The following is a 104,449-nucleotide window of genomic DNA, read 5'->3' on the forward strand; positions in this document are numbered from 1 at the left end:
CTTGGCTGAGTGTCATCAACCGCCTCATCTCACAGGTAAGCAGAAGTGGGCGAAGCCATGCCCAGTTCTCAGGTCTGTCGACTCCCAGTTCTGAGCTCCTGCCCCACCGCAGCTACTAAACAACACCACTTCATTTCCCCAGCCCATTACGTCCTAGAAGGGCTGCACTCGCTGCAACGGGGTCTACATGGAACCTTGTTGGGTCTGATGAAAAGTGGATGTGACTTTCCCAAGAGGAAATGAGAAAAAGGACCCCTGGGAGGGACAGGGCCCTGGCCAGTGCTGAAGGCATGGCTACAACAAGAATGTGAGAAAAACTAAGGTCTAGATTGGAAGCTGAAGTCTTGACAAAGAAAGGGACCCTGAAGGTCTCCCTATAGGGGAAAAGCTATAGGGGAAAAAACAGCTAAATAGCTTGGAGGGATAGTTGAGACCACACGTTTGGAGGAGAAAGGAACGCAAAGGGACAGGTACAGAGTATGACAGGATGCATTCAGCAAATTTCAGGTGTGGCCAATCGAGCAACTTTTGGATTTAAGTCTGTCACAGTGAAGACCATGGAAGGGTTAACTTTTCTCCATCGTTAAGCACAAGGGGAAAAAAAAAAGGTGTTTCGTTTGCCTTTGTCAGCTAGATGTCTGTTTCTGCCTTCGCTCCCTCCCTCCTCCCTTGGCATTCCCAATGGGCATGGGTAGAGAGTGAGGAACATAGGCCACCCTCCACAGTGCCAATACCTTCCTCTTCAGCCGTTTCTCCAGCTCTTTAAAGGTCCCCATGGTAGAACACCCGAACAGCTCTAAGGTTGCTTGCACACCCACTTTCAGGGTTAAATTGACCTGCTTGGGTCCCACGTGCTCTGGCCAAGCCCAGGAACAAATCCGCATCTCTCAATCCTGCAAGGTGGCCCCGCCCCTCAACTTCACGTGGTTGGGAGCGAGTCGCGCACAGCTGACGTCAGTAGTACGCGCCCCAGTGCAGACTTCTGCCCGGCGTGCGCGCCCAGGAGGCTTCTATCTCATCCCGTCTTCAGACTCCTCATAACCTCTGGGCTCCCGACCAGAGGCAGCGCTCGGCCAACTTGCGACAATGTCGATGCTGGCGGAGCGTGAGTGTCAGCCGAGCTGGGCAACCGAGTGATGGGTTGACGGGCACGGGCCACCAGGGTGACCGGAACCCCGGGGTGTCCGAGCTCCGGGTGGGGACCGCAGTGACTGCCGGGCCCGCGCGGGACAAATGTCCCCGAGACTCTGTTCCTGGTACTAAAGGCTCAGGTCGCACGTTCACGTGTGCATTCGGAGATTCAGGACACTAAGTTTCAGACTGTCCCATGCGCTGGCCATCGTGGTCACCTGGGAGGATTCTTTCACTTCTCCGGGCTCAAGTGTCCTGGGGTTCCGATAAGACGGGTCCCGTAGCATCGCTTTAGGCTCTGAAATCAAACTGTCCAAGATGTGTTGGTCCCAGAGAAGAAAGGCAGGATTACAAGTGTTAGACAGTGATTAGCCCGTGGCGGGAGTGCAGACTGGTGAACGGTTCTGAGCGAGACCGAGAGGGTATCCGCGGTTAGAGGCGACATTGCCTTTTTGTCTTTGACACTTAGCATCACTCTAAAGTCCACAAATTCTCCTCCTCAGAGGCTACTTTCACTTTGAAATGATACGTGTAGCTACGGATTCTTGCCACCAGAAGGCAGTCGAGTGATGGTCGCTAAGAACTGGCTTTTGACTTTTCCTGGAAGTTGTGTAGCTATCAAGGAATGTAAACAGATATTTTCTTTTTTTTTTTTTTTAAAAAAAAATGTCATTATGGCACTTTAGAACAAAGCGTGTTTTAGTGATTCTTCTTCCCCATCTCCCACGACCCTACTGCCACCTCTGATGCCCTACTGCCACTCCTGGCCCCCTCTGTAGTTTACCCCCACTCTTCATGGCATACTGCACATCCTGCAGGCAGCCCAGTAGTTGGACTGGAGAGTGTCCTTTCTAGGTAGGTCAGTCGATTCCACCCTCTTCCAGACAGTTCAGCTGGTCTCTACTTCCATGAAATTGGGCTAGATTCTGCCTCAGCCAAGGCTTACAAATCTTAAGCGAGGGGACTGCATCAGTACTGTTTGGAGGCAGTTTGTGGGCAGTGGTGCACAGGGAAGGACAACTGACCTGGCAGCCGGTTCCTTAGGTAGCGTGGCAACGCATCTTGTGTAAGTATGTGACAGGGATGCATTTCTGATGGGAAGGGAAGGCACCTTACAAGCCTTGGTCAGTGACCCCTGGCAGGCATTCTCCAGACATGGATCGGACACAGACATGCAGAACACCAGCTAATATGGCTGTTTTTACTGTGCTCATTCATGAGATAGTGTTGTGCTGAGTATATACCAGGTTTTTGAACTAGGTGGAACAAGTTTTGGGGTAACCTTTTTTCTCTCAGGTATAACTGAATTGGTTTGTGGTGGTTTTCTTTTTTTGTTTTGTTTTTCTGCCTTGCGTGCTTGGGAAGGGTTTCTTGTTTGTTGGGGTATATATAGGTAAGGATCCCTATTGATTTTACATGTAACATAGTGAGCCCTTTGACTAGAGGTCATGTCATTTTGCAGTTGGATTATGAGTCTGTTGATGATAATGTGTTTGCATGCATGCAGTGGCTGACAGTAATGACATTCAACCTCCATATTCCTTTCTTGGCCACAGGTGGTTTTGGGGGTGCAGATTCTTGTTCTGTTGACCTGGTGGGTTCTTTTTCTGTTATAGTTTTTCCTCAAAATTTTAACAGTGAAGCCAAATGTGGTAGCTCCTGCTTGTGATTCCCCAGTATTTGTGGAGCTAAGACTAAAGGATTGCCACCAGTTCAAGACTGCCTTAGACTGCAGAGCTAGGCTGTCTCAGACAAACAAACAATACAACTGTATTGATAAACTTGAGGGTTTTTTTAAGATTTATTTATTATGTATACAGTGTTCTGCCTGCATGTATTCCAGCTGGCCAGAAAGAGGGCACCAGATCTCATTATAGATGGTTGTGAGCCACCATGTGGTGCCTCAGAATTTAACTTGGGGACCCTGGAAGAGCAGCCAGGACTCTTAACCTCTGAGCCATCTCTGCAGCCTGAACTTGAGTTCTTAATGGTCAGTTATTTATTTATATTCATTTCAGAGAGAAGTCTCCATGACACCCAAAGCAGTTCCCTTATTTCAACTATTTTTTTTCCTTTTTTGTTTTTTCTTTTTCTTTCTTCCTTTACTTTTTCTCCTTCTTTCTCATGCATTCATATGTTCACACATTTCTAATCAGCTATAGGCAAAGTGCTTTATTTTCCTCTACAGTGCAGCATAAGGACGAAGAACTGAATATGACACGGAAGGGATATAGAGTAACAGGACACATGAAAGGTGGAGATGAATACCACAGTGCAATAGCATGTGAAGTCACAGTGAACACATTGTGGTATTTAATAAGAAGGGGGGTATCATATTATCTGTTAATCATCATCTACTATTGACTCTCCCTAAGGTCATAATGACTTATGTATGTGGATTAAGAATATAAGTTGATCTGGGCATGGGAGGTAGAGGCAGGAAGATCAGGAGTTCAAAGTCATCCTTAGCTACATAGCAAATTTAAGGTTAGCCTGGGCACTACATGAATCTCCATCTCACTGTTGAAATCTATAGGACCTTGGTTTGTATAAAAGGTTTGGGTTTTACTTGGGGACATTTGGCAGATGTTACTCTCCTGGACTTGGACCTTCTCATCTGTAAGGTGGAAAGGTAAGAAGATCTCATTTCATTGAGGTACTGTGGAAAGAATGTCTACTGTATGTGTGGCATTTAGCCTATAACCTGAAGCTGTGAGCATTGGGGTGACTGCATCTGCTGTTGTGGCTGCTGCAGCTGCCAGTGAGTATAAAGGCCGTGACAAGAGGGCCTTTCATTGCTTCCAGTGACTGGAAGCGGAAGGCTAAAATAGTAGTCTGTCAGGTATTTAGTTTGCATTCTCTTAGAGAGAATGTTTTGCTTTGAATCTTACAAGGTCAGCTTATATGCCAGGAATGTATAGTTACAGGGAAAGCCAGGGGGAAGATTGTTTTAGCCCCTTGGACCCTGAACATGTCCTGTTAGCACGCAAGCATGTGCTGATTTGCGTGTGCTCTTCCAGGTAAAGGCGTATTGCTGATGAAATGCCTTTTCATTTGCAGGTCGGCGGAAGCAGAAATGGACTGTGGATCCCAGAAACACTGCATGGAGTAACGATGATTCCAAGTTTGGCCAGAGGATGCTTGAGAAGATGGGGTGGTCTAAAGGAAAGGTATTGCATTGAAAGTCTAAAGTATCCATGCCAAGCCAGGAGACAGCGAATCAGAAGATAGCCTTCTTAGAGTCTGGGAGAACTTTGTGCTTTAGATCAGTAATTGATTTTGGAGAACTAAATTGTAACCAGGTGGTAAATTAGACTGGAACTGAAAGCCAGGTCTTCTGGTTACTGCTGTATTAGCCTTCTTAGATATCTTTTAATTCGTTACACGTGAAATCATGCTTAAGCTTCAGCTTTGTGTTCCCAGGAATGGTACTTTATTTTCCTTCATAGTAGATACTTGCTTTCTCGAATCCCTTCTATCCCACTTACTCCTGCCTGCAGTGGAGCTTCTAATGTGAAACCATGCATCCTGCTTCTGTCAGAGTTGCAGGCGCCTGCCAGATCCAGTGGGCGTGCGGTATCCCTAAACTGCCTCACCCTCAGCAGTGCTCCGCACGGTGGCTGCGCATTGAACTTTACCATGGTAGCATCACTTCCCTTTCTCTCGCCTGTTCATCACCTCAGTAACCTCTGCATCATGGCCAACTTCTTCCTCTAGACTTCTGAGCTGAGGAGCCACTTTGCATACTCCACGCAGGCAATCTCATTAATTACCGTGCATTGAATTATGCCTCCTGGCTGTGATACCTGAGGGACCATCTCAAGGTTATTTTTTATTATAAACCTCTTGTCTCCTCAAATCCCTCCCAGGTTTTCCTGATTTTTAAAAATGGTGCTAACTACCCAAGCATCTAAACAATACCACCTCCCATTGCCCTTCTTTCCTCCTCTGTCCCTTTCTTCATATAACAACCAGAAGGGCCTTGAAACTGAACTTTAGATCATGTTGCTCCCTTGCTGAAGATGTTTCCAAGGATTAAAATCTGCACCTCCACTCGAACTTTGAAGGTCCTATGATGTTCAGTCTCTGTTTTCTATTCCTTTCCCATTCACCTAGCTGAAGCCTCCCTGGAGGTCTTTCTCACCTACAGTCTCTGCACTTGACATACAACCTTCGGAGTCAGAGCTAAGTGAGACCAGGAACCCGGAAAGCTCCTTCACCTTCTTAATTGATGTCATGTTAGTGTTAAGTAACAGAATGCCATGTGCTCCATGTGCTCCCAGGAACCCTCTGGGCTAACCTTCCTAATGCTATGACTGTTTTATACAGTTCTTCCTGTTGTGATGACCCCAATCATAAAATTATTTCATTGCTACTTCATAATTGTAATTTAGCTGCTGTTATAAATAACTGACCTCTGTGAAAGGGCCATTTGACCCGCAAAGGGGTTGCGACCCATAGGTTGAGAACCATTGTTCTGGGTTGTCTTTTGAATAGATAGTAAAGAAAGAAAGAGGCAACTACTTCTCTTTGTAGCTGATAGGGTTATATTTGATTTCTTTTTCTTTTTTTAATCTCCACAGGGTTTGGGGGCTCAGGAGCAAGGAGCCACAGAACATATTAAAGTTAAAGTTAAGAACAATAACCTGGGACTCGGAGCTACAAACAATAATGAAGTAAGCAACCTCTGTGTGTTTTCTTTGCAGAGTTGAGTTGTGTCGACATAAACATTGAAGTTCGTGCAAGTAGATGGAATGGCTTTCATCAAAAGTATGGTACATGCTTTGTAAGAGCGTTTACAAAGATGTAAGAGCGCTTGACTTAGCTTGTCCTCATCCTGTGACATGCATCCACCACCTTGCCTTGTCCTTCTGAAGCCTTTACTCAATGGCCTAGAAAGGCTCTCCTGTTTTATGGCTGAATTTTGCAAAACGTCTTTTCAAAAAAATATTTATTTCAGAACAGAACCAAATTTTATCTTTACTTCTACCCTAATATTAGTTTGTCTTCTTAATGCAGGTGGCTTTGAGAGTGGAAAGTGATATAAGAAAGCTGTCTTGTTTCTGTTTGTGTTCTCCTTTGTCTCTTGGCCTCTTGAACACAGACTCTGTGCTTGAAAGTCAGCGGCTGTCAGACTCTTCAAGTTTAGTACCGACAGCTCCTTTGCATTCAGAGTCAGACTTGGGAGCTTTGTCCTAAACTCTTGTAGCTAACAAAATCCAGTAATAATAATTAAAAAAAAAAAACCTGGGAGAATGACTTTATTTAACCTGAATTGCTTAGAGTAGTTTAGTATCTCTGACTAGAACAGCTAAGATTTTTCTGGAGTAGCAGCTAAAATTTTAACCACTAAAGAAAGAGTTTCTATAAGGTTACTGGAAATGCCGATTTGAAAAACACAAAACATGCTCTACTTATGTTCTTAGGAGAAGCATTGTATTCTATAAACCTGTTTGTACACCTTAACTTTTAAGCTTTCTTAATAAGAAATGCTTATGTAAAGTTATTCTGCTCAGAAATCTGCTCAGAAACCCTGTTGCTTAATAAGAAATGCTTATATAAAGTTATATGGGCAAATTCTGCTCAGAAACCCTGTTGCCCACTGGTTCATATTGTTTAGAGATCATTATTAGTGAACCCCTTGCAAGCAGGAACTCGTTGATTCAGAGACTTAGGACGTCCTTTCACAGAATTCTGCAAAGTTGCTGCTGACGCAAGTAGTCAGAATTCACAGAATGGTCCAAGTTGTGTTGCACAAAGAGGAGGGCATGCTCTCGCTGCCCCTGTCTTTGTCATGGCCATGGTGTGTGTCACGCCCCCACCCCCAAATTTATTTATTTTCCTTTATGTATATGGGTATTTTTTCTGTGCATATGTGTCTTACCACATGCATGCAGTACCCATGGATGTCAGAAGAAGGCGTGGGTTCGTCTGGAACTGGAGTTAAAGACAGACGTGAGCCACCATGTGGGTGCTAGAAATTGAATTTATGTCCTCTGTAAGAGCATTCAGTGCTCTTAACTGCCAAGTCGTATCTCCAGTCCCTGATAGTCTCTCTGTGTGAGAAAATACTAATTTTATATTGCTTAAGTGTAATATTTAGCAAACAAACTGCCCGTTGCTTTGTTTTGCTCCAACTTAACTGTGAATGAGCCATATACCTTTGGAATACAGGTTTGAGCTTCCAAGCAGGTTCCTCTAAATATATATTGTTGACTTTGTGTTGCTGGGGACTAAACCTGGAATTTTTACACATGCTAGTCAAGGACTCCACTACTGAGCTTTGACCTAGATTCTCCAGCTCTTATTTGGCTCTGCTTACACCTAATTTCAAGTTTATAGCTTTTATATGGATCTGCTTAAATCTTATTTCAAGTTTATACGATTTCTTGAATCCAGTTAAATTTATTAAATAATATTGCTTGATGTTGGTTGTAGGTGCCACAGTAGAGAGAGAAGCTCACCAAGATGCTAAGCCTTAATTTTCCAAAAGAACAGAGGGGGACAGCCTTCTTGGAAAAAAAAAATGATACTCAACTAGCTCACTCCACTTATTTTATTCAAACACATATATATATATATAGGTTAATTAGAACTGGGAAAGGTTCTAACTACCAAAGTTATCTTGCTCATGAGGGCAGACAACCCACACAAATTGTGGTTAGCCATAATCAAAATTAAGAACTCTACATTTGCTAGGAGTATCTTCAGACCAAGGTTGGTGCAGGTGTAAACTATCATGTATGTAGCACCAAGTGTCAATTCTCCAGAGAGACAACAATTCTTCAAAGGTTTCAACAGTCTCAAAACAATTTCTCAGCCTCTGCTGACTAACCCAAACATAGCAACGACTTTGCTGAAACATTTCCCTCAAAGCCAGACACAAAGGCTTTACTATAGACTTCACTGCAAAATAATATTTTAAGAAATGGGTACAATTTCATATTCATGTCCAGATTTCTGTTATATCTCTATGTCAGCAATATAGTAAGCTTTAGGCTTGCCGCTCATACTTTTTGGTGCTTTCAGGACAACTGGATTGCTCACCAGGACGACTTCAACCAGCTTTTGGCAGCACTCAACACTTGCCACAGTCAGGAAACAGCAGGTAAGGACACTGGCGCTGGTGCTGCTCCTTCCGTCGGAATCACTTTCACTGTAGACTTTCTGATCCGAGAGCTGGGTGACGAAAGCATCACCAGGACTCAGTTCTGTTTATATCCTAACGGTACAGTCACTGAGTGAGCTGTCCTCATCCCAGCTGTGGGCGTGTTACTGGTTTCTGGGATGCAGAACTGTGACTACACATCCTGCAGCGTGGACAGCTGTGCCCCACAGCAAAGAATGCCTAGTTTCTGGGAAGAAACAGCAGGGTCTGAAAGTGCCAAGGAAGGGCACATGAGTGCTTCTAGATACTGGTAGTGCTGGTAGTCTAACCCTGGGAGTAGTGATGAAGCGGTTCACTTTATAATTCTTCAACTGTATAGGGTTTTTTGTTTTGTTTTTTGGTTTTTTTTGTTTGTTTTTTTGAGACAGGATTTCTCTATATAACAGCCCTAGCTGTCCTGGAACTAACTCTTGTAGACCAGGCTTGCTTTGAACTCACAGAGATCCGCCTGCCTCTGCCTCCTGAGTGCTGGGATTAAAGATGTGCGCACCTCAGCTAGCTGTGTAGGTTTTTAATTATATCTGTATGCTATGCACATATTATGATAAAAGAATTGTGAAGATTACTTGTCTTTCGGCAGACTTAAAATACAGCATATATAATTAATGCTACATAAAGACCAAAATGAAAGTTAGCTAAAAAGTGGCACATTGGTCACCAGAAAGTTGACCTCAGTAAGTATCTGGTGACATCTAAGGGTCATGACTAGGGCATCATTCAAGCATGAGGTGCCTTTACCACTAGTGCCCTCATGGACCTTTGAACCTGGGATCCTTTTCCCAGAGATGCCCACATCCTTGTTCTTAACCAGAGAAAACTATTTTGCATTAGGTTTGACATTGTTCCTCTTAGTGCTTGGTGCCTCAGAGAGTGCTTCTGATTTTCAGGCCACAGAACCAAGAACTGATCTGCTCCAAGACCTCACAGAGATCTTGGATGGGCTGCATGGATAGAGATTCTGTTTCCTGCAGTCTGATGGTGTCATGATCACCATTTCCTAGGTGACAGGTACTGTTTTAGTCGTACTGGGACCCTGTCTCACTCAGGACAGGCCTCCTTTGTCCCTCACTGATGGCCAAAGCTGAGCAGCATCACTGCAGTAGCACTGCCTCCCCCTGGACCATTTAAGTGTTGACGACAGTAGGTATTCCGAAGGTCCCAGAGGACTGAGATTTTTTTCAGGAAGGCTGTGACTGACTTCACAAATGACACTTGCCTTCTTCATCCTCCTCCAGGATTAATCTCCCTGGGCTTCCTGTTCCTTGATGCCCACAGCTGGGAGTGTTTTAAGGGATGGCAAAACTGCAGCTGCTCTCCTGTAGTAACTCCAGTCCAGACCACTAGAGGGGGCCAGTAGCCCTGCAGCCCTGATCATGCATTTAGAGAAGCTTCTTGTCTGTGGCTCCACTGCCATCCAGAACTGAAAGGCGCTTTCAGATTCCTTTTGGGGAAAGCCTCTTCCCAGGACAGACCTGGAGATCTAACAAGTTATTTTCCTAGTGTGCCATCTCTTTTGAATGTGATGTCTTCATCCACATGAATTTTTACCACAGCCACACATTGCTTGCAACCAGTGGTAGATGACATCGGAACCTGTATTCTTTTCTGTTGTTAAGATCCCTTAGTAAATTCAAACTGTTTGCCTTCGAGCTAAGAAGACTGTGTTGTCCTGTTGTAGAACTTAAAAATCAAAATGTTCTTTTAAATTTCATTTTTAAAAGTTACCTTCTTTTACACATTTGGGTGTAGTAGGTGTTTATAATCCCAGCTCTTGGGAGGAAGAGTAGGAGAATCAGAAGTTTAGTGTTAGCCTCATGTAAATTGTCAGCCCATGTTACACGAACAGGAGAGCAGGGGTTGGAGAGATTATTGTCCATAAAGCATCTGTTGCACAAGAGTGAGGACCTGAATTCAGATCCCGAGCAACCACGCCAAAAAGACCAGTGTGTAACTGTAATCTCAGTACTGGGAGAGCAAAGACAAGAGAATCTCTGGCGCTCATTGGCCAGCTACCCTTGCCAGTCGGTGAGTTCTAGGTTCAGTGATTGACTCTGTCTCAAAAAATGAAGTATATCAAGATGCAGAAAGACACCTACCATTGTCCTCTGGCCTCCACATGTGTGTGCACAGTTACACATACAGACATTCACAAGTACCCATATACATACACAGGTGCATGTACACACGGGAAACTGTGTACACTTAGGCATGCCCTGACAGGTCCACATTAGCATTTGGATGGCACTTTCTCATAGTGACTGCATATTGCCCTTCTGATATTTTGACACTCATTATTTTAAATATTTTGGGATGGAAACTGGGGTGCTGAGAAGTTGTTAAATGCACAGTTGTGGTTTGAAGTAGTGTCCTCAAGTTTCTACTAGCATATCCCCTGCAAGAATTTTGAAAGTGTGCCCTGTTGCACATTTTTAATCAACATCCAAAGGTTTTAAAGCCACAAGCAAAGGATGTAAATTCTGGTTCATGGAGGGAATATTGACATTTTAGAGAAAATCATACTATCACTTTTAAATGTGCCCTATGTGCTGGAAATGGCATTTAGATATAACACTTTTGTAGCAATCCTAAATGCCTGTAGTGGATGCCAGATGCTATCACAGTTTGATGTTCATTGTCTCTGAAGTGTGCAAATACATAAACCTCCGTAGTGTCAGAAAGACTGTGTTTCATAATTCACTTCTATTTCACGTACCCCATTGTATTTTATGTTAATGTATTTTAAAACTTTTTTTAAATATTTGTATTTTGAGTTAGGGTCTTATTAGATAGTCCATAGTGGCCTCATATTCATGATCCTTTTGCCTTATCTTCCCAAGTACTGTGCTTATGAATTTGTACCACTATAATCAGCTTTATAGCCTTTTTGAATTGGTCACATTTCTCTGCCACAGCACAGATAGAACATTTTGTTTCCTAGTGATCTCAACAGTCAATACAGATGTTTCCCTTTGGGTTATGTTGTCATAATAATTAGTAGATTACTATTAGGGCAACTAGAAAATACAGTGTAAATTCTGATAAATACCTATAAATAAAACAGGGAAATCTCTAGCATTGTGTTTTGATAAACTGAAAGAGTGGTTTTGATGAAAAGGTGGGATCCTGTTACCCATATTTGGTTCCCTCATTGATTCCAGGGAGAGAACTGCCCTTCTTAAAGTGGGATGAAGGCATGTGGGAAAGGAGAGCCATATGGATTGTGCCCCTCAGTTTGGAAAAATGCCTGTGGGTTTCCAGAGATTAACTGATCCCCTGAGCTCAGTGAAGACTCAGGGATCCTTCCACATGGGCATTTATAAACTGAGAACAGCTCTGGCAGGACACAGCACAGTGGTGTAGGGTGTGCACTCCCAGTAACCCATGCTGAACACTGTCTGAAATCCGAAGCACCTGTCTTCACAGTTCACAGCCGGCTCTGCTTCACATTCTGTTGAAATTCCTAGGAACTCCTGGGGGAGAGCATCGCTACCTATGATGTGGCTCAGTGGTCATGTTGGAATCAATCCCCCACTCTTTACTGCAGATGACTAAATGATATTCCAGTGTCAGGCTGTGTCAGTGTGAGCTCAGCCATATTGAAAGGCTTTGGGTGACCTTGGTGTTGTACTGCTATGGATAAGTGCCGTGAATAGTCATGTGTAAATTTTAGTATGAAGACATATTTTCATTTCTCTTCTTTAAGGTTTTTATAGACTAGAGAGAGCCTTGCCTGATCTACACTTTAGAAAACAATCCCAATCCTTTGGTAACAGTCTGGTAATAAATGATGGCACGCCCATAAAATCGTATGTAAGAACTCTTCAGCCTTTCCTGCAGAGAATGAGTTACATGGTGGTTAATGTTCTTCTTCTTTTGACAGATTCTCCAGACAACAAGGAAAAGAAATCTTTTAGCCTTGAAGAAAAATCCAAAACCTCCAAAAATCGGGTTCATTATATGAAATTCACGAAAGGTAAGAGCAGGCATTCACTTGGTGAAGTGTGTTTGTTGGCACTGGGTTTCCTGAGGCATTGTGACCCCTGCCCAGTGCTGCAGCATGGGCTGCTTGCTTGAAGTCCTGAATGGGGCAGTCTGCTCTGCCGGGTGGATTGATCTGCGGCAGCCCTGGGTGGCAAGGGCTCAGTGTGATTGCAAGCTCCCGTGCTGATTTGCCAGGCATCTTATGAAAGTGCAAATTGGGGTGTGGTTGTACCAAGAGGTACCCAGGGGAGGCTTCAGACTGGGCAGGTCCTGTGTGGGCTGTGATGAAAGTCTGTCTGTTTAGAGAAAATGGGAATGCTGTGTAGCTAAATCAAAAATAATTTAAATTTTCTATTCTTTAATTTTACAGCTTTTATACTTTCAGTTCTTAGTAGTTGTGGTAGATAGTTCCTGTTTTGACAGTTTGGCTCATTAATTATAGCAAAATCTTCACTGTAGTGACTCATAGTCCTAAGGTGACCCTTGGAATAATCTATGCAAATTCTCCCTCTCATGGAGTATCTCTATAGGCATCCCATGGCTGTGGCTAGGGTGGTGTTGAGAAACAGGGCAATTGGAAATTGGGCAGTAAGCCCTGCCTTGCTCATCACAACCTTAGCCACCTTCGCCTTCCCCATGGAGCTCATTGTGGATACAACTATTCTCTGTAGCCATTAGGTGGCAGTCGTGTACAGATGAGAAGCCTTTACCTTGTTATAAACAAATCTCAGCTGTGTCTGCATCTGGTCACAACTATCTGTTACATGCGGTACTTTATGTGTGTTAGGTGTGGTGGTTACTGTTCTGTGACGTCCCAGCACTACTTGATTGCTCTTTGGCATATTGAATGTCTCTTTCTGCCTCTGTGCAAGGAAAGGCATTTCTCTTCACCTTGGTCTTGGCATTTGGGGGACTGATGAACTCCCATGACCTGCCTGAGTAGCAGTGGGAGACAGAGTCTGGCTGGACACTGTCGATAGTAGCTGTCCTTTAGGGCCAGGACCCCATCAAGTAGAGCTGTGCTTGGAAGATGTGAAAGGTACGGCAGAGCCGGGGGTTCAGGAGCAGAGCGCCTTCTAAGCCCTGTGGGAGGAGAACTGGAGTCTCCTTCCTTCTCCACTTGTGGTTTTAATTAAGCTCCTCTGTGCTATCCCTTTCTTTTTGATAGGCAAATACTCTTGTTGGAAGCCTCTGAGGCATCTAACCAGGGCTTATCTCTACCATACCATAAGCTGCTGTAGGGCAGAAAGCTACTTTACTGTCTCTGTAGTCCTTTGGAGGTGAGGAATGGTAGCTCCTTAAACAGTTTTTCGTTTTCAATAGATGTTATAGGAAGACTAGAGACATTGCAGAAGGCTGTTGCAGACCACACAAGTGGAATTCATTTTTGGACAGTCCCTCCAAATTAATGTAATCTTCTGATTGTCCTTTAGTCCCTGACTGCATGCCTGCCTTCATCCAAGCCTTTGCTAAAGTTAGGAAAAACCTTTCTAAGATGCTCTAATCTGCTGGATACTGGCTGTGTCTACCTGTTTTCTATTTCTGGTTCAGCCACTCCCTTGCCTGTGACCCTCTCACACTGCTTGATGCATTATGCCTCATTTCTCTCTCACAGTAAGGTTTGCATATTTAACAGCCTTGCTCGTGAAGAAAGGAGGCCTTGGTGTGCAAAGAAGAAAGTGCTGGAGGTGTATTGTGCTAGAGGGAGAGGAGGTGTCAGGAAATAGAGGACCCAAAGGCTGGGAATAAGAAAGAAAGAGGAAAAGGAGTGAAAATCCAGGTAGGACAGGAAACAGCAGATCCCACCATCTGCAGTCTCCGGTGGAAGCTGGTGCTCTTTCATTTCCTAAAAGCTGTTCCTTTTCACTTAGTCTTGTCTCTGGATGTGAATGATAACCATAAACTGTAGATTGTCTTAAAGGAGCCTGTCTGGGTCAGAGGAAGCTGGCTTCTGGCTGCTGCTCTCCCAGACACATCCCCAACTATTTCCCTTCCTTCAAATTCTGTTTCCTCTTCTGTAACATGAGGAGGTATTTGCAAGCTGCCATGAAGCCCAGCTAGACTCTGTTGTGTGGTTTGTGAGACATGACCCCCAGTATGGAACTCATGCTTTTCCAACCTTGTGGAAAGAGGACCTTAATGTCAACAATGAAAGTTTCTAGTTCCCTTTGTTAGTAAGGATGAGTCCTGTGGTAAGTCCCTGTGTGTTCCAGAAAACTAAAATGTAGCAAGGTGGCACTCTATACAGCCTTCACAGGACCTTCACAGAGCAAGAGCTGGCCATTGTGGTGGTGCATGCCTTTAGACCCAGCACTGGGGAGGCAGAGGCCTCCAAGGCCAGCCTGGTGGTCTACACAGCGAGTTCTAGGATAGCCAGGGCTACATAGTGAGACCCTGTCTCAAAGAAACTGCAAAATACCTGACCAGAGCAAATGGTACTGTAATATCTGCTACTGCCGAAATTCTGCCTGTATCATTTTAGTCCTGATGCATAGTTACTTCTTTGTGTAGCTTCTACTTAATGGCTTTTGTTTGTAATAATTAATTATGTAATTTTAAGTTACTATCAGCTATATTTGTTTAAAATCTAGCTCCTTTCCACAGTAAGACCATGGTTATAAGGGGCATTGTTTTTTTTTTTATTTATTTAATTTAGTCTTATTGACTGAGTTATGTAAATAAAGTTTGAAATAACTGAAGCTACCCAGATAAACCTGTTTTGTTTTATTTTTTATTCATTTTACATTCCAACCACAGTTTCCCCTCCCACTTCTCTTCCTGCCCCCCCCATGCCTCTTCCTTAGCCCACCCCCCATCCACCCCTCCCAAAGGGTAAGGCCTCCCATGAGGAATCAACAAAGCCTGCCACAGTAAGTTGAGGCAGGACCAAGACCCTCCAGCATCAAGGCTAAGTGAGACATCACACCATAGAGAATGGGCTCCAAAAAGCTAGCTTATGCACCAGGGATAGATCTTGGTCCCACTGCCAGGGGGCACTTCAAATAGACCAAGCTACACAACTGTTTGCCACATGCAGAGGGCCTAGTTTGGTCCCATGCAGGCTTGGATTCCCAGAGCTTGGCCTGGAACTTGGCTGTGGATCTCTTAATCAGTTACTGGATGAAGGCTCTATGATGACAATTAGGGTGGTCACCTATCTGATTACAGGGGAAGGCCACTGAAGCACCTTCTCCACTATTGCTAGGGGTCTTAGCTGGGGTCATCCTTGTGGAGTACTAGTAATTTCCCTAGCACCAGGTTTCTCCCTAACCCCACAATCATTCCCTCTATCAAGATATCTCTTTCATTGCTCTCCCACTGTCCCTCCTCCAACTCAACCGTCCTGTTCCCTCATGTTCTCCTCCCCTCTACACCTCCCCTCACCACTCCCCAGTTTACCCAGGAGATCTCTCTTTTTTTTAATTTGCAAATATATTTACTAAGATAGCATTTATTTAGAGTTGGGCTGCAGCTATAGTTCATTGAACTTATATCTATGTGTTATGGTCTATTTGCTTCCCAGATGCCAGACTGGAGGATGGAGTTGGCATTTGTCAACTCTGGGAGTTTCACTTCTTCTCTCAGTGACCTCTGTATTATCTGGAAAACCTGATGGGAAACCTGTGATTCCTCTGTGAAACCCTACACCCAGCCCTGCATGGACTTCCTTATGTCTGTTTGACTCCTAGAAGCCTTTCTTCCTGGTTCTTGAGATGTAGTTATGGCTGAGCTAGAACACAGCTATAGAGATAACATGTTTTCTGGCTTGTTCAATTTCTCTTTGTCATCTTGTCAAAGATCTATTTGTCCACAGTTTCATTCTGATTTTACCATAGTTCTGAAGTTACTGTCCTTTTAAAGTTAATTTTTACTATGTGTATCTTATCCATAATTTCATAATATATGTAAATGATTCAACCAGGACCATTGTTGACTCTTAATTTCAGGATCCCACTGTCTTCCCATTTAACCCAGTTACAGGTTTTTTCTTTAATGGACTCTCTCATTTCTCCCCTGTTTTCCAGATTAAATCCAGAGCATGTCCTGTAGAGCCCTGGTTTCTACATTTACTTAAGTGAACTTTGCTAGAGGATAGAAATTTCTGGTCCAAGAACCCACACCAGAACTCTAGAAGCCCTAGCACCTCTATTGAACATTTCTACTGGCTTGGCAGCTTCCCTTTGAGTCTGAGATTTGATTTGAATCTCAGTGTGCTTGTTTTTTCACATTCTAGTTGTGAACTGTGGCCCTGTGTTCTCCCCTTTGACCTTTTACATTTAATGAAATTGTTATAAAAAAAAAGAGGCATGAATTTATGTTTCTTTTAGGATACCACCTGTTTTTAGGGGCTGGATTAAGGGGAATTGTTCAATGTTTTGGAGGTTTTTACTTGCTTTGGAATTGGGGTTTCTTTCATTGTATGGCACTGACTTAGAATGTTTGACCCTCTTGCCTCTGCTTCCTGAGTCCTTGGATGGCAGTGTGCACCTTCATGCTTGGTTTCTTGGTTTCTAAATCAAGTTAAATTGACTCACTTTTCTGGGCTACACTTCCACAGTGAATGTGCTTTGCAGGTAGAAAATGGATTCCCCTGGTGACAGCTGAGGATAGGTGTCTGCCTCCCAAGAAGCCGCCCACTTCTCACTGCTGCAGCTGTGAGCACAGGAGTTGTCTGTGCTCCCTCTCTGGTTTATTGCCTGTGCCACAGCTTGTGAGAAGTATCACTCTGTTCTTAGGTGGATTCTCCTTGGCTTTTTTGAATGGGGTTCTGATGGGAGGAGAGCAACATTGGGAACCTTCCCATGCCTCAGGAACAGGTCGTGCCAACTGCACCATCTATTCTGGTACCACTGCCTCTGAAACTGGTTCTGGCACCTGGTTTTGCATCAAATTGAAGGGTGTTTTGTTTTTTCAATTTCATGGAGTCACTGAGCAGTGTCGTATTTGAATGCCCCAGTGCTAATTGGTGAACCAGAACCTTCTAGGTCATGACATTACTTTGTCAAGTCAGTTTGCTGCAAAAAACCAAGAGCAAGGAACTGGTGACTGGAACTTGGCTTCCAGCTAGAAACCCGGATTCCTGTATGTGACCTGACCTCTCTTTCCAAGCTTAGCAGGCTTCACACGGAGGGTTGAGTTTTCAGATGCACTTTCCTTGAAGTTGATAGATGGGAATGGATTTGGCTGACTGCTCATAGGTTCCTGTTTAAAATTCCAAAGGGAATTTTAAATTAGTGGTTTGTGGGTTTGGAGTTGAGTTAGTTTCGTTTTTAAAACAGGAATCCTAGATTCTTTGGATCCTGCTCTGACCAGAGCCATTTATTCCCTGTTGTCATCAGGTAGCTTTTCTGTTTAACTGGGAGAGCTATTACAAGTAAGGACATTTTCAAAGGAAAATTGAACTTTGATTTGCTTTATTCTTTTAAATTTTTCCTTAGTCATTATTGAGCTCCTGTGACAAAAAGCAGTGAATGTGAGTATTTAAAGGGTTTGAGGTATGAGCCTGTCAGAATGTTCAGTTCCGCGTTTTGTAACCATCAGTAATTCGCCGTTTCTCTTAGAAGGAAATGGGATTGTTTTGCCGAGAACAAACTCAGAACCCATAAGGCCCACCTTAATGGCAGCCAGGAGGGTCACTTCTGTGTAGAGCTTTCTGTGCTGTCCATGTGCCAGGTTGTTTGCAGTCAGGAGGGGACTGGGCAGTTCTGGTCTGACGACGGTCACTGAAGTTTTAATCATAGTCTGTGTTGTGCTCAGCGTTGGAATGTGAGGGGTTGGAGTCAGCAGCTGACCCTCTGCTACCAGCTGCTTTCTTCCAGGAGTGACATATTTCTATTTGTGCTTCTTATTTTGAAACGAATGGTCTTACTGAAAAGCTCTGTGTTGTTTTTAGGGAAGGATCTGTCTTCTCGGAGCGAAACAGACCTGGACTGCATTTTCGGGAAAAGGAAGAACAAGAAAACTGCTCAGGTACCCAGCCATGGGTTGTAGTGCTGTTCGCATGTTCTCAGTCTGTCTCTTTCCAGTATCACAGACAACAGCATGCCCCCACTCCCACCCTTAGCCACAGACCCTGGGGCTGGGATGAGCAGTGAGTACACCTTCCATTGTATATTATGGCTTGTTTCAAAACTGGGGAGTACAAATGGACCTATAATTCATAACCCTAATCATTCTATTGACCTGTGTATTGCGCAAAACGTTTGCACTATTTCCAAATGTAAGTGACAGCCCTGTATGCCATTCTAATGTGAAAACACTCGAGATTTTAGCTGAATTCTGGAGATAATGAAAATTTGTTTTATCTAACAAAATCTGGGCTATATAGTTAACTGTGGCTCCTCAGTGAGTCCGGCGTGTCGTGCTTATGTTCCTTTATTGGTTCCTGGGCAAGGTCCATGGTGACCGTAGAACAGAAAGACAGCTTTTATTTATCTCTAACATTTTTCCAGACTGGCGGGTGTCTTTTTTCCCTGGGTAGTAGATATCTGTTACTCGGTATTATGTTTAGAAACGTGAGAATTACCTATGATGAGAGACTTGGGTAAGCAATTTCCTTTGCAGATTAGGGCTGGATTCCTAGGTTTCCCAGCCCCTCTCTGCCCAACTCTTTGAGCAGGGTGAGCATGGAGGAAGCTGTTTTCTATGACTCCCTGTGGCTGCTGAGTTACGTGGAAGGTGGCTGTCTTTGGTGGTGATGTGTTCTGACAGTGGAAGAAAAGAGTTAATTTTTCTTAGATCAAAGGAAACGACACAATAGATGAAGTAGCAGTAGGATCCCCAGAGCCCACATAAAAAACCAGGTGGGTATGGTAGCCCACCTGTAATTCCAGCTAGTGGGTAACATCGGGGTGGGGAAGGTGAGCATGCCACAGGGAACCTTTGGGCTGTGCTGGATGGTCAGGCTGCCTGAGATAGCAAACTGAATGAGAGACTCTGCCTCAGAATACAAGGTGGAGAGCAATAGAGGAAGACACCAGAAGTCAGCCTCAGACTTCCATCCCTCTATACACATGGGTGCACAGACAGACAGACAGGCAGACATGCATATGCACACCACACACACACCGTTCATATGAGAAAGAATTTCTTTTAGTCTCTAGCTGATACAGGTGAGGACTGCAGTGTGATAAGGAAGGTGGCTTAAGAACAGCAGGGCAGCCCTGAAAGCACAGCTGTACCAAGAGAGCGGCTCCACTGTCACCAGGCTGGGCGTCACAAGCCTCCAGGTGCCACAAAGCCACTAGTGGAGCTTACTGGTCTGTAGATTCCATGTCCACACTGAGGAGGTACACCCATGTGTGCAGCCGCATGCGTGCAGAAAACAGTCTATCTAACTGTGCTTAGAACAGCAAACCAAAGTTTCCCTATGCAGAGTCCTTTTTTCTTGGATATTGTTGGGTTTGCCTTTGAGTTCTGGGTGGTACAACTGCACCTTTCTCGAATAGTGTTGCTAAGAAACCTTACCATGTTACTTACAACAGTCTACACAGCCAAGGGCAAAAGGCCTTTGATCAGATTGGTTTGAAAATACTTCTTTTGGCTCCTCTTCTCACTTGGATTATTGTGTTTTCCTCCCTTGACCCTCATAGCAACACTGGCTTGAATTTATGTTTTGCCAAACATTGTGCCTAATGTTTTCATTGTATCTAATGAAGAAATCTATCTACTGTATTGTACATGTGGACTTTTTCATCTGTCAAATACATGTAGGCAGGACAGTGAACAACTTAAAAGACAAAGGACTTGTTTTGTATCCAGTTCTGGGTTCCCAGTAGGTGCTCCAATCAGTATGGCATATGGTAGGGGATAGAAATTTCACTGTATTTCCTCTTAAAATTTGGGCTTTAGTTGTTAAATAATTTTTAAATGATGCCTTGCATAAATTTGGGGCTGGTATTAGAAATATCTTTTCCTTTAGGAGGTATTCATCAGCCTGCCTTCTGCCCTCTACTGGTGTCCATAGTAGACTCCTGAAAGGGGATTATCGAATGAACATTTGCTTGTGCTACATTATGTTTTAAAAGATCAGTACAATTTGTCAAAATTCAGCTTTAAGACAGTTGTGTCCAGGCTGCCCCTGTTTCTCGCTGCCGTGGAAGTTAAAGCATCTGTTACTTTCAGGCCTCTGTTCTAACTTTTCTGCTGGCTTTGCCAGTGCTCAGCATTTCTTCCAGCTTCAGAGGCTGTTGGGAGGAGCACAGTTCCTGGCTGCATGTGGCTATCAGAAGAACTTGCTTAATGAGTGAAGGAACATCACACACTGCCAGTTACTCAAGAGAAATGGTAGTAAAATGCACTATGCTGGGATGCACTGGATGGGTGGCTACACCAGTCTGGTTTTCAAGTTCTTCCTTTCCCCAGCTTGGTGCTGTATTAATTGGAAAACAGTGAAGGTGAAACAGAGTGCTCCCTAAATTGGATCTACCTGCTTCCTCCATGGAAACAAAGAAATGGCCCGATCTACTGAATTGAAATTACTTGGGCTTTAGAAGAAGCTTGTTACCAATAGGAATTATGTGTATATTCTCAATATGGGATGGGGGGTGTTGGAGAGTATTTCTGTGTGTGTGTGTGTCCATCCCACAGTTTGCAGATTGAAGTGGAGACACTAAAAAACAAATTCCTTTAGTTCCTATCTGGTTGAACTTCCTGATACTCCCTAGTTTGTTCCCCCTCTCATTTTTTTCCCTCCCCCACCTTCCCAGTTTCCTTCCTCCATCCAGCTTATTTCCTGATTCAGCCTTATCACTAGAGAAAATACTTCAAAACCATATCGAGGGTTGGAAATGTGTTACTAACAGTCTCACTTTGTTTCTTTAAACAACAGGCCTCTGGCATGGGTTCTTGGCAAGTAATTATCCATGTCTTCACCATATGACCTGACTGAATTAGAACCCTGCCTTTCTTGTGTACACTTACAATACCTAGTTAATGGTGACTTTCTTTGCACAACTTCTATGAGGTCTGTTGACTTATTTCATGTTGCACATGCACTTTGCTGTGTCTTGCTGATCATTAGATCTGAAAACTGCTTCTAAGCAGGACCCCTGATCTGTTGTTTGATTGGATTCATGAGGCATTTTAGACCATTCTTTTTTTAAGGGGGGGGGGGCGGTATGTTGTACCTGAAATCTCTTATGTGAAAAATAATTACAAAAATAAGAATTCTTCAGAATGTTAAAATAGTTCTTACTTAAAATGTCTTTGGATTGGAGGCTTGTTTGTCTATTCTTTTTGGATTCCATGCCAATAATATGTAGTAGTGAGCTAAGTTGATTTTGGTAAGTAATTTAAAGGATGTGACTGTCCCTTTCTTTAGCATCCTGTGCCCACTTTGGTCATGCCCACCATGTCCTCACTGCAGAGATGGGCACCAGAGAGGCATGCCATCCTGATCTGCTAAGAACCTTTCAGTTAGAACAAATCTGGCCTAAGCCCATAAACATGCAATATAATACATTTGAGTTTTACAATTGATTCATCTCCTCAGTAATGATTTCCATAATGTTTGTAACCATTTGACCTCTAATAACAGTATTCAGATTCAGATAGTCTAAGTTGGAACATTTGGCCAAACATTTTTACCTTTTGAAGGTAAATTAATGAGATGTGTAAAGTTTCATTAGAGGGTAGGTCATATAACCTGACCCCAAATTAACCACGGCTGAGACTTGTAGCATGGCATCTGCCTGAATGTGGCCAGGTGCTTCTGTGGAAGGGTTGTGCCTTTTGCTTGTTTGTTGCCTACAGACTGGTTTGTTACCTTCAGGCCTGGGTGCCGTGATTTAGAGGAATGGTCAGAGACATAGCCGTGAAAAAGGTTTCTGGGATGTGTGTAGTGCACTTCTGTGTAGCAGAAGTGGTTGTGGATCACAGGTGAGCACAGAGGGGAGTTTGTGGGGAAGATTAGGAGTCTGAAGATGATGGGGAGTCTGTGGGGACAATTGCTCAGGGATTGAAGCAATCCAGACTGACTTCTGGCTAGCCGCTAAGGATATAGCTGTGGTCTGTTTCTAGCAGGGGTATTGTACAGGTAAGAGTGGCCAAAAGGCCTGTGAGCCCTCAGCCCCTGAGCTTTGATTCTGGAGGACAAGTACGTGGAATCACCTGTGTGACTTAGTGCTGGTATCCAAGGTGTTTCGTGTATTCCTGATCTGCCCGCAACCATTACTTGATTTTCCCTCTTTCTTATAGTGGACAGCTGGGCTTTGTCCTCCTACCTTCTTTCTCTAAAGGGTGGATATTAAAGATCTTGAAATGAATGTTCAAGATAGTGAGGTCGAGGATAAGGTAGTTATCTCGGATATTCCTAGTTTATCTATAAGCTCGGTTTTCTTCCCTCTGAAATAAGAGTGCTGAATTATATGTTCTGACAGCAGGTTCTGTTTGCCACCCAGGGCCTCCGCAGTGCATCCCATCCCACATGCTCTTACATGTTCACCCTTGTCGCCTCCTCATAGGCCAGTGGAGGCCAGCTCCCCTTCCCAACCTGGGGTGGCTTTGATTTGCTTGCAGCCACAAGAGTGACTATAGGGATGGTGCGAGTCTTTGGAGGCCATGCGAGTGAGACCGTTTGCCTGGAGCTGTGAGGCCAGCAGTCATCCCCCGTGAACTGCTGCACCGAGAAACCCAACACCCACATGGAGACCCTGATCTTGCTAATGGCAGGAAAGGCTACAAAGAACTAGGCAGGTTTTGAGGGCACAGAAAAGACCTCAAACTCCAGTGCCAGAGGGGTGCTTGCTTGCCAGTGTGAGTAATCTTGGAATCAAGGGAATGAAGGAAACAGTGAAGATTCATAAAACTGCATCTCCCATGCTGAGATGACGGCAGCAGATATTCTCTGTACAGAGAGAGCACTTTTGTGTCTACTCTGATAGATGGCTAGTTGTGTCTTTGACTTTACTGGGAAGCCAGGAAGGCTGGTAGTGCTCCATGCTTGTGTGTGGACTCACATAGCCTGCCACTTCCTCCATCTCTCAGTGTGCTAAGCCTGTCTTCTGGCTTCACAGCCAGAAGTCCCCTCTCCTTTGCATTTGAACTTCTGCTTCCTTGTGCATTAGTGCCTGTCAGAGGCCTCAGGATGGAGAAGCCCCTCAGATCCTGTGTTATGGCTCGGGGTGGTATGGCAGGAGTAGGATGTGGGGGTGGAATTGGCCAAGGGGGTTCTTGCTAGCTCTGGATCCAAACCGCAATAGAAATCATTGCAGTGAGCAAGAAACATTGCAGAGCCGCATTTCCTATCGAGCCCAGACTTTGGTTAAAGGAAGAAGAGTAAGCTATTGACTTTTAGGTGTCCGTTCTGTCTGTTAATCACAGAGGATAAATTACTGCTTCTCAGAAACAGGAAGGTCTACCTTGGCTTGAAGGCGGTTGTGCCTTTCTTATTTCCCCTTATTGGTAAAGGCTCACTTCTAGCCATTTGCTCCTTGGGGGTTTTGTTAAGGACTGAAGGGAAACTGAAGGGCACTCTTTTGATTTATCTCCTATCCTTTCCTTTTGGTCACTCTACGGGGCTAAAATAGCCGAGTTGGCTTTAATATGTCGCCATTAGAGACCAAACATTAGCTGCAATAAACCATCATGCCTCACAATGAAAAATGTCCCCTGATTGGCTAATTAATCAGTCAAAGGGGAATGACATGGCTCTCGGCTTGAGGGACTCTGCTAGAGAGAAACAGGCTGTTGATAAATGGTTTTCCAACAAATTCATATATCAAGGAAACTTAGTCATTTTTTAACTACAGTTTGTGTGACTGCAATTTTTTTTCTCAACTTTTTCTTTTCTGCTGCTCTTGCTGTTTAGGCAGCGTTTTTGTGTTGTTGATAGAAAAGTATAGGGTTTTAGAGATGAGAAAATAAATGCTCACTATTTACTCATGTCTGTTAGACTGATTGGTTTTGACTATCTGGGTTTATTCATAGGTGAATTCCCACAACTTTCCACATAATAATTTGTGAGATTATTCTTTTCTGGCTTCCTTCAAAGGTAAACTCTCTAGACTGTGTGCTTCACACTGCCTGAGGCTAAGTCCTGCCCAAGTGGTGTTGGCAGCCACTTCTCCTCCCCTCATCTTTAAATGTGGGCCAGTAAGGGGCTCCCTGCTTGGATATGAAGGTGAAGGTCACCTGTAGGCCATCTGCAGCAGTGGCCAGCCCATGAGATGGACTCTGAATGTCTGCTGCTATTTTTTAAAATCCACTTAGTGTTACCCATAGGTGTGGAAATGGTAGGCTGCATGGTTTAGCTCACAGTGCAGACCAGCATCCCTCTCACACCCTGTGCTGCCCCAGCTTTCTGCTCCGCTCCTACAGCATCTTCAGTTCTTTGACCTTTTTATTTTAATATAAAATCTTATATTGACATTTCTTCCTCCTGCTTTCAAATTTCCCTTATAAATTTTATTCTTGATGTGGAATAATTTCTTCCATTGCTGAAGTGCATCTCTTGGTACCCTGGAAAGTGACAGGAAATTCCCAGAGCCTCCAGGGAGGGAGGGTGAGAGAATATGCTGGAGCCTGGGGAGGCCTGCATTCCCGGCCTTCCTGTTCTTGCCTCTCAACGAGAGCATTGCTGCTCCTTGCTGTTACTCCTCTCACCCACTCAGTTCTATGATAAAATAAATAAATAAATAAGTCCCTATTTTAAAAAACAAAATAGCCAGGATGTGAGATTCTGGCCACGGTGGAGAAGGAGGGTAAGGGAGCAGGAGCCATCACTGCCTCCTCAGGGCCTTCTTTCTTGCGCCTATGGCCCCTGAGTATCGCCTCCATCGCTGGTGCCTACACAAAGCTGACCAGCGAGCCTTGAGCACAGTGCCTCTTCACTGACAATATGTTTCTCAGGATCATGGTGTTAGTCTGAGGTCAGATTCTGATCCACAAGATGGATGCTGGGGTTTTTCTGAGTTCTACACTCATATCATTGCCCACAAGGAAAAAGAGGTAGAGGTGTCTAGTGTGGTGCCGGGTGCTGGGTGGGGAGGGAAAGACTGAGTGTTGCTGGAAGGAGTCTTTACAAAGCCTGAGTGCAAGTCTACCCATTGACATTTCTCGATGTTTTGACATCTGGATTTCTCTTTGTAGATTAGGAGTTGGGCCTTTTTATATCTCTAGTTACTGTTGTTGTTATTTGATGCTTACATTTTTACAGCTATGTATACTGTACTCCCTGCTAAGTCAAGTATCATTCTAGAATAATTCTGCAATTTTTGTTGTTTTCTGGTGGAAACGAGGCTTCTGTGACTTGCACTCTGCACCTGTAGGTGCTATAGCCCTTTGTTATTCTGTGTAGATTGCTCTGTCAGAACATCTGTCAGCTAGATGTGATTGTTCAGAGGGGCTCCCCACTGCTCCCCACTGGGACTCCCTGCTGGCTACTCACACCCAGCTTACCTGTACCTTGCTCCTTGTCATGGGTTCATTTCTGTTGCCATGATACAATGTCCTGACAGACAGCAACTTGGGGGAGAAAGGGCTTATTTAGTTTCAGTTCCAAAGTTACAAGCCTGGAGTCAGTGTAAATCAAGGCAAAACTTGAAGATGGTAGTCACACCCACAGTCAAGAACAGAGAGGAAATGAATGCCCCTCACTGCCATGCCCTCAGGCCAGCCTGACACCGACACTCTTCGCAGGTGACTCTAGATTGTCAAGCTGGCAAAACTAAGCAGCTGTCCTTAGTCTGCCCACCCTAAACCTTTTGTCCAGCAGCTTCCTGAGAAGAGTGCAGAGCTGAAGTAACTTAGCACAGGTGAGGATGAGAGTGGGGTTTGAAGGGTTTACTCTTGTGTTGTGGTGCCATTGCCACTCACTTCTGTCCTTTTCGAGGGCCTGTTTTCTTTATCTCCCATGCAGGAAGTTTTAGATGTTTCTTAACCTTGGAATCTTTAGTCTCATAAGTGGGAGTTGAGTGTTTATATTCCTTAGACATTTCATAGCCTCCTGGCTATTCTGGAATTCACCTTCACTCATCCTTTTGTACTTAGCCCATCCTTTTTCTCTGTAGTTGCATGAGCAGCTCCCCCACCCTCTTCCTTGTAGTTACACAGGAATCCCCCCCCCCGTAGTTGCATGGGTGTCTTCCCCTCTTCTCTGTAGTTACATAGGCATCTCTCCCCTACTTCTTCCTGGTTTCATGGACAATCCTCCCTTTTCCCTAGGTGCATGGACAATCCTCCCCCTTCCCTAGGTGCATGGACACTCCTCCCCCTTCCCTAGGTGCATGGCATCATTGGTTAGGCTTTATTTAGATTATTCTTTTGTCCCTGATTTTTCTGTGTCCTTACTGCACTTTGGAGGAGACCTTGAATTTATTCTCTACCTTTTCTGTTAAAAATCTTCAATTTAGCTCTTAAATTTTTATTCTCCTTCCTTATTTTCTTTTTTTTTAAAACGTTCTTTTTTTTCTTACTTTTTTTATTTTTTTTTAAATATTTATTTATTATGTATACAGTGTTTTATCTGCATGTGTGCCCACAGGCCAGAAGAGGGCACCAGACCCCATTACAGATGGCTGTGAGCCACCATGTGGTTGCTGGGAATTGAACTCAGGACCTTTGGAAGAGCAGGCAATGCTCTTAACCTCTGAGCCATCTCTCCAGCCCCACTCCTTCCTTATTTTCAAATTCCGTTTTGTTTCTGTTTCGTGGATTCAGTACATTGCCTTGTCACCAAAGGCGTCAAGTGCTGAGATTCCGAGTCTCTGTCTTTGCTCTGAATGCCTCTGTTCTTCCGGCTTCGTTGTTCTCTCACATTGGAGGATTCCCACATAGTCCAGTCATCCTTTGCCATCTGCCTTTATCTAAATCAGTTAATAAATTCCCTTAGGAGCCCCTTTGCAGGGTCGGGCAGTTCTTCTTGCCTACTGGCCTGTTTACTAGAGAACCCTTAGGTGGCAAGGCTCTGTTTCTCTAGAACAACACTCTTAACGATGGGCACAGTTCTGGGATCCAAAGCTAGGAAGGTCCTGGCCCTCCAGCCACAGCTCAGTTCCTGTTAGCAGTATGGTTCAGGTTCCTATCCCCAGAGAGTTTGCCTTCTGTCACCTCTGTTTTTATTTAAAGAGAAAAATGGCTGACTGGTGGTCTCCATTCAGTAAATTAAATAGAGTCTAATCCTAGGGATGGACATTGAACAAAGTTACTTCAGGAAAAAAAGTCAGATGCGCTATGAGAAAGCCTCTTCAAATCAAAAGAAGTAATTGTTAAAAGATCTGTTGCTTTTTCTTTTTCATCATTTCCAAAATGTAGAACTGTTTTATCATAATATTTAGGCAAGTGTCTTGTCACTGTTCAGTTTTGTGAAGAGACACCCTGTTAACTCTTATAAAAGAAAGCATTTCATTGAGGACTTGCTTAGTTTCAGGTTTAGTCCATTATCAAGGCAAGAAGCGTGGCATGGCAGGTATGGTACGAGAGAAGTAGTTGAGAGCTACATCCTGAGCTACAGGCACAGGGACCTTGGACTTGGTGTGGGCTTTTGAAAACTCAAAGCCCACCTCAGTGACACACATTCTCTAAAAAGGCCACACCTCCTAATTCTTTCAAATAGTGCCACTCCCTAGTGACTAAGCATTCAAATAAAATAGCTTATGGGAGCCGTTCTTATTCAAACCACCACAGGGAGCTAGAGTTTCAAGTCCAAATGTACAAAATTGTTCTGCTGTGCCTTGCTCCCTTAGGCTAATTTTTGCTTCTTCCTGGGAGACCCATTTGGGCAGGCATAATTGCCTGAACACGTTTGTGAGTGTTAAAAATATACAGTTTCAGGGCTGGAGAGATGGCTCAGTGGTTAAGAACACTGGCTGCTCTTCCAGAGGACCTGGGTTTAATTACCATCATCTATATGGCAGTTCACAACTGTCTGTCACTCCAGTTGCAGGAAATCTGACACTTACACATCAATACACATAAAATAAATTTAAATAGAATATATATATATATTCATATATATATTTTCTAGCTTACTTCACAGAATTATGGATACACTGAAGAACATGCTCTGAGCTTCAAGAAATCCATCTCTATTATACTTCAAACAAGAAGCATTTTGTATGACTCCTGTTACCAGCATACTGCCCCGCTTGTGTGTTTCCTCTGAGTTTACACCGGGGCAGTTCATAGGTCAGGTGTGCTCTCCTTGGTCTTCCTCATCCACAGGAGAATATATGGTACTCCACCAGAGAGGCAGGTCCCTGTGCTGCACGCTTGCCCTCTTTGGGTAGGTACCATGTGAAGCGGGAGGAAGATTTTGCGTGGAAGCTCCAGCAAGATCTCCAGTTCAGTCTCAGACCCAGTGGTGACTTCCTCCATGACCCTGAGGTGCATCTTAACTTCTCTGGTAGTCTTACAGTAGAGGTCTGAAGCGGTCTCTGCACATAAAGATGGTGGTGGATGGCTAAGCCCTTAGAGTTCAGGGAGTGGTGAAAGCACTGGCGTGTAATGAACCTGAGTGTGGTCTTCAGCTTTCCCTTCTGACTCTATCCTCTTGATGGTTTTCAGCCTGTTGGTTTTTAGATTTTAATGCCCCAGGCAGTCAACTTTTTTATTCCTACTAATAAAGCCATTCCTCTTCCTTGTTGCTCCTTCCTTGTTGTCCCTAGTGGTTTTCTAAAGTCTTGCTTTCTTTCAAAGCATCTGCCATCACATGTTTCCTCAAAGTGCTTCTTGTCCAAGTGCTGTCCAGTATCAGCAGTCCCTGTGTGAAACCAGCACAAAACACCAGGCCTCACTCACCTCCATGTTTCCCAAGCCTTTGCTTCACTTTGAGGCGCCTGGCCTTGTATAGTCTGTCTCAACAAGTGAACCCTCACTCTACAGGTCAAGCCCTGCTTCCACAGCCTCTGAGAAAGGAGGAGTGTGCGTTTCTTCAGACACATAGACATTGGTCACAAAGTCCTGACTCACCTATGTGTTAGGCAGATACTAGTTAACTGCTTCTGGATTGGCTCAGTTTTGGTCTCCAGAGAAAGATATGGCAGGGAAAGAATAGATCAGAATCTCCACCCCCTTGGAACATAAACTGTGACGTCTTCCATCCTGACCTTTCTTTTCAGTCCCTTAGGCATCTGTCTATTTATTGATGATGGTGTTACCTCTCCTGTCATCTGTTCAGTCACCTTACTGTTCTACCAATTTGGTGGAGGTCATTGGAGGTTCTGGCTCAGTGTCTTTAGTAGTTGCTCATTGAGTAGCTAGGTAACCTTTAAGTAGTTGAATAATAAAATAGATCAAAAGATTGAACTTTAATGCTAAGCTTATTATGTGGGTTTCTTTTTCCATTGCTGGCAAAAGTAACTTAAGGAAGGAAAGAAAGGTTTACTTTGGCTTATAGTTCCAGGCTTGGAGTCACCCGTGGCAGCAGGAGTGTGGTGTAGCTAATCACAGTGCATCCATAGTCAGCAAGAGATGAGGATAAGAAGATGGCTTGTGTGTCTTGGAGATTGAACCTCAGTCTTCAGGACATCATGTTGGCCCTCCTTTCCCTTTTTTTATTCAGTTTGTACTGTTGCCCATTGGATGGTGCTGCCCACATTCAAGTCTTCCCTCCTCAGTTAAAGCTTTCTGGAGGCACCTACAGAGAGACAGAGAAATATATCTCCATGGTGATTCTGATCCAGCAAAGTTGACAGTGAAGATTAACATCACAGTTACACATTATACTCAGAGCTACTCAAAGTTAGTTTAGGTAGTAGGTCTAGTTTCAACAGAAAGAAAGGTACGTCGGTTGCTAACTAGGAGCCTTCTGTCTCACAGGTCAGTGTTTGTTGGTGTATTCCTAGAGTGACACAGCCCCAGTCCCTGCTGTATCCTCACTAGAAAACAGAACCTGAAGCCAATCCAGTCTGGAAGCAGCCTATAGTCCTAGAAAATATGGAGTATAGAGGAGTTATAGGCTCAATGCTCCCATAAAGAAAAAAACAAAAGTCCAAAATGTGGGGCATAGCTCAAGACAACTGGCACAATTTCTACAATAAGCCTGTGTCGTCAGGGAGAATGAGGTAGTAGAGAAGACAGGGTGCTATGTGCAGAGAGACCCTACATAATAGCCAGATGTCTGTAGGAGTCTTGTTCCAAATGTCGTCTGGACTCACATGAGATGGCTGAGTACGATTCTTGATGTGTCTTAAGTATTAATACTTGGTTTTTGTTTTTTTCTATGGTGATGGTGTTGTAACTGTGTGAGGAGGTTTCTCTGCTTCTTACTGATGTTTATTTGCTTATTTTTGTGGTGCTGGGCATCACACCTGGGGCCTCATGTGTACTACTGAAGTGATCTACCACTGAGCTATGTATTCCACCCAGAATGCTGAAGGAACAGTGTTTTAAAAATTTGAGAATTCCTGGAAGGAGTATGGAAGTGTTTTAGGGTTCTATAGCTGTGAAGAGACACCATGACAACAGCAACTCTTACGAAGGCAAACATTTAACTGAGACTGACTTATGGTTCAGAGGTTTAGTCCATTATTGCCATGACAGGAAGCATGGAGGTGTACAGGCAGACATGGTGCTGGAGTGGTAGCTGAGAGTTCTACATCCCAATTGGCAGGCAGCAGGAGGAGAGAGACACTGGGACTGGCTTGAGCATTTAAAACCTCAAAGCCCACCCCAGTGACACACTTCCTCCAGCACGGCCACACCTTCTAGTAGTGCCACTCCCTGTGAGTCTGTGGGGCCGTTTTCATTTAAGCCATCACAGGTTGCTTGTTCTTTTTTTTGCATATTTTAACATTTTGCAGGTTTTTTAAATAGTTTTTTTTGTTTGTTTTTGTTGTTTTGAGTGAAGGTTTCTCTAGCTGTCTTTCAACTAGCTAACTCTGTAGACCAGGTTGGCCACAACCCCTGACTGTTTGTTTGTTTGTTTGTTTTTACATATTTTAATGATGTGTTCTTTAACATTTTTTTCACTGTACCAACGACAGCTTAATTATTTTGTGTGACAAATTTAAAATGTTGTAATCATTCTTAAGACAATTTTGACCTTTCTGTTATATTTATTAATAATAATAGAAGTCAGGAGGTAATCAGAAGGTAAATGTTTTGGATCTCACCTGCAATAAATGCCTAGTCCTCTGGAGTCCCTAGAGATCTAAGAATCCCTCCTTTCAGTCATCATGTGACCACACATGACAGAAGTGAGGTGTGGAAGTGGGGTTCCTGGTTCCTCTGAGGCCTGTCATTGCTGGGAGGATAAGGCTAAGAAGAGCAGACAGACTTAGGACTATAGGGTAACTGAGAGGGATCTGGCAGAGGCAGAAGTTCCAAAATTGGAGCTAAGAGTATTTTCCTTATGTTGTGAAGGGTTGGTGTACAAAGCTTTTCCCCACCTGGACTATTCAAGCTCAGTTCCTATCCCCATGCAAGTAAAATTTCTGCTGCCTGGCATGACATGCTGATTATCTTTGGTGTCTCCATAGCACACTCTGTGCTGTATGTGTATGACAGATGGCGTCTCTTCTACCAGGGAACCATTGTATTTAGCCTGAGAAGCCTCACCTTGAATCATCCTTATGTGCCCCAAGAGAGCATTCCTTGAGATGTGCAACCAGCTTGTGACTTTCCACAGAAGCTTCTTTTGCCTGCCTGCCTCTTACCTTTTTATTTGCTCTTTTCTTTGGAATGGTGGGTCCTCTCCCGTGAGCTCTTGTTTAGCAGTAGGGTGCAGTAGTACTAGGTATGTCTTCCCTTAGCTCTCACGTTAGAGGAATACTGCCTGTTTGTCACACTGGTTCTAATGTATGTAGTCTTTTCTTTGTTGCTCTTTGGCCAGCACAGTCATGGTCAATGCTAAGGTACCATGTCTTCTGGCAGATGTGTTCTTCTTGCTACCCTTCAAAGGTGCAGTTCCCAGCAGGTAGAATGGTATCAAGAACTCTTTCTCACAATAGGGCCTCTCAGAGGCAGAGCTGTCTAGCTGACCTTTGGCAGCTTCCTTTAAGTAGAGAGTGTATAAAGTCAAGAACTCAGGCGCAAGTGTCCTATACCACTGAGCCCTCAGAGTGACTGGCAGTTTATAACTGAACATGTCCTTCAGAAAAGGAAGCAGAGGTCCAGAGAGACTAAGCTTGTTTAGTCCACCATAAAGCAGGACTGAGGATTCCAGGCTGTGCTTCTGAATGAAGACCACACCGCTCACCTGCTCTGGGCTCTGTGTCATACTTGGGGAGTCTAGGACCTAGAGCAGATGTGAAAAGTTGTCATAACTTTTGACTAGTCATCTGCTCCCTGGGTCGTGACCTAGTAGACCTAGGTGTGTTGCTGCTTGGAATTAGCAAGCCCTTGGTGAACCATCTGGTTTCTTTGCCTCCTCTCTCCCCTATTTTCCTCTGCAGAGTAAGCCGTGACTGCTCCAGAATGCTAGGAAGAAGTCACTGACTTTTGGTTGTTGCTGCTTTGGTGGGGTGTTTTTTTCTTTAGTTATTTGGTTTTTAGTGTTATTCCATTCTTGTTTTCTTTTCCCTGCCCATGGGAGCTACATCCCAGCATAGTTTGGCTTTCTTTGTTCAGTTTTGAGACAGGGTCTCCCCGTGTAGCTCATGATGGCTTTGAACTCACTAGAAGTAGCCTAGACTTGCTTTAAATTTGAACTCTCCCTGTTCCTGCCTCCCGAGTGCTAGATTATAAGTGTGTACTTCTGCCTATCCATGCTAAGGTTTTTAATCCTAGGATTTTGTTTTTCTGGAGCAGTGTTTTCATAAATATCTTATCTCAGTCCTGCTAAGCATAGACAATAAATCTAGAGAGAAGAGACCTGTCCAGGGATTCTCTAAGAAACCTGTCCAGGGATTCTCTAAGGTACAGATGCCTTATTAAACTTAGGGTTGGCCAGGTTTCTGGTCTCTATATTGAATAGTTCAGGTCCTGCTAAGCCAAGCACCTGGGTCCATTACCTTGACTGTGGGAAGGCTGGGAGGAGAGTGGTGCCCTTTGCTTTTGAGGCTAGCATAGCACTAAGAATTCCTACTTGTTCCCGGCCACATGATGTAGGCTAACTCCATTCTGTTTCAGTTAGCTATGATCGAGAAAGCCCAATTTACTAAACTACACTCAGTAAAAGAGCCACGAAGTTGTGCTCCCTGGCATTGGGTGGTGCCCTGTGGTGACTTCTGGTCACGCTGGCACTCTTCAGCCGCACAGGTTCATTTCTGTGTTATGCAGTCTACAGTCACCATACCCTAAGATAGCACCAAATCCTGTATTTCAGGCTGTTAGGTTACAATCCTGCTTGAGATCTCACTTTGTGAAAGTGACAACAGAGGTAGAAGAAAGTAAATCAAATCAAAGCTAGCTGGGGGTGAGGTGGGGGTGGATGAGTCTTACAGACCAGAAATAACCAACAAATGAGATCACATAGTAGCAAGAGCAGGGCGTTGTTGTTTCACAGACCTGCGCTGAGGTCTTCTGCCCTTCTAGTCATATGATCTTCAGCAGGAACTCAACCCTTCTAGTCTTCATTGGTCAGCCGGAAACACTAGCCCAGCACTGGCTACCAGGGTCCTCATTCAAGTATCATTAGAAGTCACCCTAACCAGAAAAGCCCCTTTGGCCAATAATGTTTCTGTGGCCCATGTTCCCATCCATAGTCTTTGAAAATAATGTCTTCCCTTGACCTGCTAAGAGTGACTCTTGGCTCTGTGCTTTGCCTATAGATGCTAGGTCTCTGTGTGATCACATTCAGGGTCACACTTTTGACTGATACACCACAGTTGAGAGAGACTGATAGGATGGCAGAGCTACAAAACTGTCTCTACCATGGCTTTAGCCTCCCCGGCTCTGCCTTCTCTGTAGGCTTTCTCCTGATCTAGTCCCTGTCAAAGCCAAGTGGGTGCTGTAGGACCTGCACGGGTATCTCTTGTGGTAGACACCAAAGGCAGAATAAGCTGCATTGTACAGCCAGGCTGGGGAAAGGAGGAAATGGAGTGACACTCTTCACTTGCCTGACAGCCTCTGGGAACCCCTTTGCCTGTACCTGAAAGCCACAGCACTAACACACTTGTGCGCACACCCTTCCACAGCACTGACACACTTGTACGCACACCCTTCCACAGCGCTGACACGCCTGTGCGTACATCCTTCCACAGCACTGACACACTTGTGCACACACCCTTCCATAGCACTGACACACCTGTGCGCACACCCTTCCATAGCACTGACACACTTGTGCACACACCCTTCCATAGCACTGACAAGCCTGTGCGAACACCCTTCCACAGCACTGACACACTTGTGCACACACCTTCCACAGCACTGACACGCCTGTGCACACACCCTTCCACAGCACTGACACGCCTGTGCGCACACCCTTCCACAGCACTGACACACTTGTGCACACACACCCTTTGGTCTCGTTAGTTTTACTAGTCATCATTACTAGAGACAGCTTTGCAGCTCTGCCGTCCTATCAATCTCTCTCAACTGTAGTGTACCAGTCAAAAGGATTTCAAGTTACTAGCATAAAAGTATCGGCATGTAATAAAGCATTTAACTTAATGGCTTAAAACCCTGCCATTTTTGTGACTATTTCTTCTGTCTAAATATAACAGAATAGTATTTTTTAATTATCGGCGAATCAATCCCACACCAGTTATGTTTTAAGGGGTTATTTATTTTGGGGGGTAAAACTTACATACACCATAAACCGTCAGGAAGGGAGCCTAGTCGCTGGAGCAGGAGCCGGGAGCAGGAGCCAGGAGCAGGAGCCGGGACCAAGCACCAGAACCAAAAGGGCCTGATCCGGATCTGCTTCTCTTTTTAAAAGAGAAATATACCACGTCCCATTGGGCTGGTATTTCAGCAGCTATTGGCTGACGGAGCGGAAGTCGCTCCCCGCTGCACTGTGGGCTCGTATTTCAGCGACTATTGGTTGAGGCAGCGGAAGTTACTCCCACAACATTTAATGACATTAGGAAACATTTCTCCAACTACTATGTTTATTGAAATGGTTTAAAATGCTGCAGCTTAAAAGTTTTCAAGAAAGAAAATAAGTTTTCAAGAAAGCAGAAACGTCATCATTTCTAATTCCTTTCTATAAAAGTATATTTAGGTAAAAACTCAATTTTTAAAAAATTAATGTGATGGAAGGGCCATTTCTTACAAATAGCAGAAAATGATATGTAAACAGAATACATGTCTGAGTATCACTGATCATAATTACTAGGTAGGAGGTAAAACACTCTTCTCCTGGAGGACCTGCTAGGAGGAGAAATGGCTCTTTGACCCCTTGAGTGATGGCTGTGTTTCCTACAGAGCATTCTGCCTTGTGCACAAATTTAGAAACTGAGGGTGTCTTCTGGAAAGTTAGCACCAGGTGGAGTTACTGAGTAGTGACATCCAGTGCTGCTAGTTCGTGGCTGAAGAATTGTCTGGTGTGCTGATAGCCACTTAAATATTCACTCTCTGCCTCAAGTGAACAGGTTGGCATTTTTAATTGACTTCTAGGAAATTACTGTGTGATTGCAGAAACACAAATTCAAAATAATTCCTTTTCCTCGGTTTAAAAATAAAAGATGTTTTTGCCTTTTGAGAGTTGCAGAAGCAGCAGATGAGTTGAAAGGATAGCAGCTTTGTCCCGTTTCTCACCAGCATGCCGTTCTGCACATCCATCGTGATGAAGCTTCTCAGTGCCTGCCTTACTGTTTGCACCCAGGAGTCCTGGCTACTAGCTGGACTGATGAAAAGAACTTAGATATTTTTTTCTTCATTAATAATTTCCACTGCAGAGCTAGAGATGTAGCTCAGTTATTAGAGTCCTTGCCTAGCATGCATGATGCCCTTGGTGTAATCCCCACCACTCAAGGGATAGAGGCAAGAGAACCACACTGTAGATAAGCCTGTTTTGGGGGGTAGAGGAAGACTGGGACTAGATCAGCTTCCAGTGCTGATCTAGTTCTTGTTACTTCTTACTGTCAGCATTGCTTTAGAACAGGTCTCATCCCACCCCACCCCCATGTGTCCCATGAGTGATAGATGATAGTAACGTGTAATCAATTAACAAAACTCTATTGCAGCCTTCTTAGAGCTTTTTATCTGTTAATGAATACAGCCCTTCGCCACAACTTTATTTCTTCATTTAGTTATCTAACTGTAGAGCCTCTTTTTTTTCTGTTTTCTTTCTTTTTGGGGGTAGGGGGTGCTCCCTTTAGGATTAAATTGTGGAAGAATGTTCTGGGTGACAAAAGGAAGAAACGACTGTGTAAGCAGAGACCGCTCATTTGTCCCATCTGTCCAGACCCGAATAATCTCACACAGAAATTATATTAATTATAACACTGTTTGGCCAATAACTTAGGAGTATTTCTAGCTAGCTCTTACATCTTAAATTAACTCATTTCGATCAATCTATGTATCGCCATGTGATTGTGGCCTACCGGCAAGGCTCTAATGTGTCCCCTGACTCTGCCTATTCTTTCTCTATAGCCTTTTCAGCCTGACTATATTTTGCCCTGCCATAGGCCAATTCATTAACCAATAAAAGCAACACATATCCCGCATCACCCCTGATCAAGAATAAGATGCAGCAGATGGTTAGTGACTGTCTGGAGTAAGCTGGTTTGTTTTGTTGCACTTTCCATGTTCTTGCATGGTCCAGCAATTCTCCATATATATTCTGAGACACCAATCGACATGGGAAACCATGAATAGCACTGAGTTCTGTGAAATGTGTACTGTGTCCTTCCTATATGTAGCATTGCCACATGGTACTGGAGCTAGCCTGTCTGCCGCAGGTTCCATGCCCTGGAGTAACTTGCAACACCCTGCTTGTACTTAATAGCCATTATTAAGTAAAATAAGAGTTCTTTAAACACAAGAGCTGTTATACTAGGAGTTGATCTGATAACAGAAACTATTACCTCTGACTAACAGGTAAGCAGCATATATACCATGAACACACTGCACAAAAAGACAATTCATGTCCCAGACAAGATTTTATGAGATGTTATCACATTTATTAGAACTGTGAAACTTAAGCTAGAGCTTTCTGCAATTTCTCATTTAATATTTAGGTGAAGGGTTATCGTAGGTGGTTTGGGAAAATTGAGAACTAAACACATAGAACAGCAAACTAGAAAGCATGTCCAGTTAGCTGGGATGTCCGTAAAATAAAGAATTGCCATCATTGTTTTTGTGAGTCTGTCCTCCAGTAGACAGACTGATGCCAAGTGAACATTAGACAAAGGCTGAGATACAAGGTTAGCGGTCAGTGCAGTGCCCTGTCAGAGTTTCGCACATGAATCTCCTCCCTGGTTAAAATTTCTTTGTGTTCCACATGGTCTGGAGGCCCTGTGTCTTCAGTCCTTGGTTCTTTGACTTTGTGGTGAAGCTCTCTCCCCAAGCTGTCCACTGTTCAGGCTTCCCCAGGAGTGCTCAGAAGCCTCTCACCCTAGCAGTGAGCCATCTCCGTGCATCACTGTGTGTTTCTGTTCCATCGCATCTCCCATTGCATGCCTGTGTGAACCTGCTGCTATTCCACACTCCGGCTTTGCCTCCTCAGGGCTCCCAGCACCCCAGCTACTTCCCTTTATAAAACAGCAGCTGCTCTTATGTGGCTGTGTTTGTCTTAAGCCTCCTTTTAGCACTTAGAGCAGTTGCTCTGCTTTTATTTTACTGTATAAATTCTCTGATGAATGGGGTGGAAGCTTAGATTCCGTGAGGGACACATGGTGCTCATAAGTGAAAGCCGTGTGTGGTTGTTGGTTCATAGTAACTGTCATATTTGGCACTCTGTAGCATAGACTTTCGTGTTAAAAATGAAGTCACTTTGATTTTAATGTTGACCAACTTCAAGGTCAGTGTGCTTTCAAAGTCTCAGGGATTTGCCTTGTTTTCCCATAAGCAGTGAGTATAAAGTAACTCATGAAATTCCAAGGTAAAAGCATAGTTTTTCCATAAAGTGACATTAGTTGCTTGAGATTTTGGTCAATATCTTCCGAAGGGCACCTTTTGCTCCTTTAAGTATAGGAGTGGTGGGGTGGGAGCCGAGCCTTTGTAGCTAAGCTAGAAAAATTTCTGTGCACTTACTTGACTGAGATGGAGGTTCAATAACCTTTAGCCCTCGAGATTTAAAACAACAACCAAGTATCCCTGCACATCCCTGGCTGTCCTGGAACTCCAGGGAGCCACCTGCCTCGGATGCCTGAGTGCACCACCATGCTTGGCTAGAGGGGTTTTTGTTTTGTTTTGTTTTAAACCTCGTAGATCCAGCAGACTTTCATTTTGACATTGGCATTTCACCCAGCCCAAGTGACTTCTTGTAGGAAATTAATCTTAGAATTTTACATTTAGAAAGTCAAGAAGCTCTTGAATTTTATTTTGCTGATTCAGTGGGCATCAGTTTTCCCAGTAAGTTATCTGGACATATGTACGTATTTATTTCCCTCCTTTGTTACTATCTCTCTTCAGTGGTGTTGAAGTCTGACTTGGACAGGAAGCTTCTCAGTACATACATCAGACAACAGTCTCCCTGTTGCTGGGAAGAATTCTGAGCACCTTTCATGTGGTGTCATTAAAAACCTAATCTTTATAAAAGCCTCTGCACTGAGACTGGAGCTTGTGTTTAAAGGAACTGTGCCACTAAAGTCATGCCAACCAAAGGAGTTCTTTGTGTGTTCTGATTCTGCTTTAGCCTTAAGGCCACACAGAATCATACTAACTTTGTGAATAGCATAGCTTTTCTTTGTAGGCTAAAGAAACTATTTGTATGGATATTTATAGGAGCTGTATTTTAATTTTATTTCATTTATGTATATTTATTTATTTATTCATGGGGAGGCCACATGTGCAGTGGTGTAATGTGGAGCTCAGAGGATAACTTGTAGGAGTTGGTTCTCTTCTTCCAGTATGTGGGTCCTAGGGATTATACTCAGGTCCTTGGGTGCAACAGTTTCTTTATCCACAAAACATCTTGCCGGCCCAGATTCTATGTATTTTGATATATTTGTAATTAAAATTCAAATTATTAGAAAAGGAACTAACAATCGACGAGTTGTTATACATTCCCAAGAATTGAACATTAGCAATTCTTAGGAGCCCACTGCTAAGAATAGTCCTCCATTTGCCACTCATTTGGGGTGTGTGTGTGTGTGTGTGTGTGTGTGTGGTGTGTGAATTGGAGTTTGTGTGTGTTTGTGCATGTTTGTGCCTGTGTGTAGAGAGGTCAGAGGCTGACACTGAAAAGTCTTCCTTGGTGACTTTGCACCATTGGAGTTCCAAACTCAGGTCCTCCTGCTTATGTGGCAGGCAGGCATTTCACTGACTGAGCCATCTCCCTAGCCCAGCTTTCTCATTTTCTAAGAGAAAAATCAATGAAGAACTATTTCGCTAATAAAAGTAATTGCTAAGCAACTCTCAAGTCCATTTTTGCTTATGTCTGTTTGCTCAAATTTAAACTCCTTCCTAAATCTTTGACCATAGTTGTCATCTCATGCCGGACTTTACACACCCCAGGTGAATTATTTGCCTCTTGTTTGAATCTGTCACAGGTACTTACTGCAATAGTGCTTGTTTAAAGATTATCTGAAACTAAATCTGTCCAAGTAATAAGGAATATAGGGAAAGTGCCCATATGTGACTCATGTTACCATGATTTGTGGCAGCGTTAACTGTGTCCATGGCACTGCTTTGAGGGTGATGCCCTAGGCTAAGTAACTTGTCCTACTCTTTCTTTCCCCTTTAAAAGTCAGCTACTTGTGGTATAGCTGCTAAAGTTAGTGGCCTTTATAATTCAAATAAAGATAAACACCTTCATTCCAAAGAAGACATGTGTTCTTTCTCTTGCATCAGCTTGTTTGAAGTTTTGAGGTAGGAAACAGTAATGATGTGGACAAAACTTTTGAGCAGACTGAGCTTAGAGCCCCAGCTTTTACTTCTTGAACAATAACAGAGGATTGTGTAGATAATGTGCTTGTTAAAATGGTGCAGGCAGGTGCTCTGAGATACAGTTACAGAAATTACTAAAGCTTGTACTTCTAAGAGGCTTCTGAAGGGCAAAGGCCTTGTTTCATTATTCTTGGGTTGTTTTTTGGTTTGGTTTATTTATTTATCCATTTATTTATTTATTTATGTTTTTTTCAAGACAGAGTTTCTCTATAGCTTTGGAGCCTGTTCTGGAACTCACTCTTATAGATCAGGCTGGCTTCTAACGCACAAGAGATCCACCTCCCTCTGCCTCCTGATTTAATCTGCTGGGATTAAAGGAGTGTGCCACCATCACCTGGCATTCATTATTCTCAGTTTTATCTTAACCCTAGCATAATGGCAGCATGCAGTAGGCACTCAGCCGATGCAGATGAGGGTAGGGCACATGTGGAAAATGTATGGGGATGAAACTGCCTGGATGGTCCAAGCTGGAATGTGCCATGGATTGTCAGCTTTCTGCAGTAATGTGAGATGCCTCGCAGGGTAAGGTGGACAGGATGGTGTTTCCAGATGAGTGAGATTGTACCCCATTCTCTATGTTGCCACACCACAGTGCTTGAGTGTGTGCATAGACAGTGGGTGGGCACCTTCCTCACAGGGGCCTGCCTTCCTCCAGCAGGCATTGTTCCAAGGGAGGGCTTTCTAGCAGAAGCAGACTGTGTGCACCAGGGAGTTGGGGGGTCCCTGTGGAGGCTACATTGGCCAGGTCTACCCAGCTGAGGTGTGGAGCACTAGGAAAGGGCGTGGAGGACTGGTACACCTCTACTAAATCTGATTTTCTAGATTTCCAAGTTAGTGGAGTGGTAGTATCTTAGGGTTTGTATTGCTGTGAAAAGTCACCATGACCACAACACTCTTATAAAAGAAAACATTGAATAGAGGCTGACTTAGTTTCAGAAGTTTAATCCATTATCATGGCAAGAAGCATGGTGGTGTGCAAACAGACATGGTATTGGGGAGATAACTGAGAGTTCTACATCTTGATCCTCAGGTAGCAGAAGGAGACTGTGTTCACACTGGGTGTAGCTTGAGTATATGAGACCTCAAAGCTTGCCCCCACGGTGGCACACTCCTCCAACAAGGCTGCACCTCCAATAGAGCCACTCCCTATTGGCCAAGCATTCAAACACATGAGTCTATGGGGGCTATTCCTAGTCGCATTACCAAAGGGGTTCAAGCATCAGAATGACATGATTGACTTTGCATCTAAGATAGGTTTTTATCTACAAGAATGGGAAGAGAAAATGCTAAAGGAAGTCAGTCTAATGTAGAGGCAGGAGATTCTGGAGAGGTATTGGAAGCTTGAGTCAGATTGTAGCACTGAGTTAGAGAAAGAACAAACTAGGGAACCCTGGGGAGATGTGAGTGATAACAGGCTGGTAACTTTGGCTGTATACAGGTAGGGGTGACTTCTAGCCAGGACCCAAACCTCAGCTAGCTAACATACTGCCAGGCACTTGCAATACCTCGGCTCATCTGTCATTTTATTGCATTTGCTGTTGACTTTTAGTTTTTATATTTAACTTGACCGAGAGGCCTTTTTTAATGTTTTCCATGTACAAGGCCATGTCTTCCAGAGCCCTTTCCTGTGGTGTTGTGTCTTCTGTAAGCTACCTCTGTCTCACTTGAGGACTTTTTCTGTCCTGAGCTAGAGTTCACTCACTTGGTCCCTGCAGAAACAGGCTTGGACTGAATTGGGGAAGAACCCTGAGAGAGGTATCGGTACTGAAACCTGAAAGTGCAATAGCAGCAATATTGGTGTGGGGTGCAAAGGGAGTGGCTGTCTTTAACCCAGACTCAAGGGCCTGCCCTTGCCATTACCCATACCTAAAAGCAGTTGTCCAGTGGAGAGAGTGTTCTGTACTAGACTTTTAAGGTTTATATTCTATCTACCTCTCTGTCTGTCTGTCTGTGTGCATGCACATGCATGTGTACTAATTATTTTTATTTTATGTATGTGTGTCTGTGTGCATGAATGCCGTATGCATGTAGGTATCCACAGAGTCCAGAAGGGGGAATCAGATCCCTGGAGCTGGAGTTAGTTACTGGCAGTTGAAAGCCACCCAGCTGGTTGCTGGGAACTCCAGGTGCTCTGAAAAAGTAACAAGTACTCTTAAATGCTAAACCAACTCTCCAACCCTACTTAACATTATTTTGTTTTGGGGTGTGAGCATATGTATTGGGGTGCTTGAGCACCATACCACAGCATAGAAGTCAGAGGACAACATGCAGGAGTTAGTTCTTTCCTACTGTGTGGGTCCAGGAGTTGAACTAGGTTGTCAGAGTTGGTGTCAGGTTTCTAATTACTTGTTGAGATTTCTCTGTGTGTCTTAATATTGAGTACTCTGATATCACTAAAGCAGTAAATGTCCACTCTAGGAAGGCCATAAGCTGTACCAGTTTGTGAGGAAGAAGAAGAAGAAGAAAACTCCTGTGATGCAGATGGCCAGAGACAGTGCTGAGAAGCTCGGTGTCTAGCCAGGCGTGCGTGGTAGTGATGACAAGCGCCTGTCTGTCCACAAGCAGAGTCGGCACTGACGAGCTGTTAAACTTCTGTGTTGTCTGTCACACAGCTGGGACATGTTCCTTATGTTCTTCATGTTCTTTGATTCCATCCCTAGCATGCTCCTTGCTTGCCCACTGCTGCCTGTGCAGCATTATGAGATGAGTAGGTTCTAGAAGCCTCTGTTTATCCAGTGCCTGTCTTCACTATAGAGTGTTGCAATGGTAATTTGCCAAGTAGATCTCCCGTGCCCTCGCCACATACACAGGCCACTGCTGTGTGAGGCAATAGCTGTGCTAACCAGTTGAGTAATGCTGTCATTTCAGCATGAACGTAGAGCAAAATGCCCCATTCACCTAAAATCTGTAGCTTTGACAACTACAACTCGACGGATCTGGAGGGAGGAGCACTCCCCAGTGTCAGTCCTTTCTTCTCTGTGCCTGGTCCTTGCAGAGAGCTGAACTGTGGAGATGATGCCCCTTTCTTCCCCTCATGCTGACTGCCGGATGGCACCTGGTCACCCCTGGAAAGAATCTCCAATGAGCTGGACAGGGCTAGGAGGGTACTGGGCCTGCCCCTACCTCAAAGGCTGCTCTGAGTGGCTCTGCTTTTCCACCTCCACCTTCATCCTGTGATGCTTCTCCCCCAACCCTGCTTTTCCCAATCTCCTGGTTCCCTGGAATTACATAATATTCCTGTTAGGATCAGTTCCTGTTTTGCTGGGGAGAGGAATTGTGACTCTTTCAGGGAAAACCCCAAGGCTGGCTTCAGTAGAGGCTGCTGTGGCCAGCGCATGATCTCATAAGGGAAATGCAGCCCTCCACCGGCCTCACTGTTCCTGTCTGAGTCAGCGCACAGATGGAGCTACCTTTGTGCGCGGTGGCTCCCCAGACCTTCTTTCTTCTGAGTCTACTGGACTGTACCCCTCAGGGAGTTGTGGGCCCACCACACTGTGACAGGTCCAACAGCCAGGGATGACTTTCACTTGTGCTCCATGATCTCTCTTCCCCGTCACATCCCAGCAGACTCTGGTCACTGCTACAGAGGGGAGAGTGTGTCTCAATGTACACATCTCCCAACTTAACCAGGCTCCTTCCAGCTGGTCTTGTCCTCATCTCATTATGTGAAGGTCTTCCTACACACTATAGCACCTTGTCGATGTCTGTTAAGATACAGACTCTCGGGAGGGGAGATTGCTCAGTGGTTAAAGCATTTGAACAGGCAAACACGAAGACTGGACTTTGAATTTCCAGAGTCTGTGTAATACAGATGGGCGTGGTCTGCCTGTAATTACAGCTTCAGAAGGGGACCCCAGAGTAAGCTGGTTAGTGAGGATGAGTTCATGTTCTTCTCTCTTCTTTGGAATTTACTGTTGAAGGCCTTTAAGGTTCTTTGTCTTCAAGAATTCCCCACATTCTGGATTTTGTTGAGTTCATCTTCGTAATGTCCTTTAGTATCATCACTTTTTGAAGAAGCCCTGTGTGGAACCCTGTAGCATAAGTTAGCATCCCTCCTGTATCCATTTTATCGTTCATTTCTTTCATGAGGCTCTTTGCAATTTTTAACTAAAAAAGTAATCAGAGATGGCGATAATTAACTGGTATGATTTATCCCTGGGTGATAATATCAGATAGAAAGTGTAAATACACTCCAAGGGTAAAAGGCACTTGTTGCTAAGCCTGATGACCTGAGTTTGGTTTTTGGAATCTATGTGGTGGGAGGAGAAAAGCAATTCCCTTCTTTTGACCTCTACATGCACACGTGCGTGCGTGCACGTGCACACACACACACATACACACAATAATGTTTTAAATTCATTTTTTTAAAACAGCACGTTGGGAATGATTAGTTAAGTATTGAGTTAAAATCTGTACACTTTTGTCACCAATATGCATGTGTGTTGCCTCCTTGATCTCCACAAACACATGCAAAATAATTGTTGCCTTGAGAGATAACTCACTCCCACCAAAGTCTTAAAAATGATCAGGCAGCAGAAAGGACTTATTGGCTCCTGGGTGCCGAATTCCTGGAGGTAGAATTGGGACACTGAACCAGAGAGGCCGGCATTATTAGGGAATTGGGGTGAAGGTTCCATATCTAGCTTCAAGCCCTGTGCTCACAGGTGGTACAGTTCAAAGTGTAATGGGATGAAGGGCAGAGGCATAATTGGGCAGGGAGGGGAGATGGCTGCATAGGAAGCTCTTAGAACTTGACAGATACCTGGATGAGGCTGACCTTTGTGTCCCTGCAGCAGTTAGCCACTTCATCTGTCCCCAGGAATAGAAGCAGCCTGTGCCAGGGGTCTGTTCCTAGGAAGATCTGCCAGCTGAGCAGCCAAGACAGGCTGGCGAGGCCTGCCCATGCAGCAGGCAAGCTCTCCTAAGCTTTAAGGTTTTCTCTCCCTAGCTCATACTAAATGACTCACCCTACCACAGCAGGTGATGGTCACTTCAGTAAGATCATTGGAACCCAGCTTCTAAGGTTACCTTTAATGAGAATCATTAAATCAGTAATCACTGACGGGGTGCAAACAAATATTCACAGATGATTCTGCAGGATTACAAAACTTTGTGGGTTAATGAAAATGTGAAAAGACTGAAACAGGTCCCAAATGTATGAGGTAGGCACTTTCAGTAATAAAAGGGACTGCTACATCTTGCTGGTCATGGGGAATCCATTAATGTAGTAATGATAGGTACAACCTACATCTTCTGGTAGCCAATACTGGCGTAATGAGTTCGGTTTGATTTTCGTGACAATAAATATAAACACTAAAGAGGAAAAAAACGTTCTTGGTCCATCACATCAGAGTCTGTGGGACTCCTTCCTTACTGGGAGAGTATGTGCTGGACGCATGCGCACACACTGCACAGGCATACCGCCCACGGTGGACAGCACATGCTCACACCAGGTACTCCAGATGGTCGTTCAACACTGTGGTGGAAAGCTTTTGTATTCAAGCTTTTCTTTTAACCTGAGTTTGGGGTTAAAGAACCTCTGCTCTAGAGGAAAAAACAGCTTCAACCCTAGCGTATTGTTTAAACTGTCCCAATGGGACTGCTATTCTAAGACCAGATTGTAATTAGTACAGCAAATGTTTGTACACAAGCAGGCGTCAGTAAATTGCGCACAGCTACCTGGAAGGCTTTCTTTTAAATGATTTAAATAAGCATTTCCCTCCGCCTTAGGAATTCTGTGTGATTCAAACTCCAAGTCATTTATCTGATTTATCACCTGGACACTGTTAGGTGGAGTCTAAGTGTCTTCTTTATGTTTGGGGTCTAAAGTAAGGAATTTCAATAAAAGAGACATGTTTGTTAATGTCCTGCTACAGAATAGTTTACAGCCATTTACATTAGTGCTAACTCCCTACGTGTGGCTTTGTGCTTCTTGGTTCATGTCAGTCTTTACATTGTAATCTTACACAATTTATGACAATGAAAAACTTTGTTTACACTTGGTCTTTAACCTAAAACATCTTGTTGTTAAGTTTTAGGTTGGAGGAAGCTCATAACTTGCTTCCTCTGAAAGATTTAAGTCCTGTTTTATTAGGAGCCAAAGGGCTGGTGGGTTTTCCGTTTGGCGCTTCTGCTCTTTCCTGTCTTGACAGACTGGGCGTCTGGGAAGTTCACTCCGAGTCAGGGTCTCCTGGAACAACAGCCACCCACCCCTGCCAAAGAGTACAGGGCTGAAGTGGTTTGGGCTGCTTTGAGCTGTCCCCTGCTGCTCGTTGACAATTTCTTCTTCACTGCATCAGAAGGTTTTTCTGTACAGATTAGCAGCAGTGGCATCCAGCTGTGGTTATCTGTCCTGAGTTGTCAGCCCTTCTCTTGTGATTCTGGTTCTGATAGCATCATGAGGTTGAGCCTGGGTTTCACATGCCTGGCTTTGAAGTAGTACGTGAACCTGAACTCCAAATCACTTTCTGGTGTTTGGTGACAGGATCTTATTGTGTAGCCTGGAATTACTCCTGCCTCGGCCCTCCAAGTTTCAGTGCTAGGATTATGGATGTGAGCTCTGGCTCCTTCCCCCAATAGCTTTCTAACAAGTGCACAAGCTTAGCTCACACTGCGTTCACTGCATTAGATGCTGTGGGATTCTTGTCCACAGCAGAAAAGCTGAACTCCCACTTAACATGAGCTTGGGTACTAATGTCAGCAAGCTTTCCACAGGAAGGCTTGACAGGAAGTAACTGAGTGATGCTGGGAAGTAGTGGGTTAGTTTTCTCTCATGTCCATGGATTGCTGAAACTTATAAACAGAGTATATACACTTTAGACCTGTGTACGATTCTTTTTTTTAAATTGTTAAAATGTATTAGCATAAAAATTGTGTGCCTGATTGCCTTAGGATACTTTCTTGTGATCTTTTCAACAATGAAACTTGCTACAGTTCAAGAGACTTTAGTCATCCAGTTACACCAGCGCTTTACGTCACATGAGCACCGTCACTCCCAGTGTTAGGAGAGCCAGAAGCACAGCCTCCTGACAGTTTGGTTCTGTGTGGACTACTGTTACTTGGAATAGGATTAATCATGGTGCATGACACCTTAGCATCATCAGTCACCAATTATTTCAGACTTCATTTTAGCAGTCCTTATGTGGGTTTTAAACTACTAGGGTGATATTTGGGTTCTTTCTTTAAATTAATGAATAAAGTCGACTCTATGAGTTGACGTTACAAGAGAGCCCAAACTGGGCTTCCTGTCTAGTCTTCTACATTTCAAACCACAGTGTAAGGCTTTGGCTGTGGGCAGTTTTTGTGGTCTTGGCATTATCTCTTATTATTTCTTCATTCTCTTACTATCGCCTTAATCGTTTTGTTCTGAGCTTAGTTTTCTCTCTCCATCTAGTTCTTTCTTTGATCTGACTTCAGTGTTTTCCTTGTCGCGCAGTAACCCTGTTGATGATGGATTGTTAAATGAGTGAGACACAGTCCCCACTCACAAGCTGAACAGGAAGTCCAAGGCACACACTGTCAGAAGGAACAAAAGCCTGAGTGTGATGTTGGAGGGCTTTGGGAGGTTTGTCACAGTGATGGACTTGGCTCACAAAAGCCAAGGAAGGCAGCAGCATTATGGGGTCTTCATGGTACTGTCCAGCTGGAGAACCCTGTAGAGGAAAAGAATACCATACCAGCTCTGACATAGAACCTGAGAAAACAAGGCCAGAGAGGGGCAAGTACTGTGGCACTTCTCACATGTGGTGCTTTGAAGTAGTCATCCCGGAAGCCAGCATTTTACCCATAAATACTGTTGCACTAAACTATCTTAAGAGATAGCAACTCACTGGGGTGGTGGCTCAATTGATAAAGTACTTGTTTCATGAGTATGAGGACCCGAAACCATGTAAAAAGCTGGGTGAATGTATAAGTCCATAGCTATAATCTCGGTGCCGTGGGCAGTGGACAGAGGCAGGAGGCTTCTTGGGTTTACTGGCCAGCTAGCCTGGCTTTCTTGGCAAGTTCCAAGGCCAGTGAGAGACCCTGTCTCAACAAAAAGAAAGATGGACACTTTTCCTCCGGCCTGCACGCATACAGACACATGAAAAGATAAGGGACTTAAATCAGTAAGTTCCTTAGCATTATTACACTGGACAGAGTTGATAATAGTTGTATACGGACATCAGTCTCCAATCTGATGTCATCTCTTTCTGTGGCTCCTCCAGGCTTATAATCAACATTTTGCACATTTCTACTGCTAGAATGCCTGAGGCCTGGTTTCTGTAGAAAATAGGGGAAATCTGTTGTTCAACCTTCTGATCTAGCAACTTTCAGAATGATGAGGAGGTTCTTCTGTGTTCCTCACAAAACAGATTGGCAGATTTTCCATTTCTGGATCACTCGCACATTGAAATACATTTGATCTATACCAGAACATCTTAATTATTATCTTTGCTGATGAGCAAACTTTCTGTCTTCACCTAATGGGAGCCTTCCAGGTTGGTTCCCAAGTGCTTCCTTGTATTATAAACAAGTTTTTATTAGAGGTATTGAAGAGTCCAGCTGTGATGTTATGTTTGTTTATATATATAACAAATTGATTGTAATGTTGAAGAAATGACTGTATCAACTGCATAATTCTTAACCTCCTACTCCTCAGTTATCTCTAACATCTCACAGTCTGCTGCTTTGTGTCTTTGGATCTTCATTTCCCCCACTATATCCCAAACCCATAATTTTATTCTCTGTTTCTATGTATTTGTTATTTTAAGATGTTTTTATTTTTATGTATAAATGCTTGCTTGCATATATGTATGTGCACCAGATGCGTGTCTGATGCCCATAGAGGCCAGAAAATGGCATCAGATCTCCCAGAACTAAAGTTACAGATGGTGTGAGCTGCCGTGTGGGTCCTGGGAACTGAACTTGGGTCCCCTGCAAGAACAGCAGTGCATTTAGCTACCGAGCTATCTTTCAGCTCTGTATTAGCTTTTTTTTTAGTCTACAGATAAGTGAGGACATGCTATGCTATTTTTGTGCCTCTCTTACAGTATAATGTCCTTTGTGTCATGTGCAGTGAAAGACTGAGTATTACTTCCCTGTGTGTGCCATGTGCACGTATCCGTCTTTCTCCACTGTGCATGAAGCTGTGGGCTGTTTTTGTGTCACTGTGAATAATGTCGCAGTGAGCATTGGCGTGCAGGTGTCCTGAGAAGAGGACTTCATTTCCTTCATGGGTAGATTGCTGGATCACGTGGTTGTGATTTTTACTATTTCTTATCTCCTCTCTGATGTTATTGCCTACATTTTAAATAATCACTGTCCTGATAGATATGTGGTTTTCTAGCAGATTTGGGTTTACATTTCTCTGCTGATGAGTGATGCTGAATACCTTTTGTATGAGTGTTGCTCGTTGGTCTTCAGAGAAGCAACTGTTTCTATTTGCCCGTTTTAGTCAGGTGGTATTTTCTTTCCATCGAATCATATGAACTTTACATTACCACTGGCTTCTTAGCACATGCCTTGTTTGCAGTATTGTTCCCTCTTTAGAAGTTGCCTTTTTCTGTGAAAGAGCCTTGTAGTTTGTTACAGTCCTATTTGTTACTTATGCTTTTATAACTCGAGTTTGGGATACAGTGTCCAATAAATCATTGTCAAAGCCAAAGTCAGAGTACTTTTCTTATGTGCTTTTTTCTATATTTAATGGTTTCTGGTATGCCACTGGGATACTTTATCCATTTTGAATTGGTGTGTATGCTTTATAGAAGATAAGGGTCTTGTTTCATTTATTTGCATAGAAAAATCTAGCTTTCTGGATTCACTTTTAAATATAGGCTAAGTAATCAGTGTGATATATCCCATTAACAGATGGGAAGGCAGAAATTACCTGATCATCTTGGTTGATAGGGAAAAAAAGCATTTGAGAAAGTCTCACAAGCTTTCTAGATGGACAGTTTCGATAGTTTAGGAACAGGAGAAAAATTCCTTGATTATTATGAAAGACCATTTATGAGCCCAGGCGGTGGTGGCGCAAACCTTTAATCCAAGCACTCAAGAGGCAAAGACAGGTAGAGCTCTGTGAGTTCTAGGCCAGCCTGGTCTACAGAGCAAATTCCAGCCAAAGCTGTTACACAGAGAAACCCTGTCTCAAAGCAAAGGATCACTTACAAAAAAATGTATGGCTAACAGGACAGTCAGTAGGAGGCACAGGAAGCCTTGTTCCTAAACAGTGGCTCTCTGCCTTCCTAATGTGTGACCCTTTAATACAGCTCCTCATGTTGTCGTGACCCCAACCATACAATTACTTCACTGCTACTTCATAACTGTAATTTTACTCTATTGCTATGAATTATAATGTAAACACCTGTTTTCTGATGACCTTAGTCAACCCCTGTGAAAGGGTCGTTTGACTCCCAAAGGAGTTGCAACCCACAGTTTGTGAGGCATTGCTCCGAGACCTGGTACAGACACTGGTGCCCATTCACCCTTTCCATCATAGTGCTGGAAATACTGTCAAGTGGAATCACACAAGAAAAAAAATGAAATTGAGACGAAATCTCCAGGCTGAAAGAGGCTTAAAATGATCTCTTTGTAGATAACATAGTCCTATATGTAGAAAACACCAATTATTTCATTTAAAAACTTACTAAAATAAAAGACTTAGTGAAGTTGCAGAATCAATGTGGAAATCCATGATGTTTCCATATGAAACGAGTGGCTTGGGTACTTTTGATGGTCAGTGAGTGGTATTTGGTAGCTTCCTTCCACTCTGACCTGAGACTGTACAGGTTGGTCCTATGCATATGCTGTCCCAGACTGAGCCACCTATTTCTCCCAGGTTCCTTAAATGATGTTTGGAGACCACAGTTTAGGAATCAGAGTTGTTCATTTGTTCCTAGATCATTGTCTCTACTTCTTGTGATATGACTATAACTTTATTTATAATGAACTAAGAGTTTATCATTAGACTGCCTTTCAGATTTAGCACTCAAGGACTTGTGCTTAGTCATCTTCTCTCTTTCCTCACACACCGCAGTGCCATAGAAGGAACGCCGTTCCCAGTCCCGTGCACAGTGTCAGAGAATACCACGGAAGTGAAAAGGCAGATGATGGATGTAGGGTTAGAGGGACAGTCCTTGATCTTAGAGAATACCTTGTTAAGTGTGTACAAACCACTATGTTTTAAAGTCATTTAGAGTCTTTCTGTGTAGCACTCAGTCATCTGATTGCAGAACCACGTTTGCTTCATTTTATTTTTAAGAATTATTTAGTCAGATCTATTGTATATCTTTTGGTTCCTGTTTCTTTGCCCTACTTCTTGATTGTTCAGCCTCTTCCCCGATGTTCTGTAGTATGGAGGTGCTGTGGACTATAGGGGGAAGGCAACCCCTAGACCGCTCATCTTTGCCATAGCTGTCTGCCTGGTGGCATGGACAGCACCTGCTGCCTGCTTGTGGTTGGATTCTCGGCAGCCTGCTTGACATGCTGTCTCCTGCTGCATTCCGTTCCAGGGAAGAGTGCTGTTCCAGCTAAGCCAGGGAACCGATCTTCCCATCTTAGTGCTGGGGTGACTGGGGAAGCATTCACCTTCCCCACAGCTTTTCAGCAGCTGGCTGTGTGTTATTCTTGAGTAAGAACCTTGTGAACAGAACAGGAAAATTTAAGATTTAGCAACAATTCACGATCAGAACCATTCAGTTTATGCTTATTTCCTGCTCAGTCCAGATTCTTCTCCGTCAGCTATGGTTGCCCCTTGGTCTCACCTCAGACAGGCCTAGATCCCAAGATCCTTGTTGTCACAGGCATGGCATGTTATAGATCAGCAGCAACAGCCTCTGTGTTCAGTGTCCCATGACCTCACTTGTTCCTTTTCAACATGGAGCTGGAAGTGTCAGCCCTGTGTAAGTATGTGCTGGCCTAAGAAAACAAGGCTGGGGGTGGGGAGACTGAGATGCATGTGGAAGGCATTGGCTCCACAGCCAGCACTTTACAGACACCGGCGTGAGGACCCCCAGTGGACTTGGTGCTGTGCTACGTGCCCAGGAGCTGGTAGCACAGGGCTGTGGCAGGGCTGTGAGCAAGGAAAGCAGTGCTTCATTCCACTCGGAAAGGAAGTTATGAAAACCCATGTCTGTTGCTGTACTTTAACAAGCAGATGCAATATCTGTGTGTCTAAACAGAGAAAAGGGCAATTTCGTTTGAGCCAAACTATTTTAAGATAAAGGAAAAACTTTCTCTTAGCTCATTACACACCACTCCCTACCTTGATCCTCATCACAAGCTCTGGGAGCCCAGGCCTCCCCACTAACTCAGCTCGGTGCCTGTCATGTTGCTGTCTGCTCTGGAAAGTCGCAGGAAGGGCTGATAAGGAGCTGAGGACAGAAATCTCAGCTCTTATCTCTCCCTCGCACACGGCTCAGTCCTTTTCCTGTCCTCAGACGGGACATAAACGATCATCTCCTGGCAGCCAGGACTTCAAACAGGATTGGGCTGGCCTCACTCTGGAGGAGCCAAGGAGGAGAAAGTGGGTTGCACTGTCTGCAGAGTTGTTGAGCACCACTGCAAGAGTGAGCTGCCTTCCTGGTGGGCACATGCAGCTTTTTCACAAGACCCGCCCTCTAGAAAGGCAAGCAGAACCAGGGAGAGTGAGGAGGGCCTGCCAGGCCCCCTGGGCTGTAGGTCAAGGGCTGCTTTGTTTGGTTAGAGCTTTGCCAGGACACAGGTTGGGCCTGAAAGGATTAGATTGAGTTCGGGTTTGTTGACAAGTCAAGCAGCTGTTTTTAAGAGCTTTCGTGATAATAAGAAATTGACACCCAGATGGCCTGCTTGGGGGAACAGAAGAGTGATAGACCAGCTTGTGTGCCTTCTGTTCACCTCCTGCTGGGAAGTGGCAGTGACATTCTCTCCTAGGTTTCAGTCCATGGCATCATAAAAATAGGGTAACAAGGAACCTTCCTTTGAGTTAGAGCATGGGAAAGGCTAGCAGAGAGGACATGCTCCTTGCATGGCCATCTGACGGGAGCAGGGGGGCTCGGCCATCACTGTCCTCCCTGCAGGCCACCCTTGAGTTTCTCCTCCCTTACCAGTCTCAGAGGGTGTCTTGAAGGATGGGTTTGCAACTTGAGACTTGGGTGTTGAGGGGTCAAGGATTGATATGTGCCACTACCTTTGGAAGAAGTGATTGGTTTACACAGTGTTGATGGACCACTGCATAAAGTTCAAAAGTTCAAACTGTATATACCTCAAAGTTGTATATATTATTTTATATTAAAGATCCAGATTTATTCTTGAGTGCCTGTTAGATACTTGTTGCTGAAGACTGCAGTAGTCTAGGCTGTCAAGCTTAGCTCTTGTTTTCCAGGTGTGTTCGTGGTGCTCCAGGGGTCCCAGGGGATTGTGGAAGGGAAGGGAGCTAGTCTACCTAAGAGACCAGCTCCGAGACACAGCAGGGGATTGTGGAAGGGAAGGGAGCTAGTCTACCTAAGAGACCAGCTTCGAGACAGCAGTCAGAATTTCAGTTCATTTTTAGAAACTTCTAAATGATTTTTTTCTGACACATTTACTCCTAAGGATGTATCTTTAAATGATTCTCTAGACTGGCTTCTGTGGAGTTTAAAAGAGTCTGTGAAGGTTATAACCTTAAATAATATATAAGTGAGAACGAGCTTGCGTCTTTTCAATTTTATTATCTTAAATTAACTTCCTTCTTTTGAATATAGCCCTGACTAATTGTTCCAGTAAATAAAAATGTTACACTCTACAAAGATCTTCCCTTTCAAGATCCCGCTCTCTAAAGACTCTGACATCTTAGTGAGTGCTAATACTTTGTCCTAATTTTAAAATATTTTAAAAACAATCTAACGTCTTTTTAAACTGCTTTGCTTTTCAGAAAAAGGTACCCAAATTGGAGTTGTCAAAATTCCAGAATGATTTTTTTTTCCTCCGAATCTCCTGTGGGAGGAGAAACTGGAAAGCTTAGCTTCTACACGGCTGTTAGTGGAAGCTGTGTGTCCTGCTTCTGGAGAAATTTGACCCAGAATTTAAAAAGACAGTCAATTTGGATTATTTTTAGATTTCATTCAAAGAATTGGTGCCTAGGTCGCATTGATCATTTCTGCTCTGAGGAGCCTCGTTTATCTTGTGGTGGCCAGTATGTGGTGGGATGATGCCATGTGAGCCACTGCAGCTTCCAAGCCTGAGGACCTTCCAGGGAAGCCGGAAGCTGCTCTATTCCTTCCTCTCTTTTCCCCAGCGGTGGCATGACTTGTCAGTGATTCTGACCGATGTCATCACTTGAAAAGTTGTTGCCATGGAGAGGGGTCCTTCTAAAACATGTTTATGTTGGCTTTTCCTAATGAGAAGTAGCTTAAGCAGCTGCCAGGCAAATGGAAAAAGAAGGAAAGAAAGGAATGCACAGCTTTGTTAACATTGGCATCCATGTGAGGAGCTTGACCTGCAGAAAGTAAGTTACTATGTGCTTCTACTCCTACCTCACGTAAGGTCGTTTGTCTGTGTATGAAGTCCAAGCAAAAACCCAGTGCCTAATCAGAAGAAACCTCTGTGTGTTCCCAGGATCATCTAGCATTCTCTTTCATGGAGGATCATGTCATTTTCCTGAAATACTATTGTCTGCTCTTTGAAAGCCAACAGTGACTTCTCTCCCATTTACAGGCCCAGTGAGGCCAACCTAGACTATATGAGATTTTATCCAAAAAGAAGAAAGTGAAGGAGGAAAGGGAAACAGGGATGCTTGAACACAGTACTGCAGTATCACAAAGTCTGATCCCATAGGCCACTATTAAAATGTCTGAAGTGCAGGTAGCATTTACAGTGTAGATTCACTGGACAAAGGATGATTCATGTGTTAGTCACATGGACAGCATTTCATTGCACTGACTCAGAATGGCAAGCAATTTACTAGAATTTTCCACTTAGTTTATATTCTGCCATTTTAGCAGAATGCCTAGACTAGGCATTGTATTAAAAACAAAGATTTATTCTCCTGCAACTACCTCCCGAAGGCTCTGCCTGCAAATAATCTTAACCTATGAGTTTCAGGGTTTAGCTTCCAACATGTAAATTTTTGGAGAATACATTCAAACCTCAACACCAAGAGAACCCAAGGATAAAGGATTGTGTGTGTGCACATGTGCATACATGCATGTGTGCATGTGTGTGTGTGTGTGTGTTGTATGTGTGTGCGCTCACACTGTGTGTTTGTGCATGCATGCGTGAGTGCGTGTCTGTTATTGAAAAGCATCTAGTATTCTCAAAAGTTGTTGGCACTATGGCCACAAAAGCAGCACTTTAAAATATCCACTAGGCAGGTATTTACTTAGTACCTCTGACAAGTACTTATGGAACTAAAGAGAATACATTTCCACAGACATTTTACTGAGGAAATTCAAGCTCTATGGACACTTGAAATTCATGTAATTTCACATGCTATGAAATATTTTTTCACCCTACCTCTAAGAAATGTGAAAATAAACCTACTCAGAGGGTGAACATGTAGGCCCACAGTAATGATTTCTCAGTCCTGTTTTAGGGGGCTCCTTCTTGGAATCTCTGCACAGCGGGCATCTTACAGGGACTGGGTTCTATATATCTTTGCACACATGTACACACATCATTCCTGTTGAGTTGCAACCTGAGTTCTCACTGCTTCACGTCAAAACTTATCTTCTACCAGTGAGGCTTTCGGTTATTGTGATTTCCCTATGTAGCATCAGTGTTGAAAGCGACTGTATCCTAGACCAATTCCCAGAGCTAGTAACAACTGAGATTTCATGTGTTTAGTCTAATCCCAAATGTAAGTGCTAGATGTCACCCCAAAAGTATAGGATTCTACGCTTGAACAAGCTCTTTGCTTGTGAGTCATTGCATGCACACTTTCCATTACATGGAAGCCACAAAGGGGATGGGGAAACCACAGAGGTGCCCCATAAACTTGGTGCCTTCTTCTAGCTGAGGCTTCAAACTGCTACCTCTCCGACCCTTTGATCGCAGGCCAGGGGCTGTGAGGGAACTTCATCTGCTGTTCAACCAACCTCCAAAGAGCTGTCCTCCTTGTGGCTTTCCTGGACTCTAGAAGCTCTTGCTGTCCACACCATCAAGAACAGTTAAGTCCAGATAAGCCATTGCAGTGTCCAGCTAGCTAATCCTGTAGAAAATGTGACAGTTCCCATACCACTTTGCTTTTTTCCCTTAGAAAGTGACAGTGGTAATGTGGGATAATGGATCACTGGGAGAAACTCTCAGGTCCTTTATCTTAAGTCTGTATATTGCTAAGGGTCATACTAGTTGGTAAACTGCGCTAGACAGAATTTTTGTTCCTTGCAAGCAGTGCTTATCAGAAGGCTGGGTTTTGATTGAAAGAATAGCTATGTCTGGATGGGAAGACATGGCTCTGCTCTGCAAACACTGGTCCCTTTTGCTTCCTGCCCTCCTACGCCCCTTGCTGACACCAACCTGTCCAACAGGCTTGTGGGTGGAGGCAGAAGCTCTTTCCCACCTCCGCATTCAGTTTACCTGATGCTTTGTTGAACATTCTCCGTATCTTTCTCATTAGAAAGTGTGCAGAGTACAAGTAGAATAAAAATGATCCCTGCCCTCAGGAAGCTTAGAATTTCCTTAAGATGATGTTTGCAAAGCAAGCAAAAAGTAAAAGCAACTAGTTGCTGATGTGGGTAGTAAACAAGGGGATAGTTCTTCAGGGTTAGGCTTGCGCAGGATTTTCAGAGAAGTCATAGTTACTTTTGTCTCATTGCTTGAATAAATTGCAGAAAAGGGGGGCAGCTTAAGGGAAGGTTTACAGGGGATACAACCATGTAGCAGGGAAGATGCATGGTAGAACAGGAAGTGGCTGGTCACACTGCCTCCTGGGTCAGGAAGCAGAGAGATAAATGTTTGTGCTTGGCCATTCTCCTTTTTATTAAATCTGGAACCCCCATCCAAAGATTAGCACCACCCACATTTAAAGTGGCTCCTCCCACCTCAGTCATCCTACTCTAGACGACCCTTCAGATATCCTTGAATATTTGTTTCTGTGGTGACTCTGGGTTCTGTCACTGAGGTGATACCTGTGGCTGTGATCGGGATCTAAAAGGAGGCTCTAAGTTCCTTGAGGGCTGAGATCATTTCTCGGGCCTGGAGTGTGTAATTGAATCAGTTTGTTCTGTCCCTCTGATGGAAGGTGTGAAGCCTGCATGCCATGCACCGGGTCTCAGCATTGCCTTTATGCTGCCACGGCACAGTCACGTCAGACCTGGTTTATCTGTCTGTAAGGAGCAGGTGCAGTTTCTGCCTCCCGGTGCTCACTACAACCTCATTTGGGTTTGTCAGAACTGTTGTGCTGGCGTGTCTAGAAAACATACAAAGTGTTCTGAGTCTCCAGACTGCTCTCTAGCCGAGCTTTTTTAACTTTCCACAGACTAATCCAGCACACGCTGGTGACAGACAGGCTGTTGTAGAGGCAAGAGTTAGTTCATCATAGACAATAGCAATGAAGCTGATAGCCTACTTGCCAAGTCTGTTGCCTTTGAGAGTCTGTTACCCTTGAGCTCTGGGTGTCTGCATTTTCTTATAGTGAGAAATCTCATTGGAGGATTACTATTGTACATGACTTCCGTGTCTTAACGTGCAAGTCAGAAAGCTTCCGTCCTCCTGTTGCTAAGATGAGCAGTGATGTGTGAAAAGGTTGATGAGTCAAAAGGTTTCCCTCTGACACCCACCCATCCCTGCACAGCAGTGTCTGGAGTACTCAGGCAATGTTAGTCCATCACATCGCCTCTAAACACCTGCCTAAGTCCCTTCTCTTGCTTTCCCTGCCCCCAAAGAAACTGATGATTCTTCTGAGGGTGTGAAGGAGAAACCCCTCTGGGGCATTTTCCTGACACTCCATCTCAGTGCACAGGCTTGTGTGGTATAAGAGCAGAGTTCTCTATAGCCCAGTAGAGATTTTATAGAGGCTCCTGAGCCACCGAGGCTCTAGACGGGTACCTGTTCTAGCAATGACAGCAGACTGGTGCGCAGACTTTTCAAGTCCAGGCTGCAGACGATGGTGACACGCACTTCCCGCCTTAGGAGATTGTGTCAGAGTCATCCTTCCTTTGCATCGCTGTCCTTTCTTTGATTGTTGTAAATGGGGTCTTCCTGCTGTATTTGTCACACACTGTGCACCCTCCAAGCACATGATTTACTGGTTGCTGATGAGGAAACCAAGTCAGAGAACTGAAGCCTGCTAACATGGAGTAGGCCACACTGCACATGCTAAGGTGTCAGACTTCCGCCCAACATGGTATTACAGACCTGTAACTTCAGCACTCAAGAGGCTGAGGCAGGAGGATTGTGAGTTGAAGGCCAGTCTGGGCTATGCAGCAAGGTTGAGGCCAGTCTGAGCAAGACCCAGTCTAAAGGGGAAAAATAAAAACAGCTTTTGTAAAGGAAATTCACATCCTAATTTGACAAATTACAAAACTCTTAAGCCCCACTTCAGGGCATTTAAAAATATATATATTATTTATGTGAATTGTAAACTAGATAATACAGGCTTTCCCGTTTTCTTTAAAATTGAGTGTTTGTTTTTTGTTTTTCTATATTAAGCTGCCACTTTGATTAACTTCTGCCCTCAGAACTGAACTTGGGCCTTTGTCATAGACTCTTCAGCAGCAGACATGCTTTAGTGTTGGGGTCCTTTGGGGAGAAAAAGTGACACAGCAGGGGAGTCTATAATGCTGGTCAGAAGTCAGGGTGCTCTGCACCCACAGCCTGGCATCAGATCCCACCCCCAGCATTCCTGTAGATGAGGTGCCTATGCTCCAAGTCTCACCTTGGGCCCCTGTGATGGAGAGTTTCTGCCCTCGTCATGCCATAGAGCCGCACTGATAGTGGCTACCCTCTTCAGTCCAGCTGGGTATGGGCCCCTTGGCTACAGTTTCCTCTGTGGCTCAGTATAAGAATCCCACAGAGATTTCTGCCCTTAAATTCTCAGCTCAGTAAAGTGGGGAGCCTGTCCGCGTGTGTTGTCGACTAATCCACAGCACATTATAGATTGGGTAGAAATGAGACCTTTGTCGACCTTGGGGAAAGCCAGTCATTAGGGGTTTTTTTTTTTTTAGCACACACTGTGTACTTAGCACCTCTAAACAAAGTGAGAAAACCAGAGGCTTTCTAACAAGAAACCTGCTTCATCAATATCTCAAAAACTCCAAAAATACAGAGAAAGTATGAGGCATTTGCAGTGGCCTCTGTGCAAATGTTTCTTTTTAATAGCAAATGAAATGGAAGGTGGGACCGTGTAGGGAGAGTGCTAGTTCTGTTGTCATCCCTCCCCTCTCCCCTGAGGCCTTCCTTCAGAAAGTCCCCATCTTAGAGGAGGGCAACTGTTTCTGGCCGTGTGCAGTTGTAAATGGCATGGCCCTGCAGAAAGCTGGAGATACACACAAGATACACACACACACCTTTTTCCTCCCTGGGCCCAGGAGAAAGTCTATATATATCTCCCTGTATTTATCTTTACTGCTGGTGAAGCTCAGGGCGTTAGAGTGGGACCTTAGAAATCCGCATTGCAACTCAGGTGCCAATCACTAGTTCCAGAAACCCCACTTTCCCACCACAACCTGCCCTTCGAGAACAAACCTTCAGGGGTACAAAGGATTAGTGCAATTTTCCAAGCTGTGGGTCCTCAAAAGGAACCTCAGAAGTAACCACGGGAATCTAGGCCCCCAGCTTCTTGCCTCTTCGTAGAAGGCAAAGCTTGGGGATTATTTTCCACCAAAGTTAAAATAGATTTGTGAGTGTCTACATAGTGCCATTTCTTCCAGGGCATTCTTACCTTTGCAGTAGTAGATAGTGTCCGGCTCTTCAGCCCTCCTAGGGCCCTACTTCAGGAGGACAGCGGCTCTGAAGTGCACTAAGCTGCCGTTCCCACTGCCTTGACTTGATCTGGTGGTTAAAGTGAGTTTGCTGGTTCTGGGAAGGCCTTTACCAGACACCAGCTGCTCTGCACAGAGCAGCTGCTGACACAGAGGGACCTTAGCACTCACCTTCACCTCCCTACTGGATTAGTATCAGATTAGTGGCTGAGATCTTTTTAAGAAAGATTTCCTGAACTCTTGAGCTTAAATCAAATGTTTGACAAAATTATTTGTTAGTCACTCCTCCGACTGTAGTATTTTATACAGAACCCAAAATTGTCGATTTATTTTCCTAGTTTTTAAAACACCACTATAAAACTAAGACATTCTCAAAGTTTACAATGTAATGAAAGTCATACTGGAGTGTGGTGGATTTTCTCTAAGGTGATATCATGCATTTAATGGAAATGCAAGAAGTCACAAATTGTTTCTAAGTGCCTTTTTGAAAAGGTAACTGTTTGCTTTGAAATTAGAACAGATTTGAAAATGTTTATTTTCTTATAAAGGTGTATATATTTATGTTTTATAGAACTAAGGTTATATTCAGTAGTGAAACTGGTTTCCAGTTGCCAGTGTAGAATGGGAGTCCGCCAGCCTATTAAATTAAAAGATAAATCTCCCATAGTGAGGGTGGCTCTCCCCACAGCTCTCCTCACAGGGACTTTGTCACTTCCCTCTGCCCTGCTGGCTCCTCATCCTCCCCACCATAGGAATTGCTTAGGACCATGCTTCCTGGGGATTAGAGACCCAGGAGATTGAGTCAGTGACTCAGAGATGGTCTATGTTTCCTAGTAACTAAGGATGATTAATGCTGGCAGCCCCCTCCTGCTGTTAAAGTACTGAGAATAGGAATTCTAAAGGTAGTAAGTAAAGGAGTGAGGAGCCATAGGCCACCCGGCCTGAACATTAGTCCCAGACCCACACAGGCGCAAAGGAGAGCAGCTCACGCCCGGCAGGCAGCCATCAATGAGACCTCTGTTACATTAGTGGGCTACCTTCCCAGTGCCCATGTCTGTGCATGGCTATGGGTGTGTGCCCTTACATGGGAGGCAAGATCTTTCTTGTCCATCAGCCTGGCATTGGCAAATACCAAAGCCTAAGAAGGTGTTTCATTCTGTCATGCAGAATTCCAGTCCTCACTCAACATTTGAGGAACAAAAAGACTAAGTGGCCTGGTTTTGGAGTCTTAAGACAGCTAATTTCTCTTTCTTTGAATATGAGCTGATAAGATTCCAGCAAAATTTGCTGACTGGCAGGTGTGTGTGTGTGTGCATCTACACATGTGAAATCACAGATGTGTTTGCTCTGGTTTCCTTCAATATGAGTCTGTGACAGTGGTTCTCAACCTATGGGTCATGACCCTTTTAGGGTCAAGCAATCCATTTGTGGGTTGCCTAAGACCCTCAGAAAACCAGATATCTACATTACAATTCACAACAGTAGATAATTACAGTTATGAGGTAGCAACGAAAATAATTTTATGGTTTTATCACCACAACATGAGAAACTGTATTAAAGGGTCGTAGCATTAGGAAGGTTGAGAACCGCTGTCTAAGAGAACAGAGATCAGTTTTCTCCACAATAGTTTTTTGAAGCAGGATCTCTCATTGGACGTAGGGCTTACTGACTCCATGATATGCCTGTCTCGGGTGTCCCATCTAGAATACAGGTGCACTCGGTTGTGCCTGGATCCTTAAATTGGCTCTAGCGACTGAACTAGGGTTCTCATGCTTGTGCAGCAAGCACTTAACAACTGAGTTGTTTTCCCAGCCACCCTGAGAGTATTTAAACTTCCCCACTTATCTCACTCGTGCTACATTTTATTGTTTAAATTTCAAAATTGACTGCATGATTTTGTTTTTGATCCTAGCGCTGGAGAACATGCAGCTGGTGTTGATTTGATAAGTACTGAAATTGGTGTCCTTTGATGAGAACTCTGAACTGCAGTGGCCACTCAAGGCCCAGTTGTAATTCAATAGAATATTGGTTCTGCTGGAATTTCAAACAGAGAACTAATTTCAGCTCCACTGAAGTTTTTGAGGGCTACTGTGTCAAGGAAATTCAGAGATCACTATGTGCTACTTGGTAATCGAGAGCTGCGCTAGCGGAGCATGACCAGCCTCCTTTACCCTGTACACGCGATGTCAGAGTTTCCAGATCAGCACAGAAGAACCTGCAGAATCATGAAGCTCTGGAACATACATGTCCCTGGTGTCTGCAGGAGACTGTGGGCTTAATCTTTATTTACAGTGGTGTTTCCTCAAAAGTCAGGCCACTTGCCAGATGAGGTCTGTCTGGCCTTCTCCCCACATGGTTCTCAATCAGTATCACCCCCTTGTTCTGGTGCCTGAGCGGCTCCATATGACTCTTTCTGGCTGCTGCCTGGGATAAATGAGCAATGCTAATCCCTTTTCACTCTTCTCTCCCAGGATGACTGCAGCACCTCCACTGCCGACGAGGTGGACGCCTCCATGACTTCGACCACAACCAGTGCCTTCACCATCCAGGAATATTTTGCCAAGAGGATGGAGCAGTTAAAGAACAAGCCCCAGGCCTTGACTCCAGAGCCTGACATTTCAGAGACTTCTGTTGAGTGGAAAAAGGGGAAGAAAAAATCCAAAGAGGCAGCAGGCACAGATGTGGAGAACTCTCCCCAGCACAAAATGAAGCAACATAAAAAGAAAAAGCATGTGGAAGCAGAGATGGCGCCTGTGGCCAAGAAGAGAGACCGAGCTGAGCTGCAGCCTGGATGCCCCAGTGGGGACGAGTGTTCCGATGCCTCTGTCGGAACTGCAGAAGATTGTCTGCAACCACCCGACAGCCAGGGTGATGCTCCAAAGTCCAAGAAGAGGAAAGCAAAGAAAAAGCTGCAAAGGCTAGAAGGGGTAGAAATAGACAAAGCACTCCTGAAAAAAAAGAAGAAGAAGAAGAAGGCTTCCAGATGACCTCTCGCTAGCCAGGGCCTCTGACCACTTGGCTGTTAGCACCCTGCAGGGCAAACGCTCTGGCCTGAAGTCAGAGCACAGTGAACCCCAGGCAACTCAGCATCTTCTAACGTGCCCACAGGTTGCCAGCTCTCACCTTCTAACCGTGTTTTCCCCAAGCCACCTTCCTGAGAGAACTGACTTGAACGTTCTAGATGACTTTTCAATAAGTAAAATAAATTTCAATAAACAAATAGATTCTTTCTTATACACTGAACCTTTCACATGAGTGTTTATTCACATCTGTACAAATACAGGTAGGTGTGTGTGTGTGTGTGTGTGTGTTCACTCTGGTTTCCTTTAGTCACTGACTGGTGCTTCCTTCTGAAGGACTTAGTCTAATTAAGGGATTAAGAGGCAGCGACTTGGATGCAGATGGCTCCTTTTGTTCTGCAGCCAGCCATACATTTCTGCCAAGTGGGAATTACATGACTGCATTCCCCGCTGTGGGTTTGCTGTGCTGTGCTTCAGTGTTGGTGGGTGGGTGGTTCTCTCTTCTGCAGAGTGCTGGCCACCAGGGATCCCAGCCACCACCACCACCACCCCCCCCGCCCCACAGTGACAGCACCAAGTGGAAACAGTGAGTTCTAGCTTTCATAGGTCACCAGGGGTTCCTGCACTGGGTGTAGAGTCAGACTTATTTTTGTCTCATGTTCCTTGAATGAATCCCCTGTGGTGGGCTTGTTTGTGTGTAATGACCAGGAGGTCCCCAGGAAGTTCAAAGAATAGAGAAACTAGGGTATGAAACCTTATCTCCTCTTGAGGACAGGCTCCACATTAGGACTGCCTGTGGAATGTCTTGCAAGTGTAGATATTTATGAGTAGACCATGACACCTTCTGAAATTGACATTTATACCCTGGCAATGCTGAGGCATGCATGGGCAGTCTGTATATAGAGAGCCCATATATGGTGGTAATGTTGACCTTGTCAATATTGGTTTAAGTTGATGAGGATGACTGACCTCTTCCTCAAGAGGGCACCAGATCTCATTACAGATGGCTGTGAACCACCATGCGGTTGCTGGGAATTGAACTCAGGACCTTTGGAAGAGCATTCAGTGCTCTAAACCGCTGACCCATCTCTCCAGCCTTCTAGGCATGCTCAAACCAGGTACCCACAATCCCTCCCCTTGCCACACATCCACATGCCTTCTAAGTGCCTCTATGAGCCAGCCAACTGCTAAGTATGGTGGGAGGGCCCTCAGCCTGCGTCCTCTCTACCACTTGCCTTCTTTCTCCTCTGTCTTCTTTCTACCTCTCCTTGTATGTCCAGTTCCCGGTTTTCCTGCTTGCTTCTCAGGCCCTGCCTCCTATCCTTCTGGGGCACTTTTGTGCCACTGGCCTTAGTTCCAGAGAACTATGGGGGCAGTTAGTGGTCAGGACCACCTCGGTAGACAATGCCCACGCTGTGGTGTTTTTGCCCTTGATTTTAATTTCTGAGGTCATGTGTGGGGAACTTGACCCCAGAGAGTCTTGAATTAGAAAAATCCACGGAGTCGATCTACTGTCTAAGAACACTGAACAGTCAGTGGCTTCGAAAGATAGCCAGCCTACCACCCTAAAGAGGATCCGGGTGGACTTGGGGCCTGAAGTAATCTCCAGTTTCATCAGGTCTCCCGGTGTTTAGAATCCCGAGCCAATAAAGCCCCAAAGGTTTTTAAAGTCACTTTTCCTCACAACTTCTTTGCTTGCCCCATCTTGTTTGTGAAACTGGAGACCCAGAAGGGAGCGCAGCTGCATGAAAGCTGAAGGTTTACCAGTGCATGTATTCGGACTTCTTTTGCCTTGTCTTGTACTGAATTTAAAGATTCGTTTACTAATTTACTCCTGTGAGTATGAGCGGTTTGCCTGCCATGTGTCCGTACACTATGTGCTCGCCTGGTGCCCTTAGGAAGTAAGAAAGAGGGTATCATATGCCCTAGAACTGGAGTTCTGGATGGTCGTACGCTGCCATGCATATGCTGGGGACCCAAAGGGGTTCTTTGCAAGATCAGTAAGTGCTCTTAACAGCTGAGCCATCTCTCCAGCCCCAGTAATTTCCTAGATTAGTAGAAAGGTGAGATTCAAGGGCTGGAGCTCCGTGATAGGGAGCTTGCCTGGCTCCATCCATAGTGAAGAGAAGAAAGAAGAGTGGGAAGGGAGATGGGAGAGAAGAGAGCGGGGTTGTTTGCAGGACTGGGTGCATATGAGATCCATTTAGGCAAACTGGAGAGATGAGTCCCCAGCAGCCCATGTTAGTGGCTTCAAGTCACCTTTTATAGAGGGCTATAGAAAGTGATTGTAGTTTTAATGGGCTCCTGGGTGCTTCTTACATAGTTTACGGTGGTGGGGATCAAGCATGGGACTATTTCTAGTAACTGCCAATCAACCATCTTAAGTAGAAAAAAGAATGTGCTAACCTAAGAGTTGTGTGTGACCATTGGCTTTGAAGGAGACAGAAGGCTTTCTCCAGAAGACTCACTTTTGGTGTTTTCCCCTAGTCCCTCAGACTGTTTCTCAGGTCGGACAGGAAATTAGAATAACAAGGTAAGTCCACAGGGAACTGCGTTTGATAGCCTGAATACTTGGAAAATCACCAGCACACGAGTCCCACCTTCGCCTGGAGTTACTACACTAGGTAAAAATACGTTAATTCTACATCCTTCGTTGCTTTCCTCAACAGCCTCGAGTCATTAGAGGAAATCCGAGTTCCCAGAAGAGCAGCCTTCTGAAGAGTTGCTCCCATGTTGTCTTGCAGGAATCTTTTCTATGAATCTTACTAGACGATTATTGTTAAGCGGAGTCTTATGTGCTGGGCCCTATTCCAAGCACTTTAAATAAATCAACTTGTTAAATTGTCATTCAGCCTTGTGAGGTAACCTCATTCCTGTCCCCTTTACAGAAGAGCCTTTTGTGATGGCTGGAGATTTATGCTGCCCTGAAGCCCCATGATGCCCCAGCACCCTCGCCACACCACCGTGGGGGCCCTTGGCTCTCAATCCCAGCTTCACCTGCTTTGTAGGCCCTTGTGCTGTATCGTTCCCATAGTTTGGTTATTTACTGGTGTGTGGGAAGCGACTGGCAAACACCAGAGATTTCCACAGCTAACCCACATTAGCTATACACGAGAATATGCTCTTGGGTGCATTCGAAACCCCCAGAGGGGCCTCCTTTCCTTCCATGTTGGCCCTGAATTTGTTGGGAACCCGACGATATGAACTTCTTTACAACCTGTGTTGAAGACTGTGGTTAAAAGGATCTTCTGCTTCGTAGGAAATAGTGATACTTTTGGAAGATAACACCCAAGCTGGCTTTTGTTTTCCTGCCCAGGCCATGCCTCCGTTTCTCTCCTCACCTGTCCCCTGAGTGGCAGGAGCAGGCCGAGACCTGTTTGCTCGAAAGAATCGGCACCAGAAGAGTTTGCCTGCAATCTCTCCCGGTGATCTCAGCTCTTGGATCAGCAAGCAGCGGCTGTATTTAGATTTGAGTAAGAACTTCCTCCCCACCCGCCACCCTGTTTATCTCTCTCAGCTTCTGCAGCCGCTGCAGTTTAGAGCCTGTTGTGCTGGCATGGAGCAGGAGAGGTCAGATCGGGTGCCCGGTGTGGTGTGTGCTTTCATGGCGTACCATTATTCATGAGCAAATTAGTACCATGTCCTAATAGAGGAGGTGACTAACCTTGCATCCAAGCACAGTCTATTTAGGAAATACTGAATATATTAGCATGACACACACAAACCCTCCTGGATCCGGCAGGAGGAGAAAAAGGCAGACAGGGACATTGTGTATAGAAGGGGAATGGAGAAAGCCGACTGAATCAGAGGTCCCGAAGTGGCGATGGTTGCAGCTGAGGACCAGCTAATGGACTGAGGGCCTGAGCTGAATTTTCATGTAAGGCTAAGTCACCATGTAAAGAAGCCTACAGTAAGTTCTTCTGAGGGATGGCCCTTGTAACTAATTACATCTGGAATTTTCCACACTGGATTTCCTTGGGAAAGTGAACACAGATGCCAAAAGGCAGCTATTGTAAGAATGTTTCTTGGTCACCACCTTCAGGCTTCAGGCTGCTCACGGTGGAAGAGCTGACCCACAAAAGTCTACCGACATCCCTGTCTGCCCGGCTTGTCCTTGAAAGTAGACCGGTAGATCCTGAGCTAATCCCACTGCACACGCCCAGGATCTAGCCTCCTCTTCCCCAGCCAAGGAGTGTATCATCCCGAGATCATCCATGTCAGTACTCCAGTTGGGCCAGGATCTTCAAGAAATTCTTTGCCAGCCCATTATTTCACCCGAACCTGGGAGCTGATGTGTTCTGAAATCTCCATGTCAACAGCATTTCTAGCTGATTAACTGATAGTCATTCTCCTTGTGTCCCTTCCCACATGGCAACAGGCATGGATTTTTTTGCCACCCGCCCTCTGGAGTTCATGTGAATGCCAGACCCCAGCTACCCTCCAGTGGCCATGCCGTAGCAACTCTGCTGAGGGGCAAGGATGAAAGGAGCAAGGGAGCCAGCCTACTCCACTCACTGCCAGAGATACCCCTTCAGTCGGAAGGGACCAAGCCAACCATTGAGGTGTCTGTTAAAATGTCCTACTCAGCTTTACAATGTGAAACATTTAGGGAATGAGTAATCTGGGAGACCATGGCCAAGAATGGCAAATATGTCCGGTTTCCTTCACCTCCCCTCCTTCGGCCATTCTGTAATGTCTGCCCCGGACTCCTCTCCACTCCTTGACTCTACCTGCCCTCCACTTGGAGGAGGAGAACTTCACACACCCTGAGTGTTGTGGGGCTTCTGTGCCCTTCTTCCCTCTCACTCTGTGGCGTTGCTCCTGATCTCTGTTGCTACTGCAACCTGGACAATTAATTCCTAGCTCTGTCTGCACCTCAGTGATGTCAAGCCTTTAGCCTACCTCTCCAGATGGCCTTTTCCAGCACCTTCAAAGCCTAGGGATCATCCAGGAGCTCTTGCTCATCTTTTATGGCTGCCCTCTGGACCTGCCGTTGTCATAGGAACCATTTGCACTCACAGATGTCAACTCCAGTATTGCGAGTTTTCATCTGCTCTCCCCCATCCTCCACCAATGTGCATGAAGCAGGCTGTCCTGAAACTCATAGCTCAGCACTTCCGCTGAACCCCTTTGTCTATGGGCACTTCCCAGCATGCATCTGGCATGCCTTTCCACTCTCAAATCTCTGGGACATTCTCCCCTGTGCTGGGCTCCCTAGCTCTGGCTCCCTGCCTTGTTTTGTCTGTCCCTCCAGCCCCACAGGACTTCACTTCTCTACCTACAAACCTCCACTGCTTCTGCAGCCGTTTCTGCCCCCAGACTCCACAGGTGGTCTTGTTGTGATATTTTGTTTGTGTTCGGACAAATAAAGCTTGCCTGGAGATCAGAGGGTGAAGCTAGCCACTAGTTAACCTTAGAGGTCTGGAGGTCTCTACAGAAGATAGGAAGTCATAAGTTGGACAGGGACAGGAGCTCAGCCCTTTTCAGTCTGAGGAGTCAGAGAGGTAAGAGGTGACTGTGACTGGTCCTTTACCCCAATATCTAACTTGGGGTTTTTATTATTAAGACTAATTAGGGTCACGCTTCACAGTCTCCTAGCCCCAGTGTTAGACTTCCACCCCCATCAAAATCCTCTTGTATTAAAGTTTGGGTCTTGCTTTCCCCGTTCTGTTCTGAAGGTGATCATCTGTGTCCCTGTGACACCCAGGATGATGCCTTTCACATAGTAAGTATAGGATTCTTTAAGATTTACACTTTTTTTAAACATTTATTTTTGTGTATGCATGTGGAAAGGTTGCAAGATAATTTTAGAGACTCGTTTCTTTCCCTCTACCATAAGGATCCCGAAGATGAAACGCAGGTCATCAGACTTGGTGGTAAGCACCCTTACCTGCTAAGACATCCCAACAGCCCAACTATTATAATATTTTGGCTTGTCTTTTGCAATGTTTGGGATTAAACCCAAGGCTTCATGCATGCTGGGTGAAGACTTTACTGCTGCAATATCTCTCTAGGCCAGGATTCTGCATAGAAAGCAAACAGATCACAACAAAACAAGAACCTGTGTACTGAAGATCAGAGGTCCATTACAGGAGGAAAGTGCCAGCCATAGCCACATCCTCCTTGAGGGTCCTTGAACGCAGCACATGTCGCCCAGAGGCATGTACATGTGACCACTGGCTGAGATCACACAATGTGTGGATGAAGTGGGCCTGTCCTGGAGAGCACAGCTTGGCACTCCGGCTGGGCCCCTCTGCCTATGGGCACTGCTTGCCAGCATCTGGCCTGCCTTTCCGTTCTCAAATCTCTGGGCCATTCTTCCCTGTGCCAGGGCTCCCTACCTCTGATTGGAGTCACTGCATGGAGGCCCTGAGCGACCACTGTGTGAAACTGTGAAAGTGAAGTCTGAGTCTCTGAGGAGACCCCAAGATGTTGGAGATCCATGCCAGAGCTGTAAGGCATCTGCCAAAGAGAGATGTGTACAGGAAGTGGAACCGGCCCCAAAGAGATATAAGCTGCCTACAGCAAAGCTGAGGGGCAAAGCCAGTTAAGCCCTTTGAAACTGAAGTCCCATGAGCATGGAGCTCCAGTATTTGGTGTCTGCCCTGATGGATTCCTGGCTTCCTTTGGTCCAGTGCTTCCTCTCTATGCTCTCCTTCCTCCCCTTTGGGAAGGGAATGTATGTTGGAACTATGTAATTTGTTTTTATTTTACATAGGTCACAGTTGAGAGATTGCCTGGAAAGGTGGATCTCTGTGAATTTGAGGCCAGTCTGGTCTACAGAGCTAGTTCCATGACAGCTAGGGCTGTTACACACACACACACACACACAGAGAGAGAGAGAGAGAGAGAGAGAGAGAGAGAGAGAGAGAGACAGACAGACAGACAGACAGAGACAGACAGAGAGAAAGAGAGAGAGACAGAGAGAGAGAGAGAGAGAGAGAGAGAGAGAGAGAGAGAGAGAGAGAGATTACCTTGAGTCTCAAAGGAGACGGGACTTTTAAACACTGTTGAGACTGTGAAAGACTATGTTTTGAAGTTGGACTAAATACATTTTGTATTATGATGAGGCCATGAGCCTATGGGGGCCAGGGAGTTGGCTGTGGTGGTTTAAAGAAGAAATGTTCCCCAGAGATTCCTGTGTTTGAACAGAGTTGGTGGTACTGCTTGGGGGGATGATGGAGCCTTTAGGCCCCAGAGCCTTGCTGGAGGAGGTGTGTTACTGGGGGTGGACATTGAGATTCTATAGCTTACTCCACCTCCAGTTTGCTCCCTTTGCTTCCTGTTGGCAGTTCAGATGTGATCTCTCAGCTTCCTGTTCCTGCTGCCATGTCTTCCCCACCACAATGAGACTTTTTGTTGTTGTTGTTGTTTGTTCTGGTTTTTTGAGACAGGGTTTCTCTGTGTAGCCCAGGCTGCCCTGGAACTCACGCTGTAGACCAGGCTCACCTTGAATTCAAAGGTCAGCCTGCCTCTGCCTCCTGAATGATGGGATTAAAGGTGTGTGCCACCACCGCTCAGCTTCTACGATAAAACTTTTATCCTTCTAGAACCGTAAGTCAAAATAAACACTTTCCTATATAAGTTGCTTTTGGTCATGGTATTTTTTACAGTAATAGAAAAGTAACTAATATATACCCAGTAAATGCAAGACCCACTTTTCCAATAAGGTCAGCCTTGTGAGTCATCTGACTGCTAGAACCTCATATGACTCCCCGCAAGCCTCTTTTCCACCAAGTCTCCTTTCTTTAGAGGCTGGCAGAGGGATTAAATGAAAGCGGGATCTAGCAAACTCCCTAAGAACTGGTACCTGAAGAGTTCTCTCCTCCTCCAAAGGAAGCCAAAGGAGAAAATGGAAAATAAGCAAGCACTTACTGTGTCAAGGACACAGGACACTGTCCAAAGCAAGAGTGAGTAATTTCCTGCGTGGATCCCACATCCACTCTGGACTCCGGGAGATATCAATATAGGTTCGCTTACTGTAACCACCACCCCTCCCTAGTGTGGGAAGTGGGTACTGGGGCAGCAGGGTGAGTGGGGGGGGGGCAGGGGCGCATGGGAAATCCTTACCTCACTCTTAAACGTTCTGTGAACTTAAGCCTACTCTAAGAAAGCCATCTTCAAAAATAGAAGCTCCTTGTATAAAGATGGGAGCGCAATCGCGAGTAAGGGCAGCGGCCCTGTTCTTGGCACGCATGGGTGGCCAAGGCCTGGAATGGGAGTTCTGTGCTAGGGTCATTAGCAGGGCTATGGAGCTCTCGGGCTCTGACGTTGATCGTGCAGGCCTGACAAGCTTAGGATGAGACACTGAAAGGCGCGGTCGGGTCATCCTGAAGCCAGCTGAGTCCCATGAAGGCTTAGGGCTGGCCACTGGAGGTGGTAACCTGTGAGCAGGCCCTGGGGCAGGGCTGGGAAGGGCTTACATTGACTCAGACTTCTCAGGTGACAGGCTTCGAGATCCTTCCCTTGCCAGGGACTCCAACTCGACTCAGAGGCAGCCCCGAGTCAAGCAAGTTGTTGCAATTTACCTGGGAGCGATTGCAAAACCCTGCCCTGCTGAGACAAGGTACAGCCCATCTGAGGGGAACAGGATGATGCTAAGTGAGCTGGAAGAGGGAGAGACACAGCTGGGGAGCTTCCAAACAGGATCCATCCACAGCTCCAGCCCTGACTCTAGAGTTCCTGCTTGCCTCACACCTAACCCATGAGTGCAAGGGCCACCCGTATCCAAAGTGGCAGGGGAGAGCCTACCACCCGGCATTTCCCTAGGTACTCACCCCCCGTTCTGATCATGAGAAAGCTTAGGATACTATGCTTCATGTTTCTGTTTTATTTTCATGTGTGGTCATGTGGTTGTGCGTGTGTATGTGATTCTTTTCCATTGCTGTCCAGCTTATTATTTAAAAGACTTATTTATTTGTGTGTCTGTGTGCACGTGTGTGTGTATACACCTGTGTGTGCGCGTGCATGCACACACTTCTTGTTCAGAGGCCAAAATAGAATGTCAGATATCCTTTATCACTCTCAGCCCGTTCCTTTGAGGCAGGGTCTCTCCTACCTTCTCGGCAAGGCAGAAAGCCATAAGCGTCAGTGAGCCTCCTGTCTCCCCTCCTCCTAGAAGCCCAAGTAACCAGTGTTGTCTGGTCTCTGTGTTTTCAGGGTTAGAACTCTTAACTACTGAGCCATCTCTCCAGCTCTCTGTCTGATAGTTAGAGACAGGGTCTCTTACAGAACCTGGAACCCATCAGTTCAGCTGGCCTGGCTGGCCTGTGGCCTCCCGAGCACTGGGGTTACAGATGTGCTGCCATTTGTTATGTGAGTGATGGGACTCCAAGCTCAGGGCCTCTTGATTGTGACTGAACTACCACCCCCCCACCCCCCCAGTCCCTCGCTTTTATCTTCCTCCCCTGAATCTAGGCCTGTATCGAGACAGTTGAGTTCCTTTGGGGATGGTAAAGTGTTGTCATACCGACACAGCTCAGTTCACAAGGAAGGGGAGAGGCACAGAACTCTGTGGGAAGATGCCAGCATAGGTGCTCACTTAACCATTCCACTAGGCTCCAGGCTATGACATTGGTAGGGACTGTGCACACAGCTGACAGACCTGGCCCCAACCCTCAGATGCTCACGGTTCAGTTAACTGGGTCACAGAAGTTGAGAGTTCTTCATTTCATGCATCCAAATTCAAGAGGAAGCTGTCAACCTTTAAAGATTTTGCAAGCCGGGGAGTGTTCATGTGCAGGGCAGCAAAACCTGTGTGGGTGCATAGGTAGGAGTCGTCGGCTGGTGCCAACCAGCCTCATGCTCCTATGAGGGAAGGTCAGAAATGGAGAACTTGCATTCCTCCAACAGAGCCAGGCTTTGGTGTGAACTTCCCTCATGGGTCCTGGATTTCAGAACTGCAGAAAACCTTGGAAATTCACCAGAGTAGTGCAAGTGGGGCCAACTATTTATTGCAACACCACTGAAGACAGGAGGAGAGGGACCAAATGGCTACCTATGAATGGCTTCCTGTGACTTCTCTGTACCCTTCTAGCTGGCTCTTCTCTCTCTCTCTCTCTCTCTCTCTCTCTCTCTCTCTCTCTCTCTCTCTCTCTCTCTCTCTGTATGTGCACACACTGAAGCACATATGTGTAGGCCAGAGAAGGAAGTCAGGTACCACTTTTGCTTATTGCTTTCTGATTTATTCCCTTGAGACAGAGTCTCTTGCTGAACAGAAATTTCCATTTCTTCTAGGCTGACTGACCAGAGAACTCCCAGAATCCAGCTGTCCCCACCCCATCCTCCCAGTGCTGTGGTTACAAGCATGTGCTACCATATTCAGATTTTTTGTCGGTGCAGGGGATTTGAACTCGGAGTCTCAAACTTGCTCAATAAACAGTCATATCCACTAAGCCAGCGCCCTAGCTCCTCTCTATCACCTGTGTTTGTCACAATACTGTGAAGGGTGCCTTAAGTTTCTCAATGACTACAGTTTCTGCCTTCTGCACCCCAGTGTTTGCCCAGGTCATGGTAGCCAGGAAGGACAGTCGACATGTCTCAGCACTTCCCTTATTGACTTGATGCTTTGTAAGTATTTTCTAATGCATCTTCATGGCACCCAGAGGTAGTTGTACCACTCTGATTCTGGATGTGGAAGGCAGGACACTGCTTGATTGACAGTTTCTCAAAAATCATTCAGCTAGCAAGTACTTAGACCAGGGGATCCAAAGTTGTCGCCATGTGGTCTGTGTTCTAGAGCCTCCCAGCTCTTCGCTAGATCATGCAATGTTGGCAAAGGGGGCTGGAGAGAAAGTTCAGTAGTGAAGAGAACTCGCTTCTCTTGCAGAGGATGAATGTTCTCTCTGTACCCCAGCACCCACATGATAGTTAACAACCAATTGTAACTCCAATTCTAGGGGGTCCAATGCTCTCTTCTTCCCTCCGTGGGCACTGCACACATGTGGTGCACCTGCATATATGCAAGCAAGCACTCATACAATACACATTATTTAAGTTTTTGGAAAGCATTACCATAACTTTCTTTGCAGTCCCACTTCTTAATTTTATATGGGATTTGAGAGAACTTCATTGAGATAAATATACATCTAAATAAATGAATAAGAATATATACAGATGTACATTAATTCAAATAGATGCATCTACTTTAATGAATAGGCAATATATGCAAATATAATAAATGGATGCATTGATGAATGTACAATGTATACAGATGTATGTTAATTAAAACAGCTATGTCTACATTAATGAATATAAAATATAGAAATATGAGTTACAGCACACATGGACGGAGGCCGTAAAAGAGTAGAGTCTTGTGTGTGTGACTGATGTCAGAACAGTCTATGGTAGAGTACCTTAACTTTACAATGATATATTTAATCCCCACATAATCATAAGGAAAGAAAAAGATCCATACAGAGAAATGAGAAGGAGGTCAGCACAGGTCCTTATACAGAGTCAGCTGCTCACGAAGGCCACCAAGCTGTGTCCTCGGCTCTCTTCCACATGTTAATGTGAGTCAGGGTCTCACTAAATGGCACAGCCGGGATTATAGGTCTCCATCACCAGACTTGGCTCAGATTTCTTTTGAATAATACCAGTATGCTATCCTATTCTCTATCCCTTTGCCTTTTCTTTTTTTCTGTTCTTTTTCTTTTTATGAATGCTTCTGTCATATTTTAATTGCTGTAAAGGACAGAGCGAGGGGAACAAAACACTGAAACTATAGGTTTCTATGGAAAAGTCAGGCAGAACTTAAAGTTTCTGTTGAAAAATCAGCTGTTGCTGGGGTGGGTGCAGGGAGCGCCTTTCCACATGACTTGGCCTTTCTCTCTCACAGTTTCTGTTTCTCAGTACACCTTCTTTGTTCTGTGTGTTCAGTGTTTTAGCAATGATACGCAGTGGGAAGTTTCTTTCCTTTCTTGGTGTCCTGTATGCCTCTTGTACACAAATGGGCCTCTTCTCCCTGGATTTGTGAAGTTTTCTATGACTGTATTAAAAATGTCTGCTGTGCCTGTTAGTTTTTTAGCCGGTGTTGACGGCCTCTCGTCCAGTGTGCGCTTCAATCACTGACCTTGGACACGGTCATCATAGAGCTAATTATGTGCGCCGTGTCTGCTGTCATTTTCCTTTCTTCTTTGTTTCCTCTCTTTCCCACCGTATAGCTCCATCCAACGTTCTTTTTAAGTCCATTTCCTCCTTTCCTTGCGTATTATTAGGATATTAATACTTTACCTGATTAGTCGTTGCCCCTAGGGTTGACAATATACATTTGACAACTAATTCAAGCCTGCTTTCAAATGGCACTGCCCAGCATCGTAGATGGCACAAATGTGTGGTAACAGAGGGCCACAGCGTCTCGCTCATGTCTCTTTCCTCTCTTCCATTTATTTTGCTTACCTATTCATGATAATGACTGAATACATTGCTGTTTGTATTAAAGAATCATAAAAATAATGAATTGGGTTTTTTTATTTTGTTTTGTTTTGTTTTGTTTGCTAGAGCTGTAATTCAATGGCACAATACTCAGAGCATTTGCCTAACGCACCCAAGTCCCTGGGTTCAGTCTCTTCAGGCTATACACAAAAAGTATTTTGACTCTTTTATATAGATCCAAATTGCTGACCTATGGAATTTTACTTCTCTGAACAACATCTTTTAATAAAGATGTCTTTGTGTGTGTGTATGTGTGTGTCTGTGTGTGTCTGTGTCTGTGTGTGTGCATGTGTGTGTGCTCATGCAGAAGAGCACATATGCATGTGTGTGCTGGTGCCCCAGGAGACCAGAAGAAGGCTAGGATTCCCTGGATCTGGAGGCACAGTAGGTGGTTGTGAGCCACAGGGTGTGGAACTGGAAAATCTTCAAGGGCAGCAATCACTCTCGACACTAAGCCTGAGCATCTCCAGACCCTGAAGAACTTGAAAAACAAAACAAAATATTTCTTTTAGGGTAGGCAACAACCAATTTTTGTTTATCAAAAAAGTTTCTTCTCTCTCTCTCTCTCTCTCTCTCTCTCTCTCTCTCTCTCTCTCTCTCTTTCTCTCTCTCCCTCCCTCCCCCCTCTTTTTTTCCCTTCCTCCCTCCCTCCTTTCCTTTCTTTCTTGTGTGCTTGAAAGAGAATTGTGAATTGGTGGGTTTTGTTGTTTGATTGGATTTTGGACAGGGGTGTGGGTATTTGGTTTTGGTTTTGTGTTTTTTAATTTCAACACTGAAATATTTCCTTCTGTTGTCTCCTTGCTCATGTAGATTCTGGAGAGACCCAGGGGACCTGCCCTCCTCCTCCTGTGATGAGATGGTCCTCAGCTACTTTCATGATTTTTAACCTGTGTTTGGCTTTCTGCAGGTCATTGCCGTTTCCCTCTGTTGATCTGATCTTTTCTGGGTTCCTGGATATTTGACTTGGGATGTTAATGCACATCATTGCCTCCAGTCTCCCCCCCCCCATCTCCCTCTGCTGTCCCCATTGTGTGTGCCTCACCTGTTGCTGTCCCCCAGCCCTGGACATCCTCGCTCATTTCCCCTCTCCTACAGTTTAGAGAACTTCTACGACACACTTTCAAGACCATTGATTCTCAGCCTGACTGTGTCCATCTAGCCTGCCAACTGCTGACATGCTCATCTATGTTTTTCCTTTTTAACTTTTTATTAGAAATGCTATTTTTTCTGCTAATGTTGCTCTCTGATATTAAATGCTATTTGTGTTTTCTTAGCATTATAATGACAGACATTTTAATTCCCTGCTCTTATAATTCCAGTACCTTTGCCCTACCTGAGTTTGACTCTCCTGCCTGTTCTACCTCTTTAAGTGTTTCTTTATTATATTGCATGGCAGCATGAGTCAAAATTTCCAATCTCTCCATTTAATCTAAGGCTTCATTTTTAAGACATTTTTCTATGGATTGTTTAGTTGGATTTTGCTGCTTTTTTTTCTTTAAGACAGGGTTTCTCTGTGTAGCCCTGGCTGTCCTGGAACTTGCTCTGTGGACCAGGCTAGCCTCGAACTCAGAGATCCATTTGCCTCTGCCTCCAAAGTGCTGGGATTAAAGGCATGCACCACTACTGCCCGGCCTGGGGTTTTTTTCCCCCATAAATATTTTGCATGATCATGGTGTGACTGTATTTTAGCCTAACATCTTACTGTTTTGATATATCTAACCTGCTTTAGTTTTTAAATTAAATTAAGTATGTGTGCATGTGTGTATGTATATGTGTGTGATATATGTGTATGACAGTTCAGGCACACGCTTACCACAGAGTGCATGTGGTATTGTGTAACATGAAGGCCGGCTTCTTGGGGTTTATGTCCTGCCCAGTTCCCTACAGCCAGCAAGCCCCAAAGAAAATCACACAGAGATCTCCATAAGTTATAAAACTGATTGCCCCATTATCTCAGGCTACTTATTAGCTCTTGTAGCTTATATTAACCCATGATTCTTATCTATGTTAGCCACATGACTTGGTATCTTTCACAGCGGGGCAGCTCACATCTTACTTCTTCTGTGATCTGGGCAGAACTGCAGAGGGAGCTTCCTGCTTGCCAGAATACTCTTGTTCTCATTGCCCTGCCTCTACTTCCCGTCTTGTTGATCCGCCTATACTTCCTGCCTGGCCAATCAGTATTTATTTAAAACATGATTGACAGAATACAGACAGTTCTCCCTCACCAGTATTGAAGGAGTCAGTGGTTCTCTCCTTCTACACCAGGTTCTAGGAATTGAATTCAGGCCATCAGGCTTTCATAACAAATGCTTTTTATCAAATACTTTTTATTTGCTGAGTCCTCTCACCAGTCCTTGGGCTTTTGTTGTTGTCATTGTTGTTGTTTGCTTGCATGCTTATTTCTCATTTTTGTTTCCTGTACTTGATCAATTAGGACCATCACTTTTTATTATTCAGTGTTTTATACATTAATTGCCTATCATTTTTTAAAAGCCATTGCTATAGAGTTTACAGTCTACATCTCTGATCACAGCCTCCTCTGAAACAAAATCATATATTACATACATATAACATTCAAGAGTCTCATAGTCATGTGAACACCCCTTGCCCTCTTTTTTGTCTTTGTGATGTTGTTATTATATTATATCATTTTACTTATATATTGTTTGGAATTCCATATGTAGTGTGGGACAATGGTCTGTATTCTGTCAATTATATTTTAAGTTGGCCAGTAGCCAGGAAGGGAGTATAGATGGGACAACCAGACAAGAAGTAGAGGCAGGTCAAAGAGAACAGGAGAATTCTGGGAAGAAGGAAGTCCTAGACTGCAGTCCTGACCCAGTCACAGAAGAAGCAAGATGTGACTGCCTCACCAAATATGGTACTGAGCCATGTGGCTAGCATAGACAAGAATAATGGGCTAATATAAGTTATAAGAGTTAATAAGAAGCCTTAGCTAATGGGCCAATCAGTTTATAACTAATGTAGACCTCTGTGTGATTTCTTTGGAACTTGATGATTGTGGGAACTGGGCAGGAAAGAAAACCCAGTCAACACATAGGAAGTTGGGAGGTTTAGAAAACAATGATTTTCCAATGATATTTTATCTTTGTCAACATATTAATTGCCATTCTTTTCTGTTGATTCAGAAGTCTGTGTGGCACTGCAATTCTTTTCCTGAAAGACTAATTTTCTTCAACATTTAATGCAGTGTTTGCCTGCTGATTGTTCAATGAACTTTCGTATCTTGAAAAGCCTTCATTTTAAAAGATAGTTTTACTGAGTGCTCTGGATTGGATATGTCAGGTCCTCCAAAGATTTATGTTCTGGAAGCTTGGTCTTTAGTGTAAAGCATGGGGAGGCGGTAGGAAGCAATTAGATCATAGGAACATTTGTCTCGTGGGAGTGGGTTAGGATTCAGGAGCCCGGGTGAATTACAACAAGAAGGATCCAGTATGAGAAGAGGTCACCCACATGTCTTGTTTCTTTTGAATCTGACACTCATCACTGTGTGTGTACCATTGCCATGAAATGCCCTCTGCCATTGGATGTCCTCTGCCATAGGCTATCATCCTCTGCTGTGGGACATCATCTGTCATGGGATGTCCTTTGCCTCAGGGTATCATCTGCCTTGGGATGTCCTCTGCCATGGGACATCATCTGTCACAGGATGTCCTCTGCCATGGAACAGCCCCTTGGATGGTACCTCTTCTATCATAGGATGCCCTCTGCTATGGGATGTTATCTGCCATGCGACATCATTTGCCATTGGTTATCGTCTGACACAGGGATGTCCTCTGCCATGGAATAGCATGGACTGGGGCTCCTGTCAGAGGTGGCTGTCCAAGCTTAGATTCTTCTGCTTTCAAAACCATGAGTCAAAACAAATTTCTTCATAAAGTACCCAATAGTTGTTGACTGAGGTTTTCTGTCCCACCCAGTCCTGCAGCCGTTAAGTCCCAAAGAATCACACAGAGGTCTTCATTAATTATAAACTGATTGGCCTAGTAGGTCAGACTTCTTATTAACTAATCATTACAACTTATATTAGCCCATAATTCTTGTTTGAGTTAGCCATGTGGCTTGGTACCTTTTTTTGGCAAGGCAGTCACATCTTGCTTCTTCTGTGGCTGGGTAGTGACTGCAGACCAAGCTTTCTTCTTCCCAGAATTCTCCTGTTCTTGTCGCCCTGCCTCTACTTCCTGCCTGGTTGTACCACCTATACTTCCTGCCTGGATACTGGCCAATCAGCATTTTATTAAAATACAATTGACAGGGCACAAACCATAGCAAATATGTCCCACAGCAAATAGTTGGTATATAATTTGAGAAGTCTGGGTTTGGGTTTTTGTAAAAACCGTTACTCCTTTGCTTTCTGAATTACATCATTTCTATCACAAGGCTTTACTTTGTACACATGGTTTCCTTTTTCTTCTCAGTGCTTTTTAAGATTTCCAGATACTAACAACTCAAAGAGATGTCTCAGCGGGTAAGAAAGAACCTCTGTTTACCATACAAGCATGAGGACTCAAGTTCAAATTCTCAGCACCCACTGAAAAAGTGGTGAATAACCACACATCTTAGCCTGTAACCCTGACACTGGGTTGCAGCACCATGGAGCAGGGAGACAGGAGGATAGCTGAAGCCCACTGGCCACCAGCCACACTCCACACTCAGTGAGAGGCCCTGTCTCAAGGGAATACAGTGGGGAGTGAGAGCGCAGGGCACCCATCATCCTCCTCAACCTCCACACATGCATAGGCGACGAACACCGCCCACCACACACACACACACACACACACACACACACACACAGAGAAAACAAATTCATTACTATTAAAATTATCAGTATCAGAGACCTGGTTAGGTGTGTCCAATGTTGTATCTTTGCATCTCCTCTGGTTTGGGATCTTGGGTCTTTTGGAATTGTGTGTTTATGGCTTCTGTTAAATATGGAAACTCTCTGGCCCTTATTCCCCTAGACCTGTTTTCTAGCCCCTCCCCTTCCTGAGATGGGGCCTTGTTTATGTTCCACACTCGGTGTTGCCTCATAGGTTGCTGCTCTTGTTTGCAACCAGTTTTTTCTCTGCTTTTCCCTTAGGAGAGTCCGCGTTGACACACCCCAAGTTTGCTGTCATTTCTTCCTGTGGCGTCCAACCAACTGCTGTTCCTATACCGTGTAGTTTGTATTTTGCACCTTGTCTTTGGCCGCTTTCTGGTTTTGATTTGGGTCTGTTGGAGACGGTCTCTTCTCTCTTCCCAGTCTCGCTTTCCTCCTGGAGTGTGTTTTTAAAAAGCTCTTCTCCTGTTATCTGTCTCATCGGGCCTGTCATTTCTGGTTGTTTCTATTGATTGATGCTTTTCCTGACTATAGGTTGTGTGTTGTTGTTTTCATCCCTCAGGCTACTTGGGTGTCTTAGGAGGCCTTTCTAGTCTGCCTGGTGAGAACAAAATCTTTCTGTCCCTGTGAGAGCTCAGAAGACCAACATCTGTCCTTCGCCAGTGCTCTCTCCACAGACTCAGCATTCACACACACACACACACACACATACACACACACACACACATGCATGGATGCATGTACACATGCACATACATGCAGCAGTTCTCTGTGGGCACTCCCAAAGAACTTCAGGTTCCCCCCACCCCCCACTCCTACCCCCAGCCTCAGTCAGCCTCCTTCCTTGGCTTTGTCCTTCCTGAGCTGGGAACTATCTCCTCAGCTCACTGAGTCCCCTGATATCTGTGGGTTTCCAGGTCTCTCTGGCTGCAGCTAGAAACCTCGGTAGCACACAGGGTCCCCTACCACCACCACTAGGAGTGTTCCTTCCAGCAGCCTGTGCTCTGATGTTTCTTTTCCAGCTTTGTAGGCATGTGAGGCAGGGGTATAGCTCTGATCCTCCAATCTCCACCATGGGCAGAAGGGGGGTTCTATTATTACAGAGGATGATGTTTGATTGGATCCAGTCTCATTGCATTCAGCCCTGCATCCTGTGGAGAACTTGATAGTGGCCAGGCGTCTGGAAGAGGGCCTTAGACTGAGTCTCTTCCCCATTCAGCCATTTGCTGGCACTTCTCCCCAGCAGCCTCATGGTCAGCTACAGAACTGCAGTCATAGCGGACCTCCCCAGCTGACAGCCAAGGGTGTTTGCAGATGGGATGGGATGGATGTGCCTTAAACGTGTATTCGCATGCAGAAATAAGACCGTGGCCTGTGCCTCGTAAAGATTATATTTAGTGGACCCAGGTCAGGTGAGCAGGGTGACTCCAGTCCAAAGGCAACCAACACAGGGCCAAGAGGCCATGTTGAACTCCTGCCTTTAAGTTTTTCTCAAAGTGCCCTCAAAAGCCCCCTCAAAAAAGAAACCCTGTAAATTTCAGTTCCAAATACAGGCCTGTGCCTCCCTCAGCTCTTTCCAAACACAACTTTAACCACCTGGCCCCTTCCGATTGCTCTCTGGGTCTGAGCACAAATTATACCTCATATCCTTTACGTTAAATTGGAATTGCTGTTCTCTTTGGAACCCCCTTTAAAGGCACAACCCTGGGTAGCATTGCCATTAAATGTGTGTGGAAGGCCGATGCGAAGAGGAGGAAGGGACACTCCTTTGCCTCCATGTTGCCCTTGGGATTGGGAAGCAGCTCGGGTGTCACAGTACTGCTCTTTGGGCTGTCAGTCTTTGGAGTTCTTACTTCTGCCCTCACACGACACTAAAGAGTCATAGCGTCCATCTGTAATTCTTTGACACACCCTTTGGAGACTTAGGGTCCATGTTCCCTTTCCTAAATCTGGTCAGACTTATAACAGCTTCAGCTGATAGAAGGTTGGTCAGGAAGGTGATGTCAGGTGCCTTCTGAGCCTGTCAGCAAAGGCCATGAAGCTTGTGCGTTTGTGTGGGGGTACGCTCATTCCTGGATACTGAACTGGTATGCAAGCAGTACCATCTGCTCTGAAGCCATGCTGGAAGGAAAGCAACACCGTGAGGAGAATCTACACACAGACACTCTGGTCAGCAGCTCTAGCCTACCTTGCTCAGAAACAAGCTCTAGTGCTAAACATGTAAGCAAAGACGCTGCCATGGGCACCATCGCTTCACTGTGCTGTGTTCAGAGGCAGAAAGCGGGAGCATGCACCTTCCAAAGGCCCTGCTGGCCCCAGCAGAATTGTGGAGCAAATGGTTCCAGGACCAATTTAGACAAGTGATGTAAGCAGACATGTTGAACAACGGACACATTTCCCATGGAGTCTATCTGTAAAAGGTCCCTCTAAGACAGCCACGAAGTCAGCTTTCTGAATATGGATCTGGGAGCTACAGAATAACCCCGCACACAGAAAATATGGTATAAATAGGATTCAAGCAGCTCCTTAGTTTGCTCTGAGTAAATACAGCAGTGGGAGGCAAGGCCACTGGGGGAATCCTCTTGTTCTCCACATGGCCCATCCATTGTTCGCTGTTTCCTCCCACCTTCCTCTTCTGCTGGTCCAGTGTGCACTATATACAAATTATTCTTTTAGGTCCTAGAGTTTCAAAGATGGATGCATATTAATTATGCTTTCCACTTGCTTCATACAGATGCTTTAAGTCCTAGAGCTTTGCCAACCCTGGAGCGCTGGCCCTTCACAGTTAGCAACTTCCTAGTGCTAGCTGCCCTGTGACATCCCTTCCCTAGGCAAACCATGCCTGAGCCCACCTTAGTCACCTCCTTTGTGAGCTTCCACACTCCAAGTCACTCTCCACCGGTCCTTATTACCTGAGGACCAGGTGCCACACAGTTAGGGACAGTTCCGCATGCCCAGAGCCTGCTGGCCCCATTCCTACTAGCCAACCCTAGAGCCTGCACTTCCCCTACCTGTTCTGCTGGTGGTGAAGTCTCTTGCCCACAGCTAGCCCATTCTTCCTTTGCCTCTTGTACAACCAAAGGCCTCCCCTGGGTTCCTTCTGATAAAATGTCCCCCTCGCCCTGACAACTAAGGATGGAAAGCTGCTTTCTCCACTGCAGTGTGCTCCAGATCTTTTGGTTTTACTATAGCTTGAATGTTTTAGTAGCTGTTTTCTTTAAACACGTGTGTGTGTGTGTGTGTGTGTGTGTGTGTGTGTGTGTGTGTGTGTTCTCTTCTTCCATCTTGTGGGCTCCAGGAATCAAACTCAGGTTATCAGGCTTGGTAGCCACGGAATAAGAGACCTTATTTTGTGAGAACATGCCATTTCACGATGTGGCTGGGGCAGGCAACTAAAAACAGCAGGATTGGGAACATTACACTTCCTACTCTGAACACCAAGGTGTGGTCACGGTGGGAAACAGTCAGGATGCCCCCCCCTTTTCTGCAGATATGATGTACCTCAATTAAAAAAACAGAGCACAAAGTAATAGCAATTTTGAGTCCACCCATTAAGGCAACTGTGTAAGCTAAACAAACAAGAGGCAGCCTCAGCTCTCACACTGGAGTTGCTGGCGGCTGACAGAGCTCTGAGATGAGATCTCTATCGGGCTGTCTCGCCACCACTGTCATCATTAGCCTGACACTCCCCACAAAGGACTCGGATGTGTACCTAAGCAAACACTGATCTTCCCTGCTGTGTTATCACTGCACAGCTTTTGCTCACTTTCACTCTCTCTAGGCATTTTGAAAAAGAGAGGATGAAGAATGTATGTCCTTGACCCAACCTTTTAGTTTTCTTTGATTTCTCTCTCTCTCTCTCTCTCTCTCTCTCTCTCTCTCTCTCTCTCTCTCTCTCTATCTCTATCTCTGCAGAGTTTCAATCCAGGCTAATCTTGAACTCACTGAAGCTGACCTTGAATTCTTCATCCTTCTGCCTCTGCCTTCGGAATTCTAGAATTACAGGCATGAGCCACTACACCCGGCTGAGTTGCTAATTTATGTATCAGAATCCAAGGGTGTAGTTGTAACCAACTAAGTCCAGCGTGTCCAAGCAGCCGTGTGGCAGCATGCTGCCTTCAGGGAGAACTAACCAGAGTGTAAGGAAGCAAGTTCAGATTGAAAACATGTTGCCTGTCGGGGTCTTTGCTGATGCTCTGAGAGCTGCCTGTAGAATGTGCAGAACAAGGGTCTTCATTTCAGGCATCCTGGAGATCCTTCATCCGGACCTGGCTGCAACCAATAGATTGGCAAGCTTATTAAGATTTCCATCACCAGCAGTGGCCAGTTGGATGTAACTTCTAAAGCCCAGGCAGTATTTCTCCTGCTGGGCCGTCTCCTAGAATCTCCTGGGAGGCAAGACTAGTCAGACAAACAACAGGCGGTTACTTTACTTTGTGGGGCGGGGTGGGGGTGCCATAGGAACCAGGGGTGTGTGATCTTGAGAACTTTAAGAAAACATGGCTTTGATATTCTAGTACTGTAATTTAATCCACTATTCCAGAAGAGTCTGCAGTTATCAAGAGTCTATTTAATTCACACCCAGGAACAATATAGGCTGAGAACAATTCCTTTCATGTAGAGGACCTTTGATGGTGTGACTTGTGAGACTCTGGAAAGGTGCCCTTGTGTTCTGCCTGCTCCAGTCTGCTCAGTTAAGCCCATGGGGACATCGCAGGTCCTAGCTGTTAGTTGTCATCTCAAAAATTATTCTAAATTAGAAACCTCAATGACTTTATATTCAGTAGCTTTTTTTTAAAAATTTATTTATTTTGTGTACACAGTGTTCAGCTTCCTTGTATGCCTGCAGGCCAGAAGAGGGCACCAGATCTCATTACAGATGGTTGTGAGCCACCCTGTGGTTGCTGGGAATTGAACTCAGGACCTCCAGAAGATCAGCCAGTGCTCTTAACCTCTGAGCTATCTCCCCAGCCCTAGTCAGTAGCTTTGAAAAGATTTCTGTGGGTTAAAAAAGAGTAATTCGTGGGCAAACACAAAGAGAGGGGGGCTGCTAACTGAACCACTTACAGGTGAGGAGTCCATTGAGGGGAGTGGGGAAAAGTACAGGGGGGAGGGGAAGGGAGGGAATGGGGAAAGGAAGAGGGAAGACAGGAAAATGGAGGGAGGGAAAAGAACAAGTAGAATTCACCTGAGATGATCTGCAAGCCCAGTGAGTTGATAGAACTGGGCTAGCTTTAGCTGCTCTAGGCTCATTTGAATACAGTGTCCAGGACAAGTCTTGATCTCTAGATGAGACAGTTGAGAAAAGTTCTGTGGGAACTTCCTGAAGTTAGAAAGCTTAGGGGAAGGGGTAAGAAGGGTGAGTCACAGAGGCTGGTTTCCCAGAACATATGAGAACAAGGGAACAAGTGACCCCCGGAGAGCAGGTGAGGGGCTTGGGGGGGCAGTCTACTTTATTCCTGACTGTCCTCATCTGGGGAGCGGCCCCGTGCTAAGCTCGCAGTAGACTTCACAGAGGTGGTATGGAAGCTGAATAGAGCAAGCCAATAGCAGGCAGCTTGTAGATTGTTGATCAGATCCGGAAGGATCTGGGTAAACAAAGATGGTGAGGAGCAAGTTCCATCTCCAGCCTAGGTCAAGGGGCAAACAGCAAGAAACATTTGCTTTAAGTGACTGCAGGCGCAACTGCCAGCATCCAAAGATCTGCCTCTCCTGGGCTGAGAAGGCTGCTATGCTTGGTGGCCCTCTGTACCTGCACCTCATAGCTGCTGCTGCTACTGCTGCCGCCAGCGCCTTGGTGAAATGGGAGCCTGCAAGCAGGCTCCAATCCTTCTCCTTGTCCCTCTCCCTCTCTCCAGACCCCTAGAGGCCATGGATAAATCTCCTTAAGGAGAGAATTTTAAAGGCCTGACTCTTGAAAACGTTTAGATGTTCACCTAATTGTTATTTTTCTATTGCTTCACAGTTGATTAATGTGTATTTGAGGGTTTCTGTTTCAGGTTATGTCTTTCCTGAAAAACTACAGAACAGAAAAGAGAGGGATGGAGGAAAAAGGAAAGAGGGGGAGGGGAGAAGAAGGGAGAGACAGAAGAGAGAAGGGGGAAAGTGGAAACCCTAAGTTACTCAAAAGATGAGCAGAGAAAGGGGTTATCCCAGGTAGCCTGTGTGAGTTGGCTCTGACTTTGTGGAGATAAATTTGCTGCATGGTCCACACATGGTTCCAGTGTCCTGGTCACCTCTCAGGTACCCGCATATGCAGCTCTGCTGTCCTGAATCGGTGGAGTCAGGGAGGTCTTGTAGGGGTCTGGAGTGACCAGCCACGGAACCAACACATGGACACAGTCCTGGGTCAGCACTGGCGACAGCAGGTATCTGGATGCCTGGGCGGGCTCCAGTCCTTGTATCTGCTGTAGCTCAGAGGGCTTTTGACTCTCAGGGACTGAGCCAAACTCTGCAAGGCTACAGGGTCACTCCTTTGGCGTCTCCCCTGCCCCATCCCCACCCTTCTCCGGCCCAACATACATAGAGCATGCTGGGGGCGAAGAAGAAGCACCATTGCAAGGATGAAGTAACGGAAGTGAGCAAGTGAGCGAATCAGCCCGGGTTCCAGCCTGCAGATGGCTCCCAAGCTGCTGGTCGGGTACAGGCTAGCAACGGAGGGAGCGCCATCCCTTGGTTCCAGACTCACAACTACCACCAGATGAAATGTATGAAACACAACACTTGAAAGCAATGTTCCCTACCTGTGTTCTCAGAGCCCAGACTCACTTTTGGCCCCAGGTTTGTAACGCTCCCTAACAATTCTGCACTCTTGTGAGCCCAGTATCTTCACAACCTGGCACCTCGTGCGGCTCCTGGGTGCACTCGCTCAAGGTTTCTCAATGCCGTGAAAAGTACACTGCACTGGCCTCTCTGGAGCTGCATAAGAACACTGGCCCTAGAGCTGCGATATGGTCAGAAACAGCGGGCTCGAGTGATCCGCTGTCACTCGGTCCCCTTTCCTCGAAGAGGAAGAACGCTCCCTCTCAAGGAGAATCACTTTGACATAAAGATTCTTCTGGAAGCATTCCTGGTAGTGAGGCCCAACACTGCAAATCGCCTAGCGTCCACGTCCCCCCTCCCCCCAACAGGAACTTCTGCCTCCATGGCGGATACACTCCCGGTAAACCTCCTTCAAGTTTGGTGCAGGTGCCTGGTGGCCCAAATGCTTGCACCTCGGGACGCCCACTTCCAGGTCAGCGCCCCTCTGAACCACCCTTGGCTGGCAGTCCTGGCTTTGCACAGTAGCGGGGGTGGGAGGGAGTGGGAGGGCAATCCCCGGTTTTAAGGGACACCACCCTTAGAACACTGCTTCTGGATCCTGGCCCTGGCGGGGGGAGATGGGAAATGCCAATCTGTTTTATGCCGAAAGCACTTGCCCTGATGAATTTTATCTGGGGCCCTGGAAGGTAAAATTAGGTCTTAAACTCGGAGAAGTTGCAGTTCTCTGGACACTTGCAGCTTGCTTCTCAGCCCTGGCCGGCTCGCACGTTGCAAGCGAGGCCATCGGTGAATTCAGTCACCGCGCGCTGGAATTTAGGTCTAGAATGGTATCTCCATCAAAGATTACACAGCCGGAGTTCACTGCATTTACCTCATCACCGCCTGTGAGGTCAGCCTTATCGGCTGGTTTTACGATTAGAAAAGGTCTTGGGAGATACCGGACTTGCTGTCACGCCTTCAGAAATTCGAGGCAGACTCTAGCACCCAGCCCCACGGTCTTCCGCTGGGATCTTGCCTACTTCGAAGGTCGCCTCTGCGGAGCCACCACATGGGGTGGCGTGCCATAAATATTTGTGGGTCTAATTCCGGGATCTAGTCCCGCCTGCTGTGGTTTCTACAGTGGGGTGTGTCTAAACCATACTGGCTCATTCATTCATTTATTCGGCAGTTCTTGAGTGCCTACTGTGTGCGGTCGCTGGTGTAACAGCAGAAGCAGTTGCAGTACGCATCAGGGGGGAGACGGTCTCTAGTTCCCAGGCCACAGCCCTTTTAACCTGAAGTATCAGGATGTGGGAAGCCAAGGAGGCCCGTGGATTGCAAAGAAGTCGTTGGGGGACCTAGGAGCGTAAAAGCGACTTCTCTGGACTAGAGGAAAACTCCAGAAAAGAATTCCGCGAAACAGCTACTAGCAAGGGAACCGCAGACTGGGACTGCGGGGAGGCGGCGGCCAGGCAGAGTGGCAAAGAAAGGAAGAGGAAAATCGGATGGCAGAAAACCAAGACTGACTCTCCTCCAGAGACCCAGAGTGCCAGTTTGGGAAGGGCACTGAGCAGAACCCGACGTCCAGGTAGATAAATTCCACATAGGCCTAAGACCATCCCTGGTGGCCACCCACGTTGGCTGGAACGAGATGACCGAAGTCATAGGTGTGTCCCGTCCACAATAGCTTCTTGGCCGATCTAGGTATATTGATGGTCAGTGTATCCCTGCGAAAGCTGTTTGAGTTCAGTTTTCCCTTGTGGGAGTTTGGTAGAGTCTGGTCCCTGGGCGGAGGGTAGCCAGACCAGCGGAACAGGGGGCTGGACTTGACTCCCGCGCCACGCTGGGGACACTGAGGGCCCTGCACACGCTCCCCTGTGGCCCTGCAGCACCTGCACCCGAGCGCTGATCCGCTGATCCGGGACGGGCTCTGGAGGCGGAGAGGAGTACAGGGGCGGGCACCGGGACAGGCCCGGCCCCTCCCTCCCCCTGCCGGCAGGTCGCAGAGGGGACGCCGCGGCGGGGCAGCCGGGAGGGGCCGCGCCGCCCCTGAGAGTCATTGGAGGACCCGGTGGCCCGAAGCTGATAAATAAGGGCCCGGCCCGCGGCTTCGGGCCAAGTTGGACGTCGCGACCTGAGTGAGGGCCAGGTCATCGCCGGCCCCACGAGGCGAAGCCAAGTGTCCCCACGTTCGGCCATGGCCTCGCTACTGGGAACCTACCCGTGGACCGAAGGACTGGAGTGTCCCGCCCTGGAAACCGAGCTGTCGGATGGACTGTCGCCGCCCGCCGTCCCCCGACCTCCAGGGGAAAAGGGTTCGGAGAGCCGGATCCGGCGGCCCATGAATGCCTTCATGGTGTGGGCCAAGGACGAGAGGAAACGCCTGGCCGTGCAGAACCCAGACCTGCACAACGCGGAGCTCAGCAAGATGCTGGGTAAGTGTGCGGGACGCGAAAGTGGTGTGGGAACCGCGCGGATGACAGCGCTGTTCGCAGGTGGCGGGGGAGGGGAGAATCGGAGCAAGGACACCATCCGGGCCCGAGTTGCTCACGGTGAAACCTTAGGACCAGGGCGGGTTTCTGGACTGGCTCCTTTTTGGGATTTGAAGCAGAAACCCGGGCCTCAGCGGCGAGCGCGACCAGGGTACCGACATCGGGTACAGAGGACGGGAACTCGGGTTCAGGGACTCAGCTGGGAGGTTACATTTAGCATAGGTGGAACTGGCGTTTGCTGGGAGACTGAAGCTGGAGACTCCATCATTTCTCCCACGTTGTATGGCTGGGACAAACAGAGAGAGTGTCACACGGATAAGATGATAACGAATGTACGTCAATCGAAGCCTCCCCCGGAAGAATCCCTATTTTTAATTATTTAACAGGGAGAAAAGAAAAGGCAGCAACAAAAGACGTCCACCTGAATAGACTCGATTCACTTATCTATTTATCATAGAAGTGCAGATAACTTGAAAAGATGCTTGGAGCCACTAGGGAGGGTCTGTAGACCCCCCATTGCCTGCTTCGTGTTTGCAACTATGGCGCCATCCGCAGATAATCCGAACTGAGACCAGACAGGCCAGGGGTGAAATGCTAAAATGACTCTTAGAAATCTGAGTTTCTGTAGGAGTTTCTTTTCTCTCTAGTACCCGGAGCGGTGTGTGTGTGTGTGTGTGTGTGTGTGTGTGTGTGTGTGTGTGTGTGTGTCTGTGTGTCTGTGTGTCTGTATGTCTGTGTGTCTGTGTGTCTGTGTGTGTCTGTATGTGTCACACACATGTTATATACGCGTTTGTGTTCATGGGTATATATGTACGCGTGAGTGTGCCACAGCAAGTGGGGGGGTTCAGAAGACACTTTCAGGTGGGGAGTAGGTTCCTTCTTTCTACCATGTGGGTTTCAGGAATCAAACATTCAAATCTTCAGGCTTGATGGCAAATAAATGCCTTTTTACCTACTGGGCCGCCTCACTGGTCTTGAAGCCAACCGTTTTTCAGCCTCACCTTACTTCAAACCTCTTTACCCTTCAACGTGGTTTTTACTTATTTTAACCAATGAAATCCCTTCAAAACATTTTGTGTTTACAGAGGGCACCAGACTGGCCAGGAGAGACATGCAGGTCCCTGGACCCCACCCGCTGCTGGGTTGAAGCCCTTCCCTTTTCCGTAGGAGCCTGGGCTCCTTCCTCTCTCAGAGTCACACAGACACGGCTGACTTTCTGCTGGCAAAAGGCCTGGGCCTTGAAAGAGGGCCCAGCCTGCTGGCTGTCTGGAGCTCCTGAAAGCAGTTGGTGAGAGTTTTGGGGTTCTATGCACCTCTTGTGGCCAGCGGTGCCTAGCCTGTACTGGTGAACATTGTCTTGGAGGCTCCTTCCTCCCTTCCTGTATATTTTGTATTCTACTGGTGGAACAAGAAATAGACTAATATCTGCATCACTATTTTTCTTTGTCCTGAAAGCTTATATTGTTTTCTTGAGAACTTAAGAGATTTTATTTGAAAGAAATGCCAGCTTTTTTCATATAAATTCCTAATTTTACCCTCATCACCCTGTTGATCAGTCCTAACCGAGGAAGGAATGGTCCCATTTTTGGCCAGGTTTCTGTGGCAGGCCCTGGTAGGAGGAGAGAAGAAGGGTGGGGCGCCTGCAGAAGAATCTAGACTGCCTGTTTTGGGGGGCGAGGGCAGGTACAGATGTGGGGCCCATATCTCCCTGCAGGCTAATTCTCTCCGGAATAGAGCCCCAGGCTGCAGAAGTGTACAGTCTTGCAGAGATACTCTCCCCTACTCCTTAGCACTTCAGCCCGACTAAGGGGAGGGGAAAACAGCAGATATCCATTGCTGGTGGAAATAGAGATACTGTACCTGCTAACATTGGTAGCTGCAGCCACCCCATATGGGCTTTCTTCCTGAATGATTTTTTTCCCTCTCTGGCCTATGAGAGGGGAGGAAGGCCTAGATAAGAGACTCCCAACTTTTGCTACTATAAACTTCCCCAACTTTAACCTTAGGACCTACCTAGGTAGAGGATCTTTAACACACGTGAAAGGGAAATATTTGGGTATATCATGAATACATTAAGTGAAGTATGTCTAGTGTATTATGAATGAGAAGCTGTATCACAAATTAGACATCTGTTAGGATTTAATAATGGAAATTGTATTTTATTAATACTATATCACATTTGGGTGCATTTGGAAACTAGAGGCATATTTTATATTCAGACCATGGATAGAGAGTGGAGTGTGTCTGCATCCTGGACTTCTTGCAAGAGCTTGTGGCAAGAGCCACAGGCTGACAACTAGCGTCATCTCCACATCTGGTGCTGGGAACACTCTTCAAGCCATAGCTCTAAGTGACAGCTAATTACAACAACTGGCAAATAGTGATGACTTCTGCCTTTGAGCCCTCGGTTCCTATAATATCCTGATCCATGAAACCAGCCAGTGGGGGATGAGGGCAGAGACAGAGGACTGTTGGGGACAAGGGCAGGGCATGCATAACCCTGTGTTTAGCCACTATATATTGTGCCCATTGGCAAGATATGGTCTCTTTCTTTACAGGACTTACATGGCCTGATGCTTTGTCATCTTGACTAGAGGGTCTGAACTTCAAGGTGCTTTAGAGTCAAGGGGAAGCATGTGAAATTTGTAGAAGCCCACCATGGGAAGGAACAGTTTAAACAGTCTAGATGTGATCCTTGCAAATCCCCGGAGCAGGGCTGCACGATGCCCACTGAAAGCTGGAAGAGGGATGCCAAAGTGGCTTGCAAGGCAGCAAATAGGTAGAGAATGACGAATGAAAAATCAAGCACAAACAGCATTTTAGCACCAATGGGGTTACACGGCGAGGATGCTTCCAAAAGAGAAATCCTTGAATTGAAAGAAGCATGTGCTATATAAGGAAGACAGAGACCCAGGGAAGTTAACAATTTGCTTCTGTGAGGAGCTGTGGCTAAGCAAGTGCTCTGATATGTCCAAAAGGTCCTAATTCCATGAGGGAAAGTGGTATCGTGTGTGTGTGTGTGTGTGTGTGTGTGTGTGTGTGCGCGCGCACGTGCATGTGTCTCTCTGTGTGTGAATGTTAGCTTTCAAGCCATACCTATATCTTTACATAGTAGAGTCTATTTGACCTTCAGAGGCGAGGAACAGTTATTTGTGAGCCTTACTGAAATTCTTAAATCAATTTCTGGATGATATAGTTGCCTAGGCTGGGCTACATCAGTAAAGGCTATGAGAGTCATACATAAGTAAATTTACAGCACACTGTCACTTCATTAGCAGCAGAAAACTTCCATTAAAATGCACAAAAGCATGGGACTGACCCTTAAAGGAAAGGAAGAACTGCAGCCAATATTATGGCCCTTAGATTTTTTTTTTTCTGTTGCTAATGATTGGGTCAGGTGAGACTCTCGCAGTTTGGAATGGCTGGGCCATCTGGCGGTTTCGGGCGAGCTGGTGGTTTTTAAGCACTTTCTCTGTGAGAAAAGCTAACTTTGTGCAATGCAAACAGGCCGGGGTGATTCAGCCCCTTCTCTCTGTGTGGGATCTGGGAAGGAAAGAGAATAGAAGCAGATGGTGTCCCTGGTGGCTGTGAGAAGGTTCCTTTGGGTGGAGTAGGGGGACAGAGGTGTTGGCGCATGGAACGCAAAGAGGCATGAGGCTGACGCAGGTGTAGAGGCTGAGCCAGCCCTTTCGAGTCAGTCTGAGCATGCCCTTCTCTGGTTTGTGTGATCAGGAAAGTCGTGGAAGGCGCTGACGCTGTCGCAAAAGAGGCCCTATGTGGATGAGGCAGAGCGATTGCGCCTACAGCACATGCAGGATTATCCCAACTACAAGTACCGACCCCGCAGAAAGAAACAAGGCAAGCGCCTCTGCAAACGTGTGGACCCTGGCTTCCTCCTGAGCTCCCTCTCTCGTGACCAGAACGCGCTGCCTGAGAAAAACGGCGTTGGCAGGGGTACACTGGGGGAGAAGGAGGACAGGGGTGAGTACTCCCCAGGCACTGCCCTGCCTGGACTACACAGCTGTTACCATGAAGGTGCGGCTGGTGCCCCTGGCAGTGTGGACACATATCCCTATGGGCTACCCACACCCCCAGAGATGTCGCCCCTGGACGCGCTGGAGCCTGAGCAGACCTTCTTCTCATCCTCATGCCAGGAGGAACATGGCCACCCCCATCGCCTCCCTCACCTCCCAGGGCCCCCTTACTCGCCAGAGTTCACGCCTAGTCCCCTCCACTGCAGCCACCCTCTAGGATCTTTGGCTCTTGGCCAGTCCCCAGGGGTTTCTATGATGTCCTCTGTTCCCGGTTGTCCCCCATCTCCAGCCTACTATTCCCCTGCCACCTACCACCCTCTTCATCCCAACCTCCAGGCCCACCTGGGCCAGCTCTCCCCACCTCCTGAGCACCCTGGCTTCGACACCCTGGATCAACTAAGCCAGGTGGAACTTCTGGGAGACATGGATCGCAATGAATTTGATCAGTATTTGAACACTCCTGGCCACCCCGATTCTGCTGCAGGGGCTGGGACCCTGAGCGGACATGGCCCACTCTCCCAGGGGACCGCAACAGGCCCCGCAGAGACCAGTCTCATATCCGTCCTGGCTGATGCCACGGCCACATACTACAACAGCTACAGCGTGTCATAGAGCCAGAGGCATGGAGCCTGGCCCAGCCCTGCCGTCCTCTCCTCGGTCTAAAACACTGAACAGAGCAGAAACTGTAATGTCACCATCTCATGGTGGCAGGAGGTCAGAACTGCTGTCCCAGAACCTTCGGTGGAAAGCCAGGATCCAGCGCCCCCTCTGTCCCTTCAAATGTGTTCCGTTGGCTTCACCCCAGAAGCACCGCCTCGAGGAGCTAATGCAGCGGGACTTCCTGGCCAGTCTTCTATCTGCTGCCATCAGTGTAGCTGATGGTGGGAAGCCCGGTGCATTGGAGTTCCTGCCTCTAATCCGTGGTGCTCCCAGTGAGAAGGACCCTGGGTCTGGGGTCCATCTCAGTTCAGGCTCTAACTGGCAAAACCCCATTCTGGCTTGACTAGCCTTAACTGTTCTCTCCTGTAAAGTGAGGGTTGGCTTGATAGCCAAGCCCCTGCTCTATGGATTCCTGAGTTATGGTCCTCTCAAGGGCAAGGAGAGTGTGAGCCCAGGAATGGGCAGACTCATGGGGACTTCATGTGTACTGCCCAAGGGTCCAGGTTTTCTGCTTTCCTGTTTCCTGGTCCACAGTCACCCTGGAATTCCAAAGGAACTCCTCCAATTGAGGAAAACACTTACCCTTGGGTGGACAAGATGGCTCGGGATGGCTCGGTGTGTGAAAGTGCCGGCTGCCAAGCGTGATGACCGACATTCTGTCCCTGGAACCTGCATGGTGGGAGGGGAGAACTGACTCCTGAAGTTGTACTCTGACCTCCGTGTGCACGCCCCAACATATGTGTCCCCAAATATATGTGTGCTCGAGCATGCTCACACACATTCTCACAAACACTAAACAAAATTTTTTAAAAAAGAAAACATACACCCTGGTTCAGGAAACTAATGAGTATGTTCAACTGTATCACTGAAAGCAAAATCAGATTCAAAGTTTTTTTTTTTTTTCTCTCCTGAGACAGGGTTTCTCTGTGTAGCCTTGGCTGTCTTGGAATTCCCTTTGTAGACCAGGCTGGCCTCAAACTCAAAGCCTGCCTCTGCCTCCTGAGTGCTAGAATTAAAGGCGAGTGCCACCACACCCAGACTTGAAGTTTTTTTTGTTGTTGTTGTTATTGCTGTTTGTTTGCTTGCTTTTTTGTTTCGTTTTTAATATATACTCTAGATTCATTTTTTATTTTTGTTATGTACACTCCGGGAGACTACAGTGTGAAAGAGATGCCCTTATGCAGGCCTGCCCCGCCCCCCAGGGTGTGTAGTCTGATTTAGAGTCTTCTCAACTGTAACATTGTCTCACCACCTCCCTGCTGAATGACCCAACAAGCTAAGAAGCTAAAAACACTGTTCACAAAGCAGCAGCATCCGGCTGTGCTGATCTCTCTAGCAAAGTCGCACGGCCCTGTCTGTAGATGCAACGGAGACTCCCCTCCGCCGTCCGCTGCTCCTCATGCTTTCCTGGAGGTTTTTCTTCTCCTCTCTGTTACTTGCCCTCTACTTCAAACTGACCCCCAATTCAAAGGACCCCTGACTTGAAATCCCAGGCATGCGTCCCCTGGCTGTGAGGGAAACTCAGTTATTGCTCTTCAAGTGGATGTATCTGGGCAGCTCCCCTGCCCCACCATCCTTTGGTGGTCCCAAACAAACACACTGTGACATCCAAAGATGTTTCTGAGCTCTGATCCCACCCTGGACATTTCCATCCCCTAAGCCTCCTTTGAAGGAACACACCTAACACTGAGCTAACGGACTCTTGTCTGTCCTTGAACACGTGTGTATTATTACCTTTATGAATGTGTTTTTATATTCTACTGTTTATCTCCGTCTTATACTTTGTATTGTTGACGGATCCCCCCTCCCAGAAGTCTTATTATAAAATCACTTATAAGATATACTTAATCTTTATGTTATTGCTGTATATACCATGTGGTGATAAATAGTGAATAGCTGATGATATGATCGACTGGTGCCCAGTCTCAATGTGCATTAATAATCTTGTAAAGCAGTATCACAGACATTAAGCTACCCTGTTCTATTTTTCAAGAAAACTACATATGCATGGAACAGTTATGAATATTGATTTGTCAAAAATGTTTAATTTAAATAAATGTTTTTGTACCTTGACTATTCAATCCCTTGAGTTAGTTTTGAAAAAATCCGTTTTCATGTTAGACATAGATATTGCGTCCAGTGCTACCTGCAATATTGTTCAAGTTGTTTTCTGCATCACGTTTTTTTAGTTTAGGAAGTTTTTGTGTATAGGGTTTTAAAGGTTTTATGAATCATGCCAAAAAGATAAACTCCAATTCCACACATTGGGAAGGACGATGCTGTTCTCTTTGGCAGTGGAAAAGGAAAGCCACCGCAGCCCACATGAAGAGTTTTCCCATGCCTGTGCAGTGGACTAGGAGAAACCACAGGCTGCCCGAGCATAGGTAGATGTCCACCTTGCCCGCCCCCCCCCTTCCCTGAGCGTATGGTGGTAGGCAGTGACCCTCTGGATTGGACAGCAGGCTGTAGGGGGAGGCAGATGAACAGTCTGGGAATCGGGACACTCCAGGTTATACCCCAGTCCAAAAATAGCACTGCTCAGTCCCCATGTAGGGCCTCCTACTGACCTCTCCCTGTGGAGAGAAGTGATTTTTTCAAGTCAAAGGTAGCCATGCACCTTCCCATGCCTGTAGGGGCCAAGGACTGGGCCTTGGGAGGTCCCGCTTGGGCCTGTACTCATCCTTCTGTGTGATTATAACCTACAGTCGTTATTTTACTAGCACTTCATAGATGTAGAGAGCATTGCAGAAGGTTTCAGAGCTGTTTCTCCTCCACAGTTTCAGGTGTGGCTCATCATTCCCACCCCCATTACACAGTCAGGAACACTAAGGTCCAGAGTGGGAGATGGCATAGGGCTCACCAGCATCCTAGGGTGTTGGCTTCAACACCCATGAAACACACTTGTTGGCAGCATTCGTGGCTAGGGTCCTAGTGCTGCTCTTTGGTTTTGATTTTGGTTTCTGAGATTCAGTCTCATGTTGTGACTCAGACCGACCCGGTCTCAAACTGTTCTTGAATCTGTGGAAATTCTTCTTCTTTAGCCTCCCTGGTTTTGCTTTCTGTGTTACACGGGGACATAGCAATGGCTCCTCAATCCATGGGCATCTCCGTCCAGAGAAGAAGAAAGAAGTGCTGGGGCCTGGCTGAGATGACCCCGAGAGCCATGTTGTTCTCTGCTTTGTCATTGCACCTGGCCAATTGGAGTGAACAGGGCTATGCTGAGGGAGTATCATTGGCTCCACTGAGCTCTGGACTCCGGCAGTATCTGGTCAATACATGCCAAATGGGGATGTATCATTGTAGAGCACAGTATGGGTATACTGTCCCTGTTCTTGAGATGCACGAAGCAGTCAGGACAGTTCTCAACTCTCACTGGGACATCCTGGAAAACAGGGTCTCTGTGAGTGCCGGTTACCTGTACACCCTGCCTGTGGTACCCAGGGCATGGGATTGAGGTCATATCTCTTGGAAAGACAATACACGGTGACAAGTTGTTTTTCTAAAACGTTATTGTCCCTGGGTCACTTTTGCCTTAAAATCTTTGTTCCTGTGCCTTTAACAGTGAGCACCAAAGGAGAGTCACTTTGTGACTGAGGAGCCCCGTATTCCAATTCTCACTTGTGTATGTTCAGGGCAGTCTCTATTTTAACAGATTGTTTTCATTTTCTTTCCTTTAAGAGATCCTCTCCCCCGACTCTATCTCCTGCCAACTATACAAACTTCAGGTCTGTAATACCTGCTCAGCCCTAATGTGAGCTCCCCCATGGCTGATGCTCATCTTTCCAGAAGTTTCTCTCTTAGCTTCTTCCTTTATCCGGTGCATCCTGCTGCTCTTCCTGAGAACATTCTTCTTTCCCATTTACCCATGTTTATCCATGCCAGTACCTGCCCTGGAGACCCTAATGTCATCACCTGTCTAGTGATACCTCACACAGTGTCCAAGTGTCAGGTCTTTATTCTCCCATGAACCCTGTAATCTACAGTGACTGGGCAGCAGTGGATTCAATCGAACTGTGAGCCCTCCATTGCCAGACACAGAGTAGGTTCAAGAATCCTACTTGGGTTGAGTAGCGATGGAAGACCACATCTTTCCAGGCCCATCCTCCTCGGAACCATGATCCTAGAGCCTGTGGGTATATGCCCCTCGTTACATGTGGCTCAGGAGGGGTTGGCTTGCATCTGCTGCAGTGTAGGCTGAAGAAACAGGTTGGAGATAGGGCATAAGCCTTCCTCTTTGAATAAATAGTGTTCATGCTCTCTTCCCAGTGAAAAGGGGAGGGAGAAGGGAGAAAGGAGACACACACCCTGTTTTATTTGCTTCTGTGTTGCTTTAATGAAACACTGACCAAAATCAACTAGGGGACATGGTGGAGGGTTTATTTGGCTTATACTTCTATATTGCAGTCCATCAGAGCAGGAACCTGGAGGCAGGAACTGAAGCAGAAGCCATGGAGGAGGGCCATTTCTTGGATTGCTCCCCAGGACTTGCTTAGTTTGCTTTCTTCATATCCCCCCAGGACCACCCACAATGGACTTGGCTCTCCCAAATCAATTACTAACTGAGAGAACACCTACAGGCAATTCCTCAATTGAAGTTACCTCATCCCAAGTAATTCTAGTTTGTGTCTAGTTGGCAAAAAGTAGCTAATACAACACCTATCTATCATCTATCTCCTATCTTCTATCTATCTATCTATCTCTCTATCTCTCTATCTCTCTATCTCTCTATCTCTCTATCTCTCTATCTCTCTATCTCTCTATCTCTCTATCTCTCTATCTCTCTATCTCTCTATCTCTCTATCTCTCTATCTCTCTATCTCTCTATCTCTCTATCTCTCTCTCTATCTATCTGTCATCTATTTACTATCATCTATCTGTCTATCTATCTATCATCTATCTATCTATCTATCTATCTATCTTTTCTTTTATTTCCCATTTCTCTCTTCCTTCATGTCTTTCTTCTTTCTCTCTTTATTTCTTGCATTCTCTCATCTGTGCACACACACCTATTCATCCAACCTCCTGTCTGTCTATGAACTATCTTTGAATTCTAAATATAGACATAGTCTTTGCAGCAAACTTATGAAAATGATTTCATAAGGAAAAGAAAAAAAGTTACCTCCTACCCGAAACTTAGAACCATGACTAGTTATTTTATATAAATATTAATCTTGCTTTTTAAAAAAACTTTGGCTTCTATATGTTTATATGTCTTTTATGACAAAGATTTTATCCTTTAATGTCATACTTCTCCCAGGTAATTAGACTTAGTTTTTTCTGCAAAAACGGTTTCTTCCTGATGGATATGAACATCAACGGTCCCAGATGGGGCTCATCATCCACCCATTGTGTAGCTAGGGATACTGAGACTGAGGCAGGTGGGCAGAAAATTACAAGTTTGTCACCATTCTGGACTACATAGGGAGACTTTATGTGAAAGAAGAAAGAAGGAGAGAAGGAGAGGAAAATAAAGAAGTAGGAAAAAAAAGAAAAAGAAGAGGGGAAAGTCATAGAAAAATCAAGAAAGAAATTGCCCATTTGCTGTAACTACTTCCCTGATGGCCGTTTTTGGGTGCGGCATCTCCTGTTCATCCCGCAGCTCACAATGTGCTACGATTGTAACTGCATGTGGACACACAGCCCACTGGTAACTAACTTACTCTCTTGACCACCCCCTGGTAGGAGTTAACCGACGGCATTTGTCTTTATATTGACCTCCTCTGTGGCTACACAGAAATTCAGTGAAATGACATCGTAGATTACACATCTTACTTGGCCACCCCATCACTCTCCCATAATTGGATTGCTCAGCCTGTTGATATTGTAGCCAGATAGCATTTACAACGGTAACCCCCAGAACCTTAAACACTCACAAAAAGAATTTATAATACTGGGCTTCACTTGTAGCTACACTCACTAGCATGCAGCCTAAGCTGGACATCGCCCTCAGTTCTTGATTATGTCTCTAGGTACAAAGAAGCTGAGACCCTCCTGTGGACCCCACAAGGAAGAGCAGATCCTATGGGAAGAATGAAAACCCCTAATGGCCTTTCATCGCTGACTTTGTGTGACCTCCCTTTTCAGGTGCCGTGGGCATTCCAGAGTCATTGGGTAGCACCTGTATTCCTTTCCCAAACCCCACCGTGGAGGACACACTCTGTCCTGACTCATGGTGCCGCCGGCAGTCTGAGATGAGTGCAAACAGCTTTGAGCTGGCCCTAGCGTCAGCTTACCACTGGCAGGTACAGATGGCACCTGAGACCCAAGGCCACAGGACTGCATCTGTACCACCTGCTCTCCCAGGAGAGGCTGTCTGGAGGAAGTAGGTAGAGACAGGGGTAGGGCTAAGCCCTCTAGAAATGCCTGTCCCTGCTCTCAGCCGGGGGTATGAATTCAGAGACTGGGAGGCTCCAGCAAGCCAGTGTGATTGGAACTTCAGAGAAGTTAGTTAGGCAGTGATTTCTGTGTCTTTCCAGGCCTGGAGAGTGTACAAGCTTGAGAACTTCGGGTCATGTGTTTGGTGACTGTCAATCTGGGACTTGTTGGAGGAAAAGTATTCCTATAGCGTAATCAAGGAACTCCTAGGGGTTCTCTACTAGGCTCCCTGTTTGGTTCAGTGAGTCCTTTCTTAGCCCATTCTCCTTCTTCATGGAGGGTGACCTCTTTGCCTTTCTTGGCAGCTTGGGTTTTTTATTCCATTTCAGAATCCATCAGAAAGGGAACTTTATTTCCCCTCTATAAACTAGTTGAGCAATTCCACAGTGAGGAAGTCCTGTCTGCTTTCCTAAACCTCTCCTGACTCAGCCTGATTCTGTGTTCACCCAGCATCCCTGAAGGATATTTATATATCCCCGTCTAGGCCAGGCAATCTCCTCTGAAAGCCATCTTTTTGGAAATCACATTCCAAAACTGGGACAGGGAACTGTGGCGTTCCTTCAGACCATGGATTTTCTATGAATCTGGGGGTGGAAGGGTGAAGAAACAACCTTATACAAAAAGAAAAGAAAAGGAAAGGAAAGAAAAGAAAAAAGAAAGGAGAATAGGATCTCCCTAGTGGTCGAGAGACTCTACCTCATGGATGTTTCTGGAATGCGCCAGAATGGTGTTGGTGTAATCATTCCTCCGAGGTTCATACTATTGGGTCAAATGGTGGGTCCCTCAACCCTGCTCACTGTCCTTTCATAGAATCAGTGTCCCCTATCCGTCCAAAAGGTAGAGAAATGGACAGTCTAAAAACATGGCACGCATACATCCCAGAAGGTTCTGGCTTCCAATATGTGTAAGGTCTTTGCAGCCTTCAGAGTCCCCAAGAAGGCTGGCTATTATATCTTAGAGGTGATGAGATCTGCAAGGTAAGACTGTGACTTCCACATCACAAGGTCATCTGGAGGGCAGGAGGCCAACGAAGTCCATTTTCCATTGTCTCTTCACCCTGTTGGCTCTTACCACAGAAACTGGGAGACTCCTACAGCTCCTCCATCAGAACTCAGAAAGCCAAAGGACTTTCTCCCTGCTTATTCATTTCTTGGAAAGACAGGGATACCACCCCATCACCCACTATCTCTGGGTACTGGGAAGGCCAGAGAACATATTTAAATCCTGAACTGTGCTGGAGAGAACAGAGCAGAGGTGACCCATCCCTACTGCCACATCTTCAGTCATTCTAACTTAGAGCACAGATGTCCCTTGGTGTGCATGGGGGCCCCTGCGGATTCTTAAATCCCCTGTGCTCAGGCTCCATACATAAAATGGTAGGCAGTTAGCTTCAGTACACCCGCCAGCAGACTTTACATCAGATGACTTATGACACCTGACATAAAAGCTCTACTGTGCAACCTCACTTTATTCCAGTCTTTGGAGAAGAATGAATAATGACGGGGAACAAAGCCTGCCCGGGCTCAGTGCGGACAGACTGTCCTGGGTAGAGCTGCACACTCCATACCTGCATTGCTTCTGGGAGTCCTTTCAGTGCAAGCAACTGAGTCAGCAATATGGACCACTTGATTACCAAAGCCTGACTGACTGCACTTTTAAAGGAAGGAATACAGGGCTTGGAACTAGGAAACTCTCATCCCAGCGCTGAACCCTTGGTGGGGAAACATCCCCTGGTTGGACAGGAGGCATCATGGTTATCTTTCATGCCCCGGCTTGATGACCAGGTCCAGTGAGATAAAGATTCAGCTGAGGGTAGGCAGTTGAGGGGTAGATGTGGAGAAGAGGGCAAGGGGGTGGGGAAAGATCTCTAGGTTCCCTCAGCCCAGTGTCTCCAGCACAGGGCTCCAGGACACCCTCTTTGCAAGAATCCCTGCCTCGTGGGAGGCAGCAGGTAGCAATAGTGGTAGCTCAGGTGGACTGCTGGCAAGAAGGGGCCCAAGGCAGGTGAGAGGAGGTGGGGTTGTGGCTACCATGTCTTTAGGAGATTCCGGTAAGGTTTCTTTCTGTGCCACTCAAATCCTGCTTGGGGCTGGGATGAAGCTCAGAGGAGCTACACAGAACACGCAGCACTCACAGCAACCCGAGCACACAGACAACAGACAGCACACAGAACACACACAGCACCAGCACGGCCCGCGCACACACACAGCATACAGTACCACATAGCAAACGTATGTGTGTACACACACAGCCTGCAAAACATACACACACGCAACACATAGAAAGAAGTGCATAGTCTGTGCACATAGCAAACATACGCAGTGCACAGACACCATGCAGCACGCACACAAAGCCTATGCATATGTACATGCACATAGCATGCGTGCACGTGCACACATGCACACACACATAGCACACACACACAGCGCTTAGGCAAGCCTCTGCTATGCTGGAGAGCAGCTTGAAGGGTTACGCCAGCAGGAGAAGCCAATGAACAGTGGCTGCTGAGCTTTTCCTGCCCTGAGAGCTGCTGTGACCAGGGGTGGGAGGAAGTGACCAGAGCCCAGTGTTTCCTGTCTGATAAGGCAGTCTCTCCCTGTAGAGCCTGGCCACCACCTTCAGGCCAGCCGCCACGGCTGCCACCAAGAGAACCCTGCCCAAGGAAGGGCCTCCGAGGAGGAAAATCTCTTCTCCAGATTAGCAGAGGTCTGTGCCTTCCTCCCTGTCCGCCTGAGTGTCCCCAGCAGTCACAGGAAATGCAGGACTCTATACACCCAGGGGTCCCGCCTAGGGGCTCCGCCTGTCTCAGGGCCCCACCCAGAGAGCAGAACGTTTGCCCTGAGCCAACTGTTTTCAGGATGGCAGAGCTTCCACTAGCAGAAGTTGATCAGACCCACTTCTGGAATTCGGTCTTCGGAAACCCCTTAGATTACTCAGTTATCCAAGAATCTGCCTCCTCTCAACTTCCTAGTTGGTCATCTCCAAGGAACATTCCAGGAGAAGGAGCTGTGGTCTCTGGTTGTAGGTTTATACCCAGACTCTCACTGACAGCTCTATGGGTCTAGTCTTGTCTTCCTTTAAGCTGCCTTTTATTCTTGGAAAGCAAAGCCGCGGGGATCTAGGGGCTAATTCTGCTTTAGGCTTGGGAACTGGGCACCTTCAGGAGCAGCACTCATGCTTGTTCAGTGTCCAGCATTCCCTGGGAAAGAGCTGGCGTTTGAGTGCCGGGAAGAGGTGTCTTTGGTTTCCAGTGCCCTCTCTGGCTGACCTCAGCTCCTCTTCCTATAGGAAAACTATCTCTGGTTCCTCCTCCTGATAACCCGCCCTGAGGCCAGACTCTACCATGTGGAGGTACAGTGGTTGGGCATAGGCTGTAAAGAAAGGGCTCGCTGCTCAGAGCTCTGCTGAGAGTGAAGGAGGGATGACCTGGCCCTGTGAGGGCTGTGGTCCTTGTGCTCACAGACCCCAGTTCCAGATGGATCTTCCTGCCACACCTCCCTTCCTCAGCCCCGTCCCTGGCTAGGGCATCTCCCCCTCAAAGTGGGTGGGTCTCCCCCCCCCCCGACCTTATATTCTGGCCAGTCCTCTTCTGGCTCAGAGTTGACTCCTCCTAACAAAGGTTTGCAAAAGAACTGGGGAGATGGCTGAGTCGGTAAGACACGAAGACCGGAGTTTGTGTACCGGAACCCATGTGAAAAGCTGCGGGTGGCGATAGTCTTGTAATCTTAGTTCTTGGGAAGCAGAGGCAGGAGGATTTCTGGGACTCACTAAATCGCCACCCTAGCCTACTCATTGAGTTCCAGGATGGTAAATAATCAGATCTAAAACCAGTGGTTG

General features: G+C 45.8%; 2 protein-coding genes across 3 annotated transcripts; both read left to right on the top strand.

The window, feature by feature from the left end:
• Window positions 1–961: 961 nt before the first annotated feature.
• Pinx1 (PIN2 (TERF1) interacting telomerase inhibitor 1) lies at window positions 962–63,255 on the top strand. 2 transcript variants are annotated; one of them, XM_048421948.3, is made up of 7 exons: window positions 962–1,105; window positions 4,192–4,301; window positions 5,715–5,807; window positions 8,161–8,239; window positions 12,180–12,272; window positions 18,174–18,250; window positions 62,484–63,255. In XM_048421948.3, exons 1-7 carry the CDS (start codon window positions 1,087–1,089, stop codon window positions 62,997–62,999), a joined length of 987 nt encoding a protein of 328 aa, XP_048277905.3. In that variant the 5' UTR covers window positions 962–1,086; the 3' UTR covers window positions 63,000–63,255. The 2 variants fall into 2 exon arrangements, with proteins under 2 accessions (XP_048277905.3, XP_048277904.3); XM_048421947.3 differs by lacking the exon at window positions 962–1,105 and adding an exon at window positions 3,580–3,763.
• Window positions 63,256–89,052: 25,797 nt separating this feature from the next.
• Window positions 89,053–96,310, top strand: Sox7 (SRY-box transcription factor 7). The gene is made up of 2 exons (XM_048422093.3): window positions 89,053–89,486; window positions 93,276–96,310. The coding sequence occupies exons 1-2, from the start codon at window positions 89,249–89,251 to the stop codon at window positions 94,187–94,189; spliced, it is 1,152 nt and encodes a 383-aa protein (XP_048278050.1). The 5' UTR covers window positions 89,053–89,248; the 3' UTR covers window positions 94,190–96,310.
• The last annotated feature ends 8,139 nt before the right edge of the window (window positions 96,311–104,449 follow it).

The sequence above is a fragment of the Myodes glareolus genome, chromosome 12 (genome assembly GCF_982192425.1).
Source record: "Myodes glareolus chromosome 12, mMyoGla1.1, whole genome shotgun sequence".
Classification (NCBI taxonomy): Eukaryota; Metazoa; Chordata; class Mammalia; order Rodentia; family Cricetidae; genus Myodes; species Myodes glareolus.

Excerpts from the sequence above, each read along its gene's own strand:
- Pinx1 (XM_048421947.3), top strand. The coding sequence starts at position 3,718 with ATGTTACTCTCCTGGACTTGGACCTTCTCATCTGTAAGGTGGAAAG. Across the intron at positions 5,808-8,160 it reads GAGCTACAAACAATAATGAA|GACAACTGGATTGCTCACCA; the intron begins GTAAGCAACCTC and ends TGGTGCTTTCAG. Across the intron at positions 12,273-18,173 it reads TTATATGAAATTCACGAAAG|GGAAGGATCTGTCTTCTCGG; the intron begins GTAAGAGCAGGC and ends TGTTGTTTTTAG.
- Sox7 (XM_048422093.3), top strand. The coding sequence starts at position 89,249 with ATGGCCTCGCTACTGGGAACCTACCCGTGGACCGAAGGACTGGAGTGT. Across the intron at positions 89,487-93,275 it reads GGAGCTCAGCAAGATGCTGG|GAAAGTCGTGGAAGGCGCTG; the intron begins GTAAGTGTGCGG and ends TTGTGTGATCAG.